This window comes from Uloborus diversus, chromosome 1 (assembly GCF_026930045.1).
Source record: "Uloborus diversus isolate 005 chromosome 1, Udiv.v.3.1, whole genome shotgun sequence".
Taxonomy (NCBI): domain Eukaryota; kingdom Metazoa; phylum Arthropoda; class Arachnida; order Araneae; family Uloboridae; genus Uloborus; species Uloborus diversus.
Genome location: NC_072731.1, coordinates 115,747,098 through 115,891,276, shown reverse-complemented (window position 1 = coordinate 115,891,276; position 144,179 = coordinate 115,747,098). Strand labels below are relative to the sequence as shown.

The 144,179-nt window shown below is 35.2% G+C and overlaps 1 protein-coding gene across 1 annotated transcript; it reads left to right on the top strand.

The window, feature by feature from the left end:
• Positions 1–33,899: 33,899 nt before the first annotated feature.
• On the top strand, positions 33,900–135,914 carry LOC129231643 (leucine-rich repeats and immunoglobulin-like domains protein 1). The gene is made up of 8 exons (XM_054866010.1): positions 33,900–34,647; positions 116,105–116,341; positions 118,116–118,408; positions 121,125–121,446; positions 123,170–123,332; positions 127,636–127,795; positions 132,700–133,150; positions 134,211–135,914. Exons 2-8 carry the CDS (start codon positions 116,108–116,110, stop codon positions 134,715–134,717), a joined length of 2,130 nt encoding a protein of 709 aa, XP_054721985.1. The 5' UTR covers positions 33,900–34,647; positions 116,105–116,107; the 3' UTR covers positions 134,718–135,914.
• Positions 135,915–144,179: the final 8,265 nt, after the last annotated feature.

Below are 144,179 nucleotides of genomic sequence, written 5' to 3'. Positions count from 1 at the left end.
ACCAAGTCCTAGTGCTAATATGCACACTCACACAAGAACACCTTCACCGTCCTGATTAACTACTCCAACTAAGTTCTTAAAATTAAGTTCCAATACGTACATGCAGTATGAATTGGTGGACTGAGGACGTGCAACGGTCAAACAAGAAGGTTTCTGTCCAACTTTCATAATAACAGACAGCTGACAAATCCGCTAATAATTGAAAGACGAGACAAATACGCTTCGAGGTTTTTGGTGATGATGACGTTGATATTACGAAGACGGATATCTTTTGATGGCAAAGTTCTTCGGTAGCTATCATTTGAGAGGAAGTCCTCCTGGTTGTTCTCTTAATACCAAATCCCCAACTGATAAAACATGTTGCTCTCAAAATGTACCAGAAATCTAATCATACAACATGTATCTTCGGCAACAGTTCTTCTTCCCCTGAATCCATTGAGGCTGCTGGGGTCATATGTATCTCTCATGGTATGGTATTCTAGCCAAAGAAAAGTCCCTCAACGATTTCCGTTGCAAATCATTTATCAAAGTAGCTGCAAACATCACGACTGATCTCTAACTCTGCTGTACCACCAGGAACACCTGTAGCTAGGAACTTAATGGTGAAGTACCGGATTGGGGGCTTGGGAAAGGAGGAATGACCAACTCGTGCCTAAATTCTTGGAATTGTTTGTTGCTCCTGACAGAATCTTGAAGATGATTTTGGCTGACACAAGTGACCGTAAGGTCACTAGTAGAAAATCATCGTTAAACTACTCTGTCGCAAGCTTGCATTATAAGGGCAGTTGCAACAACAGAATCAAAATATTTATCCAAGACGAAGGGGACGACGATGACATCAATACATTACCAGTTTCTTAGAACAACTTTTCCATTGCTGGTGACCTGACCTTTCCGCCTCAGGATAAAACCAAAATGTCACCTTAAAGATGATATTTTCATTTTCTAATTACTGTAAATTCATATTCTGTGTAAACACTTTCAAAATATGATTAGTAATAATGTAATAAAAACTAAAATTACAAAAAGGCCCCCCAAAAAATGATAAATTAAAAAAAATCGAGTGAAAGGTAGGCTAAAAAGTTTCACAGCGCGCATGTGGAAAATTGCGGTACAGTATTAAATCTTTTTATTAAGAACATGGTTTAAAAATTCGATGAACGATCTAAAAAACTTATAACAAAATTTTAAAGTTTAGAATTTTGGCTTATAACATAAGCTGAAATATATTTTAAGAGTCTACAATGAAGTAAGTGGGCTGATTAAATCCAATCTAAGGTTCAAGGCCTGATATCTCGCTCATTTTGGATTCAATTGGTTCCAATTTTCGTACATTCTTCAAACCACACATAAAAAATAAGAAAGAAAAATTTTTCTACGTGAAAATTTAAGTTTAATTCATTTTTTTCAGCAGTTTAACAAAAAATTGCGAATTGGCCTTACTAGGAACGTGGATTCCCATTGCAGCCAACTGAGAGAAAACAAAAGGAGGGGAAAAGGTAAGAGTGGGTACGGAGAGATACGAAAATTCAACTACAATTTTTTTTAAATGAATCAATAACCAACGTTTTGAAGCACAAAATTGCACATTACTGCAGACACGCGTTTCGGTGTTACAAGGAACACCTTTTTCAATGCAAAGAAGTGTGGGCTTCTTTATTATTAACAAACACAGACATAAAATTTTTTCAAATGGTGCAATATTTGTCATTATAATAGGTATTAAAAAAATGGATCTAGAAAAAACTAAGAAAACTAAAATAAAAACGAAATGCATTTTTTTCTCAAGTAAGAGCGAACAGTAAAGAATCGAAATTTTAGTGGAAAGTACGAATCATTGCTGCCGTTTGATTTTGGTATGAGTTTATAGCCTTTGGTTTACCTCTTGTTTCAATGATTATGAAAATGTTTCTAAGTAATACCGTTCATTGTTATAGTTATAGCATTTCGGTGCTATTATATAAAGTTTCGCAGTTAATCCGTTTGAAATGTTGAAAAGAGGACTTCACGTCCACATTCGATAAAAATTAGTGTTTAATATTTCTGTACTTTGAAACAAGAGACTTATTTGCTTTAAGAGTTATTAAAATCTATTTTAAAGCAACCTTATGTAAACTTTTAAATGTTAAAATTGTTTGGGAGAAAGTCCCTTTTATTAACTGTCTTGTGCCCCTCCAAAAAACCTATTTTTATATACCGGATTACTAGCGGTCCCGTTTGAGCCTGTTAATCGGAAGCCTACTGCATAAATTAGGTTTGCAAATGCGTGAGATCCTTCCTTTAAACTTGTTGAAGATACATTTTATTATTATTATCATTATTATTATTAAGCGATCTTTCTTTAGTGCTGCCATCTGCAATTTAAGGTGAAAACCATACCTTCATTCCGTATAGATTTGTTGAGTTGTCGCCATTTATAACCCTTTATTTCCTCAAAACGTAATAAAAACTTTCTAAGCAGATTACTGATAAAAACTTCTTTAATAGTGAGCTTAATTTTCGGCTTAACTATGGAAAAAAACGAGAAATACTGATGAAAACATCAGTATTGGCACATTTGTTTGTTTATTCACTAACGGATTTCGAGGAAGTTATAACCCCACTCATGAAGACATAGATGGCGGATGTTATAACTCCCTCCAAAAACAAAACTCGTTACAGCACAGCACTAATAAAAAATATATATATTTGCGAAAAAATATAATTTCTATTTGTATCTACCACTCGCTCGTGGAATATCTACTTTTATATCATTTATCCTTCTATTTATATTTATCCATATCAATATATATTTACATTTCATTCTATTTACCTATCAATCGGTCTCTATATCTATTTTTGTATCTATCTATTATGCATGTCTTTTATCTATCTATCTGTATTTATGGCATAGTTATCTATTTACATACATCGATACATCTATGAAGAATTACAGTTAAATTAAACTCAATACAACTTCATTCTAACTTTGAGATCTCTAAAGTGGTGAAACCTCATTATTTCTCAGGACAAAAGTTTTCCGTCCCTTCTAGACAATAAGTAAAACATGGATGTATTTAATTTTCCAGTATTAGCTGCAATTTCAATTGTAATGCTTAAATTCTGATTTTGCCAAAAATGCCATTGTAATATTTTAATTGTTTTTATACTATTAAAAAGACTATAATGAGATGAAAAAAAAACGTAGGATAATTTTCTTTTGATGCTCTTGTTTAGAAACTTAATTTGATTAATTGATTAATTAATTAAATCATTGTAGATGCTCCTATCAGTTACTTGAATGTCAGATGAATTGTTACTTTAAGCGGCTTCGGTTCAGCAGCGGATTTTAGGGGGAAGGGGGCAAGGGACCCAGCAGCTCTCTTCCCTCCTCCCAAATGCATAAATTAATGAAACTATTTTATTTACTATTTTTAATTGACTTTGCTATAACATATAGAAATCATTTTACACTTATTAAAAAAGAACACAAAACAAACTGACCATATTGGAATAAAAGCAGTTTTGTATGCTAAAGGAGTAATACAGGAGTCAGAAGCTAGTGGTTTCAAATTCAAAGGAACGTAATATCGTGATTCGTCCATTAATTCTTCCTTGATAGAATAAAATAATTTTTTAAAAAATTGAATGTGCAGACGTACCTAGAAGAGCTATTTCGATCCAGGGAAGTATTCGCGAAATAATAGATTTCTTTTTAGCTTATAAAAATGCAAAATGAAAGAAGCCACACGATAGGTTCTTTGCTAAACCATGATACCAATAGAAATGGCATGTAGTATCAAAATGTTTTCCGAAGTGTATCAAGGTTTTATGAACAATCAATTCTCCACTCTTTGGAAAAACTATATCTTTGATTCGAAAAGAAAGTTTCTGTATTCTTCAATAAAAATTATATGTCATGAAGCTGTTTTTTTTTTTTTTTAATAACATAAAATTTTATGGTTAAAATGTAAATGACTTTGCAAAACCTCAAATGAGGTATCAGTTTATTTTAAAACCTAGCCCTCGTGTTATAATGATGTTGTTCCTAATTAAAAACCGTTCATTGAATGGCATCTTTGTGAAGTTATGTAGAGTTTACTATTTAATTGGCTTGAAATATAAAAGATGTTTTACGTCTACATTCAAAATATATTAGAGTATAATCAGGGATGCCCTCTTAGGAGGGGGAGAGGGGGTCATGGCGTAGCATGCGCCGTTAGAATTTTTAGGGGGTAGTTTTGAAGGGTATTTTGTTCAGGGGAGGGGCCTCTTGCTCGTGGGGGTTTTCGCAATATTTAAATGTGTGCGCCCTTGCTCATAAGGGGTGGGTACTCCTGGAATAATATTTATGAACTTAGAAACAGATTCATTAGTCTTAGGGGAACCTAAAATTAAATTTTAAAATAAAGTCAAGAAAATTTTGTCCCGAAATATTGTATAAGGGGGGGGGGGGCATTTTTCGATTCCACGCGCCCCCTCCAAGATGCATTTCCATTATCCACTTTGCCTTAGTTAATTCACGTATTTGGATCTATCGCGCTTTTTTAATGTCTCTCGACAAGCGTGATATAACGAGATCTATCTGTATAGCCATTCTATGTACGTAAGTGTAAAAATAATTGAATTGCTTCATGAAAAATTTCTTGCTACGCCACTAACTGGATGCGTTTACGATTTGAGAACACCTGTGAACAAACTTTTACCGCTAAAAATTCAGATCGACTTGCATCAATTTCGAAGCATCTCTGTTATGATTTGGGGCGCGATTTCCCGGTTTTTTGCAGGTCCTATTGTAATCGTGTATGGTTTAGTAACTGCAACAGAATGCACGGACATTTATATGGAGCAAAAAGTGGCTTCACTGCTCATTATTACTACAGGTTTTTGAATTCTTTTGGTGTTCCATTATTTTTATAAAAAACAATATAGTAAACATATATTTGAGAATTTCTGGAATTCCCCCCCCCCCCCAGAGTTCACATTATGTATAATCTATCAAAGCCAGTTGCATCACTGAGAATGGGAAGGGGTGGGAGTATTTGTGAATGGAGACAGACACCCTTGCAGGGGACGACACCCAAATAGATTTCATAGTTATTGAAAAATATAAATATTTACTTTCGGAAATTACTCAAAGTAATTTTAATTATGCATAATATTTCAAAGCCAATAGCATCACAGAGAATGACGAGGGGCAGGCCCGCAGTAAACGGGCGTGCAAGGCGTGCAGGGCACGCGGGTGCCACGTTCAAGGCGCCAAATTCTCTCTCAGCGTGCTAAATCTAAAAATTGTAAATTAAGAAAAAAGATTAAAGTTTTGACACTTCAAAAAATATTGCTTTCTCAACTTCTTCCTGTTAATTGTTTTTCATCTACGATTTCAACGATTTCTTCTGTATCATTGTGTTCACTCGCACATGTGAGTTTCTCACCAATCCTCACTATTCGATGGAATTTTATTCGTTCGTTGTTAAGTTTCTCATTTTAAAAACTGAAAATTGGAAAAATATGCATAAAAAGCTACTTTAAATGTATTAATAATGTAAATGAGAAAATTAAGCGTCAAAAGAAACCACAGTTGAATAAACTTTAGATGGCACTGAAAACTTGTTGTGACTCAAACTCCAATCATGTTGCGACTTTTAGAAAACACCTGCGACGACCTACTTTTCGACATCATGCTGTTTTACACCAATCTATTACTATGCATTAAAAATATTTCATTTCATAAGATGTGTGAAACTAAATATATTAATAAATAACAAGCAAAAATAGTAATATTTCACTATCAAGATTAATTATAAAACGAATTGTGTGGTAAAAGCAAAATTTGGCCCCCTTGGCAACCTATCAGGACCCTATTCTTGTACATCAGGAAATTTGTTTCTGCTCACGCATTTAAGCCCCGTGCCTAAGAAAAAAAAATCGCCTTGTAAATTTCTTTTAAAACATAATTGAGTACGAATGTACAAAAGAACGCGATCAAGTTTTTCTTGTGCATGGATTTTATTGAAAAATATTTTAAATGTGCTCTTTAAGTGGTCGAGGGAAGCAATGTAAATTAAATTTAACCTAGGAATGAGGACATGATATTTTTTGTCTAAAAACACTGAAAACATTCGAAAAACAAACCACCATTTCGTTTTGTTAGTCATAATGTCATATAGATGGCAGCACTATTAAACTCTTTTCTTAAATAAAAATTGCACATTCCATACAGTTTGGTGCAGGTATTTCTCAAGTATTGATTTTTTTTTTTTTTTTGAAAATAATTTTATTTTGCTACAGGTTACATCCAGAGTTCACAGGGGTCCTCCCCCCAAGCACAATGGCGCAAAACCCCCCTCCCCGAAATTTTTCCCAACTCTCTTGTTTCTCAATCAGGTTAAATATAACACTTTCTAGAGTCTCAAATTTCCAGTTAAATTCACATAATTTTCTAAATTTATCAAAATAATATCAGAAAGAAATTCAAGAATTAGTGGTACTTGAGGAAATTAAAGTTACAACAAATGCAAAAACGAACTGCTTACTTTTACGACTGCAAATACAAGTACAAGCAGAGGCGTCGGAACTATATAAAAGTAGGATTAGCTGGGGCTCATGCACATGATAGGGATCCAAGGGACAGAAGCAGTAGCGCCACCAGATTTTTTTTTTTTTTTGGGGGGGAAGGGGGAGCACTTGAAAAAATTTTCTTATCTGAAATGATTGTCGATCCTTTCGTCTTCCTCTCTCTTTCCCAATAATGTTTTCAATCATGTCTAACATATAAATTGAGGCAGTGAGAAACAAAGGGATGTAAGTGGACATCTTCAAGTTTTGAGTGAAACGCGTTTAAAGATAACGTCTCAGGTAAGCCTTCATTGATATTTTTTCTAAATCATGCTGTACAGCAGCACCAACCAGCGCTACTAGTTTTATCTCTCACCCCAAGACAGAGGAAAGGTTCCTCTACTATTTGTACTGGTTATCTCCAAATTTTTAATTTTGCTACTTACATCCTCTTGCTTCTCACCGCCTTAATTGTATATCAAAAGAAGGAGGTGATAAAACTTTTTTTTTTTTTTTTTTTTTTTTTTTTTTGGAAGGGGGTCGGTCAGTTCTCGAAGATGAGCACGTATCAATAGGGGGGTCCTGGGGCTTCAGCCCCAGGACCCCCCTAGAACTAAGATTTTCCCCAAATCTTAGTTCTAAAAACGTTATTTAGACGGTCTTTGGTAATGTAAAAGAGAGAAAATGTTCGAGTGCCCTCCCTGGAAATTTTTCGGAATTTATGTCTTTAAAACGCGAATTGAAACCATATTTATGACGTTAGGGAAAATGATATGACTCAGGGATTGTACTCGATCGATTTACATCTCATTCACATTATTTCAAAATTGAAGTTCCAAAAACGCAATTGAAGAGTCTTCAATGATGTCAGGGAAAGGGGGAGGTTCTAGGGCTCTCTGGAATTTTTTAGGCATTGAAGTCTTAGAGATCGTTCCTCAATGAGGTTATTGGAAAAGATTCCTTCCCCTTAAAGTTATAGAAATTGTAGTTTTAAAAACTGAATTTTCATCCTTCTTTTTTGATATCAGAGAGAAGAGTTTCGGGTGTCGCTCTCCGAAAATTGTTCGAAATAGATCATATTTGTTAATGTTAGAGGCATAGCAATGTTTTGAAACTGAACGGAATATTATATAATCTACCATATTGTGGAGGGCAAGGTGTTCAGTCATAGGTTCTCTTCCAGGAATTTTCAGGAAATCGCTCTCTATTTTAGATTATGATACCAGACTTAATAGGCTAAACATGTATAGCCTGGAGCAAAGGAGAGTCAGAGGGGACATGATTCAGTTATTTAAATTTATCAAAATCAAAGATGTAAATGGATTAAATTTTTGCGGGGATAGCAGGACAAGGGGTCATTGTTTTAAGCTATTTAAATCTCAGGCTAACTTGGAAATCAGGAAAAACTACTACTTTAGCAGGGTCGTGGGCACTTGGAATAGCTTACCGGAAGAGGCGGTAATGAGCAAGGGAGTGGATAGCTTTAAGAGGGCCATTGATCTTCATTGGGGACTAATTAACTGACTAGGACCAGCCTAGCTGGGCCCAGAGCCTGTTGCTGGTCGTCACATTTGTATTTGAATATTGCAACGCTTTTTAATAATTTAGGAGGTAGGGGAGGGCTTCTGCTGCGTAGCATTTAGAAGACTTTCTTTTATGAGAACTAGAAACAGAGGAATAAGTAGAGAAACAGTGCGCCTGAAATGTGTTTAAATGAAACGTTCGTTGTCTAGTTCAGATAAATGTTAGTAAAAGTACTTCAGAGAAACTATGAAATATTGTTGGTGCTTTTTTCTAGCAATAATAAATGAAAAGGAACATTTTCAATCGTGAAAATGGATATGAGAAAGTTTCTCAGAACCTCAAACATTTTAAGGGGTGCTCGAGTGCCCTCTTCCACATGCATTTTTTTTAGCTTGAAAACATATCTGTCACAAAAAAAAAAAACCTTAATTTTGAGAAAGCAAAAAAAAAAAAAAAAAAGAATAAATGTAACTTCATAAGTCTAAATGTTCAAAAAAAAAAAGAAATTTGTTTTCAATAAACTCGCGCTGTTTTTAACATCGTAACAGTGTTTACAATTATTAAAGTTTTTTTTTTATAAATATTCTAATGGAGATTTCACCGATTTTGATTAGTGAGAATTTTTGTTTCTGTGTCGTAGTACATTAGAATTCTTTAAATTATATTCATCTTTGCAAATTTTTAACTTCATGAAGAAATTAAGCCCTCACGGTTTTAAATATAACAAAATAATGGATAAAAAGGTTTTTCTTTTTCTTTTTTTTCTTTTTTTTTTAGTTTTTACCATGGGATAGTTCTGGAAATTGTTTTTTTTTTTTTTTTTTTTTTTTTTTTTTTTTTTTTTTAAATCACAGCAATGATATGTATCCGCAAAAGTAATTTCTGAGTATGTTATTGATTTCGGTTGTTTCTTCTCACAATATTTGCAATCAAAAATAATAAATGTAGCTTTTATAGAATTTTAAAAATTTGTTTGAAGAATATGTATCTCAGGCTTTTAGTCTATGTCCCCAGACAGAAAAACACTTTTGGTTTCGATAGACCATCGAATAATGATATTTTCGCTATCTGATCGTATCTCTTGATTGAAACATGGAATTTAACACCCCAAAACATACGATCATAATCCCTCGAAAATTAGTTTAGAACTATTTTTTGTTCTATAACTACATTGCTAAACTTTTGAGAACTCGCTAAAGAATTTTCTTTGGTCGGGGCTGAACTTTTTATGAAGAAATGAAAAAATAAAAAAGAGAAAAAATAAAAAAGAGGAAGAAACGATGGATAAAAAATGCTAAATATTTTTTTTTTGTAAATTGCTCTTTTCTTTTTTCTTCCTCTGCATTGTTTTTTTTTTTTTTTTTTGATAATTGCAATAAACAAAAATATTATATGACCACTCAGTATTTTATTTTAACTTTCGTGTCATATTTTGCAAGTTTGTTTTAATCAACGAATTTAAAAGGATTCGTCGGAGATTCTTTAGATAGCGTCCGGAAGGTCAGATAACTTAAAATGAGATAAGTTTCTGTAAAGCTAAAACTGAGTAAGTTGTTTACCTTAGAAACCTTCTTTTCCATAAATGTCTGGAGCACTTTCATATTTAAATACAAAACTGACTAACGATTATCTCTTCTTAGTGAAAGTGTGAGATACAAATGGCATGCAAAACTAAGAACATAAACTGAGCTACAGTGTAATGTGTAATATACTTGCGAAAGACGAGCTCAAAGTGGAGAGGGCGGAAAACATCCCTATGTAGATAACTTGTCTTTAATACTTTTCTTTTTCTTTCGGGAATTGAGAGATTTGAAAAGTGGGAAACCCAAAAGTACTGACCGTACTGACCACTCCATCTCTCCCCTTTGTTGGTTATTATGTGGAAATTCCTAGAAAAGGTTGATCTCATTTTTGAAATCAGGTTTGAGGTAGACAATGTACTGCAAAAAGCTATACGGTGAGAATTTTTCGGGGGGAGCTGAGCCGGTTTGAAATATTATAGAGGGAGCTCAAACCCAGCTCCCCCGCTTCCTACGCCTATGAGTACAAGCAATCAATAAACTTAGTTTCTCGTGAAGTTTTGCTGTTCGCTCGGAACTTTTTGAGTGTTTTGGCTACCAGATTCGTTCTATTTGCTGCCTGGCTCAGCGAAATTTTTAAGTTATTTAAAAATCCCAGTTAAGGTATTGGTAATGTTAAATTTTTCAGGATCGTCGTAAGTGCAAAAAACTAAGAGAAAAGGTAAGTGTTTCAGTAAGTGCTCATCCCACATTTCCCCTAATATATCTATACTAATATTATAGAGAGAGAGAGAGCGGATTTTTGTGCGTTTATATGTTCGAGGTAATCTCCGGAATCACTGCAACTGTTTGAAAAATTCCTTCACTGCAAAAAAGGTGCATTCGTACTGTGTGATATTGGCTATAATTTATGCATATATGTATTCATATTACTTTTTAAACCAATAGTTTATCTTCGCAACCAATTTTTGTTTCGTACTGTTTTTTTCTTATATACGTAAAAACAAACAAAATTGCACCGCATCTATCAATGAACAATGGGTTGAAGGATCTCTTCAAACTGAATGCTGAGGGTTGGGAATGCGTGAAAGAAGTAGATATCACGATGCCAGCATGAGATTCCGTCAAAACATTTAGATAGTACATGAGGCTTCAGAGGATAAGACATTGCAAACAAATTCGAGTCACAGAATGCTAATGCCTCAAAATTTATCCAAACGAATCATAACTGAGATTCGCTTCGAGCAAATTAGGTTTTGAATTAAGTAGTGCAGATAGACGGTATTAATCCGTGCTTCTGAAGGTTGTAATTTGGCATGAGTTTCGGGCTATCCTTTAAGGTTTTTTTATTCGTAAAAAAATCGAAATGAAAAACACTCGCTAATGAATGTTAAATGACACCATGTTAAAAAACATTCCGAAGCGTTATTGATGGAAAACAAATTGTGTATGTGTATAGAAGACTTTAGATAACTCAGTGGATCGGAGTAAATTTTACGTCACGGGTAAAATCCCCATCCCTCCCCCCCCCCCCTTTTTTTCTTTTTTTTTTGAGAATTTAACAATGTTTCATTTTTTTTCGCTCCTTTTTCTTGCTAGTTTTGTTTTTTTCTTTTTTTAAGCATTTTTATAATCATTTTTTTAAAAGAATTCAATTTTTTTACCGACTTCAAAAAGGAGGCGGTTATCAGTTCATACCGTATGTATATTTTTTAATCAGTCGAAATGCCGACCCCCTTGCTGCTGCGTCCCTGCCGAGAGCCAATCCTGCCACCCCCTAGGTATGCCCCTGAACTGCAATGAAAATAACTCACTTTGATTTGAAATGGAATGAGAACTTGAACTTTGATATACTGCATTTTATGTTTATAAGTCTACGTTTTGGTCCTGAAAATAAAATTTGGAATAACGTTGTGGATTATTGACGGTATGAAGCTTCTCCGCTCAGAATAGCTAAAGACCTCAATGTGTGTATTCAAATCAAATCAAAGTCTACGTTTTTGACTTTTTGATAACAGCCCTGATTACCCGACCCCAACTCCGAGTACAGCAGGAGCACATAAGACGGTAGAACCTGGTATTATAAAAAAAAAGAGAAAGAAAAGAAAAGGAAAAAAAATGGAAAGTCAAAAGGCAGCTAATGCATTGCCTAAAAAACTTAGAAACGACTTGAACTGAATTACTCTAAAATCAATTCTCATTCCAACAAGCGTAAAAAAATGGTCATGTGAAAATATTTGTTTTCCATCTATTTATTTGTCAAATGAGCATCTACATCATTGCAGTTACGGTTCCCAGGGGGACAACAGATAGACAATGATAGATATTACTGGTTGCAAAAGCAATTAAACACCAACCAATGAAACACTTCACCATTATGGCTAAACCATCAGGACAGTACAAGAAAACCTCTTAATGATTTTCTGATAGTGAGACGACGGAAAAGTTGAAAATCAAACATTTATGCAAAAATGTCTATTGTATTTTAGATACCTATTCGTAATTATGAAGACATCTCTGGAAGCCCTAGATGGCATAGCAGAGCGGGGTTCCCTGTTTCGTACCCCCCCCCCCCCCAAAAAAAAAAAAAAGAAAGAAGAAAATACATTGAACAAAAAAGGGGTGGTTGGAAAAACGAAAATATATGTTGCAACTGTCAGCCCGAAATTGGAAAAGTTACTTCACCTGAAAAGTGAAAATGACTTAAAGAACTCTGCACGCAGAGAATAACGCCTAAGAAAATGGCACTGTAAAGAAATATCGGGTGGTTATAAAATAAGTAGTGTCTCTAATTTTAGCTGTCTGTATCTTAAAAGAATGATCCAAATAAAACAAAAATTGGTGCACTTACTAATCCTGAAGGGAGAATAAGAATGGAACAATAAAAAAAAGTTGCAGCGATCATGTACAAGTGGCGCTTTTGAACGTGCAATTAGCATTACATGAAATATAAGAATTAAAACGTGAAACCGAATTGCATACTTAATTTATTGAAAAATGTTAAAGATGGATTACTGATAGATTCAGACATTCATTGAGCTGTAGGAGACAATTCAGGAAATGCACGATGTGCTCAAGTGCAGAATGTAAGGCATATCAGGAGTGATGTTTTGCATACATTGTTGTATGTGGTCTTTTAGGTCACTGAGGTTTGCGACACCTCTTCGGTACACATTGCATTTAAGTATCCCCCGAAGCCAAAAACCACATAGCGCCAAATCAAGGTATCGAGGATTTCACCTCATATGAAACTAACGGCTTATTACCCTATCATAAGTAAATTATTGGCGTAACGAATCTTGTTCTGCTCACCCAGTATGGGGTGGGGCTCCATTTTGCATAAAAACTCAGAAGGACAGTGTGTGTGTGTGTGTGTCTGCTACAGTTGAGGAATTGCAAATGTTTGCAACATGTGCGAGCATCGTTGTGTAACCGAACATGTTACCGTCACTCCGCAAAGGAGTAAGGACCAAACAGAAATAACTGCTTCTTGATTTGGGTCAAGATCAAAAGTGTTTGAACTCGAAGCACCATCTTTTGTTGACTGCAGAGTCACCAGACTCTCGAAAATCCCGATCAAAGACAGTGAAAGAATTTTGAAAACTTTTAGCATATTAAACCACGTTATTACTTATCCCCTAGATGAGATCTGACATAGATCAGCTCCAGCAGGTAGTTAACCGTTAAAAAGTCTATTGTAATGTGAGAATCAGAGGTTAAGTCTGCCTTGGAAAAGCCCGATGCAATGCAGAACATGCTCTGGTAAAACCGGAAGGTCACAGCATCTTTTACAGATGGGGGGGGGGGTCTGTCACGTTCAAAATTAAGACACTTATAAAGGTGGCTAGTTCTAATAGGGTCTCAGTCTAAACAGAGCAGTTTGAGTGCCACTGTCACATTTCACTTCTAGGAGAGTAACCAGGGGATGAACTGGTAACCATTCGTGAGCAGGTAGAATACACCAGACCGAATTAAGTCTGGACATTTCATTTGAGTACAGTTCTTGATAAGTCTCAGTGTAAGAGTTGAGGTCCGTGGTGGCCTGAACGGTAGTTCAACGGACTTGTGACCGGAGGATCCCGAGTTCGATCCCAGCCGGTCGACGATCCACCGTCTTCATTAATGGTGACTGTGGAACGTTAAATATGCTTGTGGTCACAAAGTCCTCCAAGCGAAATGACACCTCTGGGGATGCTGGATCAGGGATTGCTCGGCTTCTGGTCTGGATCAAAAAATCAGAGCTGTCTTCCGGGTCCTGTCCAGCTGGTTAACACTAGAATGACTGACATTTTCTGTATACCTAGAAAGACTGAAGGGGCCAGTGTGGCCCCCACCCATTTTTGGGGTGAATTATTTTAAAAATTCTTCCTGAGTGTGTCCACATGCCCAATGCACCTTCTTTCATGACTAAATAAAAACTTAGTATGCAATTATTTGTAGTGTTTCTCTCTATGATGACCAAAAGCTTGGATCAGTTTTTCTTTTCAAGAGCAATGGCTACCATTAGACTGGTAAGCAGTCAGTAGGTACTGTTTATAGCATTTGGATATCCAACTGGCTGTATAAAGTGGAAGTTACAGGTTAAACTAGAGAGAATGGCCTTTTTTTTATGGTAGAACAATTAGGAGAAAGGAAAAAAAAAATTTTTAATTGTAAAAAAGCTTAGGGGCCACTGTGGCCCCTCCCGTCTTTCTAGGTATAAGGATCAATATTTACAGTACTATGAGGCGCATGATAAAATGATTAAACATGCATTCAAATAGTGTCATATAATGAAAAGTCAGGAAGTTACATTACGTTCCGTTAGACATTATCCGAGTTATTGAACAACACACTATGCGAGGGGCCACACAGGCCCCTCTGTCTTTCTAGTGTTAAACCACAAATAGTGGTAGGTACGGGGACCCTGGAGTGAAAAGTGTAAAAGTCAGTGTCCGTTTCGATACTAAAACTCAGAAACATTAATCTACGACCAGTAAGGCAAATCAATATAAGAATATCCTTAATTTTCAGTATTTGCATAATTTTTAATTTTCAACCTGAATTAAATACATGCTCAGTTTGTCCTTCCTAAGATAAATTACATTCACATGTAACACTAAAGATCCTTATTTGCCAATATTTGTTAACGCTTTTTAATTACTAAATTATCAATGTAATTTCTTAAGTCTATTTTCAATCTACAGTTACTTTCAGAAAAAATACTCTGTCATGTAAAAACAGCTATTAGGTTTATAGTGCATTCATCCCCTTGCAGTTTGTCACGACAAGGACTTTTTGGACCCAAAATGGTGCCTCATTGTTTTCAACAGTTTAGGATTCAATCGAAATTAAACGGGCTTTGACAACAGCTCGGTGCTTTGAACAAAACGGTGTGGTTGGTATCATCTATTGGAGCAGGAGTTCGACTTCATTTCGTTCGATAAGTCATCCACCCTTCTGTATAAATCTAAGAAGGTGAAGGGTTTCTCCGTTTCCCGAAAAGAAATGCAATTGACCTCTGTTGTTCCGGCTGAGAAATTTATGGTTCCCATTGTCAGAATCAGAATCTCACACAATTCGTACGTCGGCCCTTGACAGTTTAGCGAGAGGACGTTTTTCCGATGAGGACGCGGAAACGTGAACATCCTGCGACAGATGGGGGGCAGTCGTGCCAGGGTGTAGGAGACCAACTGAATCACGACTTTGACCGAGTGCTCACATTTTCGTGCAGAATTCACTGTCCCCTTATTATAAACATGAGGACATTTGTCTTTTACTTTTGCCATTTTTTTAAAAATTTCTAGGACAGATGACCCGATTGTAAATTTCTCACTTTTTTGTTAATAGTTTCGAATTACGAATGGAAAGAGAGAAGGTATTAGTTAAAGTTCTCTCAGAAAAATATGAACTTTTGCTCTTCGATATCATGAATGCAAAAAAAAAAAAAAAAAAGAGTAGCTCATGGTATGCATCAGGGCATGTCCCAAATTATTTCATTTTTAATGCAATGAAATTGTTGCGATGATAAAACTTTTATCATACAGTGCTTTCATCCATCAAAATGGCTCACATCATGTGTAAATAAAAATCAATGAAGTAGCAAGGTAGAACCAGGAACCGACAAACAGAAAGGGAGGACTATTAAGGTCCACAATAATTTAGAGGATGACTATGGCAGAATGCTGTGGCTGATCCACAGGTTTGAGAGTCATCGGAATGCATTTGAGGAGACCCTTTTGTCAATCACAGAGCTATGATGATTACTTATCGTGTTTCATGTGTTTTTATGAATCCTTTTTGTTGCCCCTTTAATCGTGAGGACTGCTAGATATTCTGACATAGTAAATTTGCTACTATTTGTTCTACTTATGAAAATGAATCTCAAAGTATAGATGGAGGAAATTTATTTGTAGTGAATTTCACGTATTATGAAGGAATGAAAATGAATGTGAATTGATGTGAAATAAGGAACATGGAGAGCTAAAAATAAACTGTATTAATAATTATTTGGCTTTATCAGTTGCTTTTATGCTCTTAAATATAGAGGGGAAAGTAGAAATATTACATTCAAAAGAATTAAGAAGACTGAGGAAACATTTAATGTTTTCAGGGGTAAGAATAATCATTGAAAGAAAGCATTCACTTTCAATGATTGCATTCTGAAATCATTGAAAGTTAACATGATTGTATTGTTTCTATCTAATGATGTTTTTTCTTTATTGGGTCTAAAATAAACTTCTTTAAAATTATAGTTGGTGTCCCAAAGTATTATCTATTGCTGAATACATGAAAGAAAGATCAAAATAATAAGTGTCCCAAGTTAAAGAGGAGGGTCCCTAATTTGGGAAAATGAACATTTTTTTGTTTTAGTTTTAAAGGAACATACCTGCACATCTATACCTTGCCTTGAGGTGAAATGCTAAGGTGCACCCTAAAAATAGAATACTTCGTTCGTATGAAAAATATATGATTAATATTCTACTAAAGGTAAAAGTTCAAAAGTGTCCACAGTACGGGCACTTGACTGTAGTAGTTTTACATATTTAAGTAAAACATGAAGATATTTTTACTTGTTTCTCTAATGTTTAAAATCGATATTCCATATTAGGACCACTTTTAGAATTAATAAAAAATATCACTTATTTCAATTTAATACTGTTTGTGTGTAAAATATTCATAAGGAAAATCATTGTTTTGTTCACTTTAGCTTATTTGCCAACAAATCATGTATTGTTATTTTAATGTTATTTTGCAAAAAAATAATTATTTTTTGTGAAATTAAATAAAAATGGTATTCCATATTTGGCACAGTTCCTTTATAATTCACAAAATTGTCATTTAACACTCCCTGTAACTATAGTTGGGGCAAACCTAACCCGGTAGCATCGCAATGCTCTGATTAGGAACTGCGTAGCATTCACAATGCTGCCAGGTAAGGTTTGCAGCCATGGGCGCCCATATGCAAAATTTTAAGGGGAGGCTCAGATATTTTCAACATGGTTTAGCGGGATATTTTCCCCGTAGAAACCGATTGCAGCCCAGATTTGAGTTATAAAAATTTGACATTTTTAATGATTTATTCATGAATGGCTGGAAAAGAAATGTTTTTGCATTAAGCAAGGAAGTTCTCATTTCTATGGGGGGGGGGGCTTAAGCCCCCTTTTGCCCCCTATGTGGGTGCCCTTGTTTGCAGCGGCTATAGTTACGGCGCCGTTTTCATTCCCTTATTTATTATTATAAAAATATCTATTGAGATTATTATTATTATTATTAATATTATTATTATTATTACTACTACTACTACTACAAAATCGCCCGTCTTGGTATGACGAGTGAAACTTGCTTCTACATTTGAACGAAGCCATTGCCCGTTTGGTGATAGTTTCTTAGTTGAAATTGCAACCCTAACTCCAGTGGATTAACACTAAACTCCAGTAGGTAGCGTTCATTGTTGACCATTCTTTCGTTTCTTCATTCCCCTGAAATGACACAGCCTTACCAGTATAACAGTTTAGTTACCGGATCGAGTTCAGCCTTGTCACAAGTCTTTCCCTGCATGTTAAACATTACCAAAACATATTGTCAAATTATCATGCCGTGGCTCGAGTTTCATTGTTGAAACACAGGCGGGTTACTCGATCACCGGCTCTTATATATACATATGAGCATTATTATTGTTATTATTATATGTAAAGCCTGTAAGTTACAGGCTTTACAGATTCTTGCGGCATGACGGAGAATGCAGTTTTTTCTGCCATCTTCGCCCATGAAAATCGAGAATGTGGAGAATCGAAATTTATCACGACCGAAAAACATAGCAAAGATTTGCGTCCTTTTGTACGCGAACATCGGTCAGATTCCTATGACAATTGTCACCATTGACCCAGTGCAACGCGACGCCATTGTCAGGCTCATTACGGCAAAACAGAGATCAACTCCCTTTATTTTCAGAAGACTTACAGATAAAGAATGTGGAACAAAGCAATTCAGGATCGTTTTGAGAGTTTGAATGCGCTTTGTTAGGTCACATTTGCGTAAACAGCTTAATGCTACCGCAAAAATATAGGTGCAGACATTTTTTTTTCTTGTTTGTTTGTTTTCAAGTTCATTCGAACAATCTTGCAGAAAAGAAGTTTAGAGATTTTCTAGATTATAGTAAGTTTTGAATCTTGTGCAAAAGTTCATTCAGTGAAAGCCCTATTTTACTTCTCTCAAGGGACTGGGCTCAAAAGCGTAAAATACGGAAAATACATAGCAGCAAAACTGATGATGGGGTTCGATGGAAAAAACGGTAAATGCGGGAAAAAATAGATTCGGGGGACGTAAAATCGGGGTTTCGCTGCATTTGCAGCCCGAAGCCAAAGTTCTATATGCATACTTTAGCAGCCCTTTAATTACTCCTTTGTTAAGTCCACAAAGTGTTCCAAAGATTGGACACGTAGCTCTTTGCCTCCTAATATTTCCTATTTCTTTTTTTAGCTATTTTTTCGGTCCTTTTTTTTAAGGTTTAAGTTTTGATCTTTTAACTAGAAATTTATGTTTCGTGAAACCAATATTATAACAAAGATAGATAGTGACATATTCCTTCAAACAAAGCATGCGGCGGGGAACCGAATCGACGGAACGCTTCTCTTGTTTTTATTTTCTTTTACAAAAAAGGAAGTATTGTATTCGCGAAAAAATATTCACTTAAAAGTCGGCCTTAATTTCCACTTTTCTCACTCCCAAATGAATGTTGAGTTTTTTTCGACCCGATCACACGTGGATATATGCCTAGGAACCTACAGACACCCGAAATATCCATTTTGACGATCCCCGAGTTAATTACATCGAATTTTATCGTGACGTCCGTATGTACGTATGTATGTGCGTATGTGCGTATGTGTGTATGTATCTCGCATAACTCAAAAACGGTATGTCCTAGAAAGTTGAAATTTGGTACGTAGACTCCTAGTGGGGCTTAATTGTGCACCTTCTCTTTTGGTTGCATTCGGATGTTCCTAAGATGTTGCCCCTTTTTGGGGAGAAATCATTGTTAATTTCGATGTAAACTGAAATGGTGTTATAATTTGTCGGACACTTTGCGATATATCGCCAGTCTTTCGGTCGCCAAGTTTTGTCGTCAACTTGGCGACAAATTTGGCGATTTTTTTTAATTTTAAATTTGGTTTTAATTTGGCCGCTGTTGTTGATATTTAGACAGTAAACAATTGAATCACATTAAAATTACCAATAATGGGGAAATTACATTAAATTGGAGTAAAAGGAAGCCATGTGGTGACACATCAGCTCGTTTATAATTACTATGATGACGCAAGAATTACCCTTGACATACACTCATAATAAATGTTGCCCATTAACAAAAAAAAAAAAGGCGTTTGGGAATACAATCCCACACATTGTTTAATTCCCATATAGTAATATCGAAATTGTTCCAGCGAGTGCTTGGTCTCTCGTGATCTGTTCTGTTGCCCAATCACCACATTCGGTTAAACCGAACTTTGAAGTATGCCTTTGAAGTACAGGTTAAGGTTTTAAGATTTTGTTGCATCGTGAATTGGAAAAAAGAAAAATAGGCACGGAGTGCTGAATATTCGTGCTTGTCCATTTAAAAAAATTATTCCATTCTTAGCCGCCAATTACCCTTCCCTATCATCCAAAAAGCCCAATTAGAGGTGAATATTGTCAATGACAAGGGTTTAGTCGGTTATCTTTACCTTTATAAGATTTTATTTTCTTATACGCTTATCGATTATACAATATTTCCCAAAATTTTGTGCCTCTAACGTGGTTGTTCATATTTTTACACAGTCATATGGAGAAGTCCGATGAATTTCTTAATGCCTTGCCAGTGAAAAAAATTATTAAAAGTAACACGTCTGTGTAATGTCATTAAAATTCAGAATTGTATGAAAAATACCAATAAAATAATCTACTTCTTTGGGAAAGGAATTTCTTTGAAGCATTTATAAGGTGACCATACATTCCGTTTAGAACATAAGAGTGCCTTTTCAAATGTCCTGTGCCGTGGTCCCGAATATGCGAGGGAGCTTCGTACTTAAATTTTTGGGAAGGCGTAAATTCTCAATTTACCGACTAAAACTCCAAATTTGGCCGAAAGATGATAATTTTTCTCAATGGAACTCCAAATGATGATAACTTTGATAAATGATGATAATTTTTGCCCAATGATGATAATTTTGCCACAAAGAGCACTAAATTTACTGAATAAGAAAATTCTGAAGAGGTCACAGTCAGACTCCCATCGGGTATGAAACTTTTCTTTGGTTTATCTTCCGGTGAATTTATTATTACCTTGCAACTTTTATTTGTAACTAAAGTTGAGAGTCCCAACATTTTTACCACTTAGAGCCCCAACTTGACAGGAGCCGCCACTGATCACTAAATGTTCAATAACAAAGCCTAGCTATTCATCACCTAATGTGAAATAAGGGAGCTTAAATTAATCACCAAATCTGCAATAATGGCACTGTGAAATAAAGATGGCCATATCTATCACCAAAATCTTACTACTATTATATATCGTCGCCTCAGAGCAACAGTAACACATCTAATCCCAGAAATAATACTAAGATATCTTACTGTTGCTCCGAGGCGACGATATGCGAAATTGATCTGTATGGATGTTTGTTCCCCTTTCACGCAAAATCTACTGAATGGATTTTGATGAAACAATAATATAGCTTATGCATCAGAATAACACATAGAGTAGTTTTCATCCTGTTATATGGGCCAAATCCCTATAGGGGGCGATAAAAAACAATTTTCACATACATTTTCTAATATGGGGGCAAAAAAATACTTGCACATATATTAACTTTATATGTCCGTCGGAAGCTCTGATTCTCCTGTTGAAGAGGGCATCAGTTCGAAATTTCTAAGTAGAATAAAAAACGAATCATAAGCTTTTTAGTTCCATGTTCGAAGACTCTCATCAACTCAATTCAGTATTTAGTGCATCATCTCAACTCCCTGTAGCAAGCTGGAATTGTTGTACTGTTGAATATTTTTGCTTTTCTTCTGACTGTTAAAGGCTTTTCTCAAGTACAATCTTAAAGTAATATTTTCGCACAACATTGGCAAGTAAATGGATTTTGGCTGATTATTTTTCGTTTTAATGGAACTTTAATGCAATTAATGTTTTTTTTTTAAATTTATTTACGCTGATTGGACACTTACTCATTATCTAATGGACCAGCAGGAATATAGCCAAATGTTTTTGCGGAAATAGTTCAATAGCTGAGGCATTTGGAAAAATTTTCAATTTTCGTAAAAACTACGTAATACTGTCTGTCGGTTTTCACCATGTAACCAAAATATCGCTATTATAAGAATCTTGAAAACATTTGTTGAAATGTAAAATAATCCGCCAACTAAATTTGACAAATCCATAAACAACACAAAAACTTAAAATTTATTTGTCTTTTTCCACAATATCAAATAATCGCAAAATTTTACTACTTATTTTGGAAACATTTCGGATAAAAATATTAAGCATCATTTTATGATCGCCAAAAGTATCTCAGTATTTGGCGAAAATTCTATTTGATGAAAATTTGTAACAGACAGTTCTACGAAGTAGAGAGGGAGAGCATTATTCACGGTATCCTAAAACAATTACCGCAAACCTGGTAACATTTTAAATCGCACCAAGAATCCGCAATAATTAAAATTTCCCAAAGTAATAGGGGACTTACGGACGGTTACATTCCTTTAAACCGTTTGTTCTTCAAAAGCCATATTGATAGGCTTGCTAGATTTCTGAAATGTTCAACCGGTACACTAGATTCCCCCCCCCCCCTCGCGTAGGGAGTATTCAAAATGGTACAAATCCCTGGTTAATTTTTAGAGAGTTTAAGAGGATAGTTCATTCTCAGTGCTAAGAATAAATGGTTAATAATTGTGAGCTGAAACCAGAAATAATAAATAATACATGACGCAAGCAGATACTTTAAACACTTTCATTTTCTACTTGTTAATATTTTTAAGTTACTTTAGTAAGAAGAAAAACTTTGAATGAGGAATAAAAATTTTAACAATATTTACATGTTCTTTCCACTGTCTAGGACCTTTTTAGAAAGTCTTTTTTGTTTTTAACCTTAATGTAAAAATCCTCACAAAGTTAATCCAAAATTAATTTTGCGAGTCAATGTTACAAATCGGTACCTCAGAGCCAGACTAACGTAAACCACATAATCGCTACTTTCCAGGAGACAGGAAAAACATTTGTCTGGCGCAAGCAAGGGATAGGATGCACGCTCTTTTAACATTGGTAAATAATTACAGAGGTTTTCTTTTTTTCTTTTTTTTGTTAGAATTACGTTTGCATGGCTCGATGTGGACAAGGATTCTACATACAATGGAGTAATAAACAGAAAATCGCAATTTTTGGACTTAGTCAGTCTGGCTCTGAGGTACAGAAATGACAAAGTTATTACTTTAAATTATCCTTCTCAGTTAGTTATTTTTAGACTTTTTTGGTTATCTGTAATCAAATTTCTATTTGACCGGGACGTGAAGTAAACAGGCCGGGACACCGAATTTTGTCTGAAAACCGGGACGTCTATCAAGCCTATAGAGAAGGTTATACTATAAGGTTATGAACTATGTTCAATATATATATATATATATATATATATATATATATATATATATATATATATATATATATATATATATATATATATATATATATATATATATATATATATATATATATATTAAATAAAAACAAAAAACCCGACTGCGTAAAAACCAAAAAACTAAAAGGAAAAATGCATAAGTCCAGTAGTTTAGAATGTTATTAAGTACTACTAAATAACTACACGATTGAAATAGTTTTATATAATCTTACACAGGTAAGAGAAATCATAAATTCAAATGCAGAATAGAAGGATCAACCGTCGGGGCCCATTCCTTTCTGAATCAAGGAACCCCGTAAAATTTGATTGGGCCCCGACTGTTGATGCGTCTATTCTGCTTTTGAATTTATGCTTTGTCTTATCTGTGTACGATTATGAAACTATTTCAATGGTGTAGTTATTCAGTAGTACTTAATAACATTCTAAACAACTGGGCTTATGCATTTTTCTTTTTAGGTTTTTTTGGTTTTTACGCAGTCGGGATTTTTGTTTTTATTTAATAATTTTTTATTTTACACATTTTAGTTAATTTCAATTGACTTAGTTATTGTGATTATAAGACGGTACATTTCGCAATCTTGTCATTTCATTGAGAAATTTTGTATCGTGAGGTTTATTAAGTAACTTGTGGTGCTCTAAGCTACTGATAATTAGTCCCTATAGGGACCTAACTCGGCTTAAAGCTACATGTGCTTGACCTTCCGTAAAAATGCGAGAACGTAAATCAACCACAGCACACAACAGCCTGTATAACTCATGATGAAGCGAGCAAGGAAACGTCGTCAAACAAATCTTTCTCGCAAAACTAAAACAGCATGTCAAGAAAGTACACGTTGCGAAACTCAGTCCCCTGAATCACGACAAAAGCAAATGCAAAATGTTAGAGATTAAAATCGAATTAGTAGACTTTCTTTCTGTTGATGCTTATTCCACGGGTTTATTTTGATGAGGACTACAATCTGAGTGTCTTGCCTCCCTTTCGCATGATATAGTTTTTATTACAGTACAGAATACATATAAACAACACATGAAAGAATTTACATCAGAAAGAGGGGAAAGTAGATCCGGAGCGAGGGGGGAGTTATACCCACCGCCTCAAGTGTGAGAAGCAATCGCTTAGACCACTCAGTCACTGAGGCCCCAATTAGTAAACTTAGTAAACCAAAAATTCAGGCAGTGAAAGCTACCTGCATTTGTCGCACGCTGTGACGCAGGCAGGTACAGTGCGACACGATCCCGAACTGACAAAATGGCAACTGGTTGTTAATATGGTGAGTTTCACTTAGCGTTGCGCAAGCGCAGTCGGGTAAAAAAATGATAAATCTTTTTAAACAATTAAAATTTGCATATTTTGGAAATTCTTCAACTTTTTGTTTGCTTCATTATCGTGCTTTCGTTTTTAATGAATACTATTTTGTTCTCTATGTATATATATTATTGCTATTTTGCTTTTATGGGTAGGGAAGAACCTCGATTTTTAATCACGTCAAAGGTGATGTGTTTTGCGTTCTTTCAGTTAAAACAGAAAACGAATGAAATTTGCGATTGTTTCTCACAATTATTAATGACCCAGGCAACACAGGGTATTTTCGCTAGTAAATAATATAGCTATACTCATCACCAAATGAGCAATAACGGGGCCTATACTCATACCAATTGTGCAATAACAGAGCTTATATTCATCACCAAATGTGCAATAACGGAGCCTATATTCATCACCAATTGCGCAAGAATGGTGTCTATTTTCATCAACATTCTGAAACAATGGTGCATATACTCATCACCAGATGTGAAATAACGAAACCAATACTCATCACTATTGTATAAAATCAAAGCCCATATTTATCACTAAATGTGCAATAACGAAGTCTATATTCAGCACCAAATTTACAATAACGGTACCAACTGCTTAGAAAAATATGCACTTTCGCGAAACGGTTTCCCTCAACCCTATTTTCAACCCCTGACACACAAAAGAAGGCGGTTATAAGTTTGACGTGTCTGTGTATCTGTTTATGTTTTATGGCGCTCTAGCGCCTAAAAGGATGGACCGATTTTATAAAAAAAAAATTTTGTTCGAAAAGAGTTGATCGAGAGTAGCTAGGTTGCGTCTTCGGATGACATTAATTAACGAAGACATTAATTAAAAACTTCTAAAAGGTTTTTGCGATTTTTGCAGTGAAAACATATTTAATTTTTTTTTTTAAATTTAGTACTAAAATAAAGATTTTTTTTTCTGCGTCTGATAGAATGTGTTTGGAACTTCCGTGTTATATAGAATTCGAATTATAACGCTTTTTAAAAGCAGATTTTAAATATGGCTAAGCCTTTATTTAAGCGATTGGTAACCAAATTCATTGTTGGCCGACAGGAAATTAAAAGCAATTATTTAAAATTTTTATCTATTGCCATTTTCTATTTGTTAACAAATAAAATTCTTGTAATTGGTTTTTAATAGTTTAAGGCTTTTAAAAATATTTTCAATTTTCCCTCTAAATTCTACATTTGCAACTCAGTCGTTTTTTTTTTTTTTTTAAATTTTTAATTTAAGACGATCACACTTGTAGCCAATAATTTAATCCTTTGTCCATCGGAGTTCTTATCAAAGCCAATCAGTTGCTGATACCTAAGAGTACCCTATTCGTGTCCCATGTTGTCTAATGGTCTGGCGTTGTCTTTCATCGTTGACTCGTTGTCTTTCACCTCGACTATAGTTGGGGCAAACCTTACCTGGAAGCTACCTAATGCTGTAATTAAAACCTGCGTAGACTTCACAATGCTGCCAGGTTAGGCTTGGGGCATCCCCAGCAACAGTTCATGGGACGAACACGTCACTTTTCCCTTGCTATATGGCAATCCTAAAGCTGAAGGTAAAGAGTTGTTGAAGAAAAATAAACCATATGCAATACCAAAAATGGTATACAGTTACAACTTTAAAGCACTTTGATTGATTGCGTTATTCATGGGGGCCCTACAGATATGTCTGACCAACGCCCCTAAAATTTCTAAATTGGCTCCTGGATCATTACATATAACACGGGAAAACGGTGTATGGAACGATTAGAAACATTCGAGCTATGCTTTGCGTGGCACCTGGTGTCAGATATGATTCGAACAGAGTCGGCCTGTGCAGAACAATACAGACGTTCCAAGGAATGCTTGTTCGGATAATAATACGTCATTTTATTTATCTCTTTTCCCCGATCCTGCCTTATTGTGTGCTTCTGCCAAGGACGCTGTGCTCAATGTCGCCGCGCTTCCGTGGTCAGCGGGAACAATATGGCACGTGACTCTGGACTCACCAAAAAGTAATCACAGTTTTCCTCCCCCGACATCGCGATGAAAGTTCTTAAAGGAAACAATGCAGTGCTTTGTACCTGCCTACAATACAATGTAGTTTCTTAAAAGAGTCGTCTGAAACATTCGGTGTTATGTTTTATGTTTGAACACTTTATTATTGTGCTCAGTGCATATAGATAAACAAATTTCTATCTTAAAACTTAAGCAATAGAGTATTCTTTCCAGTGAGTGAACATTTAAGCAATTAAGGGACATTTGCCCAAATTAAAAAATCACAGACAACCAGTACAAATAGTGGATGAACAATCCCTCTGTTTTGGAACAAGAGAAAGCACTAGTTGTCCTGGTAGGTGCTGCTATGAAGCATGATTTAGAAAAACTGTTCAATGAACACCTACCTAGGGCCGTCTTCAAACGTGTTTTATTCAGAACTTGAAAACGTCCACTTATATCTCTTCGCTTCTCACTGCCTAAAATGTGCTGAGGACTCGATCTGAACACTCCCTAATGAGAACACCCCAATACTCTAAGCACATTTCTATGATCCGGGATAACGCCATAGGACCTCTCCATTCTGAACACCCTATAATGTGAGTAAAGCAATTTAAAACAATTTTAATTTCTGTTAGATTTATTTCAATAGTTCAGGATTCCAGCTTCAATTAAGTTAAAGCACAAGTCTTTAAATCGGATATTCTTTATATTTAACCGTAAAACTATATCTTGTAGCACTAATCATGTTTCAAAACTTACTCAGTTGACTGGAAAAGACTGCACTGCAACATGAGCAGTTACGGCTACATACAAATGCATAAGTACAGAACTAATTTGCATAAATAATTCTATCACCCCAGTATTATTTATGCTATTTTTAATCTCCCTTTCAAGTATTAAATCTCTATATACTGAGATACTGAGCATGTTCACACAGAATATGGGAATTGTGGCAGCGAGAAGCAAAGGGATGTAAGTGTACTTTTTAAAGTTTCGAGTAAAACGCATTTAAAGTTCAAATCGTAAGGCTTTCATTGATTTTTTGTTCTAAAACATGCAGTATAGCAGCACCTACTAGGGCTACCAGTACCATCTTTTGCCATGAAACAGAGGGGAGGATCTCCTGCCATTTGTACTGATAATCTGCAAATTTTTAATTTTGTTTTGCCACTTGCTCCCCTTTGCTGCCTCAATTCATATAAATAAACTCGAAAAGCCTGGAACAAAACACTGTGATAAATTCTTAAATGTATCACAATGTTTTGTGGGCATTAAAGAGAAGATAAAGAAGAAGGAAGAAATTTTTCGTGGATAATGCTGTTTTATATTAAATCATTCAGATAAGCAATGAGAGCCTTAAGTTTCTGCCACTGAACTGTACTTGAGGAATAAGACCACTACTGTCTGATCACGGATTGTATGGAAAGACAAACACTCGTTTTACAGCCGGAAATGGATGAATCTTATTATTTTTTACCGATGTCAGCTTTTGCAGAAGCAGTCTCGTTCAAATGAGCGGAATACGCGCATCAAATTTTTACTTTTCTCCCGTATTCATATAGATTCGTCTTATCTGGACGCTTGAAAATTCCATGCAATCCGTGGTTGGACAGTAAATCAATGTCTTTGGTTTTGATCTTGATTGAAGCCTTTATAGCTCTGTACCAAATCCTTTTTTTCTCAAATCTGAAAAAAGTTTTCCCGATGGTGGAAAAAGCAGTTTCTACATCCGAAGTAACAAAGAAAGCAGTTGGAAATGAAGCACTATGACCCAATACAAAGATACTAGTAAAGAGCTGGGGTAAGAGTGAGCAATCAACAATAGAAGACCAAGAAGCAAAACAGCAACTTGGGATCAATTCTTCAGGAGTTGCACACTGAAATTACATGGTACTGAAATTTAACCCATGTTGTTATATTAATTGAGGTGGTGGAAGCCTTTCGGTTGGCTACAACAACAGCATCAGTGAAGAAGAGGAAGATAGCGAAATCGGTCGAGACACTGAACTACAATAGCCTCCTAGCTATACAGTCAGAAAGATGCAAGAATTACTAAACTTTACGGCAGAGCATCACCTGGAAATCTTTCCCTTACTTAAATTATTACGTAGCGTATGAAGCACGAGAATGCATAATACAGAAACCAGACTAAAATTACGAGTTTCGTTTTTTTAATTAGCACAACATCTGTAATCATATTGTAATACTGTGATATACAAAAGCTGTTTTCATAATGTTTTGTTGAAAAGTTCGCAAAATGTTTTTAATATTAAAGGAAATAAAACAAGTTCCAAGAGTTCAGGTCCGACTGACAAGGAAACGGCACGACCATGGGGTCGGAGAATCGCTGATTATCGATCGGGATGTCTCTGGAGCACAAGATCGCGCCTTAACCAACTAGGCTAGCGGCGGATCGTCAAGAAACTGACATTTTAAACTCATAAGGCGCCTAGGAGAGACTCCATGGCGACTTTAAATCAATTTTTCTCATAATTTTCTGATTATTGCGTCGGATTACTTTAACCACGTAAGGTACTCGGGATCATCACAAAAAAAAAAAAAAAAAAAATTGATGCATATCTTCGACTTCACGGTCGTGCCGTCTCCTTGTGAGTTGAGTTTGATTCTGCATTACCCATCAAATTTAAATTAACACCTCCTTCTCAGTAATTGCGTAGCAAACTAGGCAATGAACTGAACTCAGTCTACAAACGTAACAGAGTACATGCACAATATCCACGATCATGATTTGAAGACTTTCATTCTATCTTATGAGTGTCCACAATTGAGAGAATTCACATTAGGTTTTTTTTCTTTTCTTAATTAAAAATTCGGAGAACTTTCAGGGTTCTGCAGAGTGCTGAAAAATCTTGAACCGATAAAGCAAATTCATTTTTAAAAAACTACTTCAGATTTAAACTTTTGATCTTTATCTGATAAAGTGTTTTTCACTACGTTATTTTACTTCTACGTGTGCACTTTTCATAGTTCTGAGAAGACTTACACGTTTTTCATGGGAGGTGCGCGTTTGGTCATATCAGTCCTCACATATATGAACGGTCATATTAGGATTGGCAATCTGTGTTAAAACCAAAGATTCTGAAAGTGTGGGGGGGGAGGGGATTGACCCACAAAATCCCCTTGTGGTACGCCTGGAGTAATCAGAGTCAGTTAATCAGATTCTCTGTACTATGAACACTTAAAATGAATGTAAGTTCGGAACAAAATACCATGCACTGGATTTCTTTTATGTGTGTGTTCAGCTCTCTCTATTCTTATAGCAAATAAATATTTAAGAAATTCAAATGAGTTTATGTTTGAAGAATATTAAACTCTGATATGCAACTGGAATTACTATTTTTCATCCATGAAAAAGATGAATTTAGCACCCATGGACGAGATTAAAGCTGCATTTCCTCCTCGGCTGAAATCGGCAGTGGGTAGGAAAGCACAACTGGCAATTAATTATTGACATAGGCGACACTATGCTCCCACTTACCCTAGTTGAAACACCCCTTTTATTGATTAAGTTAAACAAACAAAACAAAAACAGTTATATGTTGGTTTTGGTTGACGCTGTTTTTTTAAAAAATTTATTTACCATGCTCACTGACACTGTGAATAGCTTTTAGCTAGGCAAATTCTCCCCGAATTTGCCGCCAAAAATGATGCCAGCTCTTAAATTTCACGCCAAGACATACTGCTGACTGGTTCAAAGCAAGAAAAACGACGTTCAGGTTTTCAAGAACAAAGTTGTTTGAAAATGAATGCAATAAAAGTCAAATTTTGCTAGATTATAACAAATTAAGCTTATTAAAACAGGAAATTGATAGCTATTCACAAAATTGGAAATAATATGAAAGAAATATTTTAGAAATGCATTGCTGAAATATCACTGGAAAAAAATCGGCAAGTTTGGCGAAAATCAGCTATCGAAATTTACAAACAAAAGTCACTCGGTTTATAAAAACTGAAATATCAAAACAAATACTAAATGTACTCGCAGTCACTGCATGCATCAATGAGCCTAATAACTGCTCATGTGCAGTAGGTTTTTTTTCATTCAACGAGAAAGACTCAATAACATTTTAAAAGCAGTTGAGTAACTTATTGCAGTATCATTCAGCCATGTTTTACATCGGAACCTTTCGCATTAACATTCTAAACCAGTAACAATACATTGTCAAGGCAACTTGAAATTGAAGGCCGTGTTTCGGAAATGAGTTAACATCAAAAGTGGTAAATTAAAATAAATGAGCAGCCACCGATGCTTAAAAAAATGTTAACATGAAAAGTGCTCGATTACAGTGAATGAGCAGGCATTAATGCTTAAAAATTATCAACATTAAAAGTGGTCTATTACGAAGAATGAGCAAAACTTGTTGCTCAAGCATAAGATTAGGCTGTTCAAACTATTTTATCACTGTCCTTTGAAAGCTCTTGCTTTCGAAAGATAATTTTTCACAGTGTGTTTTTTAAGGAAGTTGTCTCATAAAATTCGAATTAATATGAATGTACGTTTTGCTTTGGTACTTAGAGTTAAGTTTGCATGAGGTTTCAGAGAAGCTGAGCTCCAGCATATCAGTTTAATTTAAAGAGAATTTCGCTTATTATACACTCAGTGGCCAATGAATTAGAAACCCTAGATCAATATTTTACTGGACCACCTTTGCACGGATAACTGCTCTAATTCGTTTGGGCATCAAGTCTACAAGCTTCTGGAGTGCATTTATATTCAGAGAATACCATGCATTGGCTATGCAGCTTTTTACATCTAGTAAATTAGATGGGATAGGAGAGTGCTGTCAGATACGTCTTTCTACCATATCCCACACATTTTCTTTGGGGTTAAGCTCCGGGCTACGCCGTGGAAAGGGAAAATGTTGGAAGTGCGACTAATAATGCTCAGTGAACCAATTTTCAACACTTCTGACTCGATATATAGTTGCATTGTCGTCCATGAAGTGTCCGTCGCCATCAGAATAAAAATGCAACATTGCATCGTGCGCTTGATCTACCAGTCTGGCGAGGTATCGCATGCATGCTTGTTTCCACTCTAGGAGAACCAGGAACCACTTCCATGCCTGCAGAACGTGCTGCATGTTATGATACTTCCTATAGATCCTTGCACAGTGCGAGTGAGGCAAGAAGTTTCTCTCAAAGGTTTGTAATTCATTGGCCAGTGAGTATATGAAATTCTGTCTATTTACGTATGAAAAGAAATTCTGAAGACTTTGGGTTCCGGTCTTTTTTTTTTTTTAGTTATTAAGAGTTAATTTTTTTCTTTAAAGCTGAACACTTTTGATAGTTCATGACTTCCATTTTTGTAAAAATTTCAGGATGTGTTAGTGGTACTATGATAAGAAAAAGTGAAGTTTCTTTTTTTTTTTAAACTGATTTGTTTGTCCTCGAGTAAGGGGTCAAAATTTAAGGTCATGAAAAAAAAAAGAGCTAAATATATGATTGCTTTGCTTCAAAAGAAATGAGTGAACCAAGCCCATTCTTTTAAATAAGGATACTACTTGATACTAGGTCGGGGAGACTGGGGATACTTGATCCCTAGGGATACATGATCCCATAGCCAAAAATGTACCAAAATCATTAAGTAGAGATTTGGAACCTGGCAATTATATTTAAGTTATACTTTTTCATAAAAACTGGTAACATCTTGTTTTTTTCAGCCATTTGGTTTTAGCTCAAGAAATGATTGTATGAATGTGTCAAGGGAAACTTTTTATAGGAAACATTCCGAAATTTACATTATACGTTAACTACAACTTAAAAAAATTCCGAAGTGTAATGTTAAAGAACCAGACAGTCTTTAATAATTGAGACACATTTTCAGTAAAGTGCCACTGATTGTTAATAATAGAACAAGTATGCTTGTAAAAATCGCATATTAGGGATTTAAGCAAATTCTTGGTGGATACTGCTCGAATTTCTCACTAACATCGCTCAAAAGCTTCTAAAACCGCGTTTTCAGAGTTTAGATTTTGAAAATTTCCTGGACGACATCATCCTAACGTAATTCAAAACAATATATCAATCCAATTTTGGAGTTTCACTTCCAAAAATTGCCGGAGGAGGGCCTTCAAACTTCCGCTCTCCTTACATCACCAGAGATCATCTAAAATTGCGTTTCTAAGACTACAATTTCAAAAAATTTCCGGGGGAGAAACCCCCGGACCCCTTATTTCTGACCAAATGTTAAACTTACAATTCGGTTTGTATTGCTAATATTTAATGTAATGATTCCAATAAGCAAGAAAATAAATCTACTATCTTTCTCTCTTTGTATTGATACATGTGTTTGACAAAATTAAGGGGTCAACACGCCTCCCTAATAACCTTCCTGTTCTAACAAAAATTATGTTAGAAGAAAAAAACAGTGTTATATGTTAAACCACAGAAAGGTTCTGTTACGTTTTTTTTTTTTAAGTATTTAATTTTTACGAATGATTTTCTCATATTTAAGGGATATCGTTTCCCAATCGTTTCGTACAAATTAGTAATAGGAGCTATGGGCTCGCGACATCCTTTATGCCAGGGCAGATTTCTTGAACCAATCCGCCACTGTGGTTATTACAGTGTGTTCATTTATCATCACCATTCTGCTTGTTTTAGGCAATTCGTTATAGGAAAAGTACACACTATTTTTTAAACATATTTTAACAAGAGGATTTTATTTCTCACTTACTACAACTGAAATTATTGTTACCTTTGCTGGAAATAATAATACGTGCAAAATACACAGAATCGTAATTAATTGGAGAAAAAAAGTAAGACCTATGAGAGGGGTTCCTCTCTTGTGTGCCCACTGATCAGAAGTCATAAAAACACATTTTATGCAGTATAATGTTATGAGAAGACAGAAGAGTTCGGGGCAGGTCTCCGAATCTTTTTGTTATTGAAAATTTAAAAACGCAATTTTAAGCTATTATATGTGCTGCGATGTTAGGGGTGCGATAGGTGCTGTCCTTTGAAAAAAAATCGACATCGAAAGCCTAAAATTGCACTTTTAAGGTATGTTTGGTTATGACAGGAGATAGTGAAGCGAAGTAAGAGAGTTCAGGAATTTTTAGGAATTGAGACTAAAAACGCAATCATAAAGCTATCTTTGGCTTGCTTTTGCTTTTTCTTTGACCCATCCCTCCATGATCGGCTATATAAGCGCCCTAATCTGAGGAAATGTTTTCTTTATTATCAACATTTTTGTTTATTAGGCAACAACATGAATGACTATGCATGGAAGTTTCCATTTTATATATTTTGTTTTTCACACTACAAACTTCACGCATTTTGTAATCAATTTTAAATATTTCTAGAGAAAGTCAAGAAAATGATTGCAGAAGATTGCCTTCCGTTTTTCGCTACGGCCCGCCGAATCTGGCCCTCGCGGCGAAAAGTTTGAAGACCTCCTAATAAAAGCCGCTTCTTTTTCTCTCTCTTTTGAATAAGAAACCCTTTATTAGACGTCGCGTGCGATAGCAAAACGCGCGCAGCCGATTCCGTCCCCTCGGGCACCCCGCCGAACTTTCTATTCTTCTCGACTTCACCTCAGGTAGAAATATGAACGCCGCGGAGGGAGGAGCAGAGCAGAAGAGAAGAAAGAAAAACCGTTTCCTAATAACTTCTAAATCCGCAGGAAAATAAATAAAAACAGGGGACTCTGCTTGCACACGGAAGACCGACATGACCAGCAAATTGTGACGTCACATCCTCGGGAGGAGGTGGGGGAGGGAATGAGAAGGGGGAAACCTGTTTTCCGAATCTCCGTTCTGAGGTTCCGTTGATTTGGACGTCTTTTCTTCACAAGTCCATCGAACGTCGTAAAGGTACGGTGTGATTGATCTTTGTTTTATAAAGAAGGAAGCGCCCGCGAAGTTTTATCTCCTTTCTTTGCCACCGACTATTTAACATGAAATGAATAAGTGGCCAGCAGCTATCGGAAAAGAAAAATTAATTGACGGTCGATTTTGGTGTGGATTTCTGCAGGTGTAACCACCTGAGAGGGACCGACGAGACGATTAAAAAAATGGGAGATTCTGTCGGAATTTTATAGTGACTATCAATTTGAATAGTGAGTATTTAGTGAATCGATATTGAAATTGAGGTATTAGAAGAAATTTAAATACATTTGGTAAGAATCAGCCATTTTTGAACCAAACTCTTAGCATACCATCCAGAGAAAAAAAAATTAAGAAAACGTACTCTAAAATAATTAAGTAAAACGAAATTGCTGTTTTTTAAAAGCTGCGGAAAAGATTCACTTTATCTTGCAAAATGGCAGCGAAGAAATTGTACAGCTTTCTAAAGCACTCAGGTCTTATAAGGCTTCAGCACTTCTGATCTTTAATATCATCAGGCGAAGAACAGGCGCGGCTCTCATCCGTGTAAGAAAGATAATAGCCTCCCGCTGAATAGCGGTTTCAGCGAATCCCGCCCATCCGACGACGAGGACGAACTGTAGAAGAATTGGAAACTGCTTGTTTTTCGTTTCTTCCACAAAAGCGGCATCGAACTAGTGAAACTAACAATTTTGTTTTGTGAAAGTCAACACCTGTTTGATCCCAATCGTCTCGACACGACAAGCGGATTTTTTTCGGAGGATTAACACATCTTCGGAGGTAAGTCAAAGGAAATATTTTCTTCATCCAAAATTGAATCAATTTGTTGTGTTTTTAGATGTATCGCAAGTGTTTCTATCGATCGTTTTTAATTACCTAATTTTATGCAACATTTGTTATGAGGAATTTAGTGTTACTTTTAGTTACTTGTATCCAAAGAATTGAGTATTGAGTAACAAAGAGTTTCTGAAGCACCAAGTAACCAAAGTCCCGAGTAACTAAAAACGGCAAACCTCAAATTGCTGCCATAACCAATGTGTGCGTGTCGCTGTTTGCAAGACCGTGCCCAAGTTTTGAAGGTTCAACCGACCTCTCCACTTAAAGGATTGAATGAATAAAATCAAATGGAGAATGTCAAATTTACTCAGCGTTAAATTTAAAAAAAATGAATGTAAGCGTATTCGTATATTTTAACATTTCTCGTACCCCGAACTCTTTTTTATTCATTTACTCATCAGGAGCCATTCATTAATTACGCAAGGGTCCCGAGGGGAGGGGGATTGGGAAAATCTCTACATACTCTTACTTTAGGAGGGGGGGGAGGAGGGGTCAAACCCATTCTTACCTAATATTTTCCAAGTCGATATTTTATATTAGAAATCGCGTGGTCAAGTGGTTTGGCAGGGATCATATTTCATTTGCGTCTGAAAAGTGAAAAACGTGTTAGGCGGAGCGGTTTTTTACTTGTTCTACAAAGAACTAATAGTAAAAAAGAATCGCACTACGTATGACATGTTTTATTTTTAACTAGCGGCCCGTCCCGACCTTGTTCAGTTTAAAAAGCGATCTACCCGTAAAAAATATTATGCAGGTACTTTTAATTTAAAATTTAATAGTAAGCAGCATTTTTTGTTTCGTTTTTACTTCATTTCTTGATCAAGAGAGAGCAACACATAACTCCCACTGAGCAGTATAATCTTCCCATATATAAAGCTCATAAGAACTTTTCATTGAGAGTTGTGATCACTTAAATTGGAAAGGATGCGAGGAATATGATCTAACTGATCTGCTGCAGGTGATGTAAGAACAACACTCTAAGTCAAACAAATATTATTTCTTAGTGATTTCAATTGGGATTGAACCAAAGATAAACTCCATTGCATAGGTTAGGCACATTAAAGTAGCGCAATAAAATTATTGGGATATTGCCTTTAATTTTAAAAGCATGAAGATCTGTCCCGGGGAGTTGAGATAATTAAGAAATTCTTTTAGATGATGCACAGCGTTGGTGGCAAAAACTATATCCCTCTCGCATATCCAATGTTTTTTTTTTTTTTTTGACATTCTTGGTTTCAGGATAAACATTAAGAATGAAATCATTCAGAGAGAAATTCCCACTTCATCTATTTTGATAAGACTCCCTTTTCTAGGTATTTTTACTTACTTGTTACAAAATACTCTATTAATGCTTACCAGCATCTCCCAAACGGACTACCCTGTTTATGCACACTCCGGTTTCACCCCGGGTTGAAGCGGAGGGTGGATGAAAGGAGGATTGCAGTCGAGTTGATGGGAAGACCCGTTTTTGTCAAATCGTGGATTCTTTTTTACGTTCCCATCACTCAATGTCCCAAAGTTATTTTTATGAACATAAAAATTTGACGGGACATCTAAGCCCCATGCATTACTTTGTTTTAGGAACTATTAATTGAAAATTAATCAAAAGAAATCATTGTACAATATCCTTTGTGTGTGTGTCTTTTTTATAGTTAAATTGAGCATTAAAAAAACATAGTGCAGAACTTTTTTGAAAATAATTTGGAGCATAATGGGTTAATTACTTATCACAACTCCACTGTGAATAATATTATATTTCAATATCAATCCAATAATTTCATCCTTTTAATTTATTACTTGAATTTCATAAATTTAATCAAAAATAGCTTGTGACAAATGCAATAGCTTTTACTAATTTCGATCGGGGATCAGCATTGTGAGAACTAGCATTAATCCGTAAATTGTGTAAAAAAATGTCTGGATCTTCTAAATCCATTTCAAAATTAAAATTTTTGCCTTTTGTGATTGTCAATATCATGGCCTCACTTAAGGGGGGGGGGTAGGGTTCGAACCCCCTCCAAATTTTTCACAACTGTTCCGAAATATGCTTTTATTATACTTTTTTTCTGAAAAATTGTTTCAAATTGATTTATTTTTATTAATTTATTTTATTTTGGTTTTCAATTTCATTTATAAATAAAATTTTTATCGACGAAACACATATACAGAACTTTATCCCCAGTAACTACTTTTAATTGTAGTTGTGGAAAAAATCCGCCAATAATCCTTCAATGTAGATGGAGGGAATTCCCTCCTGCATTGAACGCGGCTTGAAGCCGGGTTGGATGCTTAAAATGGCCTTATTCCACGAATCCGGGTTGACGCCGGGTTGAATCCAGCTGCATAAACAGGGTCTTAAAATAGTCGTTCTTGAGACACAGAGAATGTAAAAGGGACGACTTTAATCAGACTTGAAGTACATCTGCACGCGTTCCTCTAGAATACCACAGGAAGAGAATGGCGAAATTCACCGTCAAATACAAAGGTGGCATTTCTCATAATTTTGTCGGAAAATTTGTGACCTTTTAGGGTTGGAATGGTCAGTTTTTCCACCAGAGTCCTGGCAGATCCGTTAAAAAACATCGCAAAAGCTTAAAAAAACATCGCAAAGCTGATAGAGCTTTGGCTAGAGTTGAATTAATTGTTTTTCCATATCTACCTGGAATGCCAATCGACATTAATTTGCGTTTCTTTTTTTTTTTTTTCTTTCGGTGGTGGCAAACAAAAGTTTCTTATTGAGTTTCCGTTTCAATGAAAATTTTTGCTTTTTATTTGAATTAGGCTTTGGTTTATATCGTTTAACATTAAACGACAATCAGAATATTTCTGCTGACGCTCTGCTTGCAATCTGTTGTCTTAAGAGATATTTTTTAAATGTTTGCCATAAAGCATTAGAATCTAAAAGTTGACATAAAAGTTTAAATAGTTATAAAAAAATATTTGTGTTTAGGAGTGGAGTCAGAAAGTAAAACGCATCAGATAAGGTTAGTTTCCAACGTTTGTCGTCCTCTATAAGTCCGAATTCTATACATGCTGCTTGATAAGTTGGCAGGACCTTTAAATGTCAAAAGTCTTTGGAAATATGTTAGACCAAGAAAATATTCTAATTAAACTCTTAAGTGACAAAATTCCAAATGGGTAGTAGGAAGAATATTTGTATATTCTGCTGAGAGGTCAGTCTTTTTCAATCCCGGGATTGTCTTGAAACTTCCTGTACTCGTTTTTTTCCCCCCGACCTCTACTTTACATGCATCTATACCTTTTTTTTCTTCGCAATTACTTTCTGAGAGGATGTTTGTAACCTATACTGCTTAACTAAATCGTTTTAAAAGCTTGAAAATGACTTAAAATGTGGTCATTATGAAGAATATTTCTCCAAGTAATTTGTATATATGTTTTCATCTTCTTGTTCAATTTCTTTCCTATCGAATGTTCTTTGTTAGTTATTATTTAAACTCATAACTTTGAATGTACGGTAATTATGTGCAATAACTCTTTGAGTTGATAATTTTCTAAACTAAATGTATTTAAGTGCACATTTAGTACATTGGCAGATGTTTCTCATTTCGTTTTTAGTATGAATAAAAACCTTAAAAGAAGATCCCGAAATGCATGCAAAATTACAACTTTTAGAAAACACGGATTATTATCGTCTATCTGCACTACTTGAATTCAAGAAATAATTTGTCAGAAGTGAATCTAAGTTGTTATTTGTTCAAATAAATTTTGAAGTACAAACATTCTTTGAGACTAAATGGTTTGCAATGTCCAAGGCTGATAGAATGCTACACACCGTATCCTCTGCGGCCTCAAACACATGTAACGATTTTAGCGGAGCTGACCCTGCGATTTTTTCACGTTCACGTGTTTCCAACCCTTTGCACATAGTTCAAAGAGAAACTTGAACATTTTGACTTCTTTTTACAAAAAAGGAAGTATTGCATTTCGCAAAAAAAATTTCACTCAAAAATCGACATTAATTTCCATTTTGCTCATCCCTGAATGAATGTTGAGTTTTTTGAGTTGAACTCGACCCCCCATGGATAAGAACGTATAGACACGCGAAATATCCATTTTGACGATTCCCGAGTTAATTACGACGAGTTTTCTTGTGACGTATGTATGTACATACAGTAAAACTTCGGTAAGTCGAACTTCTATGAGCCGAAAACTTCGGTAAGCCGAAGTGAATATTTACTTTCGTCTTACTGAAAGGAGAATCAATGTTTATGTGCGGATGTGCGGATGCACGTATGTACTCGCATAACTCAAGAAAGGTATGTCCTAGAAAGTTGAAATTTGGTACGCAGACTCCTAGTGGGGTCTAGTTGTGCACCTCCCCTTTTGGTTGCATTCGGGTGTTTTTAAAGGAGTCTTTTGCCCCTTTTTGGGAGTAAATCATTGTTAATCTCGATCTAAACTCAAGTGGTGTTACAATTTGGCGGACACTTGGCGATATATCGCCAGTTTTTAGTCGCCATGTTTGGTCACCAAGTTTTGTCGCCAACTTGGAGACAAATTTGGCGATTTTAAAAAAAAATCTGGTTTTAATTTAACCACTGTTGGTGATATTTAGAGAGTAAACTATTGAATCACATTAAAATTGCCAATAATGGGAAAATGACATTAAATTGGAGTGAAAGGAAGTCATATGATGCATACATCCACTCTTTTTTTTTTTTTTTTTGCCAATGCGAGACAGTCGGTGGTTGTTTTTACGTGTATAAGAATAAAGCAGTACGAAACATAAACTGGTAGCGAAGACAAACTATTGGTTTAAAAAATTAGCTTAAATACATTTATGCATAATTTACAGCCTATGTCACTTAGTAAGAAAGCACTTTTCATGCAGTGGAAGAATTTTTCAAACAGGTGCAATGGTTTCGGAGATTACCTCGAACATATAAACACACAAAAATCATCTCTCTCTCTTTATAATATTAGTATAGATTAGTATCGCATCATATAACAAAAAAATGTCGAAAATGCATTTAGTCCGGATTCCAACTTATAAAAAGGTTTTTAAAAATCATTAAATAATAGGGAATTCAATAACGATTTCAGTGATGAAAGATTCATTTTTTATCATTTTGAAAAACGATTTCGATATTTTAACCCTTTGAAGCAGCTTTTATGTAACGCATTTTATTTTATAAAAAAAAATTCATTTAAAACTGCAGTGCTATTATATAACCTTTAAAATCCGTTTTTTTTTTTTTTTTTTTTTTTTTAATGTAATAACAATACAGAATAGTTTTTCTTACCAATCGTACCTTTTCTATCGCAATAATGCACACCATTTACTGTTTTAAGCCACCTGTCATGAAAGAGCTTTCCTTGTGATTCAGCAGACAACATTTTTAGACAATATTCAGTTTGCTTCACACAGTTGAGCCAAATAATTTTGGTCACATCAACAGCGAATTTTCTAAATTTCATAAATAGTAGTTGCTCACGTGCGTCAAGAAGTTTCCCTACAGAAGGTGTAAAAGGATCTGCACCCTACAGATCCTTTTACAGCTGTTTATAGATGTTATTATAAATGGCTTAAAGATCCACGAATAAAGGGAAATGCAAAATATTGCAGCAGAAAATAAAATTATGCTGTAGGCACTACATTTTGATAAAGCTAGCTCAAAAAATAAGAGCAGAAGTAGCAGAAAAAGGAGAAAAGATACACAATTACAGAAAAAAGAACACAGAATAATGATGCTTTTATAACTATACTAAAAAAAAGATTGTAAGCTTAATTCCCATGCTTGCCTTCTTCTCATTTCTTCTTTCATTCCTTTTCTTCTGCTTCATGTTCCAATCCTTTTCCTACACAATTGTATTTACGAGTATGTATGTAATTTCTATAAATAATGAAGTCCTATCCACAAATAATAGTAAACCTTTTCTTTTGAATTCAAAATGCTATTATTTTCTTTTCGGTTAATTCAAATACATATATTTACAACTTTGAAATTGTTAAATGTATTTTTTTTAATGTTATGTTTGATGTTTGAAATACAATCGTTTCCATTATAGCGAAGCTGTTTATAACCGCTAATTATTGGCCACAAAGTAATAGCTTCGATTTCCTTTTACTCTGTGTATTAAAATTTCACAGAGATTTTTTATTTGGTCCTTTTGATTTCGCTATAAACGGCCACTGCATACAAATTCAAGCTCATCCCTATTCATAGATGTTTTCAAAATGGTGCGTTAAACATATGGAAATGCAGTTTTGCCCAGGTGGGTAATGTGCGATTTTTTGAGTTACTTAGGGACCAAATATTATCCACTTGAGGTAATCAGTTTTCCGAAGCATGGACGGATACAAAAGAGAGGCGATAGGGGGCAATCGCCCCTCCCTGAGGGGCTCTACAGGCAATTATTCGACATTAAATATCCAAAAGTAATTTTTAGTCCATCTGCAAAAAATTTAAAGGAACTGTCAACCGGCAACTTTTTGGAATATTTCAAACTTGAGGTCTTAAAAACGCGATTTTAAACCATTTTTTGTAACATTAGAGGAAGGAATGAGGTTCAAGCTCTATCTTTCCTCTGCTAATTTTTCAAAACTGCAGTTCCAAAAATAAATTTTAAACGATATTGGATTATGTTAGGGGAGAGGGTTCGGAGACTTAGTAATTTTTCCAAAATTGAAGTTCTAAAAACGCAATTTCGCCCCTCCCTTGAAGGATTCCTGGATCCGTCTATGTCCCAAAGGAATGATTATTTTGCAAATAAGTATGAAACTGATCTGAAGTTTTTAGATATTCAAGCAATAAAATTTTGTTATCATCAGCATGTTGGGCATGGAAGTCAAAAGTAGTCAAACAGTGACATTTTTCAGTTTCTGAAAAGATGTTCCTAATACCGCCCTCGTCCGAGATGAAAGATGAGTTGGAAATTGTATACATTTTCCCCCTTTTCTTACTTTTTTTACATTGAGTTTTTTACGAAAAATATAATAATCTAGTGGTGGAAAGCAGAGGCGGACTGAGTCCCCCAAAGGAAGCCAACCTTGACTGCCAAAAGCTGCACAAGTTCGAAAGCAAAAAAGAAAAAATAATAAATAAAAACTGAAGGCGCACAGGTTCGAAAGCTGCAAAAAATAAATTAATAAATAAAAAGAAATAAAATAAAGCCCTTGGAGGAAAATGCATCCTGAGTTTAGACTTCATTTCAAAAATTACTTTATTTCCATTCTGAACTTTCTATGAATCAGAAACAGACATTTTATACTTCAGTATTTAAAAAGAATCATTATCATAAAAAGTTAGAGTACAGTTTTAACGCAGAAAATGACCTTCAAAAAAACGTTATCCAACTATGACATAAAAACACCATTGAAACATTCATCGAAATGACAGGAAACCTTTCCAGTTATCGAAATGAGGAAAATGCCCCCTGCACGGAAATTCATATCCATATTCTTACTCCTCCTTCAATCACATTAATCGTAAAAAAAGCCGCAGAAAGAGGAAAATTAGTTCTGGAATTCTGACAAAAATATGAAGATGACACTCTTTACAACTTCATGCATTCATGTTTTACTACGCATGTGGCCATTCAGTCGTAGGCGGGACTAGTTTTTTGTAACCATTTGCCGTTTTTCAGAGCTGTCGTTGGGAAGAGATTTCGTATAATGTTATGTCTGTTGTATAATCAGAGTGAGCAAAACCTGTCATTTCAACTTTTTCTGGGTGGAGGGGAGCAACGAAAGTATATTCTTTATAAAATAAGAAGGTAATATTTTTAATAAAATTCAATGTCCATGATACGGTGTGTGATACGGGTAAGGAATGCGATGAATTACTTGCCGATTTCAGATAGAAAGTTATCTGGATTTCTCCCTGTATCACAGTGAATATCTTCGGTACTTAGGGGCGTCCCGATGGATGGGAGGTAGGTCAACGCGACCTCCCAACAATTTCCTTATTTGGCAAATTTTGTCGGATGATTCGATAAAGTTTGAAGTTCCATTCAGCAAGACGACCATTATTCGGCGAAATTTGGAGCTATATCCGGCAATATTATCATCATTCGGCAATATTTGGCTTTCCATTCGGAAAAATTATCATTCGGCGAAATTTAGAGTTTCATTCGCAAATTGAGAATTTCAGCTCTTACAAAAATTGAAGTTCTTGTAGTCCCGACGGCATTTTTTGCCAGTTTCATGATGAAAACGTTTACTGAGTCTTTGGTAGTAAAAAGAATGTTTACTGTATGTTTCCCAGAATGAATATTTAGCACCAATTATGCTGATATCGTAAACAATATTTACCTGCGTTATTTTCTAACTGCCAGCTGCCCTTGCCTCTTTTCCCACGTTTTGGGCTCCAGTTGCCTGAGGCTATGTATATTCTCTTTGGTCTTGATTGTGTTGTTGTGAACCTTTGTTTTCTGCAATGATGAAGATGATTGCCTCGTTAATCTCGAAACGGCTGTCTGTTAATTTTAAGTTCCTTTTTAAACATTTATTTTGTATTTTTATTTCGGTGTTACATTTTACATTCATTTCTTGCCTTTATGAAGACATTTTTGTTTCTTTCTTTTTTTTTTTTTTTGAAATTCAGACCAGAAGCCGAGCAATGCCTTGTCCAGCACCCCCAGAGGTGCTGGAACTTTGAGGATTTTGTAACAAACAACGACGAATTTAACATGCTCTCACTCACTTTGAGGACTTTGTAACAACGACATATTTAACATGCCAAAGTCACCATTAAGAAACACGGAGGACCTTTGATCGGCTGCCATCGAATTCGGTACCATTCGGTTGCAAGTTCGATACCTTACCAATCAAGCCACATCAGCTTCCTCTCACCGTCATTGGTTCCCCGTATCGGAATAATTGACAACATCTCAGCAAAAATAATGTTTGCTGCATTCTTTTTCTACATGAGAATTTATTTTTGTTTGCATTATTTGAAGGGGTCAAAAAGAATGGTTCCTCCAATTTTACCCTGTCTTATACAAATCAAAAATGCAACGCATCCATTCCCTGTATCAGAATTGATGCAATCTAAAAATTAAAAAAAAAATCGAAGCAGCAAGAAGGAGTTGTCATAATGAAACAAAATTTTACATACGTGAAAAAAGCATTGATATGAGAAAAGAATTTGAAAATGAAAGCAAAATGATCACTTATTACATGAAAAATCTCAAATGAATGGATGTTTTACCCAAGATACCTTGAATACCCAAGATATCTTGTTGGGTCACCTCTAATACGAATACACGCCGCGATACTGAAGAGGATTTAGGCTTAAAGGTGCCGTACAAAATTCTACGTCATTCGTTCCACATGTTCTGCAAAGGCACCACAAATTCGATCAAATTCGTAGGCAACTCAACTTATCAGCCAAAATGATCCTAGATATATTTTATCTGTAACAAATTAGGAGATTTCCTTGACGCATTTGCTGTGTGTGACCGAGAATTGTCTTGTTAAGAAAATTACTCATGGGTAGCCCCGCTATGAGAGTCTAACTCATCTGCCTGAAGCTTCAATATTAGGGCTCTCCATGTTTCGTATACAATAGCACCCCATAACATCCAACTGTGGGTGCGGTGTGCAACTGAAAAGTAAAGGCCCTATTAGGGTGTCCACAATGGGTTCTCTACCAAGCGTACATTGTTGTCATCATTGCTCATTGCATCTAGATTCGTCACTAAAGAAGATTTGGATCTGTTCAGTTGCAGTCCAATCCCTTTAAACGGCACACTACGTAAAATTGAGGTGGTAGAGTGAAAGTCCCAAACCTGCTTTTGTTTTCAACCGCACACCGCACCTACAGCTAAGGTGATACTATAGGATGCCATCGCACATGATTCATGGTCACTCCTTGTAGTAATCCACAGCACCATGACAGCCTAACAGTACCTGTAACAGTCCTGTGCCATGTTACAGGAACATGCGTTGGCCCTCACGGCAGAACTCCCAGGAGACACTTTTTAACAGGACAATGCTCGATCATACACAAGGATGTCAGAGGGCTTTTTCTTCCATTTTAGCATCTTCTCTGGACTGCTCGATCCTTTGATTTGTCACAGAACGTGCTAATCTGTTATCGCTTGATACGGTAAGTCGAACAGCGTACAAATTTGATCAAATTTGTGGTGCTAGAAGTAGCTCAACGGAGTATTAAAACCTCCATTCATTTGGGATTTTGCCAATCATTTTGTAATCACTATCTTATTGCAATGTTGTCCTAACGTGCAAAATTTTGCTTCATTCCGACGACTCCTTCTAAGTAGGTCGATTTTTTTCTGTTTTTTGTTACAGAGTGTATTTACGACAGAATTTGCAGGTATTAGTTAGCATACTTCTTTTATTTTGCCCTGCTTAGTACAAATTTAGAATGCAATGCGTTGTTTGCCGGTATCAGATAGAATGTTCTATGAACTTCAGCCAGTATCGGAATGTTTATCTTCTACATTCCTTCTCATAAAAGTATTTCCTGCATATTTCCGCATGATCAGAATTACCCGTTCAACAAATATAATCACACCTCCCCCTCTTTAATCTCCGCAAGCTTACACTTCTTGGCGTACATCGTCCTCAGAGCAATGGCAATATCCCGATAAAAGTAAACAAGCCCAAAAATAAAACGATGGCGTGTGTATTTCTGTCTTTTGGAGAGAACAATGGATCCCACTTGATGATTGCTTGAGTTAAAATTCCCCGACGAGCAGTAAGACGGGAGAAACAAATGCCGAGATCGATAGCGTGAAAAGACACGGTCGGGCGGCGAAAGTGGGTGTCCTCTTCATTATACAGAGGTACGCAATCTCTCTCCAGATCTACCCATGGACACTTCCTCACAAAGGAGCTCGGCCGATACCATCAGAGCTCAGAGCTCTAGAAGCGCTTCACTAAATTGGCCATGTGCGCTGGGGGAATAGTAATGCAGGAATGATGGTAAATAGATCCACGTGCTTTCATTTGGCAAGTAGCATATTTGATTGAATTGGATCTCAATCAGACATTGCAATGTCCGGCAGTCATCAAAATGTGAATTCTGTAGTACACCTCTTGGGTCAAATTGAAAACGGGAAAATGTTATGATAGTTGACTAATGCTTACTAGCTCAAAACATACAAGAAGAATGAAAATGAAATGCCTCTGCAAATAACATCAATAACAAGTTTTTTTTTCCCTCCTACAGCATCTAATGTGTGGGAGGAGCACGTCATAAGTGGTTGTTGTGCCCGTGGTCAACCATATGACGTCAGGCCACTGTTTACGATACCTTTTGATATTGCACATCATCATTTTCTAGAATATTTTCTCTGCGGACAAAACGGCCAACTCCACGCGATATCGGTTTATGCCTACATTCAGACTAAAAGGGGTTGACCAATGGTCACAAGATTAATTGCGATGCTGACGGTAGTATTGAAATTGAGCGCTAAGGTGACATATCGACAATGGATCGTATGTAACAGGCGTTAGGGTGTACAGTCGACTTTTTACCGATGCTTTGTTACAGATCTTTGTGTCATTTGAGTCTCTCTTGCAATAGCAATGCTAATTTGGGTCCTCCAATTGACAAACTAAGCAACTACCGTTTCTTCTCATTAAATTAAAATGCGTTGATTCCTGTGGGGCACCGCACTATTAGGATGACTTTTTCCCGTGCATTATGTTCCCAGTGAGCGGGGTGCAGTTCCCGTGCATCAAATAATAGGCGTATCTGAACCTCAAAATAAAACCTCAAAAAAAAAAAAAAAAAAAAAAAAATGACGGTTGTTTCAATTTCTAAATTTATTAATGAGTTCAGTTGAAGTGAATTTGTTACTGAGTCTGAAAGTGTATAAATCTTCTTTGGGGGCCCATTAAAAAGGAAAAGTTATTGGTGTTTAGTTGGGAGAATACCGCCATCATTTTAGAATTACCTTGCTTCCAAAATCATGGAGGTTGGGGGGGGGGGGCAATATACCAGTCTCCTAATTGCCCAAATGATGGGCCTGCCCAATGAGGCCCCGAACACAAATTTTCGGGAGGGCGGAAACTCCAGATTTTGCCGAATGGAACTCTAAATTTTCACAGAATGATAATATTTTCGCCGAATCGTCAGAAGATTTTGCCAAACAAGGAAAATTGGCACGGCCTAGGGCCCCTGTAGTAGTTGTTCCTAAATGGCTGAAGAAGTTTTGGCCAGTTACGAAAATTGCAAAGTTTGACTACAGAAGCCTCTAAAACGTGTTTAGCCTAGGGCCTTCCGATCTCTTAATCGGGCCCTGCATGTTCCATTTATTTGAAATGCTGCCTAAAAACCATAGTGCGTCTCATTTTCAATTCAGGGACATAACCTGCAACTTTGAGCAAAGAGTAGTTTCCTCTGAAAATCAAGGTTTAGGATAATATAAGCCATTTTAAAATTGATATTCATAGTTTAATATTTTGTGGTACAGTAAAACCTGTTAAGTTGACCACCTTTGTAAGTTGACCACCTGTCTAAGTTGACCGTTTTTGTCAGGAACGGAATTAGTCCTATCTTATATAATGAAGGAAAACCTCCGTAACTTGACCACCTCTCTATCTTGACCACCTGTCTATGTTGACCACTAATGAACACCAGTATAGGTTTGGAGTATTGTAAAAAACCCTTTGTAAGTTGACCACTTGGCAAAAGCATCAGATTTTACTAAAATTTTAATCAGTTATGCATCAAATAAGCAATCAGACATTTTTCAAAAAAACCAATAAACCATAAAAACCAATGAATATTTATGTTTCTATCTAAAAACATTGGGCTTATATCGCCACAAGTCCTAGAAAATGCGCCAAACTTCATTAAGGAGTTATTTTGTTGAAAGGTAGATTACCATTGTTACAAATGTACAAGAAAAAATCAAATGAAGAATTTAAATCACTTTTGACTTATTATTATTTTTTAGGAATTGTTAATGTCAAGCAAGTAGTTTTTCATAAGCAATGAGACATTTTTTTTTCGATCGATTTACAGGCATTTTAAATTTGTATGATAATTTACGCGTCACTCTGGTAAATAATCTCTAAAAATATTTAAAAACATTTTTACTTATTGTTTTAAAGTAATGTTAAACAACGAAAGTGAGTTTGAAGTATTCCAGTTAGTTAAAAAATGAATGCATAGGGCAAGAAATGACAAAAAAAAAAAAAAATCGTTACTACCCTCTATAAGTTGACCACCTGTCTAAGTTGACCACCGAAGTACTGCACCGCAAGTGGTCAACTTACACAGGTTTCACTGTATATCTAAAAATATTATGTGAAATGAAAGAGTTCTTATTAAAATTTCAAAAAATAATTGAGTCCTACTGACATGAAGTGTAGTATTTAGTTATTGAATATGAGGCATGTTTTGTATTTTTCAAGTGTGGGGTAAGGTAAAATAGCTTATTCCATTTATTTGATCGTTTATGCTTTCATTCATTTTCTTATTCATTAATTTATTTCATTTATTGTATACTAAATTCAAAGTCTAATCATGCATTTATTTATTCATTTTTTAAAAATTTATTCAGTAAAAAAAAATATTTTTAATAATCAAAAGAAAAATATATCGTTGAAAAAATATTTTAATCAACACTTAGATGATAACTTTCCACTTTTATTTGAAGGTACAAATTTACTGCCCAAAATATAAAGTAGGATTTCAATACCAGCTCTATTATAAGTACACATTACACTCGCTTCATCTAGTGCAGTAATTTTCATAGTAAATTCCCATGCGGATCATTCTGAAAAATAAGTAATTTTAACTAATTCACTTTGCTCCCATCGCTGCGTGCTAAACCACTCAATATCCTCATAGATATAATAGCCAATGATAGAGTAACGCTAGTGACGTCATCAACAGCGAAACTCACGCCACGGCATGATAATTTGATAATATGTATTGGTAATGGGTTTAACATGCAGGGAGAGGCTTTATTGTGACAAGGCTGAACTGAATCCGGTAAGCGGTAACTTAACTGTTTTACTGGTAAGACTCTCATTTCAAGGAAATGAGGAAACGAAAAAGTTGGCAACAATGAACGCCATCTACTAAAGTTCAGGATTAATCCACTTCAGTTGGGATTGAAATTTCAACAATCAAAATATCACCGAACAGGCAATTGCTTCGTTCAAATGTAGAAGCAATTTTCATCCGTCAAATCTTAAGGGGCGATTTTCTGGTAACTATATAAGTACGTTAAAAAAACAATAAAAAAAGCAGGGGCTTCTAGGGTCTCAGTGCTAGTTAAGCTTTAAAGTTTGATTAACTAGGACTGCGGCAACGTCTGTAATAATTCTCTTAAAAATCTCTTTCTCTTTCTCTCTCTCTCTCTCTCTCTCATAAAATGTCAAGGAGCATAATCACTAACTTAGGAAAAGTTTTGAAAAACTGGTTTCCCAATGTTAAAAAAAAAAAATAAATAAATAAACATCGATCAACTCTTAACAGGAGAAGTAGTGTTAACTTTTGAACTCTAATTTTTCAAAATAAAAGAGTGAAATACATTAAATTTTACGAAAAAACGATTAGCGTATGTCAATATGTTTCCATGTGTATTGTATATTATTTCTCTTGATGAGCATTAATTCTATTGTTATTTTTAAAAAGTAGTTCTGTTTAAAATGAGCAATACTGATTAATTATAACAGATTTGTTTTGTAGTTTTAATAGTTTTTAGGATATGTTCTTTTATTTTTAGGTGCATTTTCAGACATGTTTTTGAACATCAAAATCTTTGCTCTCTCATAACTGTCGCACCAAAACCTTGTAGTTTAAACAAAGTGTACTGTTTTGGATTGATATTACTGATAAAGAATTTGAAATTTTTTAAAATGCAATTTTATTTGTTTTTCAAACATTTTCTTTTGTTTTTATCGATTTTTTAGACGTAATTTAGGTCATCAAAATCTGTGCTCTGTCATAGCTCTCTTAACAGGATCTCGCAATCTAAAAAGTAGCAATGTTTCAGATTGGTATTTTACTGATAAATTATTCAAAGATTTCTAAATGGAAATTTTAACTGTTCTTGCATTGTTTATGGGCATTTTCAGACATGTTTTAGGACATCAAAATCCGCGCTCACTCAGAACTGTCTCAACAAAATCTAGCAGTCAAAATGAAATTATGTAACACGCGAAAACTCCCATCTGTAATACGTTCAATTCACCTTTTCCGAAACATTAACTTACCAAAAGGCTTAATTCGAGTCGCATCCCATGCTAAAGAGATAAATAAATGTCGCTAAGCGAAGCAACTGAACCTGAACAACCCCCGCCTCTGCATGTGAATTTCAAGAGGAATGTCTGACCTTCGGATTCTTTTTTTTTTTTTTTCTCCTCTTGTCGAGCGAAAGCGTTGAGCAACGCCGACTCAAGGCACGTCTTGTTTTCCTCTCTCGCATCAAAAAGGCCGCGACTCGAATTAAAATGGTGGCGCGTGGAAGCGAAACATCGTTTTTCTTTTCGTCTCTCTCCAGGGGGCGCCCCAAACTTTAATTTTTGGGAGGAAGAGGAGAGTTCTCAAATTATCAAATGAAGCTGCGAATGAGCATGTGTATTAATTTTTTCCCAGTGATTTTACAGCCTTTTTACTTTCTTCTATATCTAATATATAGAAGAAAGTATTGGATTCGTGCAAATTTTCGAATTTCGAATTTTGACGGATTCGAACGTTTTGAGGTGTGCTGAGTTCATTTCGACTATTTTTGGAAAATGTCTGTCTGTCTGTGTGTGTGTGTGTGTGTGTATGTATGTATGTGTGTGTGTGTATGTATGTGTGTCACGTCTGTGTGTGACCAGTTTTTTGTGGCCGCTCTACAGCAAAAACTACCGCATGAAATCGAACGAAATTTGGTACACATATGTGCCCGTATGTGAACTTGTGCCCATTGGTTTTTGGCGCGAATTCCTCCAAGGGGGATGGAGCAATGGGACGTTTTTTGAGTTACGCGTGCTTGCTATTCCTCAGGAAGTAACTGGCGGAATAAAACAAAATTTGGTCCATATGTTGCCATTAACAGGAACAGGTGCTGATTCAATTTTGGTGTCAATAACTCAAACGGGGGTTGAGCTATAGAACGTTTTTTTGTCGTCAATTGTGACTGCTGTATCTCAAGAAATAATGAACGGAATGAAAGAAAAATTTATCGGCAAGTAGCCCTTAGTGGATATAAGAGCTGATTTTATTTTGGTGTCAACAGCTAAAAAGGAGGTAGCGCAATCGCCCGTTCTTTTTTTCCATTGTGAGTACCCTATCTCAAGAAGTAATGCTACGTTCTGGTTGAAATTTGGAATATATGTGAATCCATACGTAAACAGGCTTTGGTTCAATTTTGACGCCAATCGCTCCAAGAGGTGTTGATTTTTTTTTTTTTTTTTTTTTTTGCGAATAAAAATAGCTTTATTAATGCAACAATAAGAAAGATAAATCGTAATAGATTGTCGTCTGCGTATTTCTCGTGATTTTAATTGTATGGAAATGATCGGAAATATTATCTCAATGATTTAAACTTTTTAACTGTTGCCATCTTATGTTTGTTAACAAATAAAATATTTGTAATTAATTCAAGCATGGCTTTTAAAATAACTTTCAATTTTCGCTCTTTGCTTTGCTTTTGCAATAATTCAGACATTGGGATGATCGTCAAGTTTTTGCATGTGTAATTTTGTTTTTGTTGGGAATATTGCTTCCTCGTCAAGCATGGGGAGGGATCAGAAAAAAAAAGGAAAAATATAGAAGAAAGTTTCGTGATGGCCACAACATACTAGTTTTGTTTCGCAATTCGAAGGAAATGAATGTACCTTATGGGCATTTTTTGCGGGCTTTTGAATGGCGTCAAAATCGAAATGGTCGGATAATTATTTCAGGTAGAAAGAGCCCGGGTCTTAAAATTAAAATTCGAACGGTTTGGTACTTTTTTTTGCGTTCGAAAACCCCACAACGTTCCTCCTCGGGAGCCCAAGTACCTCCCCGCCAAATTTGGTTCAAATCGGACGAAAACTGCGGATTGGTATAGGGAATAAATACACACACACACACATATATTCTGTTTCATTTTTTGGATTAAAAATTTTTGTTTTATTTAATTCTGTTTTATAACTTATTTCATTTATTTATTTAGTTTGTGTGTGTGTGTGTATGTATGTCATTAAAAATCATAACTTTTCAAATTCGCAACTTCAACAAACTATAGGGGGCACTGCTGCCACTGTCTAATGGCGGATGAAAAGGGTAAAACAAACGCATGCCGTAGCGTAGAAAATGCTAATAAGCCTAGTAATTTTTGTTTGTGTGCATGATTTTTTTGCTTTATTCTTTTTAAATTATTTTTTTAAGTCTTGTGGATATTCTGGCCCGCGTAGAAAGAAATGAGAATTCAAGAAGCATTACCAAACGTCAGAAATTAATGCAAATCACGTAGTTCGTAGTTCTAAGCAGCCATTTCCACGATGTTGAATTCGATATTTATCAATTCTTGATGGAACTATATTTTCAGTGTGGCCATAAGACTGACAAGAATAACAATTCATGCTAGATAATTTAATTATATGACATTACGAATTATTATCAAAAGAAGATGATACTTCGTTGCCTTGCTTGGCCAGCGCTAATTGTTTTGCATTTGTAGCTGAGTTATTTTTCTCAAATTGCCGAATCGGTTAATTAAAAAATTTTCTGTTTCGTATGTTTCTAATTTCTGAATTATTATTTAATTTTGTCATGCTATGCAAATCATCAACAAAATTCTCACGGATATATGGTGGTAGTTTTCTTTTAAATTGATCTACCATTATTTCTTTTAACATCGAATTCCGTAATCTTTCTACCATTTTATTCCACTTATGATAAAAAATTGAAATGATTTTACTGACATGTGAAATCTTGCCAAGGGTTTCTTGCTCGCACACTACTAGAGCTATAACCCTAAACAAATTTTTGGTGAAACTCTTCAGCTGAGAATAAAAACAGTTGGTGCATTATTTTGGCGAAGAAAATTCCCGGCTTTTGTTTTTGCTTCAAATTTCTTTCTTGGTTAAACATTTTTCATTTCGTTCTACGATAGTATATTCAAAAAAATATTTTGCATACTGTTCATTCCAACCAAATGCTGCAGTAAAATGAAGTTTGTTAAATTAATTATTTTTAAACTAGGCGCAGATGAATGCCCGAATTCTCCTGCTAGTGTTATTAAATCCTTCTTTCGAGCTTAAGAAAAAAAAAGAAAAAAGAACTAATTTGAATTTTGAAATTTTGAATTCAAATTATGTTTTTCGCAATCACGAGTTTAGGCTGCACTCTACTCATTGGAGTTACTGTTTCTAGAAACGGCCCCTGTCCCCTCAAGCCTGTTCCTCCTCCTGGGTGGTTACATGTGTATAGTTGTGTGTGTGTGTGTGTGTGTAGGCGTTCGTGCATGTGTTAGCTAGGCTTGTGTGTGTGTGTGTGTAGGCGTTCGTGCATGTGTTAGCTAGGCTTGTGTGTGTGTGTGTGTAGTCGTTCGTGCATGTGTAAGCTAGGCTTGTGTGTGTGCGCTGAAATGCGTGTATGAACGTAGGCGTGAGTGCATGTGTGTAAAGCCGGGTGTGTGCGTGTATGTCAGAGCGTATGTGTGTCAGTGTGTATGTGTGCAAAGGCTCCCCGCGTGTATGTGTAGGACATGCACGCCACCGGATTCCAGGTGACAGTGGTCAAGACCAGAGGAGGCGCGCCTGCAGAGGCCCCTGGTCCAAGCTGAAAAAGGAACCACAACATCAAGGACGGTCAAATGAAAACAATTAGCAATCGTGATTGCTCAAGAAAAAATAAATAAATAAATATTCTTACAAATTCACACAAAACAATGAAAAATTTTACCTGTTATAACGTAATCCTCTTTCCAAAAAAAAAAAAAGCTTCGAACAGCATATTTGTTTTTAATTTCATGCAAATGCGAAATTTGTTAATCCAGTGTTTTCTTGCGTTTATGATTTCGCCATTTACGACAATCAACTTACTGTGTAGAGGAAAATAATGAAAATTAACGTTATTTTGAGAAGCTCGAGAATACCATTACCGGAGGAAGAAATTTCTGTTGCTGAAAGCAATCTGAGACACATCGAATGCATCAATGAATACTCATAAATAAACTGCCTATGTTTACCAACAGACACACGTGGAACGCAATGTTTTACCTTTTCCTTTAATTTTATAAATCACCTCAAGGTACCGTATTCGAGTGCTGGAGTTGTAAATAAAATAATAATAATAATAATAATTAAAAATAAATATATAAATAAAAATATTTTTTTTTAAAAATAAAATAAAAAAGAGAGCTAAAAAATAAAAATAAAAAAGGGAAAAGTGTTGAGAAATATTTGGGAGGGGGGAGGGAATTAGTGCCACACTGAACTTGTGGGGATGAGCACACCTTATTCCAGGATTCTCATTGCTTAATACTTCTACGAAAGCCTTTATATTTGATTCCACGATTCTCATTGTTCAAATTTATTTCTACGAACGCTTTATGATACGCCTGATTCTACTATTTCCATTGGTCCAATTCCATAATTGCCTTCATAGTTCAGCTTATTCCCTGTTTCTCATGAATCTGATTTATTTCCATAAACACTTTCATAATTTGACTGAGTCCATGTTTCTCATATGCTTAATTTCTTTTTTTACAAGTATTGAATGTTTTGTAACTCCACTGCTTTTAGCATTAAAACTTTGTTTCTCTATTCCGCTGCTTTTACTCGGATGGCTTTAATTAAAAGCTTACAATTTCATACACCGTTTAAACGTTTATGTGTAACCTGAGAAAACTGCAATCTTGTTCCTCATTTGTACCTCTAATGGTTTAATTACGTTGATTTTATACTTTAATCCCCCTTCCCCCTCATAACTTCGGTTAAAAACAAGTTTTCATAAAGAAAAACGTCTTTCACTTAGGTCTTACAAATAATCCGTCCTCCGATAATAAGAAGTGTACAGTAATTACAAGAGTACGTCCAGCCCTAATAGACCCTCCCTTTGGTATTGGTTCAGGTGCTACGCATGCTATGCTATGTGCGTAATAAATTCGGAATTTGAAAGGCAAGCGTCACGGTCTACGAGATTTCTACCTGACTAACAAGTTCATTAAACCTCCCCTGCGTGCTTCCTGTAATTGTCTCTAATTTACAATTTCCCTTATATGAAAGATGCGAGTTCTTTTTATTAAAGAAAGTTTTTTTTTTTTTTTTTTGGTGCCCGAATAGCTGACGGTCATGGCATCATAAGATGAAAGATTATTTCCTAAAACTTGTTGGGATGCTGTTGTTTCTACTTATGTAATGTTGCCGTAAAAAACCTAGCCTTATGCCTTAAATATTAAGACCGATATAATTTATGCACCATTGCCATTATTTCCCGCTGTAGGTGGATCAAACGTCGCCGAAAAAAGAGTTCGGTGTAAAAGAAAGGGAAAAGTAAGAGTTACCACGGACCATAGGATGACTAGATAAAAATAAAGGCGATTAAAAAATCAGCTTTCAGTCTACACATCAAAAAATAAATTAACGACCTTAAAGTGTACAAAAGAAAAGGAGTAATTGGTAAAAAAAATTCCATCAAAATGAAGAGGCAACATTCATGCATTAATTGCTGGAAACTACAGGTAGTTATCAAAATAATGGAAACACCTGTGCATAAAAGTGACATTTTTGAATGTGCTTCGTACGTAATAAAGAATAAAACTAGATATCTGTTTTTATGCACATATATATATATATATATATATATATATATATATATATATATATATATATATATATATATATATATATATATATATAGCAATGTATCTATTCTGGTAGTATATGGTGGATTAAATAAAGTTCTGGACGTCGTGGATTTTTTTCAAGTGCGTGAAATATCGGACCTGTTAAATTTTAAAAGAGGCCAAATTGTTGGAGCGCGTCTAGCTGAAGCAAGTGTAACTGAAACATCTTAACGTTTTGGTGTTTCTAGAGGCACAGTATCTAAAGTCATGACAGCTTACAAGCAGCGCGGTAAGACAAGCTCGACAAAGCAAAATAGTGGGCGGAAAGAGAAGCTTAGTAAAAGAAACCGACGGTATTGATGAGGATTGTAATGTCTACAAAGCGAACAATATTAGCAAAAATGACCAGAGAACTCAATCACCATCTGGATTCACCAGTGTGACTGATTAGAGTCAGCAGGCACATTTATCAACAGAACATTTATGGCTGAGTAGCGGTTCCCAACACACTTGTCACAGAGTGTTTCCATTATTTTGATAACTCCCTGTATCATTTACATTAATGCATTTTGGATTATTATCGGTTCAACAAATAGAGATACGTATCGTTCAACCCTTTGAGTAAAATAAGAGTGGCCAGGCTACTATTTCCAAAAAGTTGCTGTTAATCAAATTATTTCTACTATCACTGGAACTAAAGAACTTCCCCAGTTTTGTTCCTTAAACGTCGTAGTTCAAAATGTTACAGTTCAAAAATATAGCTGTTCCGGAATGTTGCTTGTTCCAAAATAAAGCCGAAAGCTAGAATGAAATGTTGCCGTTTCAAATAAGGTCCTATTAAATACGTCAATGTGTAATTTATTATAGCTCAGTAGTAAATATTACATCTTTTACATTCTTCTTGTGTGTTGAGGACCTTTAGCACTGATGAAGGAACTCCATAATAGCCTCGACAGCTATTTGCAGATTTTTCTTTGTATTCACATTTAAATCATTCTGCATTATGTGTCGCCACCTAACAGGGTGGTAATATGGTTGTTCGACAATTGGCAGTACATAATAGATTTCCAGTAACCGTGCTAAGTTTCGACGTCATTACTCAACTCTTGGCCAGTAAAAACGTTAATATTCAAGTTTGTTTTGTTTAAAAGATCTCTTATCCATCCAAATAATTGCAAACAGGTTATCTGCTAGTCAATTTTCTCTACCTGTATTTTGTGATTTGTGGGCGTATTAAATATATTAAGCGATCAAAGCACTTAGTTCATTTTCGGGGAAAATAATGTACAAACAGCGTAAGAAATATGTTGGATTTTAATTTTCAGTTATTCGATGGCAGTGATAGCTGTTACATTTGTTATTATGTAGGAGTTTATGAGGTGACATACAGTTTATGATTTTTTAAATATTTTTAAGGAGCGCACTAATGTTACCGATACATTGACATCGAATGGGTACCTATGTTATTGATGCGCAAAACTGGTCATTATATTTAATAGCGCAGTGGTTCACCTATATAGAATTCGACTAATTTCCAGCTTTATGAAGCGGCACTATTTCGGTACAGCGACATTTTGTCTAGGTAACTTTCAGACCTGTCACTATTTGGAGAAATTGCGATAATGTGATGATTTTGAGTGGCGACATTTGGTTTCAAAGTTTCATCTAACGCTAATTTGGCGGTGATATTTAACCTCAAACAATTTCGCATGTCATTCTCAGTAACTGAAATCTCCCTGATGCATCTATTGCTCTCTGAAAGGAAATTAGAGCATAATGGATTCATCCGGAAGATTTCGTTAACTGAGACTAGTGGCAATTTTTTAAATTGTTGCCAATTTTTTCGACTACAAGGAACAGGTTATAATGTTTTTCTACCTCCCCTATTGAAATTATCATTGCCCAGAAGTTGACGACCGGGCCCCATTCAATAATTATCAAGCTATCCCGATTTGTCCACTTTTCACTGCTTCCCCCCCCCCCCCCCCATCTAACCTTTCATGCGGATATCTCAAGTGAGTCACTCATGTTTGGTTTTTCTCTGCGCTGTCGCACATTTCAGAAGTGTAACCCTTTGATCGCTGGTTGGTGCATAAAATATGCCGCGTGATTGAGTTATTCAAATCCATTTTTCTTTCCTGTGTTTTTCTCAATTTCAGTTTTTACTTCCTTGTTCGACGTAAATGATGTCCATAAAACTAATTCACGGATCAAAACATTATATTACGCTTTCTTTCTAATCACAGAATAAGAACCTACCGCCGTTTTTTTTAATGACTTCGTACTGCCATTCGCACTCTCTTTTAACTTAAATTTGATCATAGATGATAATAATGATAGATAAGTTTTGACATCCGGCTGACGAATTTCTTTTTCCAACCGGGAATGCACTAAAGCAACCAGAAATACCTCCTGGAGTGTTTTTTTTTTTTTTAAATCAAAACAACCCTTTCGTATGCATTAACTACTGTATTATAATTTGCATTTATGTCAAAACCAATGCCTCGGGGGGGGGGGGTTCACCCCCATCCCCATCCTTCGCTGCGCCACTGCGAGGATGTATAGGAATGTATGGACAACCGAAACATATTTTCGATAACCCCAGAGTTCATTATCAAGAGTTTTCTCGCGATCTGGAGAAGGCTGCAAGGTTGAGGATTGGTGGATTGGCTAATACATGTATTTGTTTAAGAGTTCATAGCCACTGTATTTCGTTCAGACGATCAGAGTTCGGTCCTCGGCATGGGACTGGCATTTCTAAGTTTTTACACCAAAAGGTAGGGAGTTGTTGGGGGAAAGATTTGGCTGGTATTAGTTAATTTGGCTAATTTTTTTTTCTCAAGCAACAATTAAAAGTTTTGAAACATTATTTAAATTCTGAACCGTTGTTTTCAATTTTCCGATTTTATAGACCTTTCTGTCAATTTTCAAAAAATGCATTTATACTTTATTTAAAATAACGTTAAAAATCTCAGAAAATTGAAAATGAAGTTTAAATGTTTTTAAAAAATGAGTGCTTACAGAAATAATCGTCAAAGTTTCTTTTATTGCAATTCATTGGTACATAGGGTTGCTCTACTGCACATAACGACCGTGTAGTTTAAAAAGATACTGATGATGGAGGGAGCAACATGTGTCGAATTCATGAATAATACCAAGTTTCATGATAGAAGTTACTGAATCAGAGAAAGGATGTACACACAATCAAGCTCGCATATTCCCGAATTTAAGGAGGAAATCAGAACTGTTTGTTTGGTATAATGTTGAATCCATGGTAGCACACCTCACCTTTAACGAGCAAAATCCGATAAAAGGGTAGAGCTCGACCGATGGAATTTTTTGGCCGATGGGCCGATGCCGATTGTTGGCCGATTGTTCAAAGAGGGCCGATTGCCGATGGCCGATTAATTTTCCTCCAAATGGCCGATTGCCGATGGCGGATGGCCGATGCCGTTGGCCGATGGCAAAAAGAAAAAAAAATCTAAAAGAAATAAATTGATAAGACTGTCAGGGATTTAAAGGATCATTGATTCATTTTTTTTCACTTTACTTCCTTTCTACGAATAAGGAATTGAAATAAAAAAAAAAAAAAAGAAATCAGATTTCGACCTAAATTTCTATTTTACAATCTTCCAATTTAAACTTCACAAGTTTTTTCGGCACATCTGTAGATGCATATGTACATAAGAACATATAGATGACCGAAATATTAATTTTGAACGCCTCCTTAGTTAATTATCGCAAATTCTCTTGTGATGTCTTCATGCGCGTAAACTAGCGTCACTCAAAAACGTTATGAGATAGTAAGTTGAAAACTCATACGTACGTAGTATGATCTAAAAGTTCGAGGACAAGTTGTATAAAAACTTACCCTGAATAGTTCACATTACCGAAGTACATCTATCTACAAAATAGTCACCTTGAACGACTATGCTTTTCTGCCAACGTTCGTATAGCCTTTAGAAGGACTCTATTGCAACCTCCTGTAAGGCCTCTTTCGTTGCTGCTTTAACTTCATCGTGGGGAAGAAGGTAACTTTCATGTTGAGGATGCACGGTTCGATTGCTCAATACTCTGATATGACAAACAAATAACATAACGTTTCGTCGGACTTAGCTCCGTGTGACTTTTGCCTGTTCCCAGCAAAAAAAAAAAAAACATTTGCATGGACGTCGCTTTCTTCCGTCAGGAGAAGATAAATCTGCATCATAGAAGGTAGCAAAAATGACTTCAAGGAGTGTTTCCATAAGTTATATGAACACTGGCAGAAGTACATAGTCCCTCAAGGTGACCTTTTGAAGGTGGATGTGTTTCGGTAATGTGAACTATTCTGTAGAAGGTTTTATACAGCTTGTCCCCCAAACTTTTGGATCATACTACGTACAATCTGTAGTTATGCGTCTCCTTTTTTGACTGCTGTTTGATGGAAGACAAAGAACAACAGCAAAAAAAAGAAAGGAAGAAAAACAAAGAGACTGTTTAATAACCAGTTGTTTTGTTTTTTGTTTTTTAATTGAACATATAGCTAAGATTTCAGTAATATCGTAATAACGTATGGATTTAGGTACACTAAACATAGTTAAAAACATATTAAATTATGTTGTTTAATCATTTAAAAAACAAATTAAGAATAAAACTATGAAACCGTCAACAAATTACGATATGGAATATAGTGCAAAGATTGCACGCAGACATTTTTTAGTCATCAAGTTAAACAAAGAAGGTAACAGATAAATTATAATATTAAATCATAATAGGAATATTTTTATACATATTTAAAATTTATGAATAGAAAAGTTTGCATTTTTCATAAAAGCTATAACAGTGACATAAATTTTGCAGAAAAAAGAAATAAGCCATGAAAAGAGCGAGGTTCTTAAAACGCTGCTACAATAAATAAACTCAATATTTAAACCAAGTTAATAACTGAATACATATACTACTTAATCTGATGTTTGCACACGTAATATTGAACAATTTGACTGCTTAATCTTTTATGAAGAATTACAAACAAGTTCTAAATGAATTTTTCAATTTAACAATAATTTTCTGAAATTTAAAAAAATGCATAATAGAAAATCCTTGAAACTTTTCTATAACATATTATTAAAAATATGATGAAGACGAAAATAACTTGTTCATTGATTTTATATAAATACATAAAAATATTTACAACAGAAAAAAAATCGATCGCTATTAATGATGTAAAAAAGATGGTGCATTACGAAATATAGGTGAAACAAGTATAAGAAATACGCAAAATGACATTTCTTGACCAAAATAAATAATCGCTAAATATTTAAGAAATGCTTGAAACGACGAGGGTTGATTAGGGGGGTCACCCTCTGATTTTGGAGTAACTCACAACATTAAACTTCGGCCCCAACTTCGACCACATTTTTTTAGTACAGAACCGCTACCACCAACGCCTCGGAAGAGTTTCTGAATCTACTTCAGCACTTCCGAAGAAAAAATTCAAAAGTCCCTTTGATTTCCGAATTATGTCACCATTCAAAACGTCTTTAATCAATTTCTTACATTAATGCTCGAAATTCTTCCTAAACAATAGATAAAGCTTGAAAAAAAAAAATCTCTAATTTTATGAATGGAAAAGTCCCTTTGATTTCCGAATTATATCACCATTCAAAACGTCTTTAATCAATTTCTTACATTAATGCTCTAAACTCTTCCTAAACAATAGATAAAGCTTGAAAAAAAAAATCTCTAATTTTATGAATGGAAGAGAAGCAGAAAAACCCTTTTAAAACTTGCACCGAGTTTGTTTTGACGTGCAGTAGCCGATTTAAAATATAGCAAATCTTGCAATTGCACGAGAGGCACCATAACCATAGGGCCCTGTAGGAGTTACAAAAATGGTTATGATAAATGTTTTACAACTTCTGTGATAGAGAAATAGGGCCCCAAAATGTATTTCGACGGGCTCCAAACTTGTAGTTCCGCAGATGCGATACAGAAAAGACTACATTAATGTAATTCATATTACAAATATCGAAAAATTACCATCGGTTCAATGGGAATCTAACAAAATGAAACAAAACTGAATTCGCCATCTCATATTTGCTTCCATAATCTCCAATTCGGCAATATATCACCAAATGATCGTCAGTCTGAGACGCTATATTAGTCTTGCATTGAAATATGTAATTAATAGCCACAAAAAATGAGTAAACAGGCTTTTTAGAACACCCGATCTAAAACAAAAAGGGAAGTGCACAACTGGAACGTACGCACATCCCACGTGCGAAAATTTAGCCTTCTACAGCTTACCATTTTTGAGTTATGACTAATGAGAGATACATACGTACATCCAGCCGCAAGAAACAACGCAATAATTAACTTGTTTGGTACCTGAATGCAGTATTAAAAACTCTTACAGCGGTGACTAAAATAGAAATTCATACCGAAGTTTAAGTAAACAATTTTATATGAAAACAATAACTCCCTTTACTTTATTTTTAAAAGTAAAACAAAAAAGGTCCTTTTTTTTCAAAAACATCGGCCAATTCCATCGGCTTTTCGATGTTTTTTAAGGCCGATGGGCCGATGTTTCCTGCAAGTTGGCATCGGCCGCCGATGGCTAAATAGGGAAGTTTTCGATTTTTCAATTTTATTTTTATATGATAGAGTAACATGTATGAACATCATAGGTGAAAAAATTTTTGCGATACGATAAGTAGTTTTTTTTAAATTAATTTTTAAAGTTCAAGCGCCTGTGACGTCAGATGGCATAGGAAGTGACGTCCGATAGGAGAGAAACGCTAGCGAACCGGTTCCCATGTCATGGGAGAAATCGAAGAACGTGCATTCGACTTCGCATAACACGTAAAAGGCTTATCTCCTCGCGTTTCTGGAACATTAAACCTCTCATCCTCTCGGAAATATTCGAATATCACCATTGATATTATTTGAGGAAGATTATTTACATTGTGCTTTAACGAATCCGGCCTCCATAGTGTGTTCAAAAGGATTATTGAATTTCTAAAAAATAAAAATATCAGCGCGCTAAAAATGTCCCTAGCGAAAACAAGGGATCTTCGGCGGAAGGCTGGCCATTCGCGCCCTGTGACGTAGGTTCGTGACGTTTCAGAAGAGCGCACTTTTGCGCGTGGATTTTTAAAAATTCATTAAAAATCAACCACGGTGTTTTAAAATTCGGCGATGGTGAATTTTTTAATTTTGAGGGTCAATTAACAATATGCAATAGCCAAAATATGAACATTTAATAGGTTGCAACTTCCGCGCCGATGCATCGGCCAGGCCGATGCATCGGCGAGGCCGATGCATCGGTTGAGTCCTATAAAAGGGAGCAAGTTTCATGTAAATCATACAATTTCAACCGACTTCTCGCTTAGCTTATTCTTTCTTGGAAAAATTCCTTCCCATTCCATTCAAAAGTCAGCTGAAAATTAGTGATATGTCAAACATCCTGTGAACATTTAATTATGGTATTCTCTCTCTCTCTCTCTTTAATTCGTCAGTAGAGAAGTGTTTGAAAGTTACTGTTCAGAAATTTAAAAAAAAAAAGTAAAGCAATTAGAAATGAAGTTTTTTGATTTTTCATTAGCCCGTTTGCTACGAGCACTTTTATAACAAGCAAGTATGCCCATTTCGCTCGGTATAAGCTAGTTTGACTGTATCCTAAAACAATATTAAAAAATTAGTTATTGAATAATGCGATAAATCTTGCTTACAACAACACATGCAAGTTGCAAAGCATTTATTATAAATCTCTATTAATAATAAAGCTGAAAGTCTCTCTGTCTGGATGTCTGGATACCCGGAGGATGTCTGGATGTCTGGATACCCGGAGGATGTTTGGATGTCTGGATCTCTGTGACGCGCATAGCGCCTAGACCGCTCCGCCGATTTTCATGAAATTTGGCACAAGGTTAGTTTGTAGCATGGGGGTGTGCACCTTGAATCGATTTTTCGAAAATTCGATATGATTCTTTTTCTATTCCAATTTTAAGAACAAAACTATCGTAAGATGGACGAGTAAATTACGAAATTATCATAACGTGGAACCGTAACATGGGCACAAGCCAATTGGCGAGATACGAAATTATCATAACGTGTAACCGTAACATGGGTACAAGCCAATTGGCGAGAAAATTCACCATACATTATTTGTAAATATACAATCGAACCAAAAGACCTTTTAATTTTTCTATAACGGGCAAAGCCGTGCGGGTACACTAGTAATAAATATAAGAGTGTGATTGCAATTTATATAAGATTTCAAAAATTTCCGGGAAGCTGCGCAGCAATCTCACAAGTTAGCTATATACTTCGCTAATTTTGTCGTGTTTTGGCTATTTTCAATTCTTTTCACTTAGCAACCTTCAAGGCTGCCGAAAACACCTCGGGGTAAGGTGTTGCATTCGACTAGATGATCTATCATTATTGTTACAATAATTGTATTATTATTCACTCAAGGGTTCACTTTCTTTTTACGTATATAAACTCGCATATGGAATTACGAATGCAGTTAATTTTATTTTGTTCGCATTACAATACAAATTATTAACTATTCTGAGCCATGTGTATAATTACAAAAGTAAAATGGGGAGACCTTTGCCATTTTTAGATGTTATGTAATGCTGTTACGAGAAATGAAATTAAACGAAGACATCCCATACCGAACTTTCAAAAAGAATAAGAAACATATAGCATGGGTGATCAAAAAAACTTTAACACATAAAATAAAATTAGAAGCATTTTGTAAGTTTCTTCATTGAGGGATTGGTTTCTGAAAACATGAAATAACTTCCAAAAATTAGTTGCCTTGATGGACGTGATGAGAAAATGTGAAGGGCATTTCCAGATCTAGCACTAAAAATACATAAGAATAAATTAAATAAATATGACCATTGCAGGTTGGTGTTTTTTCAATTTCTAAAAATAAAAATTATGATTCTTTCTGCGGTGAAAATTACTTTCAGCAAAGCCTGATGTACCAACTGACCCAAAAGACTCGGCCAAGAAGACCCCTACTCTTAAAGGGCCCCAAATGTTATAGATCATACAAAAATTATTTTCCAAATATGATTTTTACTTGTTTATTTTTATATTTAAAATCAAGTGTGATGTATATAAAGTGTAAAAGCAATCAGGCTTTTAGCACCAGTCCAGCCATTTTTTACTATCAATCTAGTAGGGTCAGATGGAGGACATTTCTAAATCAATAATTGTAATATTATTTTTCAATATCATTTTTCAGTTTAAAAAAAAATAGTTCGTCGACCCACGGTTGCTATGGAGTTGGCTAACGTCCAGTTAAGATGAGTCTATCTTAATGTAAGAAAATTTAAAATTTGATATACGTGTTTAGCTCATTTCAATGAGACTGACTCTGCTTAATTTAGAGTTCAATAAAAAGTGGTATGAAATTTTACCTACTAATTTGCATTGATCTTTGTTTCTTTGTCTTCCTTAATTTGTAATATTAATAACTATAATTATCAGAGTTATAATCAATTTTTCATTGACAGGTCAAAAATCTTAGTTATTAATTGACAAATACAGGCTGTAAATTCAGTTCTAGTATTAAAAAAGTCATTAGAGTTTATTATTTTGGAATATAAATTAAAAAGTTCGATGTTTCAGAAAATCGATTTTTTTGAATCGATGTATCGTGATCGTACCATCGATGTTCCGATTTTAAACTACGATGTTTTCCGGTTGATGCATAGATACCATCGATGTTTTTATTTTAAACAACGATGTCTTATCATTGATGTCGCACCACTAATTCGAAACAAATTTTTCGCTTTTCGAAAGATCACCATCTCATAATATAAGTATTTTTTTTTAATAACATAAATGTAGGCATACGTTTTTCCCAGGTTTGCTCACTGCTGAAATGCGTGAGATGAAGTTTCTTTTCAACACATCTCGACACTCGATTTTGTTCCTTTTGTGTGCCTCTCCACCCTTCTTGGTGTGTTCTTAACCCGCCGCCCGCACAGAAATCCGTGAGCTAACTGAGATCCGCCCCTTTCGTAATGAGAAAGTGTTTCTCCCCATCAACCTGGGCGATGCCTACGACTGTGACTAATCCCATGCGTACACAAATTCCCTTTCAAAATGCTAAACGTGACCCACATTATATCATTGACCTCTTTCAAACTTAAATCGAAGACTGGAAGACATGTCTCTTGTCATCAGGTTTTCGAATAAAGTTTTAGTAGTTAAGAATCGCAATATTGGTTCCAAATGCATTCGCATACTGCTGGCACTCTTCAGGAAATTACCCCAGGGCCATACCCCCTTTAGCATTAAAAGAAAAAAACTGTTAAAACTTGACTACATAGTTATTCTGAAGTTATTGTGAATTTTGCTGTTGCTAATATAATCTCGAAAAAATGTGATTAATATTTTGAAAAATTATATTCATTTTAGGAAATTCGATTCATTTCGTGAAAATTCTCAAAGAATTTTAAACTACTTTTTCTGAACTTCTTGGAAGTGTGATTCATTTTGCAAAAATTTTAATAATACTACTGGATTGCTAGAGAGAAACGTTTTGGTATGTCATTAATAGAAAACGCTGTTTAAAAAAAAGATAAATATATACAGGGTGTCTCAGTTAAAGAACTCCAAAGAAGGGTAGGATGCATTCTGACCGCTCGAAATCATTATGCAATGGGGGTCGGTAATAATTTCCTGACCCGAGAAATTTTTGATATGCCGGGAGCATTCCAGACTGTTCGGAGTTCCATGCGCCGAAGATGTGAGGAGCGTAATGTAGTCAGAGGTTGTAGTCAGGGTAGTCACAATATTGTTTCGTAGTTCGTAGTGTCGCGAGCAACTCATAAAAAAAAGTAGTGTAGTGAGTGATGCAAAAATTAGTAATTTAGCTATTGACCTAATCTATCAGACATTTTGAAGCCATTTGTATGATGCCATCTATTTGTTTGGTAGCATTCATTGGCAGTTGAGTTTTCCCCCATAGATGTAGTATTAACTAGTAGCTACACAACGAGAAACCGGCTCCATGGGCAATGAATCCTTCTAGTATAGACGGGCAAATGTCCGAAGAGAGCAAGCATAGAGTGATAGAAAAGTATGGAAACGCAGATTTTCCAAAAAAAAAAAAGCATTTAACACAAGCGTTTAAACTTTGTCCAAAAAACAAAAAGCATTCGGTTTGAAAGTTGTCCGCCTTTAATTTAAAATTGTACCTACAATTAAGTTCGACCTTCTCAGTTATGTTTTATGTTACAGATAGCATATATATTTATATTTGATAATATAAGAAAAAGCCCACGTGTCAGAAATGAATGTCAGAATGATCGAAAATTTGGTGTTTGCGTCTGTGAAGCATTGGAAAAGTTTATTTAGAAAAATAAGGAAATAATTGACACATTTCCGGATGAATAGCTCCACTAAGGTCAACATAAGGAAAAAGGCTAGCTGCAGAAGTTTCTAATGCTGGAAATAAAATGTCTCATACATGTACTCTGAATCTTTTTAACCGCAAGGAAGTAGTAGATATTTTAGAAAAATGATAATTTAATTGTGCGAAGAGAATTACTCAGATTGTACTTCAAAACGGCTAGTGCTCGATAAATATATAATGTCCAGAGTTCACGTAATGGAAGAGGTGTATTTCATCTCTAGTCACTTGAGCTACGTCCTTGAAAATGTTTACCTCTTTTTGGGGTGTTTAGTAATAAAGGAACGTGATATGGAAGCAAAATTGAGTTGGACTACTTCAGCAAAACAGCTATGAAAGTAACCCAACTGACTTCACCTCCTATTATGTTCCCCTATTATACAAAAAGAGGTAAACATTGTCAGTGTCGGAGCTCAACTAAACAGAGCTGCACTGTATGAGATGACTTTTATCACTAGGTTTTTAATACAGTAATGTGACGAAAAGTGTCGTGCGGCACAGGTGGGCCAATATTACTTCATACTGTCACCGCTCAATTTGAGACCATCGTCAACTTGACACAAGTCAGCACAAAAAATATTCGGGAACCTGTGAAGAATTATTGTGCGAACTGCATAGTCATACGATAATTTGTTGATCTTCAATGATTTTTTTTACACGTGTCAAGGACTTTTCGGACACTTCGTTTATTTAAGCCAGAAAAAAAAAAATAGTTTAGTTCCTGACAACCCTAAAGCACTCATGTTTTTCATTACAATTTAAAAGGAACCACATTTAATTCTTCATAATAGTGTTACGTGGACGCGAACTGTGAGACTTTGGGGGTCACTTAAGATGGTCTCTTTAAATTTCCAAAACTCTGAAACCTTACATTGATGACACTTTAAAAAAAAAAAAATCGTGATAATCACAACCAAATGATTTAGTTTTTCAGCTACCTTAAAGTTATATTTATCGGAAGATGCACTCAAAATACCGTTACCTTCAAAAAAAAAAATCTCTAAAATGCATTAGCGAGGAATAAGAGCTAAATCGAAATATTGCGAGAAAATAATCGTCATTAAGAGCTAAAACCGAGCACTAAAATAGCAAGTGAAGCGTGCGATTATATATATTCTGAAACAAAGTAAATAACCAAGTGGATTTAAAAATTGAAAAGGATGATCACATTCCTGTATATATCCAAACACGCCTTATCATTAATCATTTTCTCGGAGGGATCCCCGAAGGCTATCGAGCCCCCTACGCATCGACCCGAGTCTTCCGACATGACCCGAATCGTTCCGAGAAACGCTCCCGGCCGAAACGAAAGTTTCCGAGGAAAAGGTGGATTTGACGACTCGCAAGGTGACGTTCGTGGTTGGAGTGCCGAAGAGGATCTCGGTTTTCCTTTTAAGGGAAAGGATGCGAGGTCACTTGTTGCCATTATCTCGGGATGAGGCGCTTAAGTGGTGGAGGATGTTCCCGGGGTTTGGCAGATATTCCACAATCCGAGATGCCCTCGGTGATCAAGCATGCTAAATGACATCACGTTCGAGATGCTCCCGGAGGATTTTTTTCACCGAATGTTTTGAATGCTCTTCGCGTTATTCTGCGAATGCACGAAAAACCTTCTTTGATATCTGAAAAATCAGATTTATGTAAATCTTAGGAAAAATAATAAAAAAAACCGCTCCGAGTCTTTTTGCGGAATAATGTTTTTCGCGTTATTCTGCGAATGCATGAAAACCTTGTTTGACATCTAAAAATTCAAATTTATGTAACTCTTAAAAAAGAAAAAAAAAAAAGCAACGTTCTGAGTCTTTTTGCGGAATAATGCTTTTCGCATTATTCTGCGAATGCATCAAAACCTTGCTCGACGTCTGGAAAATCAGATTTATTTAGCTCTTTTGAAAGAAAAAAAAATCGCTCTGAGTCCTTTTGCTATGCGTTTTTTTTTTCTTTTTTTTAATTTGGAAAACTTTTTGGTACTCACTTAATATTTTGGCTGAATGGTTTCGACAGACCAAATTGTTTCCTTTGTTTGGATAAACATATAGCATTTACTTAGCTTGAACAAACCAGGACTGCGGAGTCGGAGCGAAAATAAGTGGCTCCGACTCCGACATCTTTACCCCAAAATCAGTTAGACTTCAACTCCACTAGCAATGGCAGAGTGGCGGACTTAGAGAGAAAATGACCGACTCTGACTCTTGGAATTTTAAACCTTCGACTGATGACTATGATTCCATTACCCCAAAATCAATCCGACTCTGACTCTTCCACTCCGCAGTCCTAAAATAAACGAGCTGAGACAGCAGGTGGATTCTGTTGAAGCAATCATTTCACTTTCAAAACTACACACGAAATTAAAGAATAAAGTGAGGTGCAGTGAACGTTGAAGCACTTTCTGAGTCCCACACGTAAGGCTGCAATTAAACGTTTTGTGGAAAAGTTTAGAATTATCATACAATAAAAATATTGCCATTACAATAATTCTATATGTTCTTGGTTATTATACAAAAGAAAAATAAAAGGTAGTTTACTACCTTCATCTAAATTTTTACTGTTATTTGATCAGAAAAAAAAATAAGTTTATAGTTAATTTAAATTCTGAAGTTTTGAATTCAGATTATGTTTTTCGCAATCACGAGTTGCGACAGAGCCCTACTTATTGGTTACTATCCTACTCGCTTGTTTCTAGAAACGGCTCCTGTCTCTCCTCTTGGGCGGTTACGTGTGTACAGTTGTGTATGTGTAGGCTTGTGTGTGTGCGTAGACCTGTGTGTATGCACGTTGGCGTGTGTATATGTGTGTAAAGGCGTGTGTGAGTGTGTATGAGCGTGCGTGTGTGTAGGATATGGACGCCACCGACCAGGAACATCGGCTACCGGGAGGAGTTGCGCCTGCAGAGGACGGTGGGGTTGAAAAAGGAACCAAACATCATGGACGGTCAAATGAAAACAATTAGCAATCGTAATTGCTCTAAAAAACATCGTCAGAAAGTCACACACATAACGGTGAATGGCCCTGTTCATTTATTTATAACTAGCGGTACCCGCACGGCTTTGCCCGTAGTTGAAAATTAAAGGGTCATTTGGTTCGTCTGTATATATTTAAAAATAATGGATGCTGAATTTCTCACCAATATGCTATATGTTAATTTGCTCGTTCATGTTATGGTAATTAGCTCGGTATTGCTGCAGAAAAATTAAATCCAACAATGGTGGCTTAAACCTGGAATAAAAGAAGAACAAAATCGAATCCTGAAAAATCGCTTCGAGGTGCACATCCCCTTGCTGCCAACTAATTTTATGCCAAATTTCTTGAAAATCGGCTGAACGGTCTAGGCGCTATGAGCTTCACAGAGATCCAGACACATTTCCAGACTTTCAGCTATATTATTAGTAAAGATCGTTGTTATTTCTTCTCAGTTTCCGGTATCGGTGGTCACATTGAACAAATGCTTTAAAAGAGCTTAAATATTTTTTGGATGTTGCAAATATAAAATAAATCAAAATAAAAATTAACAATAAGCATATTAAAGCTACGGGACAAAGTTTCAATTTTATTAAAACCCATTAAATCAATGAGTCGGAAACCACGCCACGTCGGAAGTGTCTTTTTTAATGCGTAAACAGTAAAAATTAATGGAGCAATTGAACATCTTGACTCAGCAAAGTGTGGAAAGCACAAGAACTTCAGAAGAAACCTAAAAATTCTTGAACCTTGCAATCCAGACACACACGTGTGTTCTGTTTCTGTAATTTCAAGTTCTTAAAAAAAAAAATGTTATTTCATTATTCTGTTTCATTATTTTTGCATAAAAAAGAAAAGTGTTTTATAGTTAGTAAAGATGATTTTAGAAAAGAGTAAAAAAAAAAGAAAATAACGCTCGAAAGAATCAAGATTTTTAAGATTAAAAAAGAAAAAAAAAATATGAAAGTTTTTTTTTTTTTTTTTTGTGTAAATTAAAATACTTGGAAATGTTTTGAGAGCTCTTTTCACGATCATTTTTTCTCTGTAAGAAACTAAGTTTCTACTTAGTCTCGATTCAGATTGCTTTTTCATTTTGAGTTTATAATCTTAACTAACAATGAACCTTAAACTCTTTGACGTACTAATTGAATGACTCACATTTGCAGCAATGTGAAAATAAATTAAACGCCCTTACATGCAATGATGTCTGGTACAGGGGTGCCCACTTAGGAGGAGGGGCATGGCGCAGATTGCGCCATTGAATTTTTAGGAGGGGTTGTTTTGAGGAGTATTTTTCTCATTTTGGGGGGCTCTTGCTTTTGGGGTGGGGGTATTCACAATGTTTTGGGGGGGGGGGGGGGGTGAGCCCTTGCTCTTAGAGGGGGACACCCAAAGTCTAGAAAGCGTTTCTCATTCTTTTGATTGATGTCTTAGAGGTGTCACTCATTTCTAGTGCCGTAGTATCTGAAGTCTCCGAGATGTCACTTATTTCGTGGGAAATTACTGATTCTTTGACGTCTTGGGGAAGTCATTTAATATGAAAGGGTTAAAGTGATTGACAAATGATGCATACATTACTATTAAGCCATGTGAGCAACTTCAGCATGAAGCAATCTGAAACTGTGATGATGCTTTTTGGAAGAGGACTACATAGAGAACCAGGGCTGAATTCGGAATTTTTCCAATACCAGAATGCCAAGGAGAAAAAATCGAACCCTGAACCCCTGAGCCTTGGTCAGTTTTATGGGAAAAGGGGATTTTTTTTTCTGGAAAAGTACCAGATCGGCGTTCCGGTGCGTCTCGGCACCATTTCACCTCTGATAGAGACGAATAGTGTGTGCAACATGACTTCATAATCGAGTCCTATGGAAACTGATTTCATTGAAGATTAACGTTATTAAAATTTGACATTTTTAATAACTTATTCATTAACGGCTGGAAAAGGAAATGTTTTTACATTTTTGCAAAGAAAAAAGTACTAAAAGAAGGAAGTTCTAATTTCTAGGGGGGGGGGAGGCTTGAGCCCCCACTTGCTCCCTCACCCCATATGGGCGCCCTTGGACTTCATACAGAGCAATATCTTCTGTAAGATGAATTCTTAGAGATTAATCTTTTTTGCAAGATTAATTTACAGGGAATATTACTTTTTAAAAGAACATCAATACTTTTCAAGAGAAACTTTTATTGAAACCAATATCGTTTTCAATATGACTTCATAGGGATCAATACGTTTTGCAAGATTAATACTTTTTGCAAGAAGACTAAATAGACCAATACGTATTTCAAGATGATTTTATAAAAATTAACTTCAACTAGTAAAAAGTAAACGGCATAGACGTGTGTGAATTTGGTGCACCACTGTACGGGGGTCTAAGGATCAACCCTTAAAGATGGTATTTCCAGATGCTCAGCAATAGAATATTTTCAAGAAAAAAAACCGAAAAACATTTAAACCATCTCAAGACCTGAAATAAGCAAATCTAAAACGAAAAAAATTCTCAAGTTTCGTATTCACCATAGATAGGTAGGGGAGACTGGGGTTAGTAGTTACAATTTTTTTCAATTTATTTTTTATTTTTTACGCTAAACTATTTCAAGTATTTACACGTGTAAAACTTTAAAATGCATCTAGATTGTTTAACGTTCATTACATTTTTTTTTTAATAATTAGAAATCACTACTCCAAAATATTTCAATTCTTTTGAATACTTGTACATTGTAACAATTTACCCCACCACGGGGCATGTTTTACACTGTATTGGGTTAGTTGTTACATAAGATATATATATAAGTAATAAAATAAATCTTACACATTTAGTGGTTCATTCTGTTACAATCATAAAAATTCTTAACCACGTTAAAAATAAAAAACGTTTTTGACTTTATAGATTTGCTTCATTAATGACTTATTCTGATAAACTACCATCATCATAATCATTGTCCAAATTACAATTTTACAAGCATATAATTCCTCAAACTTAGCACATCGGTCATGTGCCCATTCGTCACAATTACGACATTGAAGCCAATTAGATGGTGTTTTGGATTCTAAGTACGGTTTAGCGCACTCTATGCAGAACAAGTCTTCATCATCTTCATCCAAAGGACGCACTGTTTGGATGCTGTTTTTTTTTTTTTTTTTTTTTTTTTTTTTTTTTTTTTTTTTTTTGTCTTTGTGTCTGTTTATTTCTTCTCTGTTAGAGACAATTTCCTTTTCACAGATTTTTGTTTCCCAGCTTCGGCTTGCAAAACACTTTTTATTGTTGTATGTATTAGAGAGGGGCTGACTATGGTTTCCGCTTGCTGACCGTCTTTACTTCTGCGCTGTCTGCAGCGTTGGAGAAAAGACCTACATTCGAATAATACATTATTTATTATTATTATCATTGGTATTATTATTGTTATTTATTCAATAATAAATATTAACAATAAATTAAATAATACAATGAAAGAAATCAGAATTATTATTATTATTATGGTCATCTAACTACAGTATTTTACATGAATTAAACCATGCAATGAAACAGATCAGAAATACTACTTACCATCATTTTTCGTCTTACTGCAGAATCTTTGTATTGTCATGAAATTTATTTCGCATTGATCGACTGCCTTTCGTAATGAACTAAATATCATTACTTTTTTACCCACATCTAGGTATGTTTCTTTAGATGTTTTGCCCCTGTCCGTCTGTTTTTATACCCCCCGCCATATCACCTTTCAAAAGAAGACATAATATTAAATTAAAACTAGCATGGGGGCAAGTTTTTACTTGTAACAACTAACCCCAAGAAAACTAACAACTTGCCCCATATGACGCCACTTCAAATGTTGTCCCATATTACTGGTTTTATATCTTTGTTCGAAACTTTTAAATATGTTAGCACATGCCTGAAAATGTAGGCTTTTATGTGGTATAGAAATCAATCTGTTATCTGTAACGGCTTCGCCACAAATAAAAAAATAACAGCTGAAAGAAAAATTACTTCCAGATTCAAAAAACAGTTTTCCTTGAGCACTGTCCCTGCTATTGACTGCAAGCACTCCAGTGACCGTCAGGGAATGCAGATGGGTGAGAGCTATCATATGGTGCAAGGAAAGTCAGTTTCTACTGGTGGTTAGTTTTAAATTCGAATGCAGCAACTTACCCCGTGTAACAACTAACCCCGGTCACCTCTATTTCATGTTTTTATTTGCTTAAAAACACCATGATGATAGTGAAAATTTCAATAAAAAGGATTATTTTGTTTTGCACCAAAATCATTCGGAACACTTTTGAGTTATTCTTTTCTCTTTTATACTTAACTCTTTCTTTTCTAAAATAAAGGGGTACCTAGCAAAACAGTCATTTAGATAGTCAGGCTGTCAAGGTGCATTTCCCCCCCCCCCCTGCCTTCAAGAACAAGGTTTATCTATATATACGTGTGAGCTATGTTACGTGTATATGTAATTTTATTATTTACGTAATATTTATTCAACCGGTTGCTATTGGTCCGGCATTGGCTACCGGTATCGAACATCTCCCACCCCCGTTGAAAATAATTTAACTGCTGACCGTGTGCTGATATCTCTACTACCAGAGAAATCAATGCGCAATAGATACAAGAAGATGATCCCTTGTACCAGCGTACTTACAACGACACTGCCGTGGGCAGCTAAACGGTAGTATCTGCAGAAATGAGTTTTCCAGATATTCGAAGAAATGTGTGTTGGATTGAATACTAACAATAGGGAAATGTTTGTATTAGACTTTTTTTTTTCCAAGCCCTTTTTTTCAGCGGAAAACAAATAAGCAAGCTTGTACAAAAAAGCTAACGAACGAGGGTTGATCTAAAAGTATGGTTCCCATGAAATTTTGCATATATACAGCACTGTTTATTCTCTTTGAAATTTACATCGTTGGAAAGAAAAAACGTTTCTCTATTTTCATACATAGTCACCATCTTTTTCTGTGCATCATTGTCGACGGTGCCCTAATTTCTGTATGAAGTGTCACAGAAGTTCACAGCCAACCCGTTGAGGAAGCGTTTCATCTGTTTTTACTTCCTTTTACAAAGTAAAGGAAGTATTGTATTCACGAAAAAATTTTGACCCAAAAATAGGCCTTAATTTTCGTTTCGCTCCCCCCCCCCCCCCCGAATGAATGTTGAGTTTTTTTTTTTTTCAACCCGACCACACGTGGATATATGTCTAAGAACGCATAGACACCCGAAATATCGATTTTGACGATCCCCGAATTAATTACAACGAGTTTTCCTCGTGACGTCTGTATGTACGTATGTATATGCGCATGTATCTCGCCTAACTCAATGGTAGGTCCTAGAAAGTTCAAATTTGGTACGTAGACTCCTATTTGGGGCTAGTTGTGCACCTCCCCTTTTGGTTGCATTCGGAAAATCCAAAGGGGGTGTTTCACACCTTTTTGTGAGGAATCATCCAAATTTTTTTTCGCCAACTTGGCGACAAAAAAATTTGGCGTTCTTTTTTTTTTTTTTTTTTTTTTAATTTCGTTTTATTTTGGCCATTATTGGCGATATTTAGAGAGTAAACATTGAATCACATTAAAATGTCCAATATTGGGAAAATTAATCTGTATAAAACGGTTTTTTTTTCCTTCAGTTCGCAACAAACTTGGGGCAAAATATTTAGAGTGTTTCTTTGCTTACTCCAAGGCACTACTATTATCATTAAATTGGTATAAAAGGAAGTCTTGTGATCAGCTCGTTTAACTTCGTCGTCGCTCCGGAAACGTTGGCCACCAAAGTGTTCCTTAAACTTAGGAAATAAATGGTTATCACTAGACTCGAGCTCCGGACTGCATTCAAGAACGGAGTGGTTTGTTGAATGTCATGTCCCACTCTGGCGGTGGAGTTCTGTGACATTTGATACAGAAGTTAAGGCACTGTCGACAATGATGCACAGAAGAAGATGGCGGTTGTGTATAAAAATAGAGAAACGATTTTTCTTTCCAAACATATAAATTTCAATGAGGATAGACAGTGCTGTATATTTGTAAAATTACCGGGAACCTTACTTTTGGATCGGCCTTCGTACAATACATGACACAAATGCAAAAAAAAAAAAGAAAAATATGAAGAATGAAAAATTTGCAGTTACTGCCCTTTACCTGCCCACTGTAGAACACTCTCTTGAATGCCTGTGGTGAAAGGGCTCAAGTCTAAGGTCTCTACGGATGAGTTAAGTCACAAAATCAAATTATTTAACTAAACAAAGGCACGACATCAGGTTATAAAAAACCCAACTTCGCAATCGAAGGATTATTCCTGGTAATGGAACTTATCAAAGGCAATTCCCATTGAGAGGAGTCGAATCTCAGATTAGCATGGAAGCCAGTTTTGAAAGAAGCAGTTAAGGTCACGGTGGAATAACAAACCGGCTCGGAGATATTAGATCTCCTACGCTTGGCTGTGCCCGTAATCACACACGGCTCATTAGTTGTATTCCTTCAGATCGGAGGTAGGAATGTGCAGAGCAAACCGCTACCTTTTATGAATAGGGAGATGGGACTAGCGTTTTGTCACGATATGGCGGGTCACTCACCCATCGCAATCGGTATTCTCCAGAGACGCTATGAACCGGTAATACGGATTGATTCGGAAATCACACAATGAACATTCACCTACAAAAGAAACGGAGATTTTATCTCAAAAGAGATACAGTTTGATATCGCGCCACTTTTGTTTTTAGAAAATCGAAATCCCGATAACGTCATAATCAAAACTCGAAGGTCAGAATCAGGAGTTATAACTCATCTAATACTCCGAGCGATAATTGCGACCAGGCCGCAGCACCCCGTTACCCTTTTGATGCTCTTTGTTGCCCTTTTGAAGCGTTCTGTTGCCTTTTCCGACTGCAGTTTCGAGTGTCACATCAATGTCAACAGAGATTCTGAAATTCCAGATATCGTCTCAATTATTGAGAATATTTCACTAAAATTTCAATTAAACACCAAAACACGTGTCTGCAATATTTTGCAATATTTGTGCTTTCTGACGTTGGATTACTGATTTTTTGAATGTTGTCTTATGTCGAAGCAATTTTTTGTTCATCGTTTATTCATTTGTCTTTCGCACATACGATACTCGCATGAAAATGTTAGCATACTTGCATACATATTTTACATTTAAAGAATTAAGTCTGTCATAAAAAGCCGCGAGTTTTACCGCATTTATTGATAACTAGTGGTACCCATACGGCTTTGCCCGTAATAGAAAAATTAAAAGCTCTTTTGGTTCGTCTGTATATTTACAAATAATGTATGGTGAATTTTCTCGCTAATTATCTTGTATCCATGTTACGGTTCCACGTTATGATAATTTCGTAATTTACTCGTCCATCTTATGAAAATTTTGTTCTTAAAATTGGAATGGAAGAAGAACCACATCGAATTTTCGAAAACTCGCTTCGAGGTGCATACCCCCATGCTACAAACTAACTTTGCCAAATTTCACCAAAAACGGCCGAACGGTTTAGGCGCTATGCGCGTCACCGAGATCCGGACAGAGAGAGATCCTGACAGACAGAGATCCGGACAGAGAGACTTTCAGCTTTAGTATTAGTAAAGATAAAGATAATAGAACCGAAGTAATGTCGAAAAGGTTACACGTTTGAATGCAATGTATTTGATAACAGAATATGAATGCTTTCGTTTGCTCAGTAGCATTTGAACGGAGGATTCGATTAAATCTGATGGAAACATTACATAGAGCTCTTGGGGTGTGCCGACAATGTGTAGCAATGCGATCGCACTGCTATTTGTTACTATAATTTTCACGCTACATAATTGAGTACAATTTATTTGAACTTTGCTGTTGGAAAAGAAAAGGAATGGCGGCAACTCAAATAATGCCAGAGGAAGTAAAAAAAAAAATACTTTATTCAAAAAAGGAATTTATGAAATTTGTGCAGAAAATTGCTTTTGCACTAAGTGAGTTTAAAAATATTGTTGTTCAGAATTACATTTGGGTGCTAAATAGAGTTAATTATAGGCGTTCCTATAATTTTCCAATATTCACACTTTATTGCCAACTTTTAGTAGAAGGACAAGAAAAATTTTTAGCAAGCAAATGATAAATGTACGCTTATCAAACAGTTGAAAGCTTAGTCCTTTTCAAGAAGACATAAATATAGAGATATATGTGGTTTTACTGGAATAAATATTATTATTTAATCGGGGAGTTCTCGTTCTCCGAAAGGTATTGTTTAAAGATCATTCTTTAATTGAGTTCTGATTTAATGTGAGATAAATGTACTGTTGCGTCAGAAAAAAAATATTAACGTTATTCTCTTTTCGGACAACTTTTCCACATAAAAAGGAGGATTTTAAATAGATGCAGAGACAAATACAGAGGCAAACGCATGGGCGGATTTATGGGGGGTCAGAGGGGGGCAATGCCCCCCCAGTTTTGGGAGGACTTTATGTAGTAACAACACATCTTCCAAAAATTTAAAATAAAAAAAATCATTATTTTTTCATTTTTGAATAGTTCAGAAGAGCATGGGTGGATTTATAGGGGGGGGGGCAAAGGGGACAATGCTCCCCAGTTTTGGGAAGAGTTTATATAGTAACAACTTATCTTCCAAAATCTTACAACAAAAAAAAATCATGATTTTTTTCTTTTTTGAATAGGATATTAAAGTTTATTTTTTCTTTTAAACTTAAAATAGCCATTTCTTACAAAGTTTGAACACTACTGTACAAGTGTATAATCTACTACTCAATTTCAGAGGCTGGAAAGTGCAAATTATTGATAGGTTCTAAAATCCTTGAAAAGAATTGGCGCAGTATAGCCTACAAGGGCTCTTGAACCAAAAACCCAATCTAACCAACCAAACCTTGAAAATAATTAGACAAATCTTTGAAACTCCTAAGCAAAGTGTGCTTCAATTTTATTTCTTATCAAGTGTATAAATTAAGAATTGTTCAAATGGGTAGTATGTTACTCTCTTGATACCTATTCTCTAAATCTGTGCACCATTTCTTTTAAAGTATTAACTTGCATCACAAAGCACTTTTAAAGCGTATATCTTTAAAAAAAATTATTTGCCTATTATTTCCAATTAGCCCTTATAAGACTTCAAAATGCAGAATTTTATATCCATTTTAGATAATTTCCTCCGGGGGAGTAACCCCCGGGCCCTCTAAAACTGGAGATATTCTATATCCCACTTAAAAGGGAGCACTGCGTTACTCAATACCAGCCCCCCTCTCTTTTAAGGTCAATTTAAAAAGGACAGCATGATTACACACAGTAATGAAAACGACACATAAAAAGTAAAGAATGGCCTTACGCATCGCAGAAAACAGACAAAAACATGGGAGGAGGTGGGGGGAATTAAAAATGTTGCTCCAAAAAAAAAAAAAAAAATCCTGCCCCCCCCCCCAGGAACTCAGTCCTAAATCCGCCTATGGGCAAACGAGCTGGTGTGTGCATCATATGACTTCCTTTTACTCCAATTTAATGGTAAAGTGCCTCGAAGTAAGCAAAGGAACACTTTAAATATTTTCGCTCCAAGTTTTGTTGCGAATCGAAGCAAAGAAAACGTTTTATACAGATAAATTTTCCCAATATTGGCAGTTTTAATGTGATTCAATGGGAAACTCTCTAAATAAGGCGAAATTAAAACCAGATTATTTAAAAAACCCGCCAAGTTGGCGACAAAACTTGGCGACCAAATGCTTGACGATAGATTGCCAAGTGTTTGCTAAATTATAACACCGTTTGAGTTTGCATTGAAATTAACAATGATTTTACCCCAAAAAGGTGCAAAAGATCACCTTTGGAACAACCGAATGCAACCAAAATGGTAGGTGCACAACTAGACCCCACTAAGAGTCTTCGTACCAAATTTCAACTTTCTAGGACTTACCGTTCTTGAGTTATGCGACATACGTACGCACATACGTACATACATACATACGTACATACAGACGTCACGAGAAAACTCGTTGTAATTAACTCGGGGATCGTCAAAATGGATATTTTGGGTGTCTGTACGTTCCTAGGCACATATCCACGTGTGGTAAGGTTGAAAAAAAAACTCAATATTCTTTCTGGGGTGAGAAAAATGGAAATTAAGGCTGATTTTTGAGTGAAAATTTTTTCGCGAATACAATACTTCCGTTTTTGTAAAAAGAAGTCATAAACTGATGAATCTAATGTGTGGCTAAAATGCCAGGTATTTGAGCCAAACGTTCAGCATCTTTGTGTTTTTTAAACATGGCTGAAGCAAATAAATTGATGAACTAAATAAATGACTAAAATGTCGGATATTTGAGTCAAACGTTAAATAAATTTGTGTTTTCACTGTTGACTGAAGCTCAACAAAGAATTTGTTTTGCAGTAATTTTGTAGATATCATTTTAGTTTGTAGCAATGTTTTATGTTTTTTGTCTTGTTATGAACTATTGAGCACCATCAAACAGAAAAAGTATATATAAAATCTTCCAAATTTTATTGCGTGCGTGTGTGCGCGGATGTATGTTTACTTGCTAACTTATTACTTACTACACAAGGGGTTCGCCAACTTCTTTGGATTTTGAAAGGCGTTCGCAAGGGGGAAAAGGTTAGGAACCGCTGCCTTAGAAGATACTTTTTTCCCCTCGAAATTCGTCAGCTTGAAAGCTATCTTAGAGTATACACATTGATCCCAGGTATTTAAGAGGAAACCGTGGTTTTGTCCATTTGTTGTGTTTTGAAATGTGCTTCTACATACTTTGTTTCTTGTTTAGTCATAGGTGGGTGGTACACCAAAAAATTGGGAGTCAAAAGCGGTATGAGCTAGGATTAGGAGGCAGTTCACCCAAAGCTGATTTTATTTATTTATTTTTTACTTTTTAATTGAGAAAAATATTAGATTATTGCATCAATATTGCTGACATGACCTCTAAAGAATTTGAGATATGGTATAAAAATGCTATATCAGATAGCCAATGTAGACTCCCCATTCCAATTTTTATGAAATAATAGCATGAGACAAGCCTATGTACGTATAATTGAAAAAAAAAAAAAAAAGGTTCTTATTTTCGCGAAATAAAACAATCCACCCTGTAAAAATATCCTGCTTCGATCGATTGTTAATTTTTGACTTTGATAAGTGAAGAGCCGGGAGGCCTGCTTACTTTTGGAAGCAGTTGCCCCCCTTGTCCCTCCCCGTATTAGCTGCCCATATTTTTGTTGTTGAACTTTTTTTCATCTTCAAATAAATGAATATGGAACGAAACCGTTTCTTCAGAAAGTTATAACTTTTATTACTTCTGCTGTGCGCGCACTTGAGCATAATCTTTCTACCTTACTTCGTTCTTTCAATTCTAGCTTTTAAATTATTTAGCACGTTCTGCAGCTTAATCACCGTCGATCTGTTAACGAACGGCCACCGAGTTGACGTGATCGTGATTTGAATCCATAGCGTTCGGATTCCTTTTATCTCAAATTAGCATGCATGTCAAAATGTTACAATGACTTTTCAGACACTATCGTTCATTTCCGCGTATGTGCAGAACATGAATCTCTCCCCCACCCTCCCATCATTCCCCTTATATCATTTTGCCGGGTCACCTAGTCCTTCACCATTACCCTCCATTTGAGATTAGGTTAGGTTATTTTAGTAGTTAGTTTAACCACCGGTAAATATTTCTCAATTACTTTTTGATTTGGTAACCTTCGAGCTAGATTATATTTCTTTAAGGTACTATTAAAGGTTAGGGCCAGCCCTTATGGCGGGGGATTCAAAATTTTTTCCGATTTGTGGCACTGTTTAAAGAATTAAAATTATCTCGAGTCATCCTAATCTATCTCTTTTTCATATATATATATATATATATATATATATATATATATATATATATATATATATATATATATATATGCTGGGCGGGTACCATATTACTATCTAACTATTTAAATACACATGTTAGCAAGAAATAAAATATCAGTGCACAACAGTAACTTTATTACGAGCAATAAATTATTTACTGCATCATATGACTTTTCTCAAAAAATCTTATGGCTCCAGCAAAATTTCCTCAAAAAGTGTATAGTTCAATTAAAAATTCAAAAATATTTTTTCTTATACTAGTATGTCCAAAGAACATCTGAGAGAAATTACAGAAATGCATCTTAATTAAACGTTTAAAAAAGATCTAAACAGAGCGGTCTCTGAGATCTAACGTCCCCTGTTATTTCCTTCTTTCTCACCTCCCTTGTTACGGGTTAAACTATAAAACAATGATTTGCACAAACTTAAAACACTTAATTGAAACACGAACATTTACATGTGGAAAAAACTTGCCAAGACGAGAATAGTTCACGCGGCGAGCGAGCAATCAGCACCGAACGAAGATACGAAATCGAATAATACTTTGAACTCTGTACCCTGCGCTGTACCTATTGATACATTAAGTTAATTGTTAATTTTAATTGCTTCATAAAACAATTAAAAAATTAATTACAATTATTTTAATTGTGAGAAGCGATTAACGTACATTAATCCAATTAAATTAATTGCAAAGTACAATTAATAGTTTGATTGTAATTAATGTAATTGCAATTACTTTTTCAATCAATTAACAAGGCAGTTGAAAAAATAATTGATTAATGCCCAACACTTCCCTTAAGTACAGTCAAGTGCTAATACTTGGGACAGTACCCTAACAAGGGACATTTTACCGAATTTAGTTTTGAGGGCTGATACACCTGTTGGTATTTCACCAATAAGAAATAAGTGGAGTTACAGAATAAATGAATAGTTATCTTATGAGGCTATGTGGGTTGAACTTTGATGGGTAATCTTTATAGATTATTTTTATGATTGAAAATTTCGAAAAAAATTGCGATTTTTAAGTTGGAAATAACTTTGTTAAACTAAGCAATTTAACTTTGTTAAATTGGTTTAACTACGCCAACTGAGCAGTATTAGTTTGAATTTGTTTCACTGTTCATCTTGGCTATGTACCAGTGCCTTATTTGGGCAAATTCATTTCCACCCAACTAATTCAATTGAACTTATTTATTCATAATTTTGAGAATTCGCAAATGCGTTCCAAACTTGGAACACTGTTCTAAGTTAGGATACAAAGGCATAAAAAGTGTCTATAAGGAATATTAAGGAAATAAAGTGTATAGTTGAAAGAAACTAAAGAAAATGAGTCTCAAAAAGTATGTATGAGGCTAATTTATTCGTAGTAAATTTTAAACTTTATGAAGGAATGAAAATAAATGTGAAAAGATGTGAATTAGGAACATAGAGAGCTAAAAATAAGCTGTGTTAATAAGTATTTGGGTTCACCAATTGCTTTTATGCTTCCAAAAATAGTGATAAAGCAGAAATATTACATTCAAAAGAATTAAAAAAGCTATGGAGACATTTAATGCTTTCAGGGGCAAGTGTACAATCTGAAGTCATTGAAAATTAACATGATTGTATTATTTCTATCTAATGATTTTTTTTTATTTATAGGGTCTAAAATAGAATTCTTTAAAATGATCGTTGGTGTCCCAAACTATTAACTATGTGTGGCTGAATATATGAAAGATAGATCAAATTAATAAGTGTTCCAAGTTAGGGTGGGTGGTCCCTAGCTTGGGACAATGAACACTTTTTTTTTTAAGGGACACATCTACACATCTATACCCTGTCTTGAGGTGAAGTACTAATGCACATGCTAAAAATAGAATACTTCGTTCGAATGAAAAACATATGATTAATATGTTACTGAAGGTAAAAGTTCAAAACTGCCCCAAGTATGGGCACTTGACTGTATATTACATTTACTTGTTGGTTAGGTAATCTTAAAGCTGGGTTGCATCCCTTATAAGTAGATTTACCAGATGGCCGGATTTTGTCCTGACAGCCTAGGTTTCAAACTCATGTCTGAATTTGAAGATGATTGCAAAATTGGGATTTTTTCTACCGAGCTTGGAATCATTCTTGTGTGTGTCAGAGGCAAGGCGCTTTCTGCACAGTCCTCTATATTTGTATGTGAAGCATTAGGAGTCTTTTTTTTTTTTTTAACTGGACACTTTTAATAGTTGACGTCTTCAATTTTTTGTGAAAAATTCTGGATGTGTTAGTGGTACTATGATAAGAAAAAGTGAAGTTTCTTTTTTAAAAAACTGATTTGTTTGTCCTTGAGTAGAGGTCAAAGTTTAAGGTCATGAAAAAAAAGAGCTAAATATATGATTGCTTAACTTCAAAAGCAATAAGTAAACCACGCCTATTCTTTTGAATAAGGATACTACTTGATACTAGGTACATTCTAGTATAAATATTTTGGTGACTCGCTCATGACTTTGAAGGCAAAGATCAATTGAAAATGCAATATTTTTAACTTTTTTTGCCTTGTTTGGACTCGGATATCTGCTAAGCCGTGATTAACCCTCGGAAATAAGTACATGATTAACTACTCACCACAATATAGTACTGAGAAAAATATATAACAGCTTTCGTTTCTCTTGGCTTTAGTAGTTTAACGGTCTCAAAGTCGATGATTTTTTTTTTTTAAATGGCCAAGTTTAGAGGTCAATAACTTTGATCGTGACGGATCAACAACTTTGGAACACAGCTGTAATTATAGTCCGAATGGTGTAATTTAAGGTCCAGGTTAGAAACCCGTGGCAACTAATCAACTTTTTTAACTACGCGATCTCAAAGTTGATAATATAAAACAACAAGAATCATAGTTTTAGGTCAATTCCTCTATAACGCCTGAGTCGGAAACTTTGAGCAAGACTTGTTATTATGCTCTGCGTCGTGTAGGTTTAGATTCATGTCAGAAAATCATGATATCTAATCATCTTACTGAATCAAACTGTATCAAAATGATGATTTCAGTATAAAAGAGCGTTTTTTTTTTCACGATGCATGCTACTCCAAATCTTATAAACTCAAACTCACATAAATACAAGAATGAATCAACTGCCAAATGTACTTTAAGCTCCCGAAATTTCATGCTTCCAGTCTAATAAAGTTTCTGTAACCTTGACCGCAACATGGCAATTCTTCTCTCAAAGCTGATCCGCTATTTTGGAGCACTATACTTTAGAGATCCTAGATCCTCAGGATTCAGATTTCGGAAGTTGAAAATTAGTTTCAGGTTACTCAACTACAATACATCTCTACGCCTCTATAAAATTTCATCCTATTCGGGGATGATCGAGTGGGGACAGTTTGAAAAATCAGGTCAATTGACGTGGAATCACTCTGATATAAACATTATGCGCAACACGACATAGAGCACAATAACAGTTCTTGGTCAAAGTTATCGACTCAGGCGTTATAGAGTAATTGACCTAAAATTTTGATTCTTGTTGTTTCAAATTATCAACTTTGAGACCGAGTAATTAAAAAAGTAGATTAGTTGTCATGAGTTTCTAACCTGGACCTTAAGCTACACCATTCGGACTATAACTACAGCTGTGTCCCAAAGTTGTTGACCAGTCGCGATCAAAGTCATTGACCAATCTTGGCCAATTTCAAAAAATCATCGACTTTGAGACCGTTTAACTACTAAAGCCAAGAGAAACGAAATCTGTTTTATATTTTTCTTAGTACTATACTAGGGTGAGTAGTTGATCATATACTTATTTCGTAGGGTTACTCACGGCTTTAGCAGATATCCAAGCCCAAAATAGGCCAAAAAAGTTTAAAAAATTGCATTTTCAATTGACCTTTGCCCTCAAAGCCATGAGTAAGTCACCAAAATATTTATACTAAAATGTACCTAGTATCAAGTAGTATCTTTATTTAAAACAATTGACTCGGTTCACTCATTGCTTTTGAAGTAAAGCAATCATATATTTAGCTCTTTTTTCTTTCTCTACGCCCCTCCCCTAAACTTTGACCTCCACTCGAGGGCCAACAAGTCAAATTAGAGAGGAAACAAGCTTCACTTTCTCTTATCATAATGTTAGTAAAATATCCTGAAAGTTTCAGAAAAATCTTAGGTGTCAACTATCAGGCCCCCATTCACTTTGTCCAGCTTTTAAAAAAATGACTCTTAACTTCTATAAAAATGAAGTTATTACTAGTTGAACAATTAGAGAAAGCTACGATACCGATGTGGTTTGATCTTACCTCTGAAAAAGCTTCGGTCAGTTTGTAAACGCAACAAGGAAATCTTTCTTCCACGGTCGTAACTATATATTTTTTCGGAAACAAATGTAAGATTTTGAATGGAAAGAAATTCTTTACAGAGGTTAAGGGTCCAATTCGGCGTCGCTTCATTGGATATGATGGCCCAAGTTTCTTGGTACAAACTGCGGAAACATCTCCGCAGATCTAATAAATCAGTACCGTCTATTTGGGTTTTTGGTATTCTTCGGTTCATTTTAAAGACATTTTGTGCGACGTCAAATTGGGCAGAAAGCGATCAAACTTTTTTTTACTGCGTAACGTATTTCTCGTCCAGTTGTGTACAGAGGAAATGCTTTTGAAATATAGCGTCAGAACTAAGACACAAAATTTTACAAAAATTTTCTTGAAATTCAAAGTAAAAATGCTCTTTTAAGAGCGTTTTTACGTTTTAAACTGGCGAAAAGAATCAAAGGAACAACAAATCTTTGAAAACTGACTTGGTTTACCTGAAATCGTTCTAGAGATATAGCGGTTTCATTTATCGATTAAAACGTTTGATGACACTTTCCCCCTACCCTTCCTAACAAAATTTGGTGCCAAGCACCAATCAGCAACAGATTCCATTACATATCATTCATTCACCAAATTTCGTTCAACTCCTTGCGTATTTGTTAAAGCTCCCACAAAATATAACCGCTAACAGACACATACAAACATTTTCCAAAAATGGTCAAAATGCGTTCAACGCGATTTAAAACTTGTAAACTTATCCAAACTCAAAAATTTGAGTTTTCATTATTCCAATACTTTCTTCTAGACATTTTGAATATAGAAGCAATAAAAAGATAACCAATGTTTTACTAATAGGTCTAATAAACTAACACCAAAAGGAGCGACTCCTCTAACTAATGTATTAAAAAGCAAGTGTGTGAGGGTGTTGAATGGGCCAGTATCGTGTGGATGCCCACTAGGGTTATGACTTTTTTTTTTTTTTTTTTAACCTGCAGCAAAAATCAATGAACTTTGTTTATACATTATCAGCAAATAACATTTTTTTTTTGTTCCATTTCAAAAAAATGTTTCGCAACAATAACCAGACACGTCATTTAAGGTCAGGGGAGAGTCAATCGACCCCCCTAACTTTGAGCAATTAACGCATTTACGTATAATAAGTGCGCTTGGTTTTTGCTGATTTTAAGACAATTTGCGGATGGGCTTGCCATTGATATTGAAGATTCATCAACTTGAGCACTCTCAGCACAGTCAAAATATGCTGATAGAACTACAGGTTCAAATGTTTATGTTTTGCCTTTCTGCCGTTAATATCTGTAATTTCTAGCTTCTATCTGTTCTTCTAGCTAATTTTGCGTGCAAAATGATGCCTCATGTCAATCTATACTAACATTATAAAGAGGAAGAGTGGATTTTGTATGTTTAATTGTTCCGGGTAATCTCCGGAACCACAGCACCTATTTGAAAAATTATTTCTCTATATGAAAGGTACATTCTTACAAAGTAACATACGCTATAAATTTCGCATATTAAATTTTGTATCTATGCGAATTTTTTTAACTAGTAATTTGTCTTGACTACCAGTTTATATTTTCTACTAATATCATAAACGGAAAGAGCGGGTTTTGTATGTTTATATGCTCCGGGTAATCTCTCAAGCCATTGCAACTATTTGAAAAATTGTTTCACTATATGAAAGATGCATTCTTACTGAGTGACGTTGGCTATAAATTATGCACATATATTTCTACTGATTTTTAAACTTATAGTTTGTCTCAGCTACCGGTTTACGTTTCGAACTGCTTTGTTCTTAGACATGTAAAGACTAAAATCGATTGTCCAGCATTTGTAATGAAAAAATCTGGTTGAAGGTATTCCTCGAGCTGTATGCTGAGGGATGGAAACGTGTTAATGAAATGAAAATAACGATGCCAGCTTGAGTGCCGCCAAAAGCTTTACGCGTGTTTGAGGCAACAGAGGATAAGGTATACCCCCTCCACCCCTAAAACTTGCCAAATGTTTACTATTCCGATTCCGAGCCGGGCCCCTAGTTTCCAACTAGACTGACATGTCTAATCAGCCCTGGCGGCAGTTACAAATAAAGAGCTTGTGATTCAAAGTTTCCTTGAATGACTGTATGGTTCTGTTTCCCTTGTATGTAAATAAATAAATATGGGAGACCGAGTCAGTTGATACAGGGTTAAGTTGATGCAAGGACTATTCTCAAATGAGTATGAGCATGCTAATTTGACTTACATAAGACTAGATAACCTGTGTTTTTTTTTTAAATAATCACGATTGCTAATTGCTTTCATTTGACTGTTTTGATGTGCTATCATTTTATTTCCCGCCAGCACCCTCTGCAGCATCACCATCGACCGGCTCCTCACGATGCCGCTCCTCTAGCGAAAGCCATCTCCAGGTTGTGTCAATATCCTACACTTACACGCATGCATACACGCACGTACAAACAAACACATACATACACATACATACACCTACACACATACACAAACGCATACACACACACATACATACAGACACCTACATATACACACACACCTACACACAACTATCCACACACTCATGCCTGCACACAGACACAAACACATATGCCTACACACACATACACATCCCCCCTACCACAATCACTCATATACACAACTACCCACACATTCATACCTGCACACAGACACAAACACACACGCCTACATACACACACACACACACTCGTGATTACGAAAAACATAATTTGAATTCAAGAAGCCAAAATTATTTATTTATTTATTTTTTATTTTATTTATTTATTTATTTATTTATTTATTTATTTATTTATTTTTTTTATTTTATTTATTTATTTTTTTTTTTTTTTTTTTGCTGTTGTTGTTTGAGAGTTGTCCTTAAAAATCGTTTATTGTGCACAAAGTATTTTTTATGGTTTGCTTTCAATTGTCGAGGGTGTTTAAATAATTATATTATATTAAGCAAGATATTACTGGGCAAGATATTGCTGGTGTTCCTTGACTAGGAAACATGATTTTACCTAAGAGAAGTTGTCTACATTCGTAACTGTTTTTTCATCTTTTTTTTGAGATAAAATAGTCGTGTTTAGGTCAAGTTGATTCGTAAAAAATAGTTTAATTCTCATAAATTTAAAAAAAAAAATCCAAAAATGCTTAGAAATGACAAAAAAAGGGAAAAAAAACTCCAGGAAAGGAAATTCTCCTTAAAATAATTAAAAGAGCATATTTCGAAGCAGATATCCACACTTATAGTTGTATTAGCTACAAATCAGATTTACGTTCATCATCTAACTCGAATTAATACTTTAAACATTGTATGAGACTCCTTTTTAAAAACAACTCTTAACAACTACATTTCGCTGCTTATTACGTCAGCAAAACAATTTATTATTCATTTGTATATCAACTTGATCAACGTTGGGACAAGTTGATATATTTCGAAAAAAAAAATTAAGATTTTTTCATATGAAAAATATATGTTAACAGCGATTTTGAAATCCTTATTTGATAGAAAAATACAAATGTTATTGCATGAAGTTAATTTTGGTAAGTAACATTCAGGGGTGCCCCGATGGGAGGTCACGAGAGATCTCTGTGACCTTCCAAAAATGTCCCTAATCGGCAAATTTTGTCTGACAATTCGGCAAAGTTGTCATCATTCAGCAAAGTTTGGAGCTCTATTCTGCAAGAGTATCATCATTCGGCGAAATTTGGAGTGCCATTCGGCCAAATTATAGTGGTTCGGCAAAATTTGTAGTTTTTTTACGGCAAATTGAGAATTTCCGACATCCCAAAAATCGTTCGGACGCTCCTGGTAACATAAGTAATAAAAATTAGGAAAACCAAAATGTAAAACGTGTATCAATTATACCCGGTCTCCTCTAATACAAAAATCATTGGAAACTTTCCTATTGTAAATTGCTAAATTTTGTGCAGCAATAAAGAAAAATAATGTTGGCGTTGGAATTTACAAACCCCCAACTCACCATTTATATTACAAAAAATAAAGGTTAATAACTTGCTATCGAACATTTATCCATGAAACATAATCTTTCTCAGCTTTCAAGAAAGGAAAGAAAGAAGCCAATTTAAAAAAAAAAAAATGTAAAGGCTGTTCACCTGAAATGAATATTTTATTGTTCTTCTTTCTTTCCGAAATTCAGTTCGAAAACACTCTTTTGTAAAATCAAGAAGAAAAAAGAGAGGTCAATGTGTGCGGAGGAAATCGTTGGAAAACGCAGTGTTATTCAACTGTGGAAGTGACCAAAGGTAAAGAAAAAAGGTTTTCTCTGGGTTAGGATTGTTTTTCATTCCCAAACTCTGCAAAAAGACTTGGAACAATGATTATATATCTTGTGAATGCATTCCTTCATCCAAATCCTAAATACCAATCAGGATAACATAAACTTTTAGCGCACGACAAGGCTAATGGCTCGATCTCAAGTTTCGATTCAATAAAGTACACTAAACTCTCAATTATCGGCGGTTTGATTATCCGCGGATCTTTTCACATTTTTTTTAAACTGCCATTAAATATTTTTTAAACTTATGATGTGGGATGTGGTAGTCAGGACTTCAGTGTCTTTAAATTTGATGTCATAGACTCCTTCTTGTTGGCTGTGTTCAGCTACTGCTGATTTTTTCTTGTGTCCTAATCGGCAATGACGTTCATGCTCCGAAAGGCGAGTCTTGATGCTGCGCTTTGTGGTTCCAACGTAGACTGATCCACAAAAGCACGGAATTTCGTACACTCCTGATGTAGAGAAAGGTTCTCCCCCGAGGACACTGAAATTTAAAGACACTGAAGTACTGCCCACAACATCTTATTACTATGTCCGCCTTCATCGCGAAACTGTTGAAATCTTCAAACATCCGTTAAATTTCAATAGAAAAGAAGAAAACTAAGAAAGAAAAAGGAAAAGAAGAAAGAAAATAAATTACTAGTAAGGATATTGTTTTTTTTTTGCAAAAAGTATTAATTGATCTGTATGCAAATTACAATATCATACACCAACTTACATTATCAAAGTTAGACAGTGTTTTAACATACAAGAAGGGAGAGGGGGGAATTGCATCAAAATATAAGTATGAGAAAATTCTAATCACTTTTTGCTGAAAATTTCAGTTAAAACTTCCTGAAAAGTAGAAACTATTAATTTTTTCAATTTTTCCGGAGTGGAAATTAACGCCTTCGAAACCCCCCCCCCCTTTTTTTTTCGTTTTTAACCGAAATTTTCCGGGGGGGTTTTTCGACTGTTTTCATCTCTACTTGAGCCGCAATTTTTTTCGTTTGTAGTATCATTTTCTTGGAATCATTGAAAACTACAGGAATACTTGAATTGTTCTTGCTGACCATTTTTCTTTTCGAGTGCATTATGAAAAGTCCTTAGTATTTTTTTAAAAAATCTGTTACTCTATAACTTATTGTTACTTGTAGTGTTTATTGATCGCCTGTTATAAATATTTGTAAGTTACTCTTTGAATTTTGAAGTGATAACTTCTTATGGGAGGGTAAACCGATTTGTGACATAACGCACGTAACGGGGTAAATTTAATTATAGTATAGAATGCTAGGAACGCAGGATATGCGTAGCCACGGTGGCTCGACCTGAAGACGCGGGCATCGCGATCCAGTGGGCGTAGGTTCGAGTCAGCCGTGAGGCAAATCTCGAGGGTACCTTGCGGAGAAAATCCCAAACGTTGCTAAAAATTATTTGTAAAAAAAACAGTATAAATACGTATCATTGTCATATTTTTCTTATAAATTAACCAATAATCCTTATGTATTATTTCTGAAGCCTGTTTTTTGCTCCCACGAGAGATCTTCCTTATTTATGATTGATTTCCTTGATTTACCCCTAATTTTAAAGCTTATCGTGCAGGCTAATGACGAAAAATACACCCACGTTCTTTTTTTTGTTAAAAAAATCTGTTTTAAAGCACCGGACTAAGGTTTTTGGTTAATTTTATAAGTTTAACTTGCGCTGTGACTAACGGAGCTGAATGGCTCGATCGGCAGAGCGTCCGACTGGTAATCAGAAGAACGAATGTTCGGTCCTAGCCCGGACTATCTGTATCGAAAAACCAGACTGATCACGCATTACATGAACACTTAAAATACAATAAGTAACACAAGTCAGGCAATAAAATAAATGAGATTGGAATGCTCCTTGCTGTCACGAAAACTTGATGCTACCTGTAGCTAAATTGTTTTTTAATTGTAAGGATTTTTTTTTTTCTCTCTTCCGTTTTTGAAACTTAGGGCTCCGACCAGAAAACTAAAGCATAATGTAAGCGAAAATATAAGTAGCAGGTTTAAGATTTCAGACTACAGTAGAATAATTTTGCCCAGAAAAGAGAATCGTATACTGAAATGTAGATTTTTCTGGTGACAATTTTTGACCCTTTGTGGAAATAAAATAATCACTACCCAAATTGAAATTACGCTTTTCATTTAGTTAACCTATGAATATTTATTAGAATACGAAGCAAAACATTAAAATTACAAACAACTCGATGAGTAAAATATTATTTTTTTTCCTCTTTCGGAAAAAAAGAAACAAATAGCCAGTCACATTTTTACTACATTCGAAAGCTACGTTTAAAAAACGAACTTAGTTCAACTGATTTTGTATTTAACCGTGCGGTTAAATGATAAACACGTGCTGCCATCTAAGCCATAACAGTTCAAGCAGCCTGCGATAACAAATTGTATAAATTTTCAAAAATAAAAACACTTCTCTTCAATATCTCATCTTAGATATTATTTGTGTGGATTATTTTTCTGTCGATATGCGAGATCTTTCTTCTTTCTTGAAGAAATTCCCCCCTCATGTTAAGGCTTATCGTGTCGGCTAATGACGAAAAATAGACTTACGGTCGAAAAATCAATTTTTCGGAAACACCCCTTGCTGCTGCAAAAACTTAATCGAATGGTGTTCTTTCTTTTTTTAAAGTTTTGACTCCGTTCAGATAATTAAGCATAATCTATCTATACTAATAATATAAAGCAGTAGAGTTTGTTTGTTTGAACGCGCTAATCTCGGGAACTACTGGTTCGAAGTGAAAAATTCTTTTTATGTTGAATATTCTATTTATTGAGAAAGGCTATAGGCTTTTTTTTTTTAATGATAACTTCTTTTGGGAGGGTAAACCGATTTGTGACATAACGCGCGTAACGGCGCAACTTTCGTCTGTCATTCCTTTCGTTCGCGCATACGACAGAAGCGCGCATGGTCGAGGAAATTTTGTTTCTTTACTCGTTGGGTCAGCTTTAAGCGTTAAGTGATAGTTTAAAAAGTAATGAAACTAACAGAAGATGGATGATTGTCGCAACATAACGCAATTTCCTAATGAAAGGTGAGTTGAAGAACACAATATAATACCAATAACATTGTAAACAATATATATTCAAAACAGCGTTTAATCTTTAAATTTATTTTCAAAAGAAAAACATTTTTGCGATTAGTTATACTAAAAATTTCTCGCTTTATTTAGGGTTTTGAACTGTGATAAGGTGTGCACATTTTAAACGAACTTTATCCCCGCAGACTCCGCAACGCGGGGGTTGGGGACGGCCGAAATAACAAAAAATTGTAAATACACATTTAATTTGTGCATCACAAAATAAAATCTAAACTGACTTTAACTTTAATACAATAACTCGTTAAAAAGTTAGTTATTTTGGGGGAGGGGATCCAATAAAGTGTGCGGTTAGGGTCCCTGGTGATTTTTCCGGGGGCCGAGGGCAAAAATGATGATACTAAGATTATTCTATCTTTGAAACGTAATGTGTAATTAAAGCGTCAAAATATGACAGCAGGAGACGTAGCAGTTTATCAGAATGATCTGGATTGCATAAATATTGTCTCTCCAAATATAGGATTACATGTTAATAATGCTACAAGCTATAATATGGCTACACAAAACGATATCGGTGAAATGTGTGTAGTGGAATGTCTCAATGAAGCAAAGAAACAAATTATTATTGCCAACATATACATATATCTAAACAAAAGTATTTTAAGTATTATTCAATTTATTCATAAACAGCTTTTAAATTATACACAAGAAGGTTTGCTTTAGTTAATGAAGATTATTATATAATTCCTTTAATTTTTACCGGAGATTTTAATGTTAATTTTGCTTCTGATCGAGCTAAAAATTTACTATCTTTTCTACAATCCAAATTACAATTACAAATGATTAATAAGCCAGAAGAAGCCACTACAAGTCACGGAACTGTACTTGATGCAGTCTTTGCAAGATTTTTAGATAACATACAATGCAAAAATTTCGTTGCTTATTATAGCTACCATAAGCCAATTGTTACTTTCATAGGATTAAATAATGATAATAATTTAATCCTATGAAAGCTATCACTTCAGCCCAGCGTCCCGTGACGCACATTTTGTTTTTCTTTTATTTAAGAGTCGTCCATCGATGGAAACTCGATGGTCCACCCATAACAACCGGTTGCCACGAATAGACCACATGCTAAAATATTTATTTTTCATTTTCATTCTTTATTGTGTATATTTATCATGAAAGTGAATATTATTATTCAAAGAGAAATATACTGAAAAATTGTTCCTATAATTAACGTGAAATTTGAGTTGGGTTTCTTTTCTAAAAAAAATCGAAAACTGTTATGTGGTTCATTGACGGCAACCTTCCCCTATTCCAAGAAGGTGACTTTTCTTAGAAGGTTTCTGAATTTTTCAGAAGATTCCAGGGTTATTTCAGGAAAGTTACAGACTTTTAGGGAATTTTGCCTGATATATCCCTGACAAAAATTCGGCACACTAACTGCTCATAATTTTCCAGGAACTTTTTTCATTCTTTTTTTTTTCTTCTTCTTCTTACAGAGCACAATAACGAATCAAAGTCGAAGCTTATTAATTACATTAAACACTATGAAATAAAAAATGGATACAAAATTTGAAATTAAGAAACTCGGAAGTGATTCGATTTTTTCTTTATCCTAAGTGTAACTCATAGTAGGGTAGACCGGGACACGTTTAGGCATTTTTATTTTGACACCTAACGTGGTTCTGTTAATGTTTTGAACATAATGTTTCACCATCGTTAAAATAATGCAAATTTATTAAAGACTGAATAGTGTATAAAGTAAAAGCTGAACGGGCATGATTGTAAGCTATAAGGTACGAATTTGTAATTCAATTAAAAATTAAATGGTGATTTTCAATATTAAATAGTCTGAAAATACTAAAAAGTTTTGAGACAGTTTGGAGCAAGAAAAGCGTCAGGGCACGTTTAGTAGTACGACACAGTAAGAACGTGCGTAAAGGTGCTCAGACGTCAGCGCGTAAACTTGCCCCGTCTAGAAGTTTGGATTTATATTTTTAACGTGCAAAAATGTTTAATAACATTTCAGTTCATACAAATATAATTCTCAAAAAAGGATAAAATTCTGCTAATTTTTAAAGGGTGACACCCCAGTAATTGGCAGGTCACCAGTGATTGGCACTTCCAACAAAAATGTCACAAAATAAGATTCGTATCCAATCTTTTAAAAGTAGAAAGCTATATACCAACTGAATGTACATTTACTTTAAAGATTATAACTTAATTCATGTTACAAAATGGTAGCAGTGCCTAGGAAAGAGAAACAATTGTGACTTGTGTCAAATCAGCCATTTTTGTTGCAAAAGCTTCTTCTCTGGCTTAAGGGAAGCATGCACATCAATCTATTAAAATCTGACTTAAAAGATATTTTAAATTTTCGTTGTCAAAAGTTTTGTTTGGTTTAAAGGTGTTACTTTGAGTGGGTAGAAATATATTTGTGTCCCTTTTTGGATTTTTGAAATAATGATGGATGCCATTTAGTGGTGCCTTAGTTTTGCTAGTCTCCAGTTATTGGCACATGTGCCTATTAACACTAATGTGTTGTGCAATATGTCACTAGTTTGATTTCTGATACTTTTTCAGCAACTATATTACATGGATTCTACTTTTGATTTGAATCCTGAATAATATACTGTTAAATTGTTAAGAGAAACAATAAAAACAAAAATGTTTGGTCATCAGTCAGATATTGCGACTGCAGAGAATTGGCAGTGGCGGATCACCGCATAGGCGCATGAGGCGCTAGCTGGGGCCTCCAGAAAAGCAGGGGGCCTCGTAGCCTCGAACTAGCCTATCCTCAAAACCAATTTTTGTTTTGAGAATTTGTCGTGGAAAGCCATAATTTTGAGTGGAAAATGTTCAAAACTCATGAAAATTGATATTTAATCATGAATTTTAAGCGCGGGCTGATTGATTCCAATAGGACCCCCTGAATCTTAGAGGCCCCTGGCTTCAGGTGCCTTTGTTTGGATTTTCCCTAGAGTTTGGATTTTCCTTTTTCTTCCCACAATTTCAGCATAAAATTGTCTTTGTAAAATACTCGACAAAATTATTCTGATAAAATGCACAGTTAGTCTTGCCAACAGGCCCGGATCTGCGTACCCTCAAACCACGCAGTGCAAGGGGGGAGGAGACACGACCTGAAAGGGCCCAATGTCCCAAGAAATTGAAAAAATAATAATAAATGAAAATAAAAAAAAATAGCACTAAGTTCTTATTAACGGTACGAATGTACACACTGCTGGCCTCTGGGGAGTGGCCCTACAGAGTTTTTGCAGTGAGCCCCAAAATTTATACATCCGGATCTGCTTTCCAGAAGAACTTTTCCCGTTCCAATGAGTTCTTTGACCAAAGTCGGCTTCGTCTGAGTAAGGAGTATGCATCTTGTTTCAAAAAAGTACTATTGATATACACATGAAGATACTTGCTTTAATTGGAATAGCCATATAGCTAGGAAGTGTCGAGAGGGGGTAGAGTGGGGTGAGACCCCCCTCCCCCATCTTTCCAAACAAATGATAACCAGTCGTCATTTTTGTGTTAGTATTATATCAGTCCTCAAAATATACCAATCGTCATTTGTGCGATTATGCCCGAATCGGTGTTTTTCTAAATAAGGGGAGCAGGCAGCAGGATTTACAACAAGGGTTGTAAAACTCGACCTCTTGGAATGGTCACTCTTCTTGACTAACAATTACATTCCCTTTCCTTATCTAGAATGCTGAAGGGAGAAGAGATAGATCTGTGGGGGGTCCAGAGCGAAGTACAGCGCACAGCTGTGTTTTCCTGTGTTTTCTTTCTTTACTTTTTGCTAAATTTCCCACTTTCCCACCAGTGACCAACCCGTAACAAGATAGTTTTATGACTATTTAATTTTTAGAATTATGCTGCAATCTTGGTGTTAAATGATAAATTTTGAAATATAATAGGCTACAATTAAAGTGGTACAAAGGTATTGCTTTTGAAAAAAAGAATATACTATTAATTCTTCTTTAAATTATATTTCCATCACAGAGGAAAGAACCATTTGTCAATTCATTACAAATACGCTTTATAAAATTAATATAAAAAATTTAAATGCCTCTGCTGCGAAAGTAGTTGATTTTGAGTGTTCTCCTTCTTTTACTGGTGCCATTTGTTGTAATATATTTTACAATTTCAACTTCATTAAGATTGATTTACTTATTAAAGACAAACGTTTTATATAAAAACTGTAGTTGCGGCAGCGTCGTAATGCTATAATTAAGATCTGCGTAGCTTTCTTAATGCTGCCAGGTTAGTTTCTCCCCAACTATTGAAGTGTTTCAGTTTTATTTTCAGGACTGTACATCAACATTTGTCATGTACTAAAAAGCATGTTTTACTGCTTCAGAAAAAAAAAGAAAAAAAAAATCGATGATAATGATTATAAAAAAAAAAAAAAAAACATAGGCTTTAAGATTTGCTTGAAAACTTCTGAAGAATCAGAATTTTCAAACATTAAAGGAAATTAAATTACGAATTTTGAATTTCAGAAGTATATAAATAATTTCAGGAAAAGTAAAAATATGAGAGTAAGAATTTCACTTGGATTCGTTCGTAGTTGCGCGCGCGAACTCATTATACTTTTCTCGTCATCACAGCACTTCTTAGCATACGCTTTAGGATTACCACCCAGGACTCCGAAAGCCGATGAACTCCTTGAATTTCAGAAAATACTTGAGCAAAGGTCCCCGAACAGACTTTCTTTAATATCATAAAAAAATTATGTTTTTTAAACTACACTTAGAAAAAATTTAAATGGCATAGCCCCTGAATATAAAATGTTTGCTGAAGTTTTTAGGACCATAATTTTGAAAAAAAAAAATTTTATGGAAGAACCCCAGTACCTCTTTCCCGTGAAATTGTTTATCATGTAAATTTTGTCTGCAATAGTGTTTTTGAAAGTTCAATTTCGCAATTGGGAAGGGGGGAGGGGCAGAGAATTGATTTCGACCTATTTTTTAAAAAAATATATTGGGGGCACTCCCTGGGCTCCATCCCTTACCCTAACGTTAATAAAATGGCCTATAATCGCATTTTTAAGGTTTCAATTTCTACCACCTTCCGATGAGACAACTTCACCTTTTTGTCCATAAACATCAGCAAAGAAAGTCTAAAATGGCGTTTTTAAACCTTCTAAGTTTCAAAAATTTTCCCGGGAGAACCCTTAGACCCCCTTTCCTTATCAGATCACAAGTTTTCTCTCTCTTCTTTTTGCTAAGTGTATTCGGTGCCCTCCTTGAACTTTTTTCTGATTGCACAACTGAATTATACTTGCATTGGTAAACTGAGGAAAGCTGGGATTTTGCTGAATGCCCAGGGTTAGAAATTGTCCTAAAATTCCTAAAATTTCTATAATGTTCACACTATATTCCCTACTTGTGCAGAAAAATGAAACTTTTCATGCTAATATGCCTGTATTTTAAGACAAGACAAACTTCGTAGACCTTAAGATTTTTTTTACAGAAAGAGAAAAACCTATGCTGCTGCTACTTTTTTTTCTAGGGGAGGGGGGGGGATGCAGTTAACAAAAACAAATGCTCAATTATAAAACTGTTTTATCTATACTTTCTAAATCTTGCAGTCATTCCTCTTCTACAAAAAAGCTATACAACAAAATAAGAACCCAAATGTAAGCACTTGGTTCAAAAAGCTTATTTAGAACAAAAGTTAAATGGTTTGTCCCCAAGTGGGAAGTAATATTTATTTTTATAATGCGTATCTTGCGTTGTAGTCTGAGCATTAGTTTGTTCTTCCAATACAAAGACTCAGTTTGCTTTTATTTGTGTTTCTGTTCAGTGAAGTTGGATTATTTCTTGCACATATAATTTTTAAATTTAGTCACTAACTTTTTGTTTTAAAAATGTGAATAACAGTTTGTTTTATTTAAATGCCATGGGAAACGAAATTCTCTTCCCTGTGATTGAAAAGGCAGAGAGAAATAGACGCAAAATTAGCACATGGTGCCATGCAGACGAGGATGAATTTAAAGCATTTTATTTTCACAGGTATTGTCTCATGCTGATGCGGTGAGACATAAGAGGTTGACAAGTAGCTTGAAAAATCAAGCTGTATTTTAAATTCCATGTTCTTTGTCTTTTACTGAAAACATATTGGTCATAATGAAGCAATCCAAAGCTTTTGTTTCAAATTCACTCCAAGATAAAATTTCGTAAGCGGAGGTTTTCTTATAGTTTTAGTTGCCATAAAAAACAATTATTCATTTGCGTCTTTAAATGATTTATCTGGAATTTACAAGGGTATTTTTGATGATTCTGAGATTCCAATTATCTGATAAAAAGAAAAAGCAATAAATTTTGGACTTACACCTTGCACTCTACTTTTAATCCCTCCTTCTTAAGGACATTTTTTCAACAACAACAAAGCAAGTTGACAGACGCAATTGGACATATGTACATTTATTTTTACTTCATACCGGTCACTGTGTTAAAGAATAAAAGTTTGAATGCATTGTATTGTAATTTTCAAGATTGAATTTGAAACGTTTTATCATCCATTGCGAAAATTAAGCTTATACATTACGTTTAAGTTAAAAAAAACTTGATATCTGTTGTCCTAAAATTTTATCAAAATTGTATCCTAAAATTTTTGAAATCACCACTCCGACCCCTGTAAATGCCAGAAAGCGGGGCTCGGGGATCTCTCCCACTGTACTGACTAAATAACGAACAAATATAGGAGGCAAAATTTTTCACCATAATATGTTTTTTTTTGGGGGGGGGTCAGAAATGTTGTTTTTTACTTTTAAATAAGAATGTAACTGCCCCCTCCCCCAAGCTTGTTCGTTTATTCAAAAAATAAAAAAAGTTATGATTTCCAGCATTGTTAATATTAGTAAGACTCGATCGTTTTTGTTGTGAGGGCCTCAGGATCAGGTTGCGCCTGGGGCCTCACAATCACATGATCCGCCACTGAGAATTGGTTCATTTTTTATGGTCCCTTAGAGTCATCGGGTCAATGTTCCTTTTTTCTGTGGAAACAGCTATAATTCGTAAAATTGAAACTGCATACCGACTAATGAAACAGCAATAATCTAGATTTTTCTTCCATGCAGCAGTCCGAATTTATTTTTATTTCGCTAAAATACTTTTTCAACTTCAAGAAGTGTGATTTAACATTAATTTATGTAAAATAACCTACTTTAAATTAACATTAATTATGTTTCTTATGATGACAAAATTTGTATGTAATCTAAAAGTGAAAAATGAAGTGATTTTCCAGTTCTTTTAACATGTGCCAATTACTGGCTCACAAGGTGTCATACACTGGGGTATCAAGTGCCAATTACTGGTGATTTTGGTCGCTCTTTATATATATTTTTTAAAAAAATATCAATTCAAATATTTTTGATTTTAGTGAACTAAATAGGTGCACAGATGTGCATTTTTTAATACAAAAATATTTGCAAGTGAATTTTTTTATATAAAAAATGAAAACAGAGGTAAGTTTAAGGACAAACTCTTCAAGTGCCAATTACTGGGGTAGTTGCCCTATATTTGTTCTTTCTTAACTGCATATTATTTATATACAATAAGCTTCAGAACGTTCAACTCAATATTTACTCGACTTGGTATATAACAGATTATTCTTTCTGCATGCTAGACCGAAGCTCGACTGATGCTCAAAAACTTGTGAGGATATTTACTAGGTATCAGCATCAATATGTTAAGACTGTTGGCTCTCCAATTATAATTCGTTTCGAAAAAAAAAGGGCACTGCATAAACGTGCCCCAGTCTACTCTACAACCGTCGGAGGCGCAAAAACGAAATGTGACTCTTAAGAGTTTGACTGTCCGGTTGATGATACCCATTTAAAACTTAGTTAGCCTGAGTTTTCCTTTTTTATGACTAATATAATCACTGCACATAAGCATAAAAAAGTTAGGAATTTACATGGTTAATGTAAAACTCTCTGTGGCAACATGAAAATACGCTGCGAAGCAGATGGATTTTGTGCGCCTTTACCATTGACCAAAAGCCATTTTCATACTTATTTTAGGAAGACAGCTACTACAAATGAAATGGCTTACGATAATTTTCAACTACCTTCTTATTGCTATTATTAACTAGAAAATCGCCCGTCAATGCATGACGGGTGAAAATTGCTTCTGCATTTACGAAGATACCACTACAGGCTACTACGAACGAAGAAATTGCTTGTTTGATGATATTTTGATAGTTGAAATTTTAACCCTGATTCCAGTGAATTAACCCTAAACTCCAGTAGATAGCGACCACTTTGTTGATCACTTTTTTTTGTTCCTTCATTTTCCTAAAATGAGTCTTACCAGTAACACAGTTAAGTTACCGGATCCAGTACAGCCTTGTTAAATAAAGCATTTCCCTGTGAATGTCGAACATTACCAAAAAAAAAAAAAAGAGTATCAAATTATCATGACATGGCGCAAGTTTCATTGTTGGTGACGTCAGCGTTACTCGATCAGTGAATTCACTATTATATATATATATATATATATATATATATATATATATATATATATATATATATATATATATATATATATATATATATATATATATATATATATATATAAGGATGAACATGAGGAAATTAACAACAAAGGAGCGAGAAGAAAAGATTGAAAATACCGTAAACACGGGCTACTTTGACCCACATTTTGAAAAATTTTCATCTTTTTTCAATAACTTTGTAACTATTCATATTTACAAGCTGTGAAAACTTTTTTTACACATTTAGAGTTAAGTTAATTTATTTTTTGAACAGAGATCATTTTATTCTAAAGTGTTTTTAGCCTTTATAATTGTTTTTTTTTATTTGGGCCAATGTTACCCTTGCATTTGAATTACTTTGGCCCAAAGTGGTTTTCCCTATTTGAAATCATTGCAGAACTAATTAGAATCAAAGAAAAATGTATGTTCACACTAAAAACTATTTATATGAAAGAAAAATACATCCCTATATATATGTAATAGCGAATGATCGAGTGACGCTCACGTCATCAACAATGAAACTCGCGCCATGACATGATAATTTGATAATATTTTTTGGTAATGTCTGACATGCAGGGAAAGGCTTTATTGTGGCAAGGCTGAACTGAATCCGGTCAATTAACTGTTTTACTGGTAAAACCGTCAGTTTAGAAGAGTGAAGAAACGAAAAAGTGGTCGGCAATGAGCGCTATCTACTGGAGTTTAGGGCTAATCCATTGATGTTAGGGTTGAAATTTCAACTAGAAATTTAATTTTCAAATATAAAGAAATTTAATCAAACAGGCTAATGCTTCGTTAAAATGTAGAAGAGTGGAAGCAATTTTCACCCGTCATACCTTGACGGGCGATTTTCTAGTTTTTTAAGAAGTTTGAATCACACATATTTGTTTTAAGGAAAATTTCCCTGTTCATGTTTTTACTTTTAGCTTTTCTTTTCTTTTCCTCTCCGCTCTGATATCCTCTCTGACGGATTTTTTCAAGTTTATTAGCTGGACCAAAGTAGGTCGTAATTTTTAGCCTAGGAGATATGTTGTCATTGCGAAAATTTTAAATGAAAACCTTAACAGAAATATACTTCTACATAAAGTATTAAATGGTGTTCATAAACAGGTACTCAAAAAACTCTTAGCTGATGTAGAACTCTTCTATATGTAAAAGTTTGAAAGGTTAAAAAAACACATGTTAGCACAAGGTACGCAGAACAACTAGGGTTGCTTCTTGAGCAAAGCTATCGAACTGCATGATATGCATTACTGAGTGCTTGGGGCTGCTCTTTAGCGCGCTGTATCAAAATATGTTTAATCTTTGCTTTCTGAAGGTTGACAGAAAAAGTTGCATCTGTTTCTTAATTTGGGCCAAAAAAGGACCTTAGGGCCAAAATAGGGCCCGCGTTTACGGTATTCTTTTGGTCTACTGAACGCCCAAACTCCTTTGGAACTTTTATCTTTTGCTCGTAGTTGCACCAAATAACACGTATTTTAGAACCCATTTCGTGCCGAAGAGGCACCAAAACGCTTTCATTATTAAGATCGCCACTTTTTTTTTTTTTTTTTTTTTTTTTTTGAGGCATGTATTTATTTTTTAGGAAAATTGAAATTGCTTCATTTTGACAACATTTAGTAAATAATTGATTTAAAAGAATCTTTCTTATACTACAGAAATTGAAAGGGATTTCATTTTTTTCAATATATTTTTTTAATAATAATAAGCTACACTTTGTTCGGGCCAACAAATGAAATGTTCCCTTTCAATGCTTTCATTCATGTTACAATCATGTGCGTCCATATTTTCAAAATTTCTTACTGAAATCTTTGACTCAAAATGTCCTATAAGCTTTAATTTCTGCGTTAGTGTCCGCTAAAGCCCTGGATGCTGACGGATTGACGGCTTTAGTGTTAGCGTTTAAAAGTGAAAAATATCCGGGAAAAAGTGCGAGTGCATGTGTGCAGCCTTTTTGCATCCTTAGCAAGAACCAAGGTTTAACGTTTCAAAGAACTTGTCATATCCACAAAAGTTAAAATGCATATATTTTATATTATTTTCTCTTAAACATTTATTTATTTATTTATATTAATATTATTATTTTTAGTGTTAGTCGATGAAAATCTCCGAAAATATTTCGAAAGGAAACGCTTGATTTCCATACTTTTCAACTAAAAAATGGAATTCAGATGTGATTGTGATTCTAAACATTTATTTGATGAAACACTTGTGTCTGCACAAGTGTTCACACAAAGTGCAGTTGAGTGATAAAAAATTCGAAGGATATTTTTAAAACTTTGAACAAAATTTGATATAAAGAAAGAGAAGGAAAACAAAGTGGTTCCCTTTAACTATATTAGCTTAATTAGCTACATATTTACCTCAAAATAATTGTTTTTATTCAAAAAAAGAAACTGCTGTTATATTAATGTTTAGTATCTATTAGTATTAGTTTCAATAATATGTCTGAAGTACTCCGGAAGTTTAAGCAGCAGATAAGTCAAAACTAGCCTTTACTCCCACCTACTCAATCAGGGATTTTCAAATAGACAGGGTGAAATATATTTCTGTTTGTAATTTCTTTTTCTTTCATTTTATATGTGAAATGCATATTTGTAAAAAATATTACCCTGTTTGAAATAAAATGAATTGAATTGAATTGAACTGTGTGTCCTGCACTCAAAACTGAAACTGCTCATAGCTTTTTTCGCATTAAAGACAAAATACCTTGTAGCCCAGGAAGCGTGTAATATTTTTACTGCTATAATGACGCATCATTCTCTTATATGCATTGCTTCCGCACAAACATGTTTATTTCTTTTTCATCATTGCTACACCTATAAATTTTCCTTATCATCATCCTTAACTATATTAGCTTAATTAGCTACATATTTACCTCAAAATAATTGTTTTTATTCAAAAAAAGAAACTGCTGTTATATTAATGTTTAGTATCTATTAGTATTAGTTTCAATAATATGTCTGAAGTACTCCGGACAGGGTGAAAAGCCCTCCAAGCTTTTTTTTTTTTTCCTGAACTTGAAAACAATCTGATACATGTGACATGGATACCGCACGAGTTTGCGTAGCATTAGAAAAAAATAAGAAAAAAACGTGCAGGCATAATTAAACAGCAACTGATTTCCTCTGTGGCGAACCTTTCACCTTTTCTCCAAAAGTGGTCTGACTGCTACTGCCTGATACATTTTTCTTCGCGCAATAAATCACAGTGCCTGCACCAGGCAACCGAAAACCTGACATTTTGGGAAAGTTCACATCTTTCCGAAGACCATTTCCACTCAAAAACTATTTCTGCCTTTCCATGCGGAAATCGTTCGAGTTAAGGCATATCGGGTCAAGACCGTTTTTGCCTGCCAGTTTTGGCATTGAACTGGCTGAACGACGATTTGTCTATGTCCCGGCAGTAAATTATTTGAATGATGAAAATGATTGATTAAGCAGTCTTGCCCGTCAAAATCGAACCTAAGGATCATGTTCAATAAAAAAAATTTTGAAGAAAAAAAAATAGAACCAACTTCAAAATTGCTCTAAAAAGTGAAAAATAATTTTATTCTTTAAACACCATAGAATAATACTTTTAAACATAATTTTTCAAGTTGGCGCAAAAACAAAAAGTAAAATTTAGTGTATCGATGCTTCGTTCATATTTTTTTCAGAAAATCATCCAAAGTTAGGAACCAAACATTTATATCGTCACTCAAATATTTTGTTATCAATGCATAACGTATATATGGTAGTGAAGAGACTAGGCCTAGTTAAATTTATAGTTGCAGTTGAGTTATGGCTGTGAATGATCTTATCTATCGTTTTTGCGTCAACTTCAAGAATTATGTTTAAAAGTATTATCGATGATGTTTAAAGAATAAAATTATTTTTCACTTTTTAGAGCAATTTTGAAATTGGTTCTATTTTTTTTTTTTTTTTTTTTAATTTCATTCTTTTTAGTGTAAATGTAGATATTTCAGTAAAATGAAGAAGTTACCTAGTAAGAAGTTCGGCTCTGTATCACTGTATTGCTTCAGAGAAGCCTTTATTCAAAATTATCATTACAATTACTATTAACGTTACTGTTATGTGGCACAAAACTTTTGTAACAATGGGTTTGATACCATTTTAATCATTTAATATGGAAATTGCATAAAATTTACTGTTTTTTACCCATAACTTTTTTTCTAAAGAACAAATACGGTCAAACAAAGTAATGGGACCTAAGTTGAGCCATCTCCTATCCATTAAAAAAAGAATCATCAAAATCGGTTCGCTAGGTGAGACGCTGTGAGTGGACAAACAAACAAACAAAAAACATACATACGGTATGAACTGATAACCGCCTCCTTTTTGAAGTCGGTTAAAAATATAATGCTACTATAGGGAACTAGAACCCTCCCTATGATATTCTCAAAGGGTGCTCCGCCTTGCATACGCTTGCTGTTCAATAAATGCTTTTTTTCATCAGAAACACAACAAATAATAAAAAAAAAGAAACAGATATAAAATTGTTACGCATTTTCCCTTTGCTCAGAATAATAACGCATGCGGAAACGATAAAGGAAAATCTTCAATTCAAGATAAAAAGAAAAATGTCTTACATATAAAACGAAACATGCGGATGAAGCTCAGAAGAAAACTTGTTGCTCAAATCGCACTATTATTTAAAAGCTATTAAGGCAGGCGGATAAACCGACACACACATTTATTCTTCCAACTTATAGCCGTGCTTTCATTTAGTCTTTCAATTTTAAATATTTTTTGAATTTTTATTTATTTACTTATTTGATTGATATTCTTACGATGCATTGAGCGTCGACTTCATCTGGGTAGCCGAAGCCGAGCCACACGTCGGCGCAGGTATGAGAAAGCATAGATAACGCTCTTTTCTTTAGCATTACAGTCGAACTCTTATACTCGTCTTATAACGAGGTCAAAGAACTGCGATATTTGCTCGCTATAACCGAGTGCTTGTAAAAAACGAGTTCGGGGGAAAAAATCATAAAAATTCATCATAGTTGCTTTTTTTTCTTCTTCTATTAAATCTATGTGCAGTACCAAAGAAGTTGGTTAGTTTGCTGTGAACTGTCTAAATGTCTCTTTTGTCATTGTTCTTGAGGTACACGCATATACACACACATACAGTGGCGCACACAGGAATTTTGCAAGGGGAGGTCCAGAGTTAAAATTCCCGTTTTCATATCATATCCTAATGTGCCGTCAAACATATTCACTTGATTTTATCGATTCTCAAGAACAAAACACAGTAAAATATAAATTATTGAATAAATAATTAGCACTAATCAATTTTAAAAATATTAATAACAGACACTTAATTAAATTACCAGAAAGCAAAAGAGTTTATGCATTTATTTTTCTCATTATTCAAAAATGAAAACAGCAAAGCGAAATATAAAGAAGCACCAATTCTAAAGATAAAAAAAAATCTCATTTTAATCTGTAATTACGAAACTAAGGAATTTACTTTTTAACTTATTGGAACTGAAATTATTGTTATCTTTTAGAAATATTTTATGTATAAAATACAATGAATCATAATCAATCGAAAAAAAAATGCAAGAGGTATGGGAGGGGTCCGGATCCCCTCGACCCCTCCATTGTGTGTGCCACCGCACACATATATAATTATTAAATGCTTCTTTACTCACAATTAAAAAAAAAAGTTGTGTCATCGCTTGTTCTTAGAATTTATGATTTATCACTAAATTTCGGCTGACTTCGGAGAATTAAAGAATTTTACCAAAAAAAGAATACGATGAGCTGGAAATCAGTACAAATTTATTGAATTACAAATATATTGCTCGCTTTAAGCGGGTTTTCTCGTTAAAAGCGAGCTGTGGTCCTATAGACAACATTGTACTAACCAAGTATCTCTGATTTCCTCGCTAAATCCGGGTCCTCGTCAAATCAGAGCTCGTTATAAGAGAATTCGGCAGTATGTATTATAATTTGTGTTTTTTTTTCTCCTTGAGCAATCCCGATTGCTAATTGTTTTCACTTGACCGTCCTTGACGTTCCGGTTCCTTTTTCAACCCCACCGTCCTCTGCAGGCGCGACTCCTCCGGTGCTGAGCAATGTCCCCCGGAATCCGCTTCTCCTGGTCGGTGGCGCCCATGTCCTACACACACGCACGTTCATACACATACACACTCACACAAGCGCCTTTACTCACGACACGCCAAAGTGCATTCACACAGGTCTACGCACACACACAAGCCTACACATACACATACACACGTAACCGCCTAAGAGGAGGGTCAGGCTTAGGGAGACAGGAGCCGTTTCTAGAAACAATAACTCCAATGAGTAGGGACCTGTGGCAGTTCGTGATTGCGAAAAACATAATTCGAATTTAAAATTTCAAAATTCGAATTAATGTTTTTTTTTTTTTTTTTTTTTTTACAATCGTTCTTTTAAATGATGTATTTCGGAGTAACTTTGGTTACTCATTTCTCTGCATTTAACTGCCCTACTCATCTATATATATAAAAATGGATGGATGTTTGTGGGTATGTGTGTATGTTCCTTATACAAATCCACAGTTTTCGTCGGATTTCTTCCAAATTTGGCACAAAGGTAAATTGTTGCTCAGGAATTCATATAGGCGTGTTTTGGGAATTTTAAAAACACTCAAAAAGGTCTAATTTCATATTTTGAGTCATAAAATTTCTCTTTTCTGCACGAACTAATTTTTGTATAGTTATGAATTTAGTCTAAATGAAAAGCCCGTAAAAAACCGCCCTAGATGAAGTTTCTTCAAAGATTGACTTTAATCGTTAAATTTGTGAACCTTGGTTCAAAGTAAATGAAAACGGTTATCAACATATAACTACCAGAAGCTATTTTAAATGCAATCAACACAAAACGTATCCTAAACGATGGCCGTCAATGCCGTTTAGCGATGAGCGTTGAAGCATGTTTAGCGAGAAAGCCGTAGATATAATAAATGATGCTACACATCGTTTCTTAAACTGCGACCTACGAGGCCCCAGGGGTCCATTGATGCTACTCATGGTGCTACTTAATTTGATGTTACCGTTTAATTATAATTTTTAAATATTGTTTAATTATAAAATCCACAACAGTAAGGCTTCGTGTAATTTTTGATCAGTGTTTATCCCGTTAATAGCAGGAAAATACAAACATGAGTAAGGTAATAGTATTGCATTCAATATTGACGTACAACCTTCGACTGTTTCAACATTAGACTACTTTTATTAAAACCACATCTATTTCATCCTTGCAACATAAATTTTATTTAATGTTCCATGATCCTTATCAAACCAATTTGCAATTTGTAAATTTTCTTTATACTATTGCTTGATTTACGTCAAATCTTTAAGTAATTCGGTTCAACTATATCGGTATTTGTGAACCTTGGTTCAAAGCAAATGAAAATGGTTAACAACATATGACCACCAGGAGATATTTTAAATGCAATCAACACAAAAAGTATCCTCAACAATGTCTGTTAATGTCGATTAGCGACAAACGTATAGCATGCTTAGCAAGAAAGCCTAACGAAAAATAAATGTTGTCTTTCAGTAGTTCTTAAATTGCACCCTGCAAAGACACAGGGATGCATTGAAATCACCATCGGTGTTTCTTCTTCAATTTGCTTGCGCATTTTGCTAATAAGTTTTCAAGTAATAATACCGTAACAGTAAACGAAATTTTGATCTGTTTTTCCTATACATAAAGAGCACAGAAAATAACAAAATGAGATAGGCATTATCGAAGTACAATCTTCAACAGTTTTACAATTAGAATACTAAATTTATATTAAAACGACATCATTGCATCGGAAATATAATTTAGTATTGTATTATCCTTAAACAAATCAATATGTATATGTTATTTATACTATTCCATGATTTATCTAATTCAGTTCACCTAAGTTTCACAGAAATCGCTCCAGGTTATTAGAGATCAGGGGTATGGCTAATGAATTGCAAAATAATCATTTTTGTGCATAGTAGCGTAGATTGAATTTATCTTTCAAGGGGGAGGGGGATAGTCATGGGGTTCATTACATGCACATAAACTATCATACTAGGATTGCTAATGTGTGGTAGAGTAAAAGACAGTGCACCTTTAGACTCGAAACCACACGAAAATTTAATACGGCGGAATTCATAGTTTTAGAAGGGTAAAAGATTAAAGTTTGAAAAATTTAATGAAATATTAATTTACATTTAAACTTTTAAAATGCATAAAATATCTCCATTTTTTACGTAAACAAATTTCTTAATCGTTTAAAATGTTATATTACTTTAACGCTCGAAGCAATAGTACACTTGAAGGAGCATCTTCGCTGACTAGCAATAATTTTAAACCAGTTGGCGGGTATGAGGCAACTTTTGACACGAAGAGATTGCTACTGAAATGGGCATGATGAAATAATACGCCACATTATAAAGTTTTTTCGTTTTAGTCTTCATCGTGAAATTAGTTGAGCAAAGCTCCAGTTCCAGTTACAAGACTCTCAGTTCGATAACATTTACTGTAGACAATCGAAAAATATTACTGTTTGTAACTACCACTAAGTAATTCAACCGTCATTGAAAAAATGCTGTAAGATAAAAATGGATACGTATCAGTGTTATAGAAGCAACTCTGTTCACAGTGGAGGGATAAGGTGAAACAATTTTTATGTCATGTATATCCGCTAATCGCAATACATCATTCTTAAACTTCAAGAAATTAAAATCTCCAGTGAGTTCGGTATCACGACCAATAAGTCAGAAGGACAGGCGATTAAGTACTTTAAATGCATGTGAAATTTACCTATTTCCCATATAGATAATTTTATGTTGCATGCTTAAGATTGGGTTCATTCAAAAATGTATTTCATTTTGCTGCTGGAAGGGGGGCTAAGAATTGTATTTAGGAGCAAGATTTGAGTTAAATTTAAGAATTAAAAAATTTTGAATAATTTAACTTTTTAGTACTTGGATTACGTTTCTAAACGTAGAAGTACATTTCCTTCGTTTTGAAGCTGCGGATATGGGGAACAGAATGTGCAACAAGCTTTTGTAAAACATAAAAAAAAATAATTGTCTATTATACAGTTGTAAGTAGAAACAAGACGGTTTTTTCTTTCTTTTAATTTCTTAACCTGCAAATAATTTAAAAAAAAAAAAAAAAACGACGCGGATAGTGACCAAAATGTGCACGCCTATTTCTTTTTCTATAAGGCAGTTCAATTGACGGGTTTTATATAGTTCGTTCCATAAGTTCGCGTCCACGTACTCCATTTTTAATGCTTTATGTATCTTAAAATAACAACTGTAACTGTTTCTATGGCAACTATTATTCAGTGGAACCATTCCTACCCCTAATGACGACTGTGCCTCTGCAAATTAAAATTTCGATATTCTCAAATGAATACTTCAGAGCAGCAAACTTAAATAAGTGATCTTACTACCTGCATCAGTTTGAGTTATCATGTACAACATTTACGGCAAGTGTGAGGTTTTAAAAATTTGAAATAAAATTTTAATCTACCCAAATTTTGAATCGTTGCAAGACACCAATATTAATATCTAACTGTTATTTTTACGTACGAAAATAGAAATTTGACATAAATATAGGAAATAAAATGTAGTTGACGTACGTCTTTTTATGCAATTTACACTTATCTAATATTATTCCATGGCATGCTACTAAATCGCCACGGAAAGGGCAAACAGACACATATTGTGAAGTTATTTATACAAAGTGAACGTTTTCTACGGAATGTGCTTACATTCCTGAACACTTACAAAAAATTATAAAATGATTCTACCTAACACGTGAAACTTTGAAAGTAAAAACACCGCCAATTATCCGTAAAACGAAATGTTAACGGCTATTAATAACAATGACCGAATTCCTTATTTTCTGTACAGTGGACTGTCTGTTTAGCATTTGGACCATTGAGGATGATTTTCATATCTGAAAATATTGTAACGATGGCATATTTTGCATATATTTGCAACTGATAAAAGCCATTGAATTCATTAACGACTCTTTCTAGGAAAATGTGATCGTATGTGAAGAGTACTATAGCATGCTTTAATGTCTTGAGGTATACAAAACCGTCAAAGGCAGCACAACGGATTTCGTATTCGAAGCCCCACGCAAAAGGTTGTCCCACAAGATATGCAAGACAATCATTTGTCTCTGCATTAAGACATTGGATGTACCACCCGTCTGATTCAACCGCAGACAACGTGCCAGTGGACACGACAGAACCAAAGAATATCGTTGACAGAACCCCGATAACATGTCTCATTGCTTTTTCGTTTTTACTTGATGCTATTTTTCCTGCAAATGCTCAACTTCTTTGCTATTTACAGTCTTTTGAAAATTTGAGCTAAAGTGGTGTGAGTGCAGTTTTTTACTGTCATTTAGATAGAATTCATCCATTTAATTATCTAAATGATATGTTGTATTGAGAAGCAACCGGGCAACGCCGGGTAATAAGCTAGTATTTGAAAAAGACACAAGAAAGTGATTAAGGTAAAACTGAGCATAATTCGCAACTCTAATAAACTATACAAATGAATGCCGTAACTTATGACTTGTTTGACGCTTAGTGAATGACAGTAATTGTTCATCGTATTTGGGGGAAGCTTTCTTTTCTATTCTTCTGAAATTACATTACACCACAAACTGTCTGAAGCCTGTAATTTACCCCAAAGAAAACACGTGGAATATAATGTTTTACCTTTTTCTTTAGTATTATTAATCACCGAGAGATAGCGTATTTGAGCTTTGGAGTTGCGAATACAAATGAGGCAGTGAGAAGCAAAGGAATGTAAGTGGAGAAAATTAAAAATTTAGAGATAGGTACTCGGGGCCGTAGCTAGGCACTGGTATAAGGTGCAATTGACTTCCATAACAGGCACTTCGAAAAATTTGCATGGGGAACATTTTCACGCATCTTATTCATGGTTCAGGGCCCTCATAGGGCTAAAAAATGGACTTTTACAACCCTTCTTTTTTTTTCGACATATATTTAGATGTGCAGAAAGAGTGACAGAGCAGATCCAACTCCTGATTTTAAGAAGGCTAATTGAGCACACAAATCTGTAGATCAGTTTCAGGCGAATAAGCTGTTCGGTACTTGCTTGCAATTCTGCCCTAGCTTCGGCCAAATTTTCTAAAGTGCTCTAGAAGTCTTCCTGGCAAATCAGGAAAGTGCCAAGCTTGTTACACTACAAGTAGACCTAGCTTTTCTTAGACTCCAGGTTAATTTTAGGTACGTTTACTGACATTTAGCCTGAAACCCTTCTGTTTTTCCTCAATGTGTTACTGGCAAAAGTTAGGCGCACAAGCTGCCCATTATTTACCTCGAAGTTCCGGAACTTTTTAAAGGTTATCAGGAAAAGGTGGTTCGGGGTTCTTTCCCAGATAAAAATCGGAATTTAAATTCTAAAATACCAAATTGTATTCCATCTGTGGTGAGGTTAGGCGTAGGGATGGGTTTTGGAACTCCCTCTCGGAATTTTCGAAATAGAAGTTCCAAAAAATGCAATTTTAGACGGTCTTTGGTGATATAAGGGAGAAGGAAAATTCTACTGCTTTCCCATGGAACTGTTTTGAAGTTTAAGCTCTAAAGGAGCATTTGCAATAAATCTTCGGTTTCGGGGAAGAGATGGAATTAATTTTTTGGGACTGATTTTTCAAAATTGTCCATTGATAGTCGAATGAAATAAGCAAACTTAAATTAGCAAATATATGCATGATTGTGTGCTATTTCCTCCAGAGCGGCGGGAAGCTACGGGTCAAATAATGTATCAAAAATTTGGCATTTGCAAGAAACTCACTGACGCCAGTACAGTGAAACTTATGTTAGCTGATCATTTGTGGTGCAGTCTGCAGTAGTTCAGTGTCGAACTCAGAGAAGTGCTCAACTTCTAGAGGTTTGTGTAAATGGTAGTGGGCTAATTCCGTACCTGACAAAAGTGGCTTAGACAGGTGGTCAACTTTACAAGTTTTACTTTATCATCTTTATACTTCCAGGACTGTAATACACGAAAATATATGGGTCATTCTTCAAAAAGTGGAACTTTTCACACACGCCTTTTACTGTAAAACTTTTAAGGAACAATTCATTTAACAATGCTTTTTAATTTCATCAAAAATATATCTATTTAGACCTACCAAAAAATTTTTAACGATAATTTTTATTTTAATGTATTATTGGTTCACAACATGTGAATTCTCACCTCCGTGGCATGTCACACACCTTTCGTGACTCTTTGTTTCTTAATAACTTGTTTAATTAAAAGTAAATACTTATTTGTTTATTATTTCTTTCAGAAGTGTCCCAAATATTAATTGTTTAAGTATATTTCACTGTTTAATATTGTGTTTTAGTTCGTTTTAGTTGGATAAGTTATTATGTCACACAATAAATTCTCACCTTCGTTATCTAAACAAAAAAACGCCATTTCTCATTAACACGTGGCAGTAATGACATCACATTTTATTTTTCCCTGATACATATGATAATATGATGTAGAACAAAAAAACTAGTATGTTGTGGCCATTACGAAACTTTCTTCTATTGATATTTTTCCTTTTTCTGATCCCTCCCCATGCTTGACGAGGAAGCAATATTCCTAACAAAAACAAAATTACACATGCAAAAACTTGACGACCATCCCAATGTCTGAATTATTGTAAAAGCAAAGCAAAGAGCGAAAATTAAAAGTTATTTTAAAAGCCTTGCTTGAAATAATTACAAATATTCTATTTATTAACAAACATAAGATGGCAACAGTTAAAAATTTTGAATCATTGAGATAATATTTCCGATCATTTCCATACAATTAAAATCACGAGAAATACGCAGATGACAATCTATTACGATTTATCTTTCTTATTGTTGCATTAATAAAGCTATTTTTATTCGCAAAAAAAAAAAAAAAAAAATCAACACCTCTTGGAGCGATTGGAGTCAAAATTGAACCAAAGCCTGTTTACGTATGGATTCACACATATTCCAAATTTCAGCCAGAACGTAGCATTACTTCTTGAGATAGGGCACCCACAATGGAAAAAAAAAACGGGCGATTACGCTACCCTCTTTTTAGCTGTTGACACCAATATAAAATCAACTCTTATACCCACTAAGGGCTACTTGTCAAAAAATTTTTGTTTGATTCCGTTCGTTATTTCTTGAGATACAGCAGTCACAATTGACGACAAAAAACGTTCTATAACTCAACCCTCGTTTGAGATATTGACACCAAAATTGAATCAGCACCTGCTCCTGTTAGGGGCAACATGTGGACCAAATTTTGTTCGATTCCGCCAGTTACTTCCTGAGGAATAGCAAGCACGCGTAACTCAAAAAACGTCCCATTGCTCCACCCCCCTTGGGGGAATTCGCGCCAAAAACCAATGGGCACAAGTTCACATAGGGGCACATATGTGTACCAAATTTCGTTCAATTTCATGCGGTAGTTTTTGCTGTAGAGCGGCCACAAAAAACTGGTCACACACAGACGTGACACACACACATACACACAGACAGACAGACATTTTCCAAAAATAGTCGAAATGGACTCAGCACACCTCAAAACGTTCGAATCCGTCAAAATTCGAAAATTTGCACGAATCCAATACTTTCTTCTATATATTAGATATAGAAGAAAGTAAAAATAATATATCCCTGAAAAATGCTTCCATTAGGCCTATATTAATGGAAAATTCCTCACCTCCGTGAATCTCCCCTCCGTGACAGATCTTATCAATGTCATTATTTTTGAGGCGAAAATAAATGATGGAGGGGAAATACATAAATATTAGGCATTCTACCAAAATTATAAACTGCCAGTATTAAAAATTTGATACTTTGGAATTAAATTGGCCTCGATTTTTAAACATTAAAAGTTTCCCCCCCCCCCCCGTGAAAAAGGCTTTTTTTATGTGTAAAATAATTGGAACTTAGCTGGGCCATTGTTTATGGTTACTTCTAGTAGGTAACACTTTCATGTAAGCATGAAAAAAAAAAAAAAAAAAAAAATTTGAAATTGAAATATATTTGCGTTCAAAATTTACGCTTCCTGGAGAATGACCCATATGCCTTAAAAAATTCATTACCATTCTTTTACAAATTTGGTGACATCAGCGGATTTTTGTGTGTAAGTTGGAACTTGTTTGACGCTTTTAAAATAGTTAGAATTTGAGTTATTTTTCCTCATATCGGATAAAAGGCTAAAAAATAATAAACTGATATTAATTGCAATTTAGAAGTCCAACTGAAAAATCACAGTAATTGATTCTATTTCCAGAAAATGTGGATCCTTCTGTGCTGTACCTCCCTTTTGGTGTCGGTGGTGTCGGCTGCCGAATGCGAGTGGCCGGCCGGCCTGGGAGACTCTCTGAGATACCGTTGCACCTGCTTCACGGGAAACGATGAGCAGAGAAGGACTGTCACCTGTGGAAGTGGCGTGGATGTGGCCGTTCTAGTAGAGGCATTGAGGACTGGCCCACCCCTAGATCTCTTGCAAATCTCGAACTCCTCTGTGGTAAGTGGCCGGAATCGTTTCAATTTTTCAAGGAAAGGATTATTATATTAGGATTACCTGAAAGTTTAGTCCGTTTTTGAAGAGAGAGACAATCAGTTAAGAAAAAAATATGTACATATATACTGAGCGATTTAATATCCACTGTTTTTGAAATAAAACTTATTGTGCAAGGGCTTTGAAACTCTGATCCGCAAGCTTTCGTGTGACGCAAGTGACGTAGTTCTTTTTTAATTGTTGCCAAAATAATGAAAATTGATGGTAATCATAAAGTTAAAATACTTCCGCTTTTTAATTTTTGACAAAAAGTATGAAAAATAATACAGTCCAGTCCCGACTTACGCGAGGGATGCGTTCTAAGACCCCTCGCGTAAGTCGAAATTTTGCGTTGTGGAAAAAGGTATGTGTACGAATCTTTATAAACATACTTAATTATTTTAGACACTTGTAAACACCATCTTAGCCTCTTTTAAATCATTCCTTAACTGTACAACACTATTTCTTACATAAAAAAACTGCATTTTTAATATATTTTTTTTTAAAAAAGCTGTTTTATTCATCATAAAAGACTGTTGTAATGCACAAAATCTATGATCAATGGGAGAGAGAGACATGAAATAAAATAGTACGGTACGTACAGTGTGCAGTCAATAAATGAATTTGATAATGATTTATGCAGCCCCCCCATGATAAATTTTTAGATACAGTAGCTTCGCCAGTTCTTTTATAACGTTTCTATCCATAGTAACACTCCTCTTCCTGGTATCTTTAATCCACAATACAAGAGTAGCTTCCATTTTCTTAATGTTTGCATTTTGCTTAGACACTACTCGACGAACTTTTACGGATTTCTTTTTGTTGATTTTTATTGCATATATAGAAGGTTCACTCATACCTAATTGTTGTGCTACCTTCGACACATATTTTAGTTGTTTTAAGCACATCAGGAAACTTTTTTTTAGCTTTTCCTACCCCTCTCCCCCCCCCCCCCCCCCCCCCATTTTCAAACTTTAGATGAAACAGCTTGCTTAGGTGCCATTATATTTCATCAACTTTCGCATAAAGAATGAAGAAAATAAATGAATGCGTAGCAGTTATTTGTATACACTAACAAAGCGATGTTTTCTGACTAGTACGGTGTAGGAACATGTCGTACAGTGTAGGTAGGATTAAAGTCCATTCGCGAAACTAATATTATTTACTAGCCAATACTTACATACCACGACTCTCTTTCAAAAAATTTCGTGTTGCGCGTGAGGAATTAGCTCTAAAATTCGTTCCTCGCGAAAACTCGCGTTATAGCCATTTCGAGTAAGTCGAATCGCGTTGTAGCGCGAGCCGACTGTAGTAGTTATAAGGTAGTTTTGTTAATGAGTTTAACAAATTAATTTCAAAGCTGAACTTACGCAAGCGGACATTATTTGATTTTGGGCATAATTTTTCAAATAATGCAGGTATTCGAAGATTTCTTTGACTCAATTCAAGTGATCAATTTAAAAGTGTGATCCACACCCCTTTAGTTCAGTCGTGAAATTAGTTTGTTTACTTTTGTTAACAAATTAATTTTATAATTAGTGTTAGTTTTCATTGTTTTAGGCAACAGTCATGGGCGTAGCCAGGATTCCCGCTAGGCAGGGGCACGGAAAAATTGTAAAGCTTAGTTTTTAAATTAAATTAACTGATATAAAATACTGTTTGACCTTTTCTCGCTTAATAAACTTGTTGTAGTCATTAATAAGGTACAAAAATCTAAAATCCGTTTCTCATTTCCTTGCAGAACCATCTCCAGGACATGCTGTTTGAAGGACTAAACATCAGAGCCCTGCGACTTAGTGGACTAGGGATTGAATCTATCGGAGACAAAGCCTTCCTAAGTCTAGAGAGGTCCCTCGCCAACCTCGACCTGCAAGGTAACAGGCTTGAACAGGTGCCGACCGCAGCACTGAAGGGTCTACTAGGACTCAGAGAGCTAGACCTGTCTAATAACGGGATCACGGACATTAGAGAGAACGCCTTCGATGGTTTGACCCTCACTACCCTCAAGCTGAATGGCAATCCGTTAAGGATCACGTGAGTTGCTTTCCGTTTTACATGGTTTAACCTTTCACAATCCTCAAGTAAAAGCACAATCCTTCAATGCTCGTGTAAGTTGATTTCCCTTCTCTAAGATTCAACCCTCGCGACACATGCAAAATACCAGACAGCCCTGTTATCACGTCTTTCGACTGCAGTTTCGCTCCTATTTCGTTCTTCTCAGTCAGGAGCAGGGAATAACCAAGCTGGGGGCAGATATCATCTCATTGAAGCTGAGAGTGCCAACAAACTGGTAGGTAAAGCAGCATGGTGCGGTTCGACTCTTGAATTGGAGGCAGTAAGTTACCACCCCTAAACCAGGGCTAAAGCAGAACCACATGCAATATACCAAACGGTTATTCACTGTTCCTGACTATTCACCTGACTATTTACTATTTCTGACTGAAAAGTTCTAATAAGAACAAAACTACAGTCTCAGGATGTGATAACCGGCCTATGGTATATTGCATGTAGCTCTGGCTTAGGGATGGTAACTTACTGATAAATGACAATCCTTTAAGGATCGTGTAAGTTACTTGCTTGCCCTTTTCGATGATTTAAATCTCACGATCCTTAAGTAATAATTGTCCTTTTCGACAGTTTGACGATCATGAGTTGAATGGGAGGTCAATATACACTAACAAGGCGATGTTTGTTAAGCGAATGGGAATTCATTCAAGATTGATCGAGCAATTCGCTTACTTTTTCGATGGTTCGACCCACACTATCCTGGACCTGGATGCTTATCCTTTTAGGATCGTGTAAATTGCTCGCAATCTTCAATGGTTGCTTCACAGAAAGGATCACTAACATGTGAAATTGGTTAATAAAATCGAAGAGCTTCCAAAGGGGACAATTTTGACGAAATGGTTATTCTTTGTCTGATGAGCACCCGAGACTAACTTAATAGGACATATCAAACCACATTTTAGTCCAATATAATCACTCACAAATTAGCATCAGTATTAGCGTTGTGGTAAAATCGATGGACAGTTCATGTCAAATATGAATGGAAGAAACTTGATTTAAAAAAAAACTGTTATAGCAAAATGTCGGATGATATTTGAGATTACATAATATGATGAATTGAAGACTAAAAGAAGAAAGACCTTTTGAAGGTTACTATCTTGGTTGGTCGAAGTCCTGATGCAAAAAAAAAAAAGAAAGAAAGAAAGAAAAATGCAGTAAGTGCCACAATCCGCCTGGAAACTTATTTTTAAAATGCCCTGTAATATTTGTCATTTGACACTTACTACGTTTTCCATTTTTAGTCTTCAATTACAAGGGTACTCTTATTCAAAACGTATCATTCCTTTTCATTCAATTTGACGAAATTTTCGAGGTCCAATCCCACTGCAATTACTAAGGCAACTTCAAAAATAAAACGCAAGAAGAAGACCACCTGGATTGTCCCCCCAGAGGATGCGACTAACAAGGAGACATTACACGGTCCCGGAAATTCAGATCGGGATGAAATTCAGCAGATTAGTAGTAACCCTTGAGAGTACCCACACAGTAAAGTAATCAGTCAGAACATTCTGAGAAAATAGCCTCTAAAGTTTTACACGCAGCCTATATATACTAGTCGAGATTTCTTGCCAGCAGCAGCTCCGTAGCTATGTGGTCAGCATACTAGATTCTCGTGCAATCCATCCCGGGTTCGATACCTCTCGAAGAATTTTTTAATATAAATTTATACAGCGACTATTACAGCTAATTGAAGTTTGAATTGAAGAAAATAATTTGTTTTTAAATACGTAATGTATTTTTAAGAGAGAAAATAGAGATAAATTCAATCGATTATAAATTATAATTTGAATTACCGCGGTAACAAAATTATGATAGGACTTGTTAATTTACGTATAAATTTTAACAATATAGCTTTTATTTATCAATTATATATTTATCTACATACACCAAAAGGATAATTATCATAAAAACATGGAAAACAAAAACTGTTTTGACATCTTTCATAATGTGTAAAAGAAGATTGTTTACAGGCGCAACCTTTCTGAAAAGATTCGTAGGAAAACATACTTCATTAATATTCATGAAAATTTCTCTTTTGTACGAAAGTTTGGAAGTATACCAGGCATACCGAATGATTTTATTAAAAATTAGAGATGACAGTTGATGATGGACTATTGATTGTATTTTTATGCAATCTTCACGGAGATTTATTTTTCTATTATTTTTAACGAGATACGCACAATTTTGTATACGCTATATTAGATTCTTTACCTGTCTATAAAAAAAAGCGTCGCAAGGTTGAACAAGTGAGGTACATTTTGGTGAAAAAAGGACTTCTTCAATAGGTATCGAACCCGGGATGGATTGCACGGGAATCCAGTACGCTGACCACATAGTCACAGAGCTGCTGCTGGCAAAAATCTCTACTAGTATATAAACTGCGCGTAAAACTTTAGAGGCTGTTTTTTCGAAATATTATGTCTTGTGCACTTTATCACTTTACTGTGTGACCACTTTCAAGGGGTACTACAAATCTGCTGAATTTCATCCCGATCTGAATTTCCGAGACCGTAAGATCTCCTTGTAAGATGATTAGTGGCAGCATTTAGATGCGACTCTGTAAAAAGGATCCGCGCATTGTTGCTCAGTTACATAATGATACATCAGTAGTTTAGCTAAAATAAAAATGCGATAAGGTTCACTCTGTGTTGTTTATGTTTAATCCCCTGTCTACCTCTTTCAGAGACTCTTCGTTCGCTGGTCTTGAAGCAACCCTCCGCAACTTACACATCAAATCGGCCGACCTGGAGGTGCTACCACCTGTGAAGCAAATGGGATCTCTGTCTTTCTTAGACCTGAGCCAAAACCGTATTTCGGACTTGGGACGAGGAGCCTTCACTAATCTCAGGCAGCTGGGCGCCCTGTACCTCGAGAGAAACTCCATCCAGGAACTCGAGCCTGGAGCTTTCGAGGGTCTCAACGCATCGCTCAGCTCGTTGTCTCTACTCAACAACCGCATCGAAGAGTTCCCGACGGGTGCCATGAAGACGCTCGCTCACCTCAGGGTAAGCAAGGATCGCAGAGCAATGATCATATAGAGTACGTTTCCATTACAGGCAAGGTATATAGTAGGGTGATTCAAAAATACATATTAAAAAAAGTTTCTCCTAGATACCAGGTCACCCCTCAATATTTTTAGACCTGTGGACAACAATATACTGGAAGAATTTTATTTTCCTATTTCAACTGAAAGAGGGTGATCAACCTCCTCCCCCAAACTTCATCAGTATGGGGAGGGAGGTTAAAAAAATACATTGAAATAAAAAAAACAACGTTACATATTATAATATACAAGAGTGTTATGCATATACATTGCAATAAAATAATTATTTACAAAAAACAGCAGGGGAAATTCAATATTTCTAAATTTGACATTTTTTATGCTACGGCTTATGTTAAATTGAGGGGTCATTGAGCACCTTCTTAAAATTTGAGTAAGAAGCTAAAACTTTTACAGCATAATACTATTAGTAAATCTAAAGGAATTAGGGGGTGTCCTAGACTTTAGCTGAAAAATGTTTTTTTTTTTTTTTTTTTTGAACCACCCTAGTATATAAAATAAGGTCGCCAGTAACGGACTGTCATAAGTTTGGATTTAAATGATAAGACTTTTAGGTGGGTAAAACTGATGTTGCTGTGGGCTGTGGCCTATGAATGTCGTAACCCTACGGTGCAAAAAGTTTAGAAACAAAAAGATAGGTCAACTGAACTAAAAATCAATTCTTCGCCGTCTCTATTCAGGATTGATTTGAATTCTCTTCGGATTAATTCAAATTTGCCTGGTCACGACAAGTTGCTGCAAATAAATTTGAGCGACTTTTCGCCACTCGGATTGAACAGTTTTATTTCAAATCTGCAGTACAATTGTACTGCCTTTCACTTGCGAGTATGTCCCATATGTTTTCGAACGAGTTTCAGTCGAGGCTATAAGGTAGTCAATCTATAACATGCACACCACAGTCCAGAAGTTATTCAAACGTGGGATTGGTAGTACACACAGGAGAATTGTTATGTTGCAACATGAGGAAAGAATTTCCAAATATTATGCACGAAAATTATTTTTAAGTAGCTCGTAGTAGCCTTGAGCATTCAAATGATTCTCAATGAATGCTATACGAGTATGAATTCTTCTTTCTTATTCAAGTCCATCAGCCCATACCTAATAGAACCATTACCAGCTTGCCTTTTCTGGGACATATCGGTATGGTTCAGTAGATCATAACTACTAAAATTGCCAGCCATTTTAGACCGTCAAAGTTAATATTTTATCACCATTTAATATTCCTCGATACCAGTTCCATCCAGTACATCACTTCTCGTGCGAATTTCAACCTTTTTTCTTTGCACTTTTTAGTAAATAACGGAGAAGATTTTCCCTGAAGGTAAACTAAGTTGTCGGGCTTCTTTATAATACTATGGATTGTTGATTTAGATTTTACAAGGCTATGTTATCCGGCTGAAGTGGAAAAGCTCTTATTTCTAGAATTTAACTCTCTTACGATAGTCTTCCTTGTCGGGGTGATACGGTGTGTACTAGTGTATAGCATTTTTATTTTGAAATGGAATAAAAGGAAGTTACAATTGTCAATTCATAGAAGAAAAAACTTTTTAAAACTTATTTTTAAAAAAAAACGTACTGTTCATTCACTAGGAGAGGGTGGGGCCTTCACTGCACTATATTTTCGATTGTCAACAATATTTCATTTAAAATACTCTCTTTCATTGTAGGTTCTTGACTTGGGTTTCAACCGTATCCACAGTGTTCCGAAAGATGCATTTTCTGGCAATTCTTTGCTCAGTCTTCTGGCCCTGGATGGCAACCCGCTAGCTACCCTCTCCGAAGAAACCTTCTCGCACCTCAACACCACCCTGCGAGCCCTCAGCATAGGAGGTACAGTGAGCTCTTTATAATGACAATTCACGTTATCTATATAAAGTTGAAAGAGGAATATATATATTCTTAACAATTTATTATCATTATTATGATTACTGTTGCAGTCATTCAAGTAACTCAAGTCATGCCGGTTAAATTTCCGCCACTTTCAAATTTTACACTATATAATTGCTTTTTATAAAAACTGAAAAGGCACTCTTCTGGCAAAGTTCGGAAATGAGTTTTATATATATTTTTTTCAAAAGTTGCCTATGTTATATTCAGCAGCCCATCAGAGAAAAATGATTTAATGACTGCCAATAGACTGTCATAACTATTTCTTTTTCCGGTTTTCTGTATGTAGTCTTGTAAAATAAGTCGTGCTTGAAATAATTGAGCATTAACTTTATTATGTAGACTAGAATAAAGTATCTTTTTTATTTATGGATTTTAAGTCCTATTTTAACACTAATATTAAGTCTTATTTTACGCGACTCTGTTTTACACGGCCTTTTCGTTGAACATAAGCTACGCGTAAAATGAGGGTCTACTGTATTTTTATAATTTGAGAAAATATTTGATACTTAGAGCGCCGATTTTCCAACTTCCACACACCAATCTGTCTATAATTAAGTGAATCATCTCTCCCTTTCTCTATCTCTCTTGGACATAACTAGAGAAATTGAATGAATCAATCTAACAGATGGAAAATACTGAAAGAAAAGTAAAAAAGATTCTTAAAACATTAAAACGGTTGCACCAGACTTTGCTTGGATAGATTGTGAGCAAAATTACCTACAGATCTTCTTTTCTTTTTTTTTTTTAAATCTTTCTTTTTCTTACTAAATTGAATTTTAAAAAAACCTTTTGTTGGGTCTTACTAATAATAAAACTCAAAGTCTCTCTGTCAGGATGTCTGGATCTCTGTGACGCGCATAGCGCCTAGACCATTCGGCCGATTTTCATGAAATTTGGCACAAAGTTAGTTTGCAGTATGGAGTGTGCACCTCGAAGCGATTTTTCGAAAATTGAGCAAAATTATCATACGATGAGCGAGTAAATTATGAAATTATCATAACATGCAATGGAAAAGCGAATGAACATAGCCAATTGGCGAGAAATTCATCATCCATTATTTGTAAACATAAAGGCGAACCAAATGACCTTTTAATTTTTTACTACGGGCAAAGCCGTGCGGGTACCACTAGTAGTAAATAAAAGTAAGGTTTCAAAGAAATTCTGGAAGGAAGTCCGTGACGGACCTGTGTCCAGGAGACCCCATAGCACGTGAAATTTCGTACAAAACTACTTTGAGCCTCGGGGGTGTGCACTGTGCACCTGGGGTTTTATTTTTTTGAAATTCGAAATAGTTTTTTTGTAATTAATTTTTTAAACTCAAATTTCGCGTAAATTGCCAATTATTGCCTATTAAAGGGGTGAAAATATACTTGCACATATTTAATATCATATATCTTTGGAAAGGATAGATTTTCCGTGTTCTACGCAATTTGTTTCAATGCTCTAACTTAAATACGGCGGGAGTTATTTGCGTTTTTAGCTAGAACATTTTTAGGCTTAGCTAAAATTTAGGCACTACTTTCTTCATTAAATCTATCAGTAAAAAGCGAAGGAATTGTCCCACAATTTTCTTTTTGACATCACTGGAAAGAGCGGTTTTTTTTACTCCAGAGCTAACTCGATCTATGGTTGACATATTAAGCTTCTATCTCCAATGGAAAAAAAGTTACAAGCCGTTAAAACTTAAGTTCGAGTAATTTCATCTCCATTAAAACTATTGATGTTTTAGTTGGCGTTGCCATAGTTACGTCGCAAGTTTCTTCTTTCTTATTCGCAACGCCAACAAACTATAGGGGGCACTGCAGCCATTGTCTAATGGCTGATAAAAACGGTAAAACAAACGCATGTTGTATAGCATAGAAATAAGCCTAGTAATTTTTGTTCTATGCATGATTTTTTTGCTTTATTCTTTTTAAATTTATTTTTTAAGTCTTGTGGATATTTTGGCCCATGTAGAAAGAAATGAAAATTTAAGAAGCATTACTAAACGTCAGAAATTAATGCAAATTACGTAGTTCGTAGTTCTAAGCAGTCATTTCCACGATATTGAATTCGATATTTATCAATTCTTGACGGAATTACATTTTCATTGTGGCCATGAGACTGACAAGAATAACAATTCATGCTAGATAATTTAATTATATGACATTACGAATTATTACCAAAAGAGGAAGATGATATTTCTTTGTCTTGTTTGGCTAGCGTTCATTGTTTTTGCATTTGTAGCTGAGTTATTTTTCACAAACTGCCGAATCGGTTAATTTAAAATTTTTCTGTTTCGTATGTTTCGAATTTCTGAATTGTGATTTAATTCTGTCATGCTATGCAAATCATCAACAAAATTCTCACGGATATGTGATAATAGTTTTCTTTTTTACAGACCTTCAAGTGTTTCTTTAAACTTATTGAATTCTGTAATCCTTCTACCATTTTAATCCACTAATGATAAAAAATAAAAATGGTTTAACTGACATGCGAAATCTCGCCAAGTGTTTTTTTTTTTTTTGCTCTCACAATACTAAAACTATAACCCTAAACGAATTTTTAGCGGAACTTATCAGCTGATAATGTAAGCAATAAAGTAAAGTTGGCGATGAAAATTCTCAGCTTTTGTTTTTAATATTCTAAACGTTCTTTCTCGGTTAAACATTTTTCATTTCATTCTACGATAATACATTCAAGAAAATATTTTGCATACTGTCCATTCAAACTAAATGCTGCTTGTGGCAGTAAAATAAGGTTAGTTAAATTAATTATTTTTAATCTAGGCGGAGATGTAAGCTCTAATTTTTCTGCTAATGTTATTAAATCCTTCTTTTGAGCTCAAGATTTAAAAAAAAAGCACACACACACATATTCTTACAAATTCACACAAAACAATAAATTAAATTTACCTGGTATAACGTTATCCTCTTTCAAAAAAAAAAAAAAAAATGCTTGGAACAGACGAGGATTTTTTTTTTTTTTTTTCGCATGCAAATGCGAAGTTTGTTAATCCAGAGATTTCTTGTGTTTACGGTTTCGAAATTTACGGCAATCAACTCACTTTTTAGAAGAAAATAATGAAAACTAACATTACTTTGAGAAGCTCGAGAATACCATTAAGGGACGAAGCAAATTCTGTTGCTGAAAGCAATCTAAGACACATCGAATGTGTTAATAAATACTCATAAACAAACTGGCTATGTTTACCAAGAGACACACGTGGAACGCAATGTTTTACCTTTGTCTTTAATTTTGTAAATCACCGCAAGGTAGCGTATTCGAGCGCTGGAGTTGCAAATTCACAAACTTTAAGAATTTCGATTTTAACGGAAAATCTTATTCTCAATTAAATTCAAGCCCCGAGCTAAAAAGCAAGATATATTACTAGAGACCAGGAACATGTAAGCGACTTTTCAAACGTACAAAACTGCAGTTTTGCAATGCTCAGGCTCCCCTTAGCCCTTATGGCTCTGCAAGTTGGTACACGTTGTTTTTGAAACTCGGGGAAGGGGTGCTTTTTGATCCAATGGGAGCTCATAATGCGTTTTTAATCTGTTTCTTTCTAATTGATGATTTAAATCTTTGCGAATCAAATAAGATTGCGAAGCAATCTTCGGGGGTTGGTGAGAGTTAACGAGCAAAGGGCAGAGCCCCCTAGTACATTAAAAAAAAAATAGATCGCAAGTGTTTCGGTGCAGTCAGGAACCTCCCTAAAGTTGCTTGTCCTATAACCCAGGGGTTACCAAACTTTTCCGATTCGCGGCACCCTTTGAAAAATTCGAATTTTATCAAGACATGTGCTACTCTCTATCTCTGTTACAAACACATATGTTGATATCATGGACACCTCGCTGCACTCCTTGCCTCTTCCTACAGCACCCCAGGGTGTCGCGGCACCTAGTTTAGGAACCCTGGTTTAAGGAGTGCTCCTCCAAGAGCAAAAGCGTTCCCCCCCAAATATCGTAAAGACCTCCCTCCAAAAGCAAGAGCCCCTATTCCCCCCACCAAAAGTAAAAAATACCCCTCAAAACAACCCCCCGAAAAAATTATATGGCACTGTCTGCGCCATGACCCCTTTCAGGTGAGCACCTCTGTCGGCTTTAATCCGAACTTTTGCGTGTCAGAACTTGACAAGTTCCGATAGGCGGTCTACTGTATATCTTTCAATGCTGTATACACACAATAAACTTTTGATTCGTGACAAATTCATATTGCGATAAAAGAAAAACAATAAATTTGTTGCTTTCTTCTTTTCCAGGCAGCACTTTGGTGTGCGACTGTCGTCTGCGCTGGGTGGTGGAGTGGGTACGAGGTCACGATTTACAGGTGACGAGTCGAGAAAGAAACCCACAGTTCTGTGGACGACCAGCTCGTCTGAAGAGGAGAACTCTGCCCCAGATGAACCCCAACGAGCTCAGGTAAGACAATACGAATAGTTACCGTTGCAATGGGAGGGGGAAGAAACGGTTTTATTCCTGGGAATAAAAAGGGTTTTTGGGAAGGAACCTTTTATAATGTGGATAAACAGTAAACACAAATTTATGGAAATATCATCATATTCTGTGAATAATAGCAACTCAGTTTTGATAGTTACATACTTTGGCAGCACCTTTGATAACTTGGCACAGTTATCTCTTTATCTATACTAATATTACAAAGAGAGAGGGCGGATTTTTGTGTGTTTATATGTTCGAGGTATGTAATCTCCGGAACCACTGCATCTATTTTAAAAATTCTTTCACTATACGAAAGGTGCTTTCTTACTGAGTGACAGGCTGTAATTCGAAAAAGTCCGATAAATAGTTCTCTTTTTATTCCAATTTAGACCCAAATTTCACATAAATTCCCAAATATGGGAAAGAAAAATTACTTGCACATATTAATATTAAACATCGTTGAAAAGAGTAGAATTTTCCGCGTTCTAAACAATTTGTTTCAATGCTCTAAATTAATTACGGCGGGAGAAATTTGCGTTTTTAGCTCGAACTTTTTTAGGCTTAGCTGAAATTTAGTCACTACTTTCTTCATTAAATCTATCAATAAAAGTGAAGGAATTGTCCCGAAGTTTTCTTTTTGACACCATTGGAAAAATCGACATTTTTTACTCCAGATCTCTCTCGGCCTTTGTTCGAAAAACTTATTTTCTATCTTCAAAGGAAAAAAAGTTACAAGCGTATTTAAATCAAATTCGAAAAATGCCATTTTGATTCAGTTTGTCAACCATTTTATTTTCGCGTTTACACGGTTACGCTTTTTGAATCCGTTGTTTCCCTCCTTATTTTGCATTTAATTTCTTAAACTTATTTTATTTTGTGTTTCCATGGTTACGCTTTTAAAATCAATCTTTCGCATTTTAGTTTCTTAAAAGTATTTTAGTATCTGTCGTCATTGTTTGGAAGGTAATTTTGTGCATGGTTCTTTTTTTTCTCTTTTATTTAAGCCTGATTGTTGAATATATGTCACTTGGCACAATTTTTACTCTCAAGGCAGATCGGGCAAAGCCGGGCAACGCAGCTCTTAACATATAAAGATTCGAAAGCTACTGTTAATGTGATATTATACCTTTTTATTTGCTGGCGAAACATTTATTATTGCCAAAGAAAAAACATCCACTTCACTCGCAAAAGGGCTGGGTTCCGGTAGCGTGGTCGCTTGGCGCGTTAAGCGCTGAGCAGTTCAGTCTAGGATTATTGTTTTAAGGCAACCGTTAATGTAATTCATTGTTTTGGTGATTTGTTTTGAAAGAAAAGAAATTTTTGATTTGTTTTTATCTGAGTGAAATGTACGACATTTTCTCCTTTTTTTCTGACGATGATTTTTGAATGTTCCACTGGATGTTTTTTTTCTTTTTCCTTACACGGATGGATTATGATAGCGTGGTTGCTGGATAAATTTGGTGATAAACAATAGAGTTGCGGAACTACTTTTACATTTGAAAGATATTTGATGTCTTTTTTTTTTTTTTTTTTGTTTATTTGGCGAAATATTTTAAATTGTAGTAAAAACCTCTTCACTCACTAAATAGAGCTTTAAAGCACCTGTAAATCTATTTTAATGATTTGATAAAAAGTTTTAAATTCCAAAAAAACTTTAAAAGTTTTTTTGTTTTTTTTAAAGGTGTGTACGCATTTTATACAATGAAAAATGATCATTTCACATCAGAGGGGGAGGGGGCGTTAGTTTTTTATTTAACGGACTTCTATTAAATTTTTAGCACGGGCATCGCTGTGCGGGTACTGCTAGTAGTAAATAAAAGTAAGGTTTCAAAGAAGTTCTGAAAGGAAATCTGTGGCGGGCCTGTATCCAGGAGACCTCATAGAACCTACAGCCTTGAAATTTTGTACAAAGTTACTTCGAGCCCCGTGGGTGTGCACCTCGGATTTTATTTATTTATTTTTTTTTTAATTCCAATTATTATTATTATTATTTTTTTTTTTGGAATTAATTTTTTAAGCTCAAATTTCGCATAAATTGGCTATTATTGCCTATTAAAAGGGTGAAAACTTACTTGCACATATTGATATTATATATCGCTGGAAAGGGTAGAATTTTTCGCGTTCTAACGGGGCCGCCGCGGGCCCCGGTTCTAAGCAATTTGTTTCAATGCCCTAACTTAAATACGGCGCGAGCTATTTGCGTTTGTAGCTCGAAATTTTTTAGGCTTAGCTAAATTAGAATAATCTTATCTCCATTAAAATTATTGATGTTTTATTTGGCGTCGCCATCGTTACATCTTTTCAATTCGCATGTTTCTTCTTTCTTATTCAAACTTTAAGGGTTTCGATTTTAACGGAAAATCTTAGGGTTAACTCAATAAAAGCACCGAGCTAAAGAGCAAAATATATTACTAGAGATCACGAATATGAATGCGACTTTTCAAACGTACAAAATTGCTTTTTTGCAATGCTCAGGAGCCCCTTAGCCCTTACGGCTCTGCGAGTTGGTACAAGTTATTTTGAAACCCGGGGAAGGGGTGCTTTTTGATCCAAAGGGAGCTCATAATGTGTTTTTAATCTGTGTCTTTCTAATTGACGATTTAAATCTTTGTGAATCTAATAAGATTTCGAAGCAATCTTCGGGGGTTGGTGAGCGTGAGCGAGCAGGGGGCAGAGCCCCCTAGTTAACTGAAAAAAAAAAAGAAGCTAGAAGCAGAAGTTAATAACATAATTAAAAGGACAAATAAATACTTCTTTGGGCAGAGAGAGATCTTGATATCTAATAAGCATCAAACAAAATTAACCATACGTACGGAATTTATACAACCTGGTTTACTTGATGCAAGTAAAACGTTGCTTGTTTACAAAACACACAATGTTGATTAAATATAATTGAGAGGAAAAAACCTCGGATTATATATATATATATATATATATATATATATATATATATATATATATATATATATATATATATATGTTTGATAGCAATATAAGGATTGAACAAGAACGAAAAATTCTTTTAAAAGAAGGAAAAAATGAAAAAATCCCAAAATACCCTGGGGCCTCATCAGGGGGTACTCCCCAAGGGTAGGGAAAAACCATGAGATGTTTCGTGAGTGCTGCTGGCAAAATTTGCCTAAAAAAGCAGCACTAGTCCCCGACATCTCAAAAAACAAGCAATTGGGTTACTGAAAGTCCAGAATATCAGCATGACATGAAATACAAACATTGAACCTTTTAAAAAACGAAAAATACAAGTTTTATCTAAAGAAAATAGAACAATATTTAAATATTGAAAATCCTGAAGTATTTCCAGCTAAAGGAAACTCATCATCTTGATAGTTCGATATGATATCACAAAAGATATAAAAACTCTAAGAGTTGAGAATCGGCGAATCGTCGTTATTCATAGAAGGCGATGAAAGGAGCGTGTTGTTGAGGCAGCAAAGGCCTGTAAAGGATTGCTGCACTTTTACTTACTTTTTCGAAGGGAGGAGGGCTAGGGCTGTTATGCTTTTTAATAGGTAAAAGAGAAACTAGGATTGAAAGGATCTTGCAGTACTTATTAATTTAAAATTCATAATTTCTGAATTATGTCGTTTTTGCAGCAGTTAATCAAACTGTTCAAGAAAGGCACATTTAGGTTAATGTTAATATGTGGAGTGTAGAGTTGGGATAGCTTTATTGATGATGATTTATTAGTAGATGAGTAAAATTATACGAAAGTATGATTGATTACAGTGGGCTATGATTACGTGATCACGACTACTCCAAGCGGGTCAGCTCAACCCTCCAAAAGCTTGAAACACACAAGACAGCAGAGAGCCAAGGAGGGCCCCTTGTCAGTTTGGTCGCTGGGCCTCCCCCCCCCCTTTCTCCATAAAACTTGTCAAATTCACACTACTTCGATTCCGTGCCGGGATCCCTCCAGAGACGGGCCCCTAGTTTCCTACTAGGCTGACATGGCCTCTAGACGGCCCTGGAAACAGAAACTAAAAAAGCCCTATCTCTTTTCTTTCTTTCCTTCTTTTTTTTTTTTTTTTTTTTTTTTTTTTGTTTAATAACTACGCAGGTCAATAAAAAGGTTTCTACTGTCAAGTATCGAATGCCAGTTTTTTTATGATTTGTAAATTTCCGAAAATGAAATTGTGCTTCAGTGACCATTTAATGGTAAAGTTAAAAGTAAGACTCCTCTGGCTCTAATGATGATCGCACTTCTATTGTTACAGCGAAAAGGAACAAAAGTGTCAGGCGCAATAGACCTGCTTCAAAATGACATAACAGCGCAATCCTCTGAGAGAAAGTGTTTCTCAATGAAGAAATAAAAAAGGCCAATGAGTAAGTGATTTGCAGCACATAGGTATGCATATCAAATTACGTAGATTCAAAAGCATGCTCTAAAGTCTGCGACTGAGTTTTGCCAGTGTTGTAATGAGTATGATTCTTAAATGGTGTTTCCACGCCCATCAATAACTTTTTCTACATTGGTGGTAAAGGAATTCCTCGTAACCCTGAAACAATTGTCCACCAATGGTCTTGCAATTTGAAATTAATAAAGTCGACTCTTTCATTTATTATTCGCATGATTCTTTTGCTGAGCTCCCGCTTGCCCGAGACACACGTACTTGCCTTGTCTATCAATTTAACGATCAAAGGTTCTGACGAGATAAAGATTTTTCATTTCCCAGCTGCCAGCCAAATAAATGAGTGCTTTCATAAGTAATTATTGAGCTTAATGAGACTTCTTGCAAATGTCTGCTTATTGAACTACATGCTCCTTCATCCTTTTTTTTTTTTTTTACAGATGTGTGTTTTTTGAGCTTGATGAAAGTTAAGTGCTTTTTCTGCTTACTCATATTAATGATGGGTGCTTTTTCTTTCAGATGCGACGACTCTCCCCCCACAAGTTCCACCAGCCCTTCGCTGAAACGAGTAGAGGCCTCGCTCAGCCCCACTCCCACGCGGATTCCATCCGCCGGGACCGGGAGGGACCTGCGTGCTCCGAGGACCTCCAACTTCGACAACCTGCGCATCAAAGACGTGGTGAGGCGGGGCACGGAGGTCACCATCCACTGGGAGGGCGGCCTCCCTAAGGAGGACAACCTGGTGAGGGCCCGTGTTCCCGACACTGCTCCCGTGCACGCCATGTTCCGTATTTTCGGAGAACCACACTTTCAGCTAGGCAGTAGGGTCAATCCGGCTGCCGGATGGACGCAGTTTCTGGTGCCGGAGGGGCGACCAGTGGTCGTGTGCGTTGTCGACAGTGCTCAGGCAGCAACGCTCTCTGCGAGCTCAGTGCCTAGGAATCAGTGCAGCGAAGTCACAGCTGAAAAGGTGAATCCCGTTTTGAATTTTCCTGCGAATATATTGAGCAACTGTTCATCTTTGGTGTGTCTATCTTCGGTGTGTGTGTATAGTATCCCGTATTTGGACTGCCAATTGAAAATATTTTTAATATTTTTTTCCCATTGGATCGTATGATATAATAGCAACTAGTTCAAAAATAAAACTCATTGTTTCTGTTTTAAAATCCCTTTTCTCCTTTGGGATTGCTCGCAAAAGTAAAAGAAAAACTATCAATTTTGAACTTGCAGAAGCTATAATGTTAGAGGTGTGGGATGTTCTTGAATCGTTTCCTCTGACGCGTGGACATAAATCATCATTATACAGTCAACTCTCGATAGCTCGAAGTCCCAAGGGACTGGCTAAAACGTTCGAGTTATTGGTACTTAGAGATAAAGAAATATTCGAAATACAAATTTCGAGATTCGACTGTAATTGGTCACAATGTGCTGTGAGAGATGTGCTTCATTTGAAGATTTTTAAATGGTACCCACAGCTTTCGCTGCTGAACAAAGATCTGACTCCATTTAATCGGTCCCCCTAAGTTGTGAACTGCCATGCTTCCAAATTACGGTTTCCATGAAATTGCAATAGTTTAAAATAATATTTCCATTTCACATTTGGATCAAATGTGCCATTCAGTTCACTCTATTTATATGCATCTCACAATGTCATGTGTTTATATGTGTAAGCCGAAATCATTGAATTTTTGCCAATATTTGAGCAATATAGATCAGAGACTCAGATGCTGTAGGTCAGTAGTAAATTTTTACTGGACTGCTTAGTTTCTTTTTACCGAGTTGTTCTAGAAGATGATACGGAAAATCACTGCAAAAGATCTCTGCGTGTAAAATAAAGATCGTCCCCAAAAAAATCATGATCGTGTAAGAATATGTTCGGTGCCTAACAGCTCGGTCAAAAACAGAAATTAATGTTTTTTTATTAAGATTAAATCTTATATTTTTGATGAAAAATATTTTTAAAAAAACTTCTTTGTTCTTATATAAAACCATTTTTGATTAATCTCTCCTTCTTGGATGATTTATTCCAGGTTTCGGATTCCCAGCTGAACAAAATGATCATCGGATCTTCCGCAGCTGTATGTGGCATGATCATCTTGGCTGTCGTCATCTTCGTCTGCTGCTCTCGTCGTTCGTCGGATAAGCTGCGGCAGCCGGCTCGCCCCGTCATCAAATCCTCAGAACATGAATGGGACACCGCATCTTTCTACAGTGGGCGGAGTATTCCTCGGGCAAGGGCCTACCATGGGGGTGGATCTATCAATCCCTCTTACCTACCACCAGACGATGTCCAATCCTTTCGTTCCTTACCACCTGCCTCTCGAGGACCCCGTGGAATGATGCCCAGGGGTGGTGACCCAGCCTTGCACCGTTCCCAGATAGCTCTGTCTCAGCTATCCGGACCTAATTCCTTTTTGGGTGCCTTCGGAGCAGAGCATCAATCAGCCGGAGGATGGGGACACCAGTGGGATCACGTTGATGCCTACTCGGAGAGACATGCCCCCTCGAGACTCTCTTATGGGAAGGATTTCGGTTAAGGTTCATTGAGTGATCATCATTCTTGCTGAAATTGTTCAACGTCTTATTGTGTTGTACCATGAACTGAAGCCCTGTCTTCATAGAACAATCTCCAAAGGAGATTTTTGTCAATTCTGACGTCATTATTTCATTGTAACAGCTCTTCATTTGTCCAATGTTCTACTCGATCTCATTACGTTTGTACCATCCTAAACAGCCGCCGAAAATTGTGGAAAGTGGGTGTTTTCCTCAAACTAATATTAAGTGGAGGTACATACAACATTGACACTTAGGGCGTTTTGGAATTGTTGAAAAAATAATAATAAAGAAATAATAGCGTTGCGCATAATTAAATCGTTTGTTATGCACTTTTTTACCTTCTCTGGAGATGGATCAAAATATTAATACTTTAAAAGTAGAACACATTACATGGGAAGTGGGAATTCACTCTACAGAATTTAGTTAAGAAATGTAGTGTGAATTTTTCAATAAAGTGTGATGGGTAAATGAGATCAGAAATTAAAGTTGGTAAACATTGGTATTTATTCTAACCAAGGAGAGTCATTCTCTCAGTAACGCAGACGCGTTGCCGTGGAAACAAGTCGGAAGTTATCACCGCAATTTTGGCTAATATAGGAACAACCGCACTTTCCTCAATTTAGATGGCTTTTCAACGGCTGGAAAGGACCATGTGCAGTGAGATTGAACTCGGCCGTGATTGATCAAAACGAGATAAAATGACGTCAATACTTATGTATCCATGGTATGAAACGATATCAGAAACAGGTGTTAAGTGGAACTAATTGTGTGACGAGCTTCCTGAAACTGAGTACGCTTCGTAAAATTGACGAGTTCACTACTCGAGTCTACTTGTCTTTCACAGGAAACTAATACAAAATTCTCGATTACCTGATTTTTGTGTTCATGACAGGGACAGTGCCATTCTATTGATGAATGGACAGTTTTCTCAAACGTTTCTAAACTCTCTTCAAGCTTTTTCTCATCATTTTGACCAAATTACAGTTCGAGGAAGATTTTCTCTTTCGTAGATTTAGATTTCTGTACCACATTTGTAAATAGATATTGAAGACTGACTCATGCAAAGGACGAAGAAAAATACGTAATGACATGATTATCACTTAATTGTACTAATGATTTATGACTAAGACATGCACAGCACAATGTGCAAGTCTCCTTGTGGGGATTTAAATAAAAGATTGCTTATTAAAATGAAGACTTTTTATGTTTATTAGAATGAAACATCATTTCACAAAGTTACGTAATAACCATAACTTTGTAGGTACGAAACTGTTTTGAAAAAAAAAAATATCAAATCCTAATATTTGGTATTTTAGATATTGTTAAAGCAGTTATAAAAGCCTTTACCTAGTCCAAAATCAAAAAGCTAAATAATAAACTTCAAATTATCCTACCTGATAATACCGTTCTAATAAAGCAGGGCGTTGCGTTTTGAAATACACTGTTAATGTTGCATAATAAGGCATTTTTTAAGGGTGACAGCAACGGTACACATAATGGAGCCAAAGTGGCACACCCTTAAATCTTATGGTGTTCCGGGGTGAAAAGATGGAACCCCAGGAGAGAATAATGCCACGCTACCTGTTCCTTATTGCAGATAATTATATTCAGATATTTGCAGCAGGGGTGATTACCCTACCTAAAGAGAGATGCCTCACTAAAGTGTTACGGGGGTTAGGAGAGTGGGCATCAACAAAAAAACCAAAACTAAAATTCTTCAAAGATACTTCTCTAAAAATTTCAGTGACAAAATCTGCGTCATGACCTCCCATTTCTAACCCTTCCCCCTGTGTGAGTACCACTATTTTAGCTATTGTTATTAGAATAAATTGTTGCAATATTTTTTTTTCATCGAAATGGACGATGATTTTTGTCTATGGCAAAACTAAATTTTTTTTTCTTCTTTTTTTGAGACAAGGTTACCCCCCCCCCCCCCCACCATAGAGGGATGACGCATTTTCGAACTTGGTACGGCAGTTCGGGGAGTACCTCCGCCAAACGCCGCCTCTACGCCAAAAAAAACCTTCCATCCAAAAAATTAATCTTCCAAACCCCCCCCCCCCCTATCTTTTTTTTGAAAATTTCACCGCCGCAGCGTGCGTCACACAGTTGGACCGAATGGCCAAAAAGAGGAAAAAATTCAATATCTCGAGTGCGGATTAACATAGAGACCTGTGGCCGGTTTCTTTTGAATCAGAACAGAAAAATACGTCAACTTCAACTATTTGTTGAAATTTTGAAGACAATTAAATATCTAATTCGGAAATGAAAATCTATAGGAAAGATAAACAATTTTGAAATTTTCGAAATTGGTTGTACTTTTGAAAACAAGTTGCAACAAGTATTTTGGGCGTATATTTAAATTAAATATTGCTTAAAATTATAACTTCAAAGAAGCTTAAAAGACTGAAGAACTTTGAAAATAATCAAACTTGGGATTTAAAGTCAAAGGTTGTTTAAATTGAAAAGATACATACGAATTCAAATTTAAGGAAATTAGATTAACAGTTTAGCTGCATCACTGATTTCAAGGTGCTTTTATCTTTGGCTCCGGTCTATTGTACGTTTTAAAAAGATCCGAAGTCCCCAGTAGCTTGAGGAACACGTCTTTGTTGGTAGATATACGAAACATTTTCCGCGAGTTTGTGGAGTCTTGTAATTCTTGATCCTACTTTCCTGTGCTTCTGCTAACAATATCCCGAATGGAAACAAAATTTTATGCACTGTGGATTGCATGTAGTACCACCAATACTTTTCAGTAGCCTTATGCTTTGTTCACCACAATCATCAAATTCTTTACTTGTTCTCCTAACACATTCTGAGGATTCCTGGTTTGGGAAATACGTTTTCAACAGAAAACGTATTCATTTTCCATCCACTCGCCGATTTTTATTTATTTATTTATTTATTTATTTATTTATTTATTTATTTTTTTTTTTTTGAACCTCTTCCGGCCTCAATTTATCTTACCTTTTTATTTTAATTAAAATGAGGCAAGAAACTCTTGCTTAGAGTTGTCAGTATTAAAGAAATGTTTCCTTCGTCAAGTTCAGGGTGATTTTGTCGAAGATATACAAGATATACGTCGAAGTTTGTATCACTCCACGAGCACTCACGGTATTTAATTTTGATAAAGCTCATGAGAAGACAACGTTAGCAACGCAACTAGACTGTACTCGAATTAAAAGTGTTTTGACATGGGGAAATGTTTTGTCTGAGCTAATTGCGTAAACAAGTTAGTGCAACAAACAAATGCGTACTCTAAGTATTTCCTTTCTTTGCGGTGTTATAATCGGATAGGCAGAAAAAGGCAGATGGTTTTTGTTCTAATGTTTACTTTAGCACCTCTATACTGGATTGCAAGCTTACTTAACTATGGAGAAATGAGCTGCGGCCAAGCGAAGGAAATAGTTCCTAGCGCTTTGTCCGATAATCGGGGAAAATTACGCTCTTCGCTTTAGAAATCGGATTAGTTAGTTACACCCACGCATACGTAACATTTGTTTGTCCTAATTTCTGTCAATCGTTAAATATTTTCAATTTTACCAGCGAAGCAGCGTGAAGCGTTTTCTCCACTTGAATCAAACGCGCCAGCCAATAGCAGTACACAGACAGCAACATTCTATTCGCTTTCTTTCTATTCGCTAGTAAGTGTGACGTTTTATCTGTTAACTCGTTTTTTCTAGAGCCGCTATATAGATAGGCCGACGCGCATATTGACCGTTCCCAAGCGGTAATTCTGTAATCCACGCTATGGCTTGGTTTCTTCCATACTCGATAGATGGCGCCACTACTTTTTCATGATTTTTTTTGCTTTCTTTTTAAAAATGTCTTGTGTCTTTTGAAGTTTTAACCATGGATAGCTTATCATCCGGCTTTACTCATTCAAATATTAATATTACAAACGATCAAAACGAAAATTTAACTTACAGAGTAAAAGAAATCACTGATGAAAATGCTGCAAATGTAAGTTTTAAAATTTTTTTTCTTAATTTAATAGCGGATAATCCCGAAAAAAAAAAGATGTTATTAAAGGGACAGAACAGCCGATTTAAATTATTGGAATTTAAAAAAAAATGTGAAAATTAATGTGCCTAAAGGTTTAACGTTGTAATTAATAATTTAATCAACGGTCTAATTCATACAACTATATCAATTAGATAACATTATATGCAGTATTCGGGGGGGGGGAGTACACGTATATAGTGTGAAATGTAAGTCAGAACAGCTCTCTTACAAAAGTACTCCAATAGGCTTTCTTTTTTTTTATTAATTAATTAATTAATTTATTTATTTATTTATTTTATTTTTTTTTTTTTTGAAAAACACAAAGACACACACACATATACGAGTATATATATATATATATATATATATATATATATATATATATATATATATATATATATATATATATATATATATATATATATATATATATATATATATATATGCCAATGATTTTTTTTTTTGGTGATGGTGGGGTGTGATCGAGTAAGATTACAGAATTCGATAAGTAAAAAGAAATAATGGTCAATCAACTGAAAAGAAAACTACCACCATATATAAACTGTGAGTACACATTTTATTTATTTTGTTCTGAGTGAATTTGAATAAATATCAGTTTTTCAATTCGATGAAGGAAGAAAAACGAACTTAACAACATTGACTGGACACTTTTCCTTAACCTAATTCCACATAAATGATTTAAATAACCTTTGTTACTACAGTATCCTACTGAAATAGAAAGTATGCAAATAAATTTTCTTGAAAATATTTATCGCAGAACAGATTGAAAAATCCAGAAAGAACGTTAAGAATTTGAACAATAAAAAATAAAAGTTCGCCAAAAATCTGTTTATAAGGTTATGGTTTTAAAATTGTGTGAAAGAATAATGTATCTTGACAAGATTTCGCATATCAGGTAAATCATTTCCATGACGAATGAATTAAATGCATGATTTCTTTAGATATCCAATCATATAGTCATAGAAATAAATTATCTAGTGTTAAACGTTACTCTTGACAGTCTGCCACGTATGTGCACTATGTGACAAAAATGTCAACAAATGCCGGAAATGTCACGAAACTGAACTTAATATGTACTAATGTATAGAAAAAACGGTACAAAATGAAAATGCCGTTCGAAGCGAACCAAAAATTTATGAATTCCGAATTCAACATCGTGAAAATGGCTGCTTCAGAACAACTTACTGTGTGTTCTGCATTAATTGTTTACTTTCGTAATACTTTTTGGTTTCTAATCTCTTTCTATATGGGTCAGAATAACCAAAAGACTTTGAAAAATCTTTTCAAATGAATAAAACGAAAAAATCATACATAACAACAAAAATCACAACACTTTTAGCATTTTCTTCGTTACCACATGCGTTTGTTTTAGTTTTTAATTCCGCCATTAGACAGTGACTGCAGTGCCCCCTATAGTTCGTTGGAGTTGCGAATAACGTTATCCAATTTTGTTAATCCAGAGTTTTCTTGTTTATGCTTCCACCATTTAATACTTTTTTGAAAGAAATAAGGAAAACTAACATTATTTTGAGAAGCTCGAGAATACTACTAAGGGACGAATTAATTTCTGTAGCTGAAAGCAAACTAAGACACATCGATTGCGTTAATAAATACTCTGAACAAACTGCCTGTGTTTACGTCAACAGACACACGTCGAACGCAACGTGGCAATGTTTTAGTTGCATTCGCAGTTTTATAAATCACCGCAAGGTAGCGTATTCGAGCGCTGGAGTTCCGAATAAAATGAAGTCTCCAAAAAGCGTCTGTGTGTTTGAACTCGCAAAACTCGAGAACTACCCGGCCGATTTTGCTGAAATTTTCACAGTTTGTTCCTTTAAGTAATGAGAAGGTTTGCAGACCAGTTCGAAAACAATTCGATGAATAGTTCTTTTTTTATTCCAATTTAGGCCCAATTTTCACATAAATTCCCGAATATGGGGGTGAAAAATTACTCGCAAATAGTAATATTACATATCGTTGGAAAGGGAAGAATTTTCCTCGTTCCATACGCTATTTGTTCCAATGCTCTAACTTAATTGCGGCGGGAGTTTTTTACGTTTTTAGCTCGATTTTTTTTTAGGCTTATCTGAAATTTAGGCACTACTTTCTTTATTAAATCCATCAATAAAAAGTGAAGGAATTGTCCCACAGTTTTCTATTTGACAGCATTGGAAAGAGCTGCTTTTTTTACTCTAGATCTAAACTAGACCTAAGGTCGAAAGTTTAACCCTCTATCTCCATTAGAAAAAAAGTAACAAGCGAATTAAATAAAGTTCAAAAATCTGTTCTCTATTCAAGTTTTTAACCATTTTATTTTGCGTTTCCACGGTAACGTTTTTTGAATCCATTGTTCATTTCCATCTTTCTCATTTTCAATTCTTAAACTTAGTTTATTTTGTGTTTCCATGGTTACGCCTTTTAAATCTATCTTTCTCATTTTATTTTCATTTCTTAAAAGTATTTTAGTATCTGTCGTCATTGCTTGGCGAGAAACTTTTGCATGATTGTTTTTTTTTCTCTCATTTAATCCTGGTTATTGAAGATACTTCACTTGACGCAATAGTTTTTTTTTTTTTTTTTTTTTCAAAGTAGACCGGGCAACGCAGCTAATGTTTTATAAATTGAAATGATGCCGGCTCCGGAAATAGCTTGGCAATAACTCTCGTCAATTAAATTTGTTGCATAAAAAGCGATCGGGCGGCAGACACATCTTTGTTCCTTTTTATTTAACTGGCGTCTGATGACAGCGCCGTAGAAAAACTGTCTCAAGTAAAGCTATATATAAATAGAAAAATGACATGTAATGCCACAAAAAAGGGGGGCGGGGGATTAAAAAACTATTTACTTTTTCTTATAGTTTCGTTAAGGTTTTCTTTCTTTTTTTTTCCCAAGCAATCATTTTCACTACTCAAATGCAATGAATCTTATAACGATTACAAAGCATTGTCGCAGATTCAGGGAAGGGGGATCGTGACCCTCATGACCCCCTTCCCCCCATCCTTCATGTAAGCCCCTCAAAAAATTGATTAAACAAATTTACGTTTTCTTATTTTTTTGATCAAGTTTTTATTTTTTCGAGCAAACATACAAATACTGTCGCAAGTTTGGGAAGGGGGGGGGGTCATGACCCCCTCCCTTTGTGTCCGCCACTGTACGGGGGATCATTCCTCCAAAAGAAACCAGACCTTCCCTCCAAGAAACTAAAATCCTTTAAAAACACCCTCTAATTTTTTTTAACCGCTCTAAAAATTCTAAATATATTTTTCGTTACCTTACTATTTCCAGCAACTTTTTGAATTATTATTTTTATGTATAAATTATATTATCTTTTTATCAGTGGTTTTTTTAAGAGTGTCCAAACTGAATCAAACCTCCCAAACCTCAAATCCAAACCAAGTGGAGAGGTATGACCCATTATAAGAGAGATTTGGCCCACAGGCAGGGCCGGATTTAGACTTAACAGGGACCTAAGCTATTTTAGGTAAGGGAAAGGTGATCAGAATTTTTTCCCCCCTCAAACGGATGCTATAGAATCTAGGCAACAGTATGCTTAGCAAAAAAAAGAAAAAAAAAACATTTTTTTTTTTTTGAACGGTTTATACTTATTACAACTAGAAATGAACAGATTAAAAAGAATGCTACCTCAGATTTCAATAGACACTTAAAGTTAGTCAAAAAAAGCTGACCTATGAGAGAACTGCACCTTCTATTCTCTACATAGTATAAAATCAAGTCTCCAAAAAGCGTCTGTTTGTTTAAACGCGCAAAACTCGAGAACTCTAGCTGGCCGTGGAACTACCCGGCTGATTTCGCTGAAATTTTTACAGTATCTTTCTTTTTGCAGCTGAAGGGTTTGCAGAGTGGTTCAAAAAAAATTTGATGATTCGTTTTTTTTTTTTTTTTTAATTCCAATTTAGGCTCAATTTTCACCATAAATTCCTAAATATGGGGGTTAAATATTACTTGGACATATTTATATTACATACCCTTGGAAACTCGAATTTTCCGCGTTCTACGCAATTTGTTTCAATGCTCTAACTTAATTACGGCAGGAGTTATTTGCATTTTTAACTCTAATGTTTTTAGGCTTAGCTGAAATTTAGGCACTACTTTCTTCATTAAATCTATCAATAAAAAGTGAAGGAATTGTCCCACAGTTTTCTTTTGGACACCATTGGAAAAAGCGATATTTTTTTTAACTCCCGATCCATCTCGACCTATGGTCGAAAAACTAAGCTTCTATCTCCAAAGGAAAAAAGTTACAAGCCTTTTTAAATCAAAGTTCCAAAAATCTCATTTCCATTCAAATTGTTAATCATTTTCTTTCGCATTTTAATTCCTTAAACTTATTTTACTTATTTAATACTTACTGTCGTCATTAATTAGGAGGAAAATTTTGCATGATGTTTTTTTTTTTTTTTGATTGCCTGATTGTTGAACACAAGTCACTTGATACAATTTTTATTTTGAATGTAGACCGTGCAAAGCCGGGCAACGCAGTTAGTTTTTCTATAATATTGAAAGCTTCAGTTATATAAAAACACTTGAATAAATATAAGACAGTCTCAGTATTTTTAACCACAAAATTGTGAAGGTGACACAATAATTGCTGCTTTGATATTTTTTTAATTTTTCAAGTATGATTTATATAAAAAATGAAAATGGTTTATATTTGCCTAGTACGAAAACAATTTTCCACTGATCTACGATTGGTTACTGTTATTTTTTCACTTATGTGACTATAACTTGATCGCTCCTCTATATTTTGCCAGATGTGCTCAAGTTTCTGACGTTTTTTTCTTCAATTTGTTAGAGCAGGTTGCTTACTTTCAGAATACGAGACACTTCTGCATCCCGACATAATGTGCGGGGACAGCGGGACTGTCTTGTTCAAAATGGGGCGAATGGTCAACAATTAGGTACGGGGCCCCTTCTGTAGTCTAAACAACTGTTGTGTCGATATTGAAAGAAGCAATTTTTTAGTCTCTCCGCCCCTCCCCCTCCTTTCGTACTGTCCTTTTTGGGTTGACCTTAGGGAGAATGGTATCATGAGCATGAGAGTGATGCATTGCTCTCTTTTAAGTGGGGTATAGAATAGAGGGTTGGGGCTTTCTCTTTTGGAGGAAATTTCGAAAATTTGATATAAAATTCTGCATTTTGAATTACAAAAATAAACAAAACTTTAAAAGTTATGCATTATTTTGCATTAAAGATACGGTAAAAACTATTTTTGGTTCGATAAATCAATGGTAGCAGTCGACGGAAAGAAAGGGCGAAGGAGGACAAAAGATAATGCTTTGTTACTTGTTCACATCGGCTTTCGGTACAATTAGTTTTTGATCACCCTTTTAACCCACCGACAAATAGAACAATGAATTTTTATTGAATGATCTATAGTGAAAAATATTTTTAAA

Coding starts and splice junctions, on each gene's coding strand:
- LOC129231643 (XM_054866010.1), top strand. CDS start 116,108: ATGTGGATCCTTCTGTGCTGTACCTCCCTTTTGGTGTCGGTGGTGTCG. Junction 123,333..127,635: donor GCGAGCCCTCAGCATAGGAG/GTACAGTGAGCT, acceptor CTTCTTTTCCAG/GCAGCACTTTGGTGTGCGAC. Junction 127,796..132,699: donor ATGAACCCCAACGAGCTCAG/GTAAGACAATAC, acceptor TTTTTCTTTCAG/ATGCGACGACTCTCCCCCCA.